The sequence below is a fragment of the Myodes glareolus genome, chromosome 22, assembly GCF_982192425.1.
Source record: "Myodes glareolus chromosome 22, mMyoGla1.1, whole genome shotgun sequence".
NCBI lineage: Eukaryota > Metazoa > Chordata > Mammalia > Rodentia > Cricetidae > Myodes > Myodes glareolus.
The window spans coordinates 1314172-1458350 of record NC_142047.1 but is presented as its reverse complement, the minus strand read 5'-3'; the positions used below and the strand labels follow the sequence as shown (position 1 = coordinate 1458350).

General features: G+C 39.9%; 1 protein-coding gene, 1 long non-coding RNA gene and 1 pseudogene across 2 annotated transcripts; 2 read left to right on the top strand and 1 right to left on the bottom strand.

Moving 5' to 3' along the window:
- Positions 1 to 15457: 15457 nt before the first annotated feature.
- LOC125415610 (retinoic acid receptor gamma pseudogene) lies at positions 15458 to 17304 on the bottom strand (annotated as a pseudogene).
- A 40721-nt stretch (positions 17305 to 58025) lies between these two features.
- LOC148118379 (triosephosphate isomerase) lies at positions 58026 to 59014 on the top strand. Its single transcript, XM_087900243.1, has one exon. The coding sequence runs from the start codon at positions 58058 to 58060 to the stop codon at positions 58805 to 58807; it is 750 nt and encodes a 249-aa protein (XP_087756369.1). The 5' UTR covers positions 58026 to 58057; the 3' UTR covers positions 58808 to 59014.
- A 26125-nt stretch (positions 59015 to 85139) lies between these two features.
- Positions 85140 to 134126, top strand: LOC146890314 (uncharacterized). Its single transcript, XR_014998985.2, has 3 exons — positions 85140 to 85271; positions 109960 to 110083; positions 133719 to 134126. It is a non-coding gene; the product is annotated as an uncharacterized LOC146890314 (long non-coding RNA).
- Positions 134127 to 144179: the final 10053 nt, after the last annotated feature.

The following is a 144179-nucleotide window of genomic DNA, read 5'->3' as shown; positions in this document are numbered from 1 at the left end:
GTGGGAAGTAGTCTACAAGATATAGGCACAGGAGACCACTTCCTAAGCAGAACCCCAGGAGTGCAGACATTAAGAGAAATAATGAATAAATGGGACCTACTGAAACTGAGAAGCTTCTGTAAAGCAAAGGACACTGTCAGAAAGACAAAAAGGCTACCTTCCGACTAGGAGAAGATCTTCACAAACCACTCATCAGACAAAGGTCTGATCTCCAAAATATACAAAGAACTCAAGAAACTAGACACTAAAACTCTAATTAACCCAATTAAAAAATGGGGTACTGATCTTAACAGAGAATTCATAACAGATGAACTTCGAATGGCCAAAAGGCACTTAAGGTCATGCTCAACCTCCTTAGTGATCAGGAAAATGCAAATCAAAACAACTTTGAGATATCATCTTACACCTGTCAGAATAGCCAAACTCAAAAACACCAATGATAGCCTATGCTGGAGAGGATGTGGAATGAGGGGAACACTCATCCATTGTTGGTGGAAATGCAAACTCGTGCAGCCACTGTGGAAATCAGTGTGGCGGTTTCTCAGGAATCTGGGAGTCAACCTACCTCAGGACCCAGCAATTCCACTCCTGGGAATATACCCTAGAGATTCCCTAAAATACTACAAAAGCATTTGTTCAACTCTGTTCATAGCAGCACTATTTGTAATAGCCAGAACCTGGAAACAACCTAGGTGCTCCTCAATAGAAGAATGGTTAAAAAAGGTGTGGAACATATACACATTAGAGTTTTACTCAGCGGTAAAAAACAATGACATCTTGAATTTTTCATGCAAATGGATGGAAATAGAAAACGCTTTACTGAGTGAGGTAAGCCAGACCCAAAAAGAGGAACATGGTATGTATTCACTCATAAGTGGATTCTAACCATAATTAAAGGTCTTTGAGCCTATTATTCGTGATCCTAGAGAAGCTAAATAAGAAGATGAACCTGATGAAGACTATTTAGCTATCCGCCAGGAAATAGGAAATAGACGAGTCCCAGGTAACCTCGGGTGCATGGGGGGGTGGGAGGGTTGTTGAAAGGGGAGAGGGTTAGAGAGAAGGGAGTAGGGGAGGAATGGGGAAAGCTCGGTGTACCGGGATTGGGGGGAGGGAGGAAGAATGAATATGGGATCAGGGAAGAATATATCTCAACTAAGGGAGTCATTCCAGGGTTTACAAGAGACTTGATTATAAATGGGATCCCAGGTCCAAGGAGAGATCCCCAGATTGTTCTCTGGACAGAGGAGAGTGTGCCTGAACCGTCCTTGGCCCATAACCATACTGATGAATATTTTGCTTATCACCATAGATCCTTCATCTGGCGATGGATGGAGATAGAGACAGAGACCCACATTGGAACACTGGACTTAACTCCCTAGATCCAAACAAGAAGCAGAAGGAAAGAGAACGTGAGCAAATAAGGCAAGACCAGAGGGAACCTTCATCAGATGATGGATGGCGATACAGAGGGAGACCCACATTGGAGCACCGGACTGAGCCCCCCAAGGTCCAAATGAGGAGCAGAAGGAGGAAGAAAATGAAAAAGGAAATCAGGACTGCGAGGGATGCTATCACCCACTGATACAAGGGGACTGATCTAATGAGCGCTCACCAAGGCCAATTGGACTGGGACTGAACGAGGACGTGATCAAACCAGATTCTCTGAATGTGGCCGGATTCTCTGAATGTGGCTGGCCCATAGTCTTTCTGAAAAGCCATTGACAATGACACTGGGACTTGTTTCCTCTGCATATACTGGATTTTGGGAATCCAGTCTGTTTGGATACTCACCTTCCTGGACCTGGAGGGAGGGGGGAGGAACTTGAACTTCCCACAGGGCAGGAAGCCCTGACTTCTCTTCGGGATGAAGAGGGAGGAGGAGAGGGAGTGGGGGGAGTGGGAGGGTGTTGGGAGTAGGGGCGGAAATGGAAACTTTTATAATTTAATAAAATTACTTTCTAAAAAAGAAAATATCTTGGATTAACTCTAAACAAACAATTGGAATACCTGTATGACAAGAACTTTAAATCTTTGAAGAAATTGAAGAAGGCACCAGAAAGATCTCCCATGCTCCTGGGTAAGTAGAATTAACATAGAAAAATATCCATCTTACCAAAACCAATCTATAGATTAAATGCAATGCCCATCAAAATCCCAACAAAATTCTTCACAGACCTTGAAAGAAAAATACTCAACTTCATACGGAGAAGCGAAAAACCCAGGATAGCCAAAACAAACCTGTAGAATAAAGGAATTTCTGGAGGCATCACAATATCTGACTTCAAAATCTACTACAGAACTACAGTACTGATAAAGCCTGGTATTGGCATAAAAACAGACAGGATGACTAATGAAACTAAATCAAAAACTTAGATATTAATCCACACACCTATGAACACATGATTTTTTTACATGTCAGAGTGTCCTTGTATTTGGGAAGTAGATGTTCAGTACTGAGACTTCCTCTTCATGAATTTTTCCAGTGACAAATATGAAATGTCCTTCTTAGGCTCTTTTGATTGATTTTAGTTTGAAGTCTGTTTTGTTAGATATTAAAATAGCTATACCAACTTGTTTCTTAGGTCTATTTGATTGAAAAATGTTTTTCAAACGCTTTACTCTGAAGCAATGTCTGTCTTTGAGGTTGAGGTGTGTTCTTTGTTTGGGGTTTTTTAAATTGATTTTTATTGAGCTCTCCATTTTTCTCTGCTCCCCTCCCTGCCTCTCTCCTTTTCCTCAACCCTCTACCTAGGTCCCCATGCTCCCAATTTACTCAGGAGATCTTGTCTTTTTCTATTACCTATGCAGATAAGATCCATGTATGTCTCTCTTAGGGTCCTCATTGTCTAAATTCCCTGAGATTGTGATTTGTGGGCTGGTTTTCTTTGCTTTCTGTTTAAAAAACCACTTACGAGTGAGTACATGTGATAATTATCTTTCTGAATCTGGGTTACCTCACTCAAAATGATGTTTTCTAGCACCATTCCTTTTCCTGCAAAATTCAAGATGTTGATATTTTTTTCTGCTGTGTAGTAATCCATTGTGTATGTGCACCACAATTTCCTTATCCATTCTTCAGTCAAAGGGCATTTAGGTTGTTTCCAGGTTCTGGGCTATGACAAACAATGCTGCAATGAACATAGTTGAGCACAAGTCCTTATGGCACAATTGAGCATCCTTTGCGTATATACCCAAAAGTGGTATTACTGGGTCTTGAGGAAGGTTGTTTCCTCATTTCCTGAGAAATTGCCACACTGACATCCAAAGGGGCTGTACCAGATTGCATTCCCACCAGCAATGCAGGAGTGTTTCCTTTACCCCACAACCTAGCCAGCATAAGTTGTCGTCAGTGTCTTTGATCTTGACCATTCTTACAGGTGTAAGATGGAATCTCAGGGATGTTTTGATTTGCATTTCTCTGATGACTAAGGATGTTGAACATTTCCTTAAGTGTTTTTCAGCCATTTTGATTCCTCTGTTGAGAATTCTCTGTTTAGGTCTGTACTCAATTTTTTATTGGATTATTTGTTCTTTTGATGACCAATTTCTTGAGTTCTTTGTATATTTTGGAAATCAGACCTCTGTCTGATGTGGGGTTAGTGAAGATCTTTTCTCATTCTGTAGGCTGTCATTTCGTCTTGTTGACCATGTCCTTTGCTTTACAGAAGCTTTTCAGTTTTAGGAGGTCCCATTTATTAATTGTTTCTCTCAGTATCTGTGCTACTGAAGTTTGTTCCTTGTATGCAACAGAAACATGGATTCTGTTTTTGTATCAACACTGTAGTCTTTGTCTTTTTATAGGTGAGTTGAGTGTATTTGTATTAAGAGTGATGCTAGTTCCTATTATTTTAGTTTTCATTGTTGAAGATGTTGTTGTGTGTGTTTTCTGCTTCTTTGGGATTTACTGTTTTGGGATCATCTATTTTTTGTGTTTTTTTTGATTTATCTAACCTACTTGGCTTAGAATTTTCCTTCTAATGCATTGTGTAAGGGTGGGTTTGTGGATAGGTATTGATTAAATTTGGTTCTATCATGAAATATCTTGTTTTTATCTGTATATGGTGAATAAAAATTTTGCTAAATATTGTAGTCTGGGGTAGCATCTATGCTCTCTTAATGTCTGCATAACACTTGACCAGGGACTTCTGACTTTCATTGTTTCCATTGAGCTGTCAGGTTTAATTCTGATAGGTCAGCTTTTATATGTTATTTGACTTTTTTTCTCTGCAGCTTTTAATATTTTTTTCTTTATTCTGTATGCTTAGTGTTTTGATTATTATGTGGCAAGGGAACTTTTGTTGTTTTTAATTTTTACATTAAAGTTGGGAGCTTTGTAGGTGAATATCACTTTCCCTTTCAATTGGGATCCTCAGTATTCTCTTGGGTTCTCAGTTAGTTGTACCATTTATAGAGTCGGAAACTAACTGTTCTAACAGCTACACTGATAGAAATACACTTGAAATAGATTAAAGTCAATTAATATGCCACCATTGACCACAGAACAAAAAGTAGCAAAACTAATGTTGTGTAGACTATGAATTTTAAAACGGTCAAGCTAAAAATAGGCCATGAATGACATAAAGAGGTGAGAAAAAATGGGGACAGGAATAGAGAAGAAGGTTAAGACAGAACAAAGGAAAAGGGATGAACAAAAAAATGTTAGAAAGAGGGAGAGAAAACAGCAAGAGGTCAAATTTGATTGAATCAAGTCTCTTGCAAACCCTAAAATGGCTCCCTTAATTAAGACATTTACTTCCCTGCTCCCATATCGGCCCCTTCCTCCATCCCACCCATCCCATTCCTCCAAGCTCTCCCAAATCCTCCCATTGTCCCCTCTCTCTACCCATCTCCCCTTACATCCACTCCCTACACCCCCGTACACCCAAGTTTTGCCTGGCAATCTTGTCTACTTCCAATATCCAGGAGGATAACTAAATAATTTTCTTTGGGTTCACCTTCTTATTTAGCTTTTCTAGGATCACGAATTATAGGCTCAATGTCCTTTAATTATGGCTAGAACCCACTTATAAGTGAGTACATACCATATTCCTTTTTTGGGTCTGGGTTAACTCACTCAATAAAGCGTTTTCTATTTCCAACCATTTGCATGCAAAATTCAAGATGTCATTGTTTTTTACCACTGAGTAAAGCTCCAATATGTATATGTTCCACACCTTCTTTAATCATTCTTCTATTGAGGAGCACCTAGGTTGTTTCCATGTTCAGGTTATTACAAATAGTGCTGCTATGAACAGAGTTGAACAAATGCTTTTGTAGTATGTTAGGGCGTCTCTTGGGTATATTCCCAAAAGTGGAATTGCTGGGTCCTGAGGTAGGTTGACTCCCAGTTTCCTGAGAAACCGCCACACTGATTTTCAAAGTGGCTGCACAAGTTCGCATTCCCACCAACAATGGATGAGTGTTTCCCCTTACTCCACATCCTCTCCAGCATAGGCTATCATTGGTGTTTTTGATTTTAGCTATTCTGACAGGTGTAAGATGGTATCTCAAAATTGTTTTCATTTGCATTTCCCTGATCACTAAGGAAGTTGAGCATTACCTTAAGTATCTTTTGGCCATTTGAACTTCTTCTGTTGAGAATTCTCTCTTCAGTTCAGTACCCCACTTTTTAATTGGGTTAATTAGAGTTTTAGTGTCTCGTTTCTTGAGTTCTTTGTATTATTTTGGAGATCAGACCTTTGTCTGATGAGGGGTTAGTGACGATCTTCTCCCAATCAGTAGGTTGCCTTTTTGTCTTACTGACAGTGTCCTTTGCTTTATAGAAGCTTCTCAGTTTCAGGAGGTCCCATTTATTCATTGTTGCTATTATTGTCTGTACTACTGGGATTCTACCTAGGAACTGGTCTCCTGTGCCCATGTCTTGTAGACTGCTTCCCACTTTCTCTTCTATCAGGTTCAATGTGGTCAGATTAATATTCAGATCTTTAATCCATTTGGACTTGAGTTTTGTGCATGGTGATAGATATGAATCTATTTTCATTCTTCTACAGGTTGACATCCAGTTATGCCAGCACCATTTGCAGAGGGATTCCCAGGTCCAAGGAGAGGTCCCCAGATTGTGCCTTGGGCAGCAGAGGAGAGGATTCCTAAACTGGCCTTGTCCCATAGCCACACTGATGAATATCTCGCATATCACTATAGAACCTTCATCTGCTGATGAATGGAGATAGAGTAAGAGACCCACACTGAAGCACTGGACTTAGCTCCCAAGGTCCAAATGGGGAGCAGAAAGAGGGAGAACATGAGCAAGAAAGTCAGGACCACGAGGGGTGCATCCACCCACTGAGATGGTGGGACTGATCTAATGGGAGCTCACCAAGGCCAGCTGGACTGGGAGTGATGGAGCATGTGATCAACCTGGACATTCTGAATGTGACTGGTAATGAAGGCTGACTGAGAAGCCAAGGACAAAGTCACTGGGTTTTGATTCTACTGCATGGACTGACTTTGTGGGTGCCTGGTTTGTTTGGATTCTCACCTTTATAGACCTGGATGGAGCGGAGGGGGGGACCTTGAACTTCCCACTGGGCAGGGAACCCTGACTACTCTTAGGACTAGAAAGGGAGGGGAGATGGGGAGGGGGAGGGAAAAGGGAGGTGGGGAGGAGGTGGAAATTTTTAATAAATAAATAAATAAATTTTGAAAAAAGGAAATAAAAAATTTGATTGAAAATTAGAGTAAATACAAAACCAAAATTATATACCTATAAAAAGAGGAAATAAAGCTTTTCTTTAAAATATTATGAAATAAAAGCAACGGTAAATCTGCAAGGTGCTCCAGAAGGAAGTCAGATCCTTAGTGAACTAATCAAATAATTATTTAAAAAAGAATAAAAGAAATAGTTTGAATGGAGATGCCATTGATTGGTAAATAAAATTGTTCCTAGAAGTCATATCTTATTAATTGAAAATCCCAGGAGTACCGAGTATAGGAGGCAATCAGAAAGGCCTCCTCCATGACCCCCAAAATACAGGTGATTGCTACTACTGTTGAGTATCCACCACAACTATATTGTAGGACCCTACTGCTGAAGATATCACTTGTCTTTCTTACAGAATACAGAAAAATTAAGTTATAACTAGAAGCTTCCTCTTTGCTAGCTAGACTTCTCAGTACCAGAAGGTACAGTACAGGCTGAGGGAGAATTATCATGAACAGTCTTACACATCTGTGGGTCCTGTGTATAATCTGAAATAACCAGGAAGATGTTCCTGTTAGGATTCAGGCATTATACTGGCCCCTGTCACCTGGCAAGATAAACCCAGCTAGTACCCTGGCCAACCCTGGATCCTATGGCTGTTACATAGGTTCGAAGGTCCCTTTAAGAGACAAACTCCACTTACTTCCAATCTCTTCACCCCCGTACCTCCACTGCCCTGCTGCTGTTCTGAATAGGCAGGCTGCTCTTTGCCTTTTCTTTCTCTTCCTTCTTCTCTCTATATTTCTCCTTCTCTCTTCCCTCCCCCACTCCCTTTATCTCAGTAAACTCCTCACTTAAGCACTGCCTGCATAGTGTATTTGTCCCCCACCCCCTGCAGTAAGGCCTCTGGTTCTAACCCTTCTCATAGCCCCTTGGCCCATCAAGGTCTCTCACATGCAGCAGTACCCACTGATGCAATAGTAGCAAGACTGTTGTAGGAATAACCAACTGTTTCTTGAAGTGGCAAGGTCAATCAGTAGTTAAAAATTAACCAGACGAGCTTAATATAAAAGATACAGCTTTAATAAGCAGAATGAAGGAAAACTTACACCAGAGTCCCAGTGGTCCATCTGAGAATGCAGGGGCAAAAAGGCACTTCAATCTTTTATTTGTTTTGTATGGCCCCAGGGGGACACATCCTAAGCAGAATGTGATTGGCTTAAGTTCCCCCATCATCTCCCCCTTTGTCTAAACAAGATTGAACTAAACCCAAAACAACTATATACAGTAGGAACAGATACCAAATATAAACTTACAAACAACAAACAGTATTAAGCAAGAAACATATAACAAAAGTTTTACTAAGGAGTCTAAATAATGTAGAGGGTAACTATAACTATCTAATCTTTAACTCCATCAAAGATCTGAGAAGGGAAATCATTTTATTTAAGCAGCTAGGAAGTACAAGTTAGAAACGTTCAAAATGTGCAACAAATGACAGAGACAACTGATTACCTGGGCAATCATCCAATATCTCATTTGCAATGTTAAGGCAACCAACTTTGCCTAAGGCCTAACCTAACTGACATGTCATTTTCAAAGGCAAGGAACTTTTTAGAACTATCTTACCCTGTCTTGGCAGGATAAGACAATCCAGTTTTCATCCATTTATGGATACTCTGTAACTCTGTCAGTGGTCAAGGTATGGGCTTTTCTTTGCCAAAAGGCCAGTTCTGCCAGGAAGAAGACAAGCGCCAAGTGGAGTGTCTTTGGTGTTCAACATTCTCTCGGGAGTAGAGCGGTTTTTCCAGGAGTGATCGTGTCTCGTTAGCATGGAACTCTAGGTTAGATTAAAGGCCATTTTCCACAGCTCTTCAAAGAGGTTGAAGATTATACTATCTATACTAAATATAATCTCTATGTATCTAAAGAACCTGATTAGCCTAAATATAAATATAACAGACATATATGACTATTGATTTATAATTCTCGATATATATCTAACTTGAAGACTAAGAGAATGAACAACTGTGCAATAAATGAGGACAATGACCTTCACTGTTCAAAAGTAAACAATGTATATCATTACAAAAATAATATATAAATATCTTAATCAGAGGTAGAAATGTACACTGCAATATGGTAAATATATGTATATATATCAATACTATATATATATATCAATACATAAACAGAGGTAGAAGCATACTCACATACAATATTCAATATATCAATATACAGGAATCAATGCCAATATAATTTTCTAAAAACAATAACTCACAAATACCAATATATTTATTATTCCATCACCAATTAATCCCTCTTTTTTTTAATTAAACATCCCTGAACCTATAAAACACCTCCCCTATCCCCTCAACCCTATACCTATTATAACCAACCCCTAAATGATATCCCTAAACCTGAGGCAAACTCTGTTGGAAGAGGGGACGTCGTCCTTTAAGATTGCTTCCACCTGTGATTGGGGCAATATTCTTCTTAGGGGGGTCCTGTGAAAGGAAATGATGGTAAAATTCCAAGATCAATATTTGGTCTGTGAAAATTGCAAATAGTCTTTGAGCATTCTGAGGAGGTCCGGCCAGATTGTTGTCAAAAATGTGCACCATTTGAATGGCCGCCACTTCCCACCACCTGCTCGGCTAGCTTTACTCAAAATAACTACATGGAAACTGTATTCATTTAAACACTGCCTAGCCCATTGTCTTCAGCCCCTTATTAGCTAACTCTCACATATTAATTAACCCATTTCTAATAATCTGTATATCACCATGAGGTTGTGACTCACCGGGAAGATTCTAACCCACCTCCATCTAGGAGAGGAGAGCCATGGCGTCTGCCTCTCTGCCTTCTTCCTCCCAGCATTCTGTTCTGTTTACTCCACCTACCTAATTTTCTGTCCTATCAAAGGACGAAGGCAGTTTCTTTATTGACCAATGAAAGTAACACATAGACAGATGACCCTCCTCCATCAAATATTTCATATCACAGAGCAATCTGGGAGTCTCTTTCCTGTAATATATGGACACTTTTTACTCATGATTTACTCTATTACAATTACCTGCATCGGGTTCAATGTGAAAGGGCAATAGTGTCTAGCATGCATTCCTTGGGGACTAGGAACCAGAGGACCCAGCAGGACACTAACACTGGTTCAGAAACCTCTTTCCTCCCATCAGTTTTGTGTTCTCATACCCATCTGCAAGACCTCTTGTCTTCTTTAGGGCTTCCAATTTTACTGTTCTTTTTTTAAAAAGATCTATTTATATGTATGTAAATTTTATGTATATGTGTTTGCCTGCATGTATATGTACATCACATATGTGTAGCAGCTGATAAAGGCCAGAAGAGGGAGTTATATCTCCCAGAATTTGAGTTAAATGCCATGATTAGTATCCATGTGGGTGTTGGGAATTAACTGTTTTGGCCCCAGTCTTTCATTATTTTTATTTTTATTTTTTTATTTTATTTTTCCATTCAATTATTTACACTTTCTTCCCTCCTCCCAATCCCCTCTCATTCCCCTATACCCCCTCCTTCCTCTCCCACCCTGCTTGAGAGAGGGCAGGGAACCTTGCCCTGTGAGAAGTTCAAGGCCCTCCCCACCACATCCAGGTCTAGGGAGCTGGGCATCCACATAGACTAGGGTCCCCAAAAGCCAGAACATGCTGTAAAAACAAGTCCCAGTTCACAAGCCCAGAAAAGCCAAATAACAAGGTGAATCCAAAGAAAAACATATATAGATCCTCCTGGAAATTGGAAGCAAAAAAGATTGTAGAGCAAAAGTTATGAGCACGGGGGGGGCAGGGGTGAGGTTGGGGAAAACTAGAGAGGGGGAGAGAGAAGGTAGAAGGGAAGGACTGGCAACAGCTTGGGGGAGTGGGAGGGTGGAGATGGAGGAAGGGCGGATATAGAAGCAGGGAAGAAGTTATCTGTCCCGCGCTACCGTCTCACCAGCAAGAACAATACGGCACACTTAGGATCCTTCTGCAGAAAAGCTTTAATGCGTCTTGAGAGAGAGAGCATAAGCTTACAAAGTGGAGACCCAGAATGGGGGGAACCCATCCCTTATATAGGAAACAGTCCTCGCTTCGGACGTGTCACTCTTGGATTGGTCCGCTGCCCATCAACCCAGATGATGCCTCGGGAGTAGGCAGGGACACAGCAGTGGAAAGTTACCAAGCACATGCGCTTTATCTTGTTCACCTGGCAGTGAGGCCGGATGCCAGTGCCATCTTGTAATGGAGAATATGGTTGCGGCCCTCCACATCTCCCCCTTTTTCACTTCTTTGCAGAAAGGCAACTCCCTCAGAAGGCAAAGATAGAGGTCGCACTTCCCAAAGTAGAAACATTATAATGGGCTTGCATGGAATCTGCCCCTAGGTTCATGACACCTGGAACTTATCCAGCCTGTCCTCTGCCATTTTTCTGGGAAAGGGAATATATGGCAGGAAATCCTTATGCAGGGCGACATATCTCTCAGAGAGGGCCATTCTCTCTGCGATGCTCTTCAGCTCGACAACCTTCAGGGCTAGCTAAGCCAAGCACTCCACCCTGTGCAATGGACCACTGTCCTAGGGGTGCAGGAGCTGGTTGGCATAAACCTTACTGCTTCAGCATAGATAACCACACATCAGTAGAGGCTCCCTGTTCCAGGGCAGCCAGCGCTTGTGCAATAACCACTTTGTCCCTATGGCTTTGGGATTTGAGTCGGCAGACCATCCAGAGGAGAAACACTATTCCACAGCATAGGGCTGCTCCAAACATTCCCACCCCCACCCATTCTTTGAAGTAGGAGATGAAGGACATAATCCAGGACTGGAATCCTTCGGCCAAGCTTATGTCCACTCGCATGGAGTTGATTGTCATGATGGACCGTCTCAAAGAGGACAGCAAATCATCAAAATTCTCGGTCCAATTTCCTGCAAGATACAAAGACAATTCTCAGGACAGGTTAGCCTCTTTTGTAAAGTTCTCATATGGTACACTGGTCACACATAAGGCTGGAGTTTTCCATTCACAGCCCAATTGGGCAAGCTGCCCCTGTGGCACCTAGGAAAAACCCAGGCCTTGTTTGTTGATATTAGGTTTAGGATTTATTGGCTCCCAGATTCCTTGCTTGGAGCGACCCAAGCCCTTTCCTGGCCTATGGCCCATTCTTATCATTATATCTTGGGCCTGAGATGAATATTCATTAGATAAGGTCAATCCCATACCCTGCATCACGTCTCTTCCCCATAAGTTCACTGGCAGGGGGAGGACATATGGTGTAAAATATCCTGACTGCCCTTCGTCTGTTTTCCAGGTTAATCTGGTGGAGCTAATGATGGGGCTTGCATTTATACATACAGCCCAAGCCCTGTAGGGCATGAGACGACTCGGTAATGGGCCAGGACTGTGGCCACCAGCGCGATGAGATAATACTTTTGTCCGCGCCAGTGTCCAAAATGCCTTCGAAGCATTTACCATTGACCCAAAGGGGCAGTTTGGGTCGATCTTGAAGGCTAACAACCAAGTAGGCCGAATCCTGTCCTGTTGACCCCATTAATTTATTCTCCGGCCTCTGGTGGATGTCTGCCAGGAGAAGCAGTAACTGAGCTATCCTGTATCCTTTACTGATGGAAAAAACTCCATTAGGGCAAGAGCATAGGGTTTGTATTTCAGCAGTGTGCTGACTATCAACAAGGCCTGGGTGGACATTCAGTCCCTGTAGGGTAAGCGAGCCACGCCCTAAAAGCAGGCCCACGCTTCCAGGGGGTAGGGGCTCAGGTAGCTGCACAGGGATGGGTTGTACCCCCATTTGGAGCATCAATAGGAAGTCGGTGGAGGCACGCAAGTCCATTCTTGTTCTGCCTCTGAGGGTCCCTCGGTCATTGCCCTGACGAACTTGTTCCCATATTTTTGGGGGCCCTGGAACAGAGGGCCCATCATCCCGTTTATTGGACCATCAGTCTGTGGGTTTCCTAATGGTGGGAGGATCTTGCCATGGACATCCCTAACGGAGTGGCAGAGCTCAGTCCTATGATAATCTTTACCACAGCATGAGCAAAGGGTAGGAGGTGCTCTCTCCTTTTCTGATGACCTACAATCCTTTTTAAAATGTCCTGGCTTCCCACATTTAAAGCAAACTCTTTTGTCTGGCCCTTTAAAAGGGCGTTTTTGTGACTGCATGATGGCTGCAGCCAAACCTGCATTCGTCAGGGGTCCTCCTAGTTCTCTACAGAACCTGAGCCAGTCCTGTAACCATTTATTTTTCCTAGGGGCTATGACAGCACGGCACTCCTGCATGGCTTGCTCAAAAATGAGCTGCTCAATGAGTGGCATGGCCATATCAGTATCACCAAAAATGCGTCCTGCTGCCTCAGTCATTCTTGCCACGAAATCTGAAAAAGGCTCCTGAGTCCCTTGTATAATCTTGGTGAGCGGAGTGCTCCCTTCTCCCTTTTTTGACAAGGCTTTCCATGCTCTTATAGCTGTATCGGCTACCTGGCGGTAGGCGCCATAAGGATAGTTTGTCTGGGCAGTGGCGAAGCGCCCTCGCCCAGTCAGGAGGTCAAAGGTCCATTGTTGTTGTTTTGGAGTTAAGGCCTGAGCATTAGCTCTGCCCTGTTTCTGGGCCACCTCATGCCACAGGGCTTTCCACTCCAAATATTGACCCATGCTGACAAGCGACGCTTTTGTAACTGTCTCCCAGGCAGTCGGAGTCATGGCAGTCAAGGCCAATCTGTCCAATTGGGCTAAGGTAAAATTAGCAGTCACTCCATACTTCCTGAGTGACTCTGCTAACTCTTTTATTTGGTTGTACTCCACAGGTGCATGCACCCGGCCGTTCTCCCCTTGGTAAACAGGGAAGGCCAGGTGCAACTTTCTCTTGACCTTGTCGGGGATAAATGAAAAAGTCTTTGGCCAGCCTATTATTCATGATCCTAGAGAAGCTAAATAAGAAGATGAACCTGATGAAGATTATTTAGCTATCCACCAGGAGGTAGGAAATAGACAAGAGTCCCAGGTAACCTCGGGTGCATGGGGGGGTGGGGGGTTGATGGAAGGGGAGAGGGTTAGAGAGAAGGGAGTAGGGGAGGAATGGGGAAAGCTCGGTGGCCTGGGATGGGGGGGGGGAGGGAGGAAGGATGAATATGGGATCAGGGAAGAATATATTTCAACTAAGGGAGTCATTTTAGGGTTTACAGGAGACTTGATTATATATGGGATCCCAGGTCCAAGGAGAGATCCCCCAGATTGTTCTCTGAACAGAGGAGAGGGTGCCTGAATCGGCCGTGGCCCATAACCATACTGATGTATATTTTGCTTATCACCATAGATCCTTCATCTGGCGAAGGACGGCGATAAAGTCGGAGACCCACATTGGAGCACCGGACTGAGCCCCCCGAGGTCCAGATGAGGAGCAGAAGGAGGAAGAACATGAAAAACGAAATCAGTACTGTGAGGGATGCTATCACCCACTGATACAAGGAAACGGATCTAATGAGAGTTTACCAAGGCCAGTTGGACTGGGACTGAACGAGGACGTGATCTAACCAGATTCTCGGAATTTGGCCGGATTCTCTGAATGTGGCTGGCCCGAAGTCTTTCTGAAAAGCCATTGACTATGATACTGGGACCTGTTTCCTCTGCATATTCTGGATTTTGGGGATCCAGTCTGTTTGGATACTCACCTTCCTGAACCTGGAGGGAGGGGGGAGGAACTTGAACTTCCCACAGGGCAGGAAACCCTGACTGCCCTAAGGGACGAAGAGGGAGGAGGAGAGGGAGTGGGGGGAGTGGGAGGGTGTTGGGAAGAGGGGCGGAAATGGAAACTTTTATAATTTAATAAAATTTACTTTCAAAAAAAAAAAAGAAAGAAAAAGTCTTTGGCCCAGGGCGTTCCTCATAAGGAGGCGCCAGAGGGGTGGTTGGGGGAGGGTGCAGCTCATAAGGAGACGGATGGGCCGTTCGGGATGACCTTCTCATGGCCCTACCGCTGGAAGACCGTGCCCCATTATGGGGATATCTTTCCCTCTCATAGCTAGCCACTTCTTCTTCTAATTCTGCCTTCTCCTCTGTATCTAGTTCTTCTACCTCTTCTCCCAAGCCAGAACTTTCGTTCTTTTTTTTGTTTGTTTTTTTTGTTTTGTTTTGTTTTGTTTTTGTTTTGTTTTTTTGGGGTTTTTTTGTTTGTTTTTTTTGTTTTGTTTTTTTTTGAGTTTCCATCACTTTATTTTGCAAAAATAGAAAGCTCAGCAATATGCGATACAGCGGGGTGGGGGGAGATGTAAACAGAGGGGAGGGGGCAGCACCCTGACCCCCCAGAGAAAAGGGGGAGCCTGCAGGAATCTTATTTGGCAGCTAAATACAAATGGGGGGTTGGGGGAAGAAGGAAGGAGTCACAGAGGCCCTGGGCTCCCCCACACAAGACCCCTGGAGGAAGGGGTCATTCCAGGGTGTAAACAAAAGCTAATAAATAAATAGAGGCTTCCTCTGGGTCAGGGTGGGATCAGCTAAGCAGCATCTCCCCTCCCCGGGCCAAGCTGCTCTGGGGGTCAAGGGTAGAAGGCACTAGGAGAGGGATCCCTGTCCCCTCTGTAGTGTAGGAGGGTCCCTGTCTGATGGCTGAGATGGGGGCAGGAGGACAAGGCACAAGACAGGGCTAAGGGAGGGGTTTGTAAAATAGAGGGCCCAGGATGAGAGCTGCACCTCAGCAGAGAGGTACAGAAAGGGCTTATGCTTCTCCCTTCACCCTCAGACCCCACCTCAGAAATGCAGGGTCCAGCCTGCCCCTACACCTGGCAGGAGGATGGGGCATGGGACAGTGTGCATGGCAGGTTCATCACACAGCATTGGGCACCCAGGGTAGGGCACCAGGGTGGGCTCAGCCCTCCTTGAGGACCTCCCCATTTTGGTCTCTAGTGTTCCTGTTTGTTCCCAGAGGCCCAAGCACCTGGCAGAGGAAGAAGCTGTGGGAAGGCGGGGCTTCCTCCTGCCCTGGGAGCCTGTGGCCTGAATCTGATGGGCAGGGCTGAGATATAGAGTTGAGACTCAGGCTCACCCCTTCTCCGTTCTTCTGGTAGGTGCAGGGCAGTCCTCCAGGACTGTAGAGTGAGCCAGTTAGAACAGGACAGGGATGAACACAGGCACCCCTAGAAACTTTGGCAAAACAATGAGCTCATTGGAAAGGTGGGGAGTGGGCAGGGCAGGTCCTCCCCCAGTCACTGGTGCCTGGGGAATGGTCAGTCTGCTGCCTGGAGCCCAGCCCCACAGTGGGGTAGGTCAGGGGCCCTGGTCAGGTTGGGGACTTTGGCCCCCTTTGTCTTGGACCCCTGGAGCTTCATCCTCACTGGAAGCCTTGGGGTGGGGACCAGGCTTTGAGGAGTCGTCCTCAAACATTTCAGGGTTCTCCAGCATCTCTCGGATCAGGGGGGCATTGGGCCTGGAATCTCCATCTTCAGGGTAATGGCCCTTTCTGCTCCCTTGGTGCTGATGCCCCGGAGGTCAGTGATTTTCATAAGCATCCTTGGAAACATGTAGGGTTGACTGGGTCTCCGTCGCCGGGCGTAAAGCCTCAGGGCTTCCAGCAAGGGCTCCTGCAGCTTGTCCACCTTCTTGGGTTCCTCCAGGTCCATGCAGTCTCCACAGATGAGGCAGATGGCACTGAGCAGCCCAGTCTCTGTGTCATCCATCTCCAGGGGCAGCAGCTGCCCAGCGAAGGCAAAGACGAGGTCTGTAAGGGGCCCAAAGCCAGCATTGTGCATCTGGGTACGGTTCAGGGTCAGTCCATCCGAGAATGTCATGGTGTCTTGCTCTGGGGTATACCTTGTACAGATTCGCAGCATTAGGATATCCAGGCAGGCAGCCTTGAGCAGAGTGATCTGGTCAGCAATGCTGAGTCCTGTAAAACTTGGCAACCGCTTAGCAAACTCCACAATCTTGATGATGCATTTGGTGGCCAACTCACTGAACTTGTCCCACAGCCCCAGGTCCAGCTGTACCCGGTGATCTGCACTGGAGTTCGTGGTGTACTTGCCCAGCTGGCAGAGCGAGGGGAAAGTCTCCTGGTGGGCTTTACTGACCTTGGTGATGAGCTCCTCTAACTGTGGGCTCAGTTTGTAGCTGTCAGGTGAACCCTCTTCCTTTATCTCTTTTTTCTTCTTGTTCCGGTCATTCCTTACAGCTTCCTTGGACATGCCCACTTTGAAACACTTTTGTAGCCGGCAGTACTGGCAGCGATTCCTGGTTACCTTGTTGATGATACAATTTTTGTCACGGTGACATGTATACACCATGTTTTTCTGGATGCTGTGCCTGAAGAAGCCCTTGCAGCCTTCACATGAGCTGACCCCATAATGGTAGCCGGAAGACTTGTCATTGCACACAAAGCATGGCTTATAGACCCGAGGAGGTGGTGGGGGTAAGGGAGAGCTGGGCACCATTTCCTCAGAGCTAGTGCTCTGTGTCTCCACCGATTGTAGACTGGCAGGTTGCGCCCAGGCAAAAGACTCAAGTCCGACGAAACAGGAGCTGCCAGTGGCTCTGCATAGCAAGCTGGCCCCGGGCCCGGCGGCCCCATAGAGCCGTCGCGGACCCGGGGCAAACGATTCCATGCAGTCGTACATCGCGACCCGGCTTGGAGAGAAACTGGGTGCTAGAATATCGAGGACCCGCAGCCCATTCCCCCTCCTCCCCCCGCAGCGCCCTGCTCCTGGAGGGGGAGGGGGAGGGATAGCATAGGGCACTGAGATCTATGGGGGGTAAGGGGTGGGCCCAGAACTTTCGTTCTTATGCTCACTTTCATGGTCACTTTCAATTTACAGAGCTTCAAGCTCCTGCAGAGGATATAAACTGCTGTTCTTTTCTTTTTTCTTGTTGTTGGTATCAGAAAGATTTTGACCTTGTAGGTCAGTCTTCTCCCCCGTCTTTATTTTCTTAGAACCACTGGGGGGTCCTTTTTTCTTATCTGGGACTGTCCTTTTCTTGCGCGCACCCAACCTCTCACTGCGCTCAGTTTCTGACATGCTATCCTGGACTTCCTCCAATACACTTTGTCCTTCTGCAACAACCACCTGGTAGGATTCATCTTCTAAGCAATTCCTGACGAGAGCCCAAATGGCCTTGGTCCCCTGTCCCAAATCTCCTTCCTTTAACTTTTGATCAAGATCTTTACCTAATTTTTCCCATGAGGCGAGAGTCAGAGCCCCAGAGCAAACATACCAGGGAGCAACCCGGTCAACTTCTTTCACAAAGTTTTTCAGTGTCTGCTGACCAATCTTTAAGTCCCTTTGCTTCAGTACCGCGTCCAAGGTGGTTGGAATAGACTGTGAAGAGCCCATAACGGCAGACAAGCGCCTGCGGCTTATGTATGTCTGGCTTACAGGCACGATGAAAAACGAAAGTAAAGTCCGTGGGTGGCTTCTTTATGTACAGGAGACTAAAACACAGGACAAGGCACAGCCGCTTATCTACATCGGACTTAGGTGCTTAGCAATCGAATCGCCTGAAACAAAGTGATCCCAAAAGAGAAAATAAGAGAACTGCTAAAAGAAGTACCAAGGCCTCTACGAAACCTTCCCAAGGCAGAGACAAGTCAAGCCCAAAATCAAAAAGTCCAGGAATAGTCATACCTCTCTGAGCATATAGACCTGCAGTTCTGAATCCTCCTTGTGTCCAAGGGGTCTCTGGCGGTGCGAGCAGTGGTCAGGGTCCCCCGGCGTTCCAGGTTTTGGCACCAGATATCCCATGCTACCGTCTCGCCAGCAAGAACGACACGGCACACTTAGGATCCTTCTGCAGAAAAGCTTTAATACGTCTTGAGAGAGAGAGAGCATAAGCTTACAAAGCGGAGACCCAGAATGAGGGGAACCAATCCCTTATATAGGAAACAGTCCTCGCTTCGGACATGTCACTCTTGGACTGGTCCGCTGCCCATCAACCCAGATGACGCCTCGGGAGTAGGCAGGGATGCAGCAGTGGAAAGTTACCAAGCACATGCGCATTATCTTGTTCACCTGGCGGTGAGGCCGGATGCCAGTGCCATCTTGTAATGGAGAATGTGGTTGCGGCCCTCCACAGTTATCTACATTAAGGGAGTCATTTTAGGGTTGGCAAGAGACTTGGCTCTACAGGGGATCCCAGGTTTCCATGGGATGTCCCCAGCTAGGTCCATGGATAGCAGAGGAGAGGGTGCCTGAACTGTCCTTGCCCCACTATCATGCTGATGAATATCTCGAATATTACCATAGAATCTTCATCCAGCAACAGATGGAGATAGAGACAGAGACCCTTATCAGAGCAACGGACTGGGCTCCCAAGGCCCAGTTGAAAGGCAGAAGGAGGGAGAAGATGAGCATGGAAATCAGGACCGCGTGGGGTTGGTCCACCAACTGAGGCAATGTGCCTGTTCTAATGGGAGCTCATCAAATCCAGCTGGACCAGGACTGAATGAGCATGTGATCTCATGTGGCTGACTCTCTGATTGTGGCTGACAATGGGGGCTGACTGAGAACCCAGTCTTTCTTTGACCCCAACATTTGTTTTCTTTATATAATCAATGTGTATAAATTTCACCATGGGCCCCTTGCTATCTACAGTAAGTTAATTGTTGAGTTAATTACAACACTTAGTCTGATATCATAGAATTCCAGGAGTGTGTACTATATAGGTTGGGGGCCTCCATTTAGGTGGTAATCTCTAGAGGAGAAGGTGTTCTTAGAACTGGTTGTTAGGAATTTTTCTAAATTATCCAGAAGCAAGCTGTATTGAGACTCTTATACTCTGGAGTCCATAACAAAATACCATAAACTGAGTGGCTTGTAAGTCTGAAAATTTATTTCTCACAGTTCGCAAGTGTGGAACGTCCAAACTTAAGGCAGCAGCAGATGTCTAGGGAGGGCCAGCTCTATAATTAGTGTATGGAAATCTTTGCTGTGTCTCTCAGGGCAGATGCAAGTGCTTTAGCTCTTTGTAAAGGTACAAATCCCATTCATGATGTGCTCTATTGTCATGACCCCACTACCACCCAAGGACTCCATACCCATCTTATATAGCATTAGGTTTCAACCATGTGAATTTGGGGCAAGTACAGAGCTTTAGAGCTTTATTTCCAACATGCACTGTGTACTATAGAGAAAGACACAGTATTAAATCATGAAGTTTCCACATAAATACTGACAGTAGAGCTGGGGATGTGCCTCAGTGGCAGAGAGCTTGTTTAACATGTGCTTCTGGATTCCATAATCAGCACCACATATCCCACCCCCAACTAAAAGTTTCTGCAGGAACTGGGAGGACAGTTCTGTGGTGAAACATTTGCCTAGTATTCATAGTCCTGGGCTTGATCCCAACTCTGAAAACAGAAATTTACAAATAATTTCCAGGGGCAGAAGAGATGACTCAGTGGATTAAGAGCTCTTCCAGGGTACCCAGTTAATATTCTCAATATCTTCATGGCAGCTTCTGTCTGGAACTCCACTTCCAGGGAATCTCTCTTCTGGCCTCCTTGGGCACCAGGCTCACAAGTGATGCACAGGAATATATGGAGACAAAACACTCACACACATAAAATAATAATAATAAATTAATTTAAAAATTAAAAAAAACATTTCCAAGTGGTATACAAAGCTCATGTGAACTACTTGACTAGCAAAAGTGATACCCTCAGTTTACTCCTCAGCACTGAAAAAACCGTCTATAAATAATATCAAATTGGGCCTTTCATTGAGCTCTATCTCAGGGGAAAGAGAAGTTAAGGATATACACCTTAAAATTTTTTTCTAGATTTGTATGTACATGTACATGTATGGTTCCCATTTAAGTGATCACATATAAAAAAATACACCAAATGAATCTTGTGCCAATGAGATGCAGTGATAAATACAACAACCAATAATTTGTTGTGCCATGCATTTAATTGCCTTCAAAACATGTCTATTACTGACAGTGATTACATGCCAGTATTCCACATGTAGATTCAATTGTTTTAGGTCCTTAGTAAGTTGAGACGCTTTCAGCCATGCCGTCATCTTCATGGCTTTTGTCACAAATAATGACTATGTCTGTACCACTGACACAAACCAACTAAAAAATTAAAAACTTATGTGGAAAAAGTCTCTGAATTGATTATAAAAGGAAAATTGAGACTTCGTCAATTAACAGGTATAGACCCACCAGAAATTATAGTGCCTTTCACTGCTGATGAGGTTTAAAAAAGTTGTGGGAAGACAATGAACCATGGCAAAGAGCTTATGCTAATTTTTTGGGAGAAATCAATAAAAATTACCCAAAAAGCAAGAGACTTAATTTTATAAAGAGAACTTCTTGGATCCTTCCTCGAATTGTCCGTGATACTCCAATAACCAGAGCCTGTACATTTTACACTGATGCTAATAAATCAGGGAAAGCAGGTTACAAATCAGAAGAATTGAGTAAAGTGGAACAAAGTCCTTATGATTCTGTCCAGAAGGCAGAATTATATGCCATTTTTATGGTGCTTAGGGATTTTAAAGAACCTCTTAATATAATTACTGACTCACAATATGCAGAAAGAGTTCTCTTGCATATTGAAACTGCTGAATTTATATCTGATGATACAGAATTGACCTCATTGTTTATCCAGGTACAAGACATGATTAGGAATAGGCTTTACCCTATGTATATAACACACATCCGATCCCATACGGGTCTGCCAGGTCCTCTAGCACAAGGTAATGCAGATATTGATCAATTATTAATTGGTAGTATGCTGCAGGCATCTGAATTTCATAAAAAACATCATGTCAATAGCAAAGGCTTGAAAAAAGAGTTTTCTATTACATGGCAACAAGCTAAGGAGATTGTAAAGAAATGCCCTACTTGCTCTTTTTATAAGCAAACACCATTGCCTGCAGGGACTAATCCAAAGGGTATTAAAAGGAATGAAATTTGGCAGATGGATGTGTTTCACTTTCCATAATTTGGTAAATTAAAATATGTACATCACACCATTGACACGTATTCAGGTTTCCAATGGGCAACTGCTTTAAGCTCAGAAAAAGCTGATTCAGTAATCACTCATTTATTAGAAGTTATGGCCATCATGGGTATACCTACACAGATAAAGACGGATAATGGTCCAGCTTATGTTTCTAGGAAAATGACACGATTTTTTGCTTACTATAATATTAAGCATGTTACAGGTATACCATACAATCCTACAGGTCAAGCAGTTATAGAAAGATCAAATCAAACTATAAAAGATATGTTGAACAAACAGAAAGGGGTGGAAAATACCCCCAGGAATAGGTTACATAATGCTTTATTAACCTTGAATTTTCTCAATGCTAATGAGAAGAGGACAACGGCTGCAGAAAGACATTGGATATTGGAAAAATCTGCTGAATTAAATCAACCAATTTATTTCAAGGATGTGCTGACCTCAGAGTGGAAGCCAGGAGATGTGCTGTGTTGGGGAAGGGGTTTTGCTCTTGTTTCCACAGGAGAGGAAAAAATGTGGATACCATCAAAATTAATAAAGGTTCGGTTTGAAGAGGAGAAGCCTCTTGGAAGAGATAAATGATAACTCACTTACAAGGATAATAATCACACCAAAGGTAAGAGAAATATAAAGGTTGGGGGCAAGGTTCTCTTCTTGTCTCCACAGGAGAAGACTCATTTTCAAAGGATCCAAGGGACCCTGAATAATTGAATATAGAAACCACCTATGACCAAAAGAGGATCAACAATGAATCCAAATAGTTTAGGAAAGTATTACTATTTTTTTAATATGTACTAATGTGCATTTATTTATAAATATGTAGAGCTGGTTTTGGAGTTGGACAATGTCTCAGTCCCTCTTCATTTCCAAGCCTGTTGATAAGAGATATCCCAGAGTTTCTGTCTCATGTCAAGAGCCAAGATATGGTACAGAATAACTATAATTGATAAATTTTCTTTGCCTTTCCCCACATCTGTTTCTATCTTTATTTATATTAATTTGTCTGTATATGTCTTCGTAGATAATGTTTAACTTTCCCATGACAAACAATAAATTTTCCTGCAGTAATCTTTAAAGCTTCAAGGATGAAGATGGGGCCCCACAACACCAACTCCACCTGGTTACTATGACCTCATAATGTTGATAGCGCTATTTTTTAGACCTGTTTTTTGGTACCAGCTACACAAAACAGTTCTGGATGATGCACAATATTTGATAACACTCTGGCCAGACCTCCTCAACTTATTCAGAGACTATTTACAACTCTCTCACACCAAATGTTTATATGGGAATTTTACCATCAATTATTTTCACAGGACCCCCTAAGAGAAACGTCGCCCCCATGACAGCTGGAAGCAATTTTAGAGGACGACGTTCCCTCTCCCAGTAGAATTTGCCCTCAGGTTTAGGGACACCATTTAGGGGTTGTTTATAGTTGATATAGGGATGAAGGAATGGGGGGGTATTTTGTAAGCTCAGGGGTGTTTATCAAAAAAAAGAGGGGAATAGATTGGGATAATAATATATTGGTATTTGTGAGTTATTGTTTTTAGAAAATTGTATTGGTGTTGATTTTTGTACATTGATATATTGAATATTGTATGTGAACATGCTTCTACCTCTATTTGTATCAATATATATATACATATATTTACATTTCTACCTCTGATTAAGATATTTATGTAATGATATACATTGTTTACATTTGGAGGTCATTGTCCTCACTCATTGCACAGTTGTTCATTCTCTTAGTCTTTAAGTTAGATAGATAGAAATCTATAATCATATATGCTTATTATATTTATATTTAGGCTAATCAGGTTATTTAGATGCATAGAGATCATACTTAGTATAGATAGTATAATCTTCAACCTCTTCGAAGAGCTGTGAAAAATGGCCTTTAATCTAACTCATAGTTCTATAGTAGTGAGACACAATCGCTCCTGGCATCACTGCTCTACTCCCGAGAGAACGTTGAGCATCAAAGACACTCCACATGGAGCTTGTCTTCTTCCTGGCAGAATTGGCCTTTGGGCAAAGAAAAAGCCCATACCTCAACCACTGACAGAATTACAGAATATCCTAAATGGATAAAAGCAGGATTGTCTTATCTTGCCAAGACAGGGTGAGAGAGTCCCAAAAAGTTTCTTGCCTTTGAAAAATGGCATGTCAGTTACATCAGGCCTTAGCCAAAGTTGGTTAACTCAACATTGCATACGAGACTTTGGGTGATTGCCCAGGTATTCAGTTGTCTCTTCCATTCGTTGCACATTTCGGAAGTTTCCCGCTTGTACTTCCGGGCTGCTTGAGTAAAATTATTTTCCTTCTCAGATCTTTGATGGAGTTGAAGATTAGATAGTTGTAGTTACCATCTACATTATTTAGACTCCCTGAGATAGAATGTTTAGCAGAACTTTTGTTATATGTTTCTTGCTTAACATTGTTTGTTGTTTATAACTTTATATTTATTATTTGCTTCTGTTGTATATAGTTGTATTTGGTTTGGTTCTGTATTATTTTAGAAAAAAAAGGGGAGATGATAGGGAAGTTCAGCCAATCACATTCTGTTTTTGGGGTGTGCTGCCCTCAGGCTAAAGCCTGCCTATAAACCTAGCAAGCATGCTCTGCTAGCTCTCTTTCACCTGGCTTCTGCGTCCGGACGGGTCGTTTGAATTCTGGTGTAAGCTGTTGTAAGTCTTACTTCTGTTTATTAAAGCTGTATATTTTGTATTAAGATAGTCTGGGGATTTTTCATTACCTATCGCCCTGCAGCATCAAGAGTGTGCTGACAGCTGTAACACACGTTATACATATGAATTCATAAATAATTTTTCTTACAGAATATTTTTAATATTTCAAAGGCATTAGATAACTTGTAGTCCAAGTATGGGAGGACACATAATTGTCAATAATAATAAAGATGTGGTACGTATGTATAGTAGACTATAACTTAGGTATAAAATTGAAAATTTCAGGGGAAATGGGTGGATTTGTACATGAGTAACCCAGGATAAAAAGGACAAATTTTACCAGTTCTCTTTCATATGAGGATCCTAGTTTTAGTACATTATATCTAGTGGAGTACCTGTGCAGACTAGGAAACAAAAAAGCAAAGCAAGTGTGTGGGGGGGGAGGGTGTGGGGGGGTGTGGGTGGGTGTATGCAGCATGTGTGTATACCTTGGGGGGAGGGTAGTAGAACATAAATAAAAGGAAGAGGGATTCTGAGAGGAAATGTTTAGAGAGAGAGGGAGGCAGAAAGAAGGGGAATTGGGGAGATGAAGGTGTGGGATGGAGGAGGATTAATTGGAATAAAAGAAGTATAAAAAACATTTGGAAAGCTAGATATACCCACAATAACAATAACAGCCTGATTGTTTGAGTAGTGGTGCTAACTAACTGCTCTCTGAATGGATTCTAGAGTCTCAGTCTGGGTGATGGAAAGGGGGCCAGTAAGCTTGACTAACAACTCAAGTATAGGAGGTGGTATGCCCACAGGAGGAACGGACTTCTGACAGTTAATTAAACTGATATAGCTGCAAACTGCTTTCTAACTAACTATGTGTATACCCACAGGCAAAAGCAGCTTCAATCTTAATCAAGGAAGCCTCTCCTTACAATGAACAGTGGAGAATTTAGAAAATATGTCACAGATGTAGATTGAGCCCCAGGCAAGTCACTTATACCACCACTTCTTAGAATCAGGGAATGTTGTGGAATTGGTGGCCAGAAGTCTTTAAGAGCTGGAAGCTAAGGTCAAAGACTAAGGTGAAAGGCCATTCCCTCCACTTGATGATGCAGCTACTGTAATCGTTAACTCACATCAACTGTTGTTACCTGCACTAAGACCACATCAAACATCATAGTCTCCTTGTCCATTCACACTCAGGTGATCCTGCAACAATCTGTCTCCATCTACCTGGGTTCCCTTGATTGATCTCCAATGCATTACAGTCAGTAAGAGTGGGGACTCTCAACCCTTATATACCCTTAATTTCATCCATAAATGTGCAAAGTAACTTGATGTTCATCTTGTAAATGAGTTTAGGGCTCAACTCTTAAGGATACAATGTTAGATAGGTAAACAGATATTAGTTTTGGAGGCTATTGAAAAGGGACCCCTCCCTTCCATCATCTTCCTCTTCCAAAGTTTACTGTACTGAAGACTTCCCCATGCCCTCTCTGAGGGGGATACAGACCCTGTCAAGCGAGAGATACAAAAAGAAAAACTATTCTGTTTTTCACTGGTATAATGGAAGCAAAAGTCAGGAAATGTTATTCATAGTCATGACATTTTGTAAAACTCCTACATTTTGATTAAACAGGGACAATTTTGGAAGCTAACGCCGTCAAATTTCTAGAATAAAAGCAACTTGCTTTGTTAGATTACTGCCTTCTTTTATCAACCTCCAGTAAGGGATTAGGCATGAAAGATGTTTATTAATCACCTAACATCCTTTGGTTGGCCTGGAACTTACTATGTAGATCAGGCTGACCTCAAACTTATAGATTTCCACCTACCTCTGACTCCCAAGTGGTGGGATAAAGCATGTGTGCCACCATACCTAGCTAAAGGAAAAATTTCAATCATCCTTTTCCCAATTTTCTGTTCCATGGCTACCCCAGATTGTAATCAGATAGTGAGTTCTTACTCTTTTAATTAAAAGATAATAATTTAATTTTATGTATATGGGTATTTTGCTTGCATGTATGTCTTTACATCATGGTTGTGCTTGATACCTGTAGGGGCTAGAAGGTGACAATGATCCTCTAGACCTGGAGTTACAGATGGTTTTGAGCTGCTGTGTAGGTGCTGAGAATCAAATCCAGGACTTCTAATAGAACAGCCAGTGCTCTTAACTGCTGAGCTATCTCTCTTTAAAACAGAGATTTCTTCGGAAGAACTTACTTTCCCCCATATAAAAGCCTGTATTATTGGGGCTGCAGACATGGCTTATTAGTGATTAAGAGTACTTGCAGTCCTTGCATAGAAACTGGGTTTAGTTAACAGGACCCACTGTGGCCTCCAAGCAGCTTTAACTCTATTTCCAAGGGATTTGATGCCATCTTTTGGCTCCTGCGGGTACTGCATGCACACGATGCACATTTGTATATGCAGACTAATATACATATAGAAGTAAATACCTGACTTTCTTTCTCATAGATCTTTCACTTAAAACTCAAGTAAATAGTTGTGTATGGTAGCATATGCTTGTACCCCACATGTGAGGGAGAGGTTGCTGGGGAAGATTGCTAGGGCTTCCTGCCTGTAAGCCAATATTTAGGTTTAGTGATACACCCTGTATCAGTACAATAAGGCATAAAACGAGAAAGCAGAACACATCTGACGTCATCTTCTGGTTTCTGCATGTGTACACACACCTGTGCGCCAATACTTCACCCACACACCCACCCACATACACACACTTTTCATTCTTAAATGTGTAAAACTTACCCTCCTGGTGGTGGAACCTTCTCTTTCATGCAGGTTATAACATGCAGTAAACAAACGGAGGCAAAGGAAAAGATTGTGATCACTATTGCAACTATGCAGCTCAGCAGGCGTTTCCTAAAATCGTCCATCTTTGATCCTGTAGAGTCAGTAGTTTTTCCAACTGCAAATAGATTGTATCATCAGCAAATGTGCTAGGTAACCCAGTTTCCCCCACTTTGAGAGTGGTTTGCCACTGTACATGGAAGTCAACTCTCTTTCTCAATGATTTTGTGAAAAATATATTTAAGTCTATGAGTGTTTGCCTATGTGTTGGAGTGTTTGCTTGGATGTATTTATGTATACCATATGCATGTATGCCTGGAATCTGGAAGAGGTTAGAAGAGACTGTCAGATACTCTGAAACTGTTGTGACAAATGCTTGTGAACTACCATATGAGTGTACCAGGAACTGAACTCAGCCCTCTGTAAGAGAAACAAGTGCTCTTAACCACTGAGCTATCTCTCCAGTCCTTCAGTGATTCCTTTTTAAGTTTAAGTTTCCTTCGTAATTTTCTTGTGTGTGTGTTTGTGTGTGTGTATGTGCATACATGTGGGCATGTAAGTATGCAAATGTGATTTCCCCATGCATGTGCATGTGAATGTCACTGGAGGACTTTAGGTATTTTCCTTAATCACTATCTTATTTTTTGAAATCTCTATCTATCTATCTATCTATCTATCTATCTATCTATCTATCTATCTATCTATTTGTGTGCATATGGATTTGTCTGTGTGTGGAGAAGTACATGTTTCAATGTACATGTGGAGGTCAGAGGACACCTTGGGTGTCATTCCCTGTCTTCTACCTTCTACCTTGTTTGAGACACGGTCTCTGTAGCATGAATTTTAATTGGTCTTAATAATAAAAACTCAGGAGTCAACTATCAGGGGGTGAAAGCTGAAGGATCAGAGAAGCGGAGTGACCAGCCACTAGAGTTCTTACCTCTACCAATGCTAAGACCAAAAAGTCTTCAGACTGCATCCTCAGACTGCATCCTCAGATTGACTGCTGCTCAGACTTCTGCCTCCGACTGCTCCTCAAACTGCACTGACCTTCTGTCTCCTCCTGCCTTATTTTCCTCTCTCTGCCCATTCATATCACTCCTGTCTCCACCTCCCTAGTGCTGGGATTAAAGGTATATGATCCCAAGTGGGACCACCTTTGTGTGAGCTCTGTTTCTCTTTTAGAATGGATCAATTTTGTGTCACCCAGGGTGGCCTTGAACTAACAGAGATCCAGAGTCCTGAGATTAAAGGTATGTCCCACCACTGCCTGGCCTCTTGTGGCTTAGCTCTAAACTTTGATCTTCAGGCAAGCTTTATTTGTTAGATTACAAACAAAATATCACTCCATACTAAAGGAGTCATATGGTTGGGTGTAGAAAGGAATATAAGGCAGAAGGAGATAGGAGCTCAGTGCAGTCTGAGGAGCAGTCCAAAGCAATCAGTCTGAGGAACAGTCCGAGGCAGCAGTCTGAGCAGCAATCATTCTGAGGTTGCAGTCTAGGCAGTCAGTCTAAGGATGCAATCTGAGGAGGCAGTCTGTGGACAGGATTGCCTTTTTGGTCTGAGCATTGGTAGAGGTAAGAACTCTCTAGTGGCCGGCTGCCCTGCTTCTCTGATCCTTCACAGTTCACCCCCCTATTACGAGGAAATGGTCTCATCTGGCAGTTTCAACAATATTACCTCTCATATGTCCTGTAGTTGGGGGGGGAACAGAAAAGTTAACCTTGACAAAAGTATCAGAAAAGGGCCTGTTTGGGGACTCCAACCCCTCAATATTAACACCTGTGTAACCTAACTCTCCCTAGTCCCAGGATGACAGAAAACTGGTACCTAGTACCCTCTATCAACCTATCTCTAAAAATCTCAGGATTGAGATTTTTGGCCAAATAAGAGGAGGGAATGTAAAACTTTAAGGCAACTCTGAAGCCTCTCAGCCTTAGTGCTTCTCACCCCCAACCCTGGGAACCAGAAATCTAACAATTACTCACACACATACTGAAATGTTGGAAACTTTCCCTCTCCCTGAGTCTTTGTGAATGTTCCCCAGATAGAACTCAGTTGTTAAAATTGGGGCAAGATAACCCTTAAGATGTTTGCTCATTTCCTGATGTTTTGACTCAGTCCCTGGGAAAGGTCAAAGTAACCCTCATATGTTTCCTCTTACCTCACCTGATCTGGCAACCACCCTCCAGTCCTGGCTCAGAAAAATCAATGCTAATAGCCCTTTGAATAAGTCAATCCCAATAGTTGAAGAACAAGCCCTGACTTTCCCCGCTTGTTTCTGCGGCTTTGCTTTAAAAGTAGCCTGTACCAGCTATTCAGGGTCTTTCTGGCTTCTCAAATGCTGAAAGACCCTGTAGCAACAGAATTAATTAAACTCCTCATGCTTTTGCATCAACTGAGGTGTAAGAGTGTTTTCTTGGGGCAACTCCTCCTCAGTAATTGGACTCCAGGGTCCAACAATAGGTGATTCCAAGTTTTATTATCAATACTGATTAGAATTCATGCTCCTGGTCTCTTTGGTTATTTATTGCTGCACTGAAAACCAGGTTAGCTGATTCGTGAGTTTGTCTATCTCCTGTCTATCTCACATCCCACTGTAGGAACACTCGGATTATAGATAACTTGTCATTGTGCTCAGTTTTATGTGTGTTCTGGGGCTCTGAATTTGTCATCACACTTGTACAGCAATTGCCTTACCCACTTAGCCTTCCAGTGTAATTTTCCTTCCATGAGCACATCCTGGCTTTGTAGCCGGAGACTGCTTTTTCGTTTTCTGACTACTCAGACCCAAATAACCATATAGAAACTATACTATCTGGCCAATAGCTTAGTCGTATTCCTTGTTAGTTCTTGCATCTTGAATTAACCCATTTTTCTTTATCTATGTATTGGCACAAGGCTGTGGTTTACTGGTAAGGATCTGGTGTCTGTCTCCTTCAGCAGCTACATGGTGACTCCCTGACTCTGCCTACTCTCTCTATCTCTGTTTTGATGTCCCACCTGGCTTTACTCTGCTAAGCATTTGACCCAAAAAGCTTTATTCATTATCCAATAAAAGCAACACATATACATCATGGCTATAAATGTCAAATGTGAGTAGTATCTGTGGCTAATTTGTATCATTATTTGCATTACCTCTGAATCATGGGTGATTTTTGCAGTAACTAAGATTTGAGTATATGCTGTGCATAGGTGAGTACAGTTGGGTGTTAGTTACTATGTATGTGGCAAGAAATAGGACATGATAACAACAGATCATGCTCATAGTCAATGGTATATTAGTAACAGTCACTTCAGAGGCCAAGAATAAAGGGTTATTCAGGTCAGGTACTTGAAAGGAACCTGAACAACACAGAAAACCAACTCCAACAACTAAACCCAAATCAAAAGAAACCCCTGCTTCTTAAGTCCTATGGTAGATTTATCCCCATAAGGCTGTCTAGTTTGGTTGGCAGACTGGGTGTTAAAGGGAAGTCAGAGGGGACTGTAACTCTAGATTCTTTAGATTTTGAATTTCCACATAGAACTTAAAATACCAACTACTGTACTGCAAATTCTTAAAGCCCTCATAACAGTAACACCATTATAAGAGCATATTTCTTAATCCAGCATTCTTAATAACATAATACATTAATAATATGATAATACATTTTGAACATTAAGTTTAGGCACGTACCTGTGGTTCTGGCAGTAGATGATCCATTAATGTGGTTTATATCTAAACAACTTATTGTCCAAATGGACAAGAAAAAGACATAAATATGAACCTTCATGGCCAGGGTTTGGCCAAATGCTTCTTTGTCTGAGGTTACCACTGTATCTCCTCAGGCTGGTCTTGGGGTTTGTGACATCACCGACAGTTTTGCATCAGACACTGACAGCATAATCTCATTGTGGGAAAGCAGAAAACTCTATGCACAAATCTTTTCAAGTGACTTTTAAATGTTTATATCTTTATTTTACCTCCAGGAATATGTGTCTGTGCACCTTATTTGTGTAGTACACATAAAGACAAGAAGAGGGTGTCAGATCCCCTGGAACTGGAGTGACATAAGATGTAGTGATATTTCATTTGTATTTTAATAAATAAAGCTTACCTGATCAGAGAGTGAAACAGCCACCCTGATCAGCCTTACAGACCAGGCACTGGTGACACACACCTTTAATCCCAGTAATCACACTAGTTAGCCCCATAGATGCTGGGCAGTGGTGGTACACGTCTTTAATCCCAGCTCTAGAGAGGAATATAAAGAGACAGCTATCAGATACAGTCTCACTCTGAGATTCCTGGAGGCGGGATTGCCATATCAGACTGAGGTAGAGAGAAGAGACAGTGACTGGTTGTTTTGCTTTTCTGACCTCCAGGTTGAACCCCAATATCTGTCTCTGGGTTTTTATTAACCATGCTACAATCTGATCCCCGGGAACTTGAGCAACAGTTATTAGCTGCCAGGTTTTTAACTGCAAATTGAATCCAGATCCCCTACAAAAGCAGCCAGTGCTTTTTATTTTTGAAGTCATCACTCCAGCCCCTCAGGTGACTCTTAATCATATTTTAATCAAATCTTCTGTCTAATTGAAAACAAGATTAAAGGATTTTTTTCAAGACAGTGTTTTCCCTGTAGCCCTGGCTGTCCTGGGACTTTGAGATCTGCCTGCCTGGGCCTCCAGAGTGCTGGGATTAAAGGTGTACACCACCATCATCTATCAGATAGTGTTCTGGTTTGAATAAGAATGGCTACTAGGCTCACATAGTTAATTGACTACTTGGGCCCCAGCTGGGGGAACTGTTTGGGAAGGATTGGGAGTTAGGCTTTGTTGGAGGAGTTGTGTCATGGGCTGGGCTTTGAGATTTCACTCATTTCCAGTGAATTAACTTGCTTTCTCTGTCTGCCTTGATTTGTGGATCAGATGTGAGCTCTCAGCTACTGCTTGTTTGTTTTACCTTTCAGACTGCTGCCATGCCCCCTACTCTGATGGTCATGGACTCTAACCTTCTAGAACCACGAATCCCAAATTGCATATTCCCCCCACCCACCCAGAAAGTGTTTCTTAGTAAACCAGACTGACCTTGAACTCACAGAGATCTGCCTGCCTCTGCCTCCCAAGTGCTGGGATTAAAGGTGTGTGCCACTACCGCCAGACGAATGCTTTCTTTTATTAGTTGCCTTGGTCATGGAGTTTTGTCAGAGCAAAAGAAAAGTAACTAAGACAGGTGTTGTGATGATTAGTGTTAGTTGTCAACAAGTTCTAGAGTCATCTGGGAGATGGGCCTTTGAGCATTCCTGGGGGAAGTAAGTTTTGGCTTTATTTATTGATGAGGATACATTAATTATACTCAAGAATATTCCTTGGGCAAGGGATCCTGGACTATATGAATAGAGAAAGTGTCCATAGAACTAGCATGCATACTTTTATCACTGTTTCCTAACTGTAGATGTGGTCCACCACCTGCTTCAGATTCCTGCTGCTTTGACTTCCCTGCTGTAATAGACTGTAACCTTGATCTGTGAGCCAAAGTAACTCTTTTTCCCTTCTATTGATTTTGTTAAAATATTTTATCAAAGTAACAGAAAAAAGAAACCAAGACAGTTGTGAGAGATAATTTTTTGTTTGTTTAAGACAGGGTCTCTCTTCATATTTCTGGCTGTCCTGGAACTCATTATATTGACCAGGCTGTCTTTGAACTCATAGGAGATCTGCCTGCCTCTCCTGAATATTGGGATTAAAGGCTCTTGCCAGCATGGCCACCTTGTGAAGCAGATTTAATCAGATTATCCCATCAGGAGAACTGTTAGATGGAACCTAAAGAATGAGGAAAGGCTATTGAATTTCTATAGGACAGGACTATAGAGTTATTTATTTGTAAACATATTGTACTTTTCAAAATCAAAGAATGATTCAGAAAGAGTTTCAGAGACCATCAATGTTCTTTGTTTTCAAAAGGCAGACTCTGTTCGTTACTAGCCTCATTGCTGTAATAGAGTAGCTGACAGAAACAACTTGAACAATGGGAGATATATTTTGGTTTGTGACTCAAGGAATATTGTCTATCATAGTGTGGAAGGCATGACAGCTAAAGCAGTTGGTCTCATAGCAGTGGGATCTTGAAGGAGCTACTTGATATGTTACGTCAAGTAGGAGACAGAGAGAACTTGATACATGAGCCAGCCAGGAAGCAGGATCAGCTATAACTTTCAAAGTCGGCTCCCCAGTCATCAATTTTTGCCAGCTAGACTACATTTCTTGTAAGTGTGACAACTTCTCCTTGATTTGAGGGGGGTGGTTTTGTATTTGTTTTTTAAAGATGGGGGTTCTTTGTGTAATAGTCCTGGTTGTCCAGAAACTCTCTCTGTATGCGAGACTGGCTTCAAACTCAAAAGAGATCTGCCAGCCTCTGTTTCCTGAGTTCAGGAATTAAAGGCGTACACCACCACCTACCAGCAGCTACACCTTGTCAAACACCACCAGAAATTGGGAACCAAGCTTCAAAAATGTGAGACAGTAGGGGAACATTTCCCGTCCAAAGGATAACCAAGGTGATCATCACCTTGTTTTCAACAAGTCAGAAAATACACAGCAAAAGATTTGAGGTGGGGCTTCCCAAATATATAGTGAGTTGGTTTCTCCATGGAAGGATCTTGGGAGTGGATTATTCATCTGACACAGCTATAGAGAAAGGACTGCCACTTTGGTGGGTCCAGAAGTTGGTACCCTAGTAGTCCTACAGAATAGATTATGAAACTATAAATTGAAGATCTCTAAAGAAGCTGCATCTATATTAATTCTTCAGACTTTTTGATCTTGGTTGAGCAGAACTAAGAGAGATGGAATATTGCAGGGGAGGAGTTAACATTACCTTGGGTCATCTTGAAGCACTTCTAAGAGACATTTACTGTCTACTTCTGTATCTGATCTATATTCAGTTGACTTCACTAAAACCCCTCGAAATATGTTGCTAAGCTTGACAAACCTCTAGGCCTCACCAATCCTAAAAACAAGAATGATCACTAGTCTTAGTTGTCAACTTGACTACATGTGGAAATAACTAAAACCCAAGCAGTTGGGTATACCTATGAAGGGTTGTTTTTAATTAATTAAATCATTTGAAGTGGGAAGACCTACTTCTAATCCAGTTCTTTTGAGGTCATAAAATCTACTTTTAATGTGGGCTGCACCTTCTACTAGGAGCCTATATAATGGACATGAAAGAAGGAAGCTTGCTTTCTTTGCCTATTTGCTGTCATTGACAAGTCCACTCCTTCACTGGCATTAGAGCCCATTTTTTTCTCAGGATTCCAGCTTATACAGAAAACCAGCTGAGATATCCAACCTTGTGAACTGAACGACTACTGGGTTCTTGAACCTTCTGTTGGTAGACTGTCATTGTTAGACTCGCTGGACCATAGCCTGGTAATTCATTCTAAGAATTCATGATATCAGTTCTGTTCCTCGAGAGAAGCCTAATATACCAAAGATGTAATAAAGACAATAGCTATATCCTATAGATTTCTCTGCCAATACTGCAGTGCACCTACCTGATGAACCCATATTGATCTATAACATTCTTTTCTTTTTGTTAATTAATTTTTGGCATAAAAGTAATGGATTTCTTTATGTCGTTTTCATATAACCTATTCATTTAATCCGTCCTTCTTTGCTTCCCCTACTGTCTCTCCTATTGCTGTTCCCCATTTCTTCCTGGCTCCCTGCTTCTCCTAAAGCATAGTGTCCCTTCTGATTTCATGTCATATATAAAGACCATTACTCTCTCTTGTTCTATCTTCTCCCCTCTGTTTAGACCTCTTCCCTCATCTGAAATCCTTTTTCTATTTTCATGCTCTACTGTCTTAGTTATGGTTCCTAGTGCTGTGATAAAAAACACAACCAAAAGAAACATGGGAAGGAAAGGATTTATTTGACCTTACTGTTCCACATCATAGTCTATTATCCACGAAAGTCAGGATAGAAACCCAAGACAAGAACCTGAACGCAAGGAATGAAGCACAAGCCATGAAGAAATGCTGTGTAGTGCCTTTCTGACCATGGCTTGCAAGCCTGCTTTCTTACAACATCCAGGACCACCTGACCAGGGTGGTACCACCCACAGCAAGCAGAGCACTCCCTCATCAATCATTAATCAAGAAAATACTCCACAGACTCACCTCTGGGTCAGTCTTATAGGGACATATTCTTAATTAAGATTCCCTATTCCCAGATATGTCTAAGTTTTTATGAACTTGACAAAAATCGATCAGTATACTTACATACACACGTATAACACACACATACACAATTAAAATATAAATTATGTATTTGAGAGAAAATATACGATATTTTTCTTTCTATCTATGTATTTCCTTGTGAGTATAAATGTTCATGTAGCCTGCATGGCAAAACACTCCACTCTGGATGACTAGAATACTGGTTCTTGGGCCATGGTTCTTCATATTTGGCTCAGAATAAAATATTTTATGCATAACAAGAAAAATTTTCAATTTCATTATATTTATTAGTAGTAAATTTTTAATTTACATACATGTTTTATATACCTATATACTTGTTTTATATACATATACACCTTTATTTGTGTAAAATTTTCTCATCTGGTAAGAAGTCATGAATAGACAAAAAGGACTAAAGAGTCAGGCTTGGTGTTACATTACTATAATCACAGCATTTGGAAGGCAAGGCAGGAAGCTCATACATTTGAGGTCAAGCTGAACTACACAGTAAGGCCCTGCCACAAACAACTCCTAACATTCTCCAACAACAACACATCCATTTTAGTCTGGAGGACAGAGATAAGAAAAAAGTTTTCTTAGTTAGGGTTTCTTTTGCCATATTAAAATACCATGTTCAAAAGGAGCTTGTGAAAGAAAGGGTTTATTGAAGTTTACAGTTCCACATCACAGTCTATCATGAAGGAAAGTTAGGGAAGAAATTCATGACAAGAACCTGAAGGCAGGATAAAACACCTGAAGTACTAGGTAGAGGTCTAATTTCACAGTAGTCTCTAAAGAATGATCTCATGTGCTTATGTATATTTGAAAACAACAGCAACGGCAAAGCAGAATATGTTGAATGTCTCAAGAACTGGCTGTTGTTCAAAGCTAGAATTTCTTCTGCCTTTGGATAGGGACTTATTGTTACTTATTGAATCTTAGTGCAACCAAGAATTTATGATTTTTACATTTCTCAATTTCTTTCCTATGTTAAAATATTCTCTCACATTGCAAGGGAAAATTATAATTTAAATTTACATGTTTTATGTTGCAAGGTTTGTAACTATCCTGAATGCAATTAGCAGTCTTGAAGCAAAATAAATATTGCAAAAATGAAAACTAATTTATTCGAAATGGTATTTCCTTTGCAATTATGATTAGCTTATCTTTCTTTAACTAATATAGGAACTCACTTTCTTTACTAATGGGTAAATGCCAGACACTTTCTGTGTCAGTGCCATCCAAAGTGGAAATCAAGTTAGCTAATGAATTTTTTTTAAATGTTCACAAACTAATACCTAGTTAACAATTTGTTATTTTGTCAGAGAAAAACACATCCAGAGATTGTTTTCACTAGACATGTACAACATCTAATATTCTATTACATGAAAAAAAACTGTAAGGAAATGTGCTAAACTTAGGAGGCAAGAATTCAACACACAAGTAAGTGTAGGTTTAGGTAGAAGTGTAAATAGAACTTTAAATACTAAATATGTTAAAGGGCCTTCCAAGAAAGAATCAGATCCACAAGGTTATTGCTGAGAAAAGGTTACTTACTATGAGTCTCAAATCAATAAATAAAGTCATGAAGGATGAACCTTGATTCTCTGTAGGCAGAATTTTCCTGTACTAGCAGTGAATCTCGAATAACCACTCAGAGTCTTAATATTAATTATAAATGCTCAGCAAATAGCTCCAGTTTGTTACTAACTAGCTCATACAACTTAAGTTAATTCATTTCTATTAATCTATGTGCTGTCCCAAGACTCAAGGTTTTACCTCTCTAGCATGCCTTGCTTACTTTCTGTCTGTCTGGTAATTCCTCACTCCACCTTTCTTCCTCTCAGCATTCCTTCTGTGTCAGATTGTCTCGCTCAATCTCTTCCTGCCCAGCTATGGGTCAGTCACCATTTTATTAGTAATGAAATAATGAGAGCAACACGTAATTGCAGTGTATAAAAACTGTTCCATAGCCAGTCTCTGAAAAATAAAACAAACTTGAAGGCAGGAACTGAAGCAGCCATGGAGGTGGTGCTGCTTATTTGCTTGCTCTCTATGTCTTGCTCGTTTAACTTCTTTATAGAATCGAGGGATCACCTGCCCAGGGGTGGCACCACCCACAATGGGCTTGGCCCTCCCCCATAATTACTAATTAAGAAAACTCCCTATAGCCTGAGTTTATAGAGGCATTTTCTCAATTGAGGCTCCCTCCTTTCAGATGACTCTAGCTTGTGTCAAGTTAACAAAAATGCAAACAAATAACTAGCCAGCACAGGGGATAAGAGTAATCAGAATGCATTTTAATCATGTATGAAATTGTCGAAAAATAAATGTAATTAACAAAAATATTAAAAACAGGTTAAAGATGACTAAATTTGGCTCTTCACTTATAACATTCTATGTATATACAGTCATAAGACTCTATTTAGCCAAGGTTAAACAATCTACAGGATTTTAATATAGATTTAGCTTTTCTAGAGAACTTGAGCTCACAGAACACCATTTATAGAGTATTTTTATATACCTGACACAAAGATTAATGATATAGACCCACAAATTACCAAAGTACAAGTCCTTATACTCAAGGAACTTATACCAAGTAGGGTATATCAGGATGATAATGTAAAGTGACTATATTCATGTGAAAAATTATCATTCTAATAGTGATGGGAAAAATGGTCTAGGAAGGAACTCACTCTGTGGGGAGATTATTTAGGAAGAAAAGAGAACATGGTTACCAAAATTGAGGTGTTGACAATGAAGAAAAATGGGCAAGTTTAAGAAATGTTGAAGCCGAGTAGTGGCAGTGCACACCTTTAATCCCAGCACTCAGGAGACAGAGGAAGACGGAACTCTGTGAGTTCGAGGCCAGCCTGGTCTACAAGAGCTAGTTCCAGGACAGGTTGCAAAGCCACAGAGAAATCCTGTCTCAAAACACACAAAAAAAAAGAATGTTGAAGCCTCATGTTTTCCCTCTGAATTACTGATGGAGTGATGTAAAGGAGTAGTCAGAAGAGCTTGGGATTTGGATGTTGGTAATTAGATGATTATTTATCCCCCTCATGAAATAGAGTACACAGGAGAATGAGATTTTGGGAAAATTAGATTGGAAGAGGTGCTAAAATCAATCTGGAGTTTTATTTCAGAGTTCCATGAGGTATTCAAATACAGATGTTCATGAGCCAGTTAAGTCATCAGCATCTGGAAAAGGACTTTCTAACACTCTTTATGCTATTGGAAGCCTGGGAATCCTGACCTTTTCTCAGCATAATATTTTTAAATGGATAAAGGGAATAAATCAGATTACAAAGAAAAGAAGATACACTGAGATACAGGGTTGTTTTGGCTATCCTGGGTTTTTTGTTTTTCCATATAAAGTTGATTAGTTTTCTCTCAAGGTCTGTGAAGAAGTTTGATGGGATTTTGATGGGGATTGCATTGAAAATATAGATTGCTTTTGGTAGAATTGCCATTTTTACTATGTTGATTCTCCCAATCCAAGAGCAGGGGAGGTCTTTCCATTTTCTGGTATCCTCCTCAATTTTTTTCTTCAAAGACTTAAAGTTCTTGTCAAATAGGTCTTTCACTTCCTTGGTTAGAGTAACCCCAAGATATTTTATGCTGTTTGTGGCTATAGTGAAAGGTGATGTTTCTCTGATTTCCCTCTCTGCTTCTTTATCCTTTGTGTATAGGAGGGCAACCGATTTTTTGGAGTTGATCTTGTATCCTGCCACATTACTAAAGGTGTTTATCAGCTGTAGGAGTTCTTTGGTAGAGTTTTTGGGGTCACTTATATACAGTATCATATCATCTGCAAATAACAAAAGTTTAACTTCATCCTTTCCAAATCGAATCCCCTTGATCCCCTTATGTTGTCTTATTGCTATTGCTAGAATTTCAAGCACTATATTGAAGAGGTATGGTGAGAGTGGACAGTCTTGTCGTGTTCCTGATTTTAGTGGAAAGGCTTTGAGTTTCTCTCCATTCAGTTTGATATTAGCTGTCGGCTTGCTGTATATTACTTTTATTATATTTAGGTATAATCCTTGTATCCCCAGTCTCTCCAACACCTTTATCATAAATGGGTATTGAATTTTGTCAAATACTTTTTCAGCATCCAGTGAAATGATCATATGGCTTTTTCTTTCAGTTTATTTATATAATGGATTACATTGATAGATTTGCGTATGTTGAACCAGCCCTGCATCTCTGGGATGAAGCCTACTTGATCATAATGGATAATTTTTCTAATGTGTTCTTGAATTCGGTTTGCCAGTATTTTATTGAGAATTTTTGTGTTGATGTTCATGAGTGAGATTGGCCTGTAATTCTCTTTCTTGGTTGTGTCTTTGTGTGGTTTTGGTATCAGAGTAACTGTAGCTTCATAAAAGGAGTTTGGCAATGACTCTTCTGTTTCTATATTGTGGAATACATTAAGGAGTATAGGTATTAGCTCTTCCTGGAAGTTCTGGTAGAATTCTGCATTGAAACCATCTGGTCCTGGACGTTTTTTTGTAAGGAGATTTATGGTAACAGCTTCTAATTCTTTGTGACTAACAGGTCTATTTAGATTGTTCACCTCTTCTTGGTTCAACTGTGGTATATGGTACTTATCAAAAAAAAATGTCCATTTCTTTTACATTTTCCAACTTTGAGGAATATAAACTTTTGTAGTAAGATCTAATGATTCTCTGAATTTCCTCTGTGTCTGTGGTTATGTCCCCCTTTTCATTTCTGATCTTATTAATTTGCATGTTCTCTTTCTGCCCCTTGATTAGTATGGATAGGGGCTTGTCAATCTTGTTGATTTTCTCCAAGAACCAGTTTTTGTTTCATTGATTCTTTGGATTGTTTTCTGTGTTTCTATTTTGTTGATTTCAGCCCTCAGTTTGATTATTTCCAGTCTTCTACTCCTCCTGGGTGTATGAGCTTCTCATTTTTCTAAAGCTTTCAAGTGTGCTATTAAGTCTCCAAAGTGTGCTTTCTCCATTTTCTTTAATTGGGCACTTAGTGCTATGAACTTTCCTCTTAGCACAGCTTTCATAGTGTCCCATAGGTTTGAGTATGTTGTGTCTTTATTTTCATTAAATTCAAGGAAGAATTTAATTTCTTTCTTTATTTCTTCCTTGACCCAGGGGTGATTCAGTAGTTGACTGTTCAACTTCCATGAGTTTGTTGGCTTCCTGAGGGTAGCATTCTTGTTGAATTCTAACTTTCATCCATGGTGATCTGACAAGACACAGGTGGTTACTAATATTTTTTTGTATCTGTGGAAGTTTGCTTTGTTACCGAGTATGTGGTCAATTTTCGAGAAGGTTCCATGAGCTGCAGAGAAGAAGGTATATTCTTTCCTATTTGGGTGGAGTGTTCTATAGATGTCTGTTAAGTCCATTTGATTCAATACCTCCAATAATTCTCTTATTTCTCTGTTAGGTTTCTGTCTGATTGACCTGTCCGTTGGTGAGAGAGGTGTGTTGAAGTCTCCTACTATTGGTGTGTGTGGTTTGATGACTGCCTTGAGTTCTAGAAGAGTTTCTTTTACATATGTGGGTGCCTTTATATTAGGACATAGATATTCAGGATTGCGACTTCTTCCTGATGAATTGTTCCTGTTATGAGTATGAAATGTCCATCTCCATCTCTTTTGATTGATTTTAGTTTGAAGTCGATTTTGTTAGATATTAGAATGGCCACACCTGCTTGTTTCTTAGGTCCGTTTGTTTGGAAAATCTTTTCCCAACCCTTTACTCTGAGTAGGTGTCTGTCTTTGTGGTTGAGGTGTGTTTCTTGTAAACAGCAGAATGTTGGATCCTGTTTTCGTATCCAATCTCTAAGTCTGTGCCTTATTGTAGGTGAATTAAGTCCATTGATATTAAGTGATATTAATGACCAGTGGTTGTTGACTCCGGTCATTTTTTTTATTTTGGAGAAGTAGAGTGTATGTGTTTTCCTTCTTTGAGTTGTGCTTCTGAAGGGTCGATAAATGTCTGAGTTATTGTAGGCAGTGTTGGGAATGCTGGCTTCCTTGGGTTGTGATTTTCCTTCTAATATTCTCTGTAAGGCTGGATTTGTAGCAACGTATTGTTTAAATTTGTTTTTATCCTGGAGTATTTTGTTTTCTCCATTGATAGTGAACAATAGCTTGGCTGGGTATAGTAGTATGGGCTTGCATCCATGGTATCTTAGTTTCTGTAGTACCTCTGTCCAGGACCTTCTGGCTTTCATGGTTTCCATAGAGAAGTCTGGTGTAAGTCTGATTGGTTTACCTTTATAAGTTACTTGACCTTTTTCCTTCGCAGCTCTTAATATCCTTTCTTTAATCTGAATGCTTTATATTTTGATCATTATATGGCGAGGGGATGTTTTTTTCTGATCCAGTCTATTCGGTGTTCTGTATGCTTCTTGGACCTTCATAGGAATATCATTCTTTAGGTTGGGAAAGTTTTCTTCTACAATTTTGTTGAATATATTTTCTGGACCTTTGATCTGCAATTCTTCTCCTTTTTCTACCCCTATTATTCTTAGATTTGGTTTTTTAATTACGTCCCAGATTTCCTGAAAGTTTTGTGATGAGAATTTGTTGCATTTGCTGTTTTCTTTGGTCAGAGTGTTTATTTTCTCTATGGTGTCTTCATAATCTGAGATTTGTTCTTCTATCTCTTGTATTCTATTGGTTATGCTTGTCCCTGACGTCTCTGTTTGTTTACCTAGCTTTTCCATATCCAGCCGGCCCTCGGTTTGTGTTTTCTTCATGCCTCCATTTCAGTTTTCAATTCTTGAACTGATTCCATTACCTGTTTGATTGTTTTTTCTTGGTTTCCCAGGGTATCGTTTACGAATTTACTCATTCCTTTATACTTTTTGTTATATTTCTCTTCTATTTCTTTACTCATTTCTTCAATCTTTTTGTTATATTTCTCTTCTATTTCTTTAAGTGAGTTATTCATACCCTGTTTAAGAGACTCTATTGCTTTCATATTGACACTGTTTTCCACTTCTTCCGGAATAGGGTGTTCAAGTCCTTCTGTCGTAAGATCGCAGGGATCTGGTGTTTTCATGTTGTTTTTCAGATTGTTGGAGGAATTCTTGCCTTGGCGCCTGCCCATCTCTTCCTTCAGATGCTCTGCAATGGCACTTCCCTCCACTGGGTCTTCTGCTACATGATTAATGCCCCTTGCTGGCCAGGAATCTCCCTGCCTGCAGTCCTACCTTGCTGCAGGCAGGCTATTAAAACAAAGGAACTCCCTCCCATTTATACTCACTGCCCCATGTCGGCAGTGCCCACCCAGGCTGAGTTGGAGGATTTTATGACCCGAAAAAGGGAGAGAGGAAGGGAAGGGGTTCCAGGCTGAAAACAGGGATGGGGTAGGAGGAGAGAAGATTTAGGTGGGGGAAGCCACCCCTTCAGAATACCCAGGGAGATAAGGATGGCGGGAAGATTGTGTGTTCCCTTACCGGGCTTGTGTGGCAGGTCAGGCACACATTTACCCCTCCATTGTATCTCCTGCTACAGGATCAGTGCCACTTGCAGGTCAGAAATCTCCCTGCCTGAAGTCTTACCTTGCTGCAGACAGGCTATTAAAACAAAGGACCTACCTCCCGTTTGCACTCACCGCCCCATGTCAGCGGTGCCCACTCAGGCTGAGTTGGAGGATTTTATGCCCCGAAAAAGAAAGAGAGGAAGGGAAGGGGTTCCAGGCTGAAAGCAGGGATGGGGTAGGAGGAGGGAGGATTTAGGTGGGGGAAGCGGCCCCTTCGGAATGAATAATATACAAGTATCTTAATCGGAAGTAGAAATGTATCAATACAATATGATAAATATATGTATATATGTATCAATACAATATACATATCAATACATAACAAATGTTTTAAACAGAGGTAGAAGCATACTCACATACAATGTTCAATATATTAATATATCAATATACAAGAGTCAATGCCAATATAGTTTTCTATAAACAATAACTCACAAATACCAATATATTATTATCCCATCACCAATTAATCCCTCTTTTTTTAAAGATTTATTTATTATGTATACAACATTCTGTCTCCATGTATACCCACACACCAGAAGAGGGCACCAGATCTCATTACAGATGGTTGTGAGCTGTCATGTGATTGTTGGGAATTGAACTCATGACCTCTGGAAGAGCAGTCAGTGCTCTTAACCAGTGAGCCATCTCTGGGCACTAATTGAAGGGGCAAAGTCAATCGGTAGTTAAAAATTAACTAGACTAGCTGAATATAAAAGATACAGCTTTAATAAACAGAATGAAGGAGAACTTACACCAGAGTCCCAATGGTCCGTCAGAGAACACAGGGGCAAAGAGAGAGGAAGTGTCAAGGCACTTCGATCTTTTATTTGTTTTGTGTGGCCCCAGGGGAACACACCCTAAGCAGAATGTGATTGGCTTAAGTTCTCCATCAGTTTCCTGACTGAATTTGTGGCCCACTCCACTAGAGGGAATTCATACTATAAATCCAACCAAAAGTCTGTGGCTCTGGAAGTCTTGAGCCTTAGAGGAGAAAGTACTGCTGCAGCTGTTTTTCTCAGTGGATGTGATGTTTCCATCAAAAGCCTTTAAAATAATTATGCTTATACCTATAGATAAGTGCTACTATAAGCTTTGGTCTAAAAACCTTCCTCTTTGCAATAGGCAATGGCAACCACAAAGACCCATAACTGGTCAGAGCAATGAGACAAAATGGTTGCTGCATATTAGCCATAAATAATACATTTATAATCCCTCTAAGTCTCAGAGAATATCAAAGAAGGAGCATTAAATAATGTAGGGATGAGAAGAAGGAACAGGGTGGTATATAATGCTGATTTCTGGGTATGTCATGACCTCTGAAATCTTAAATTCACATCAGCTGTAATAATCTATTTAAGACTGGAGTTGTCAACATCCTGTTATTGAAGGGGGCAGTTGTGGGATTTGCACAGAGTTAATGGTTGATGGAGAAAAAGAAAAACACTTCCTTCAATTGTATAGCCAATGCTAAGATGTCCATTTTCCTGTTTAAAAAAGAATGGAAGGAAGGAAGGAAGGAAGGAAGGAAGGAAGGCGGGAGGGAGGAGGGAAGGAAGGAAGGAAGGTGGGAGGGAGGAGGGAAGGAAGAAAGGAAGGAAAGAAGGAAGGAAGGAAGGAAGAAAGGAAGGAAGGAGAAAAGGCAAACTTCATAACATCATCCATGTTTTTGTAAGTAATCATAAGACTCATTGGCTTAACCACTTAGAAGGTGGGGGTGGTTGTGAAAAGGAAAGAAATCAGCAGGAAAGGAGGGGAACCAGAGTGGTGAATTAGAAGTTGGTATGATAAAAACATATTTTGTATATGCATAAGAATGCTATAATTAGATCAATTGTTATGTATAATTAATGTATTCTAATAAAATGATCATGAAAAGATGAGGTAACACAACAGGACGAAAGAAAAATAATATTTAGAAATTATGAAATATTGAAATGGTTTATTTCTGGGCCCTCAAATAATGGAATCTACCTGGAGGAGGCAATAGGTCAGTGGATATTAAAGTCATTTGTCTTTCTTTACTATTCAATCTAATGGGGCAAGTGGGCAAGTGTCAAATCTGACAGGTTCTATATGCCTGACACCTGCAGTTATCTCCACCCAGTGTCTGTGACAGAGGAATGAGTGACCCTTCTTCTTGTACCTTGGAGAACAAACTCCAGTCCTCATACTTGTATGCCAAGTACTTTACTAACTGAGCCATTTCTCCAGGCTCCTGGGAGGCTTCTGAAGTGAAAAAGTGTAGCACAGTAATATGCTGAGTATGTAACACTTATTGAGCACTTACTGCATGCTTCTGTAAGAAAAAAAAACACCAAATCAAGCTAAAGATGCAAACAAACTTTTGCTAGGGAATATATCGGAGAGGAAGAGAGAAAGTGCACATAGTCTGAGGCCTACATTACAGCACAGGGTCTTTGAGTTTGAAGAGCTAGAGGGGCCATTGTCTACATGTGCTTACTAATTGGTCTTACCATAGAAAAAGTCGACTTCCTTATATCTTCACACAGAATGCTCTAAAACATGGAGCAATGTGTCTATCAGAAAACCTCCCAACCTCCCAGAGACCATGACCTGGGAAGTAACCTGTGGTGCTCGTTCCACGCCACAGGGTCTGCATATCCACCCAACCAAGTATGGACCGCGACTCCATACCTCCCACGAGTTCTATATTGTCCTAGGGGTTAAAACACAGATGCACACACACATACAGAGTTCGAGTCATCCTCAAGAGGAGAATGCCAAATTTATTCAAACTTAACCCAGGGTTAAATACTTTTGCCCCAGAAGCCCAGCCAGTAGTGAGATCAAGGTGTTGAGCTGCTGGTGCCAGTGGCAGGAGCTTTCAGCAGGGAGTACCGAGCTGGGAACCCTGACAGACAGATAGGAGGAGATTCAGGGTGCCTGTGAGAACCCTCCTTAGCAGGTGAAATTATCATAGCAAAGACAGAAACAAGGTTCTGAACTAATCCCCTCCGGTTGGCAGAATAGGGCAGAGGAAACTAGGCTAGTTAGTGAAAACATTTCTTGCGTCCTGTGCTTTGGCCTCGAGGAACAGGGAAGACAGGGCCTCACAGCAACCTTTTATGATGGGTGTACTTCAAGGAAATTATTACAGGGTCCTTGGGAGGATCATTATTGAGTTTCAACCTAGCAAGAGGAATCTTAAAATATTTACATATCAAAGTGTCAGAGAAGGAATCTGCAGTTACAATTTGTCTGAAGAAAAAACATAAGTGTAGACCTAGAGAGACATAGAGCCAAGAAGAAGCATGTCAAAAGTCTTTAGTGGAACCAAGGAGAAAGTTAAGGCCCTCTCACTCTCTGACATGGCACTTCTCCACAAACTCCCCTGAAGAAGACACCACTTTCCTTTCAGAGCTGTTGCCCACAGCTCATCCATTAAACCACAGCAGCTTTCACATTTCTATGACTTCAGTCATGCAGAGTAGGAGCCCAAGGAGTTAAACTGAATGAAGAGATAATCTTTGCTTTCCATCACTCTGGTGTGCCATTGGCCAAATGATGACACTCAGTAAAAGAAGATGCTAAGACCCTATAAGCATTTATAAGACCTTGGTTAGCATCCTTGGTCTCTCCTGGAATACCAAGTATGAGAGACCCAGACAAACTTCCTGAAGCTATAAAAAATTAACTGCAGCAAGATATGGAAGAGAAAATATTAAATGTGGGTGCAAATGCTGAGGAAATGTAAAATGGAACAAGACACCAATAACATTTTGTATTTTATGCAGCCATCTTGCTGTGAGCATCTGTTATTTAAGTAAGCTGTTATATAGTCTGGTCTAATGTAATGGTTCTATGTTTAAATGTAGAAGGAAAGTAGACCATTAATAAGTCTCTGGAAATTTTTGACCCAGAGCTTACAAAGATAGCACTCTAATTCTTCACTTCTTATAAGGATCATCTCCTAGTGTCTGTGAGGCTTACAGTGGTCCTCAAACTAGCAGGATAATAAACCAGATGTGGTGACTGAATCCAAAGCACTTGGGAAAACATGTCAGATGTCTGTCTTCATCTCTGCATGTGATATCTGCCTCATGGTCTTTTGCAGTAGTACAAGGAGCAGCAGGCTGCATCCATGCCACCCGGCTAGCTTTACCCGACATAATTACACAAAAACTGTATTCTTTTAAACACTGCCTGGCCCATTAGTTTCAGCCTCTTATTTGCTAATTCTCACATCTTGCTATAACCCATATTTAGTAATCTGTGTAGCACCACGAAGTGGTGGCTTACCGAGAAAGATCCTAACCTGTGTCTGTCTCAGAGAAAAGAATCATGGCGACTGCCTCACTGCCTTCTTCCTCCCAGCTTTCTATTCTGTTTACTCCGCCTACCTAATTTTCTGTCCTATCAAAGGGCCAAGGCAGTTTCTTTATTAACTAATGAAAGTAACACATAGACAGATGACCTTCCTCCATCATTTTGCCTCAACTGAGCTTGCTTGTGATGGTGGCATAGTGGTTCCCAGTGAGTCCAGTCCTTCTCCTGTGAGCCTGTACCTCCAGCAACTTTCTTCCAAACTCTCCACTGACTCTGATTCTAATTAGTCTTTTGGAATGTAAAATTGTGTTCAAGACTTTGTAAGTTATAAGGCTAAAAGGAAGAGGTTGCCTGGGAGAAGGTTGAAGTTAGGAGATGTTTATAACTTCACCTTTGGAACAATACCATTTTTAGTCTGAGACAAGAGGATTAAGGTGGAGACTTCAGGGAGGGAAAAGAAAAAGCGGAGAATCTAGGGCTCCAAAACCAAAGGAAGGGGAAAATCTTGCTGAAAACTGCTGTGAGACAAAGCATTGTTGAATTGTTGGATGCAGCAATGTGCAGATCTCTGAAGACATGCTCATAAGATATTTCAGTAGAGTGCTGGAGATAAATAAGAGCAAGAGGAGGACTGTGTGGGAGGTGAGAAAGCAAATGGATATAGCTCCTTTGAGGAGTGTGATGGAGTAGAAGAAAAATGTGGGAGCTGCTATCCTAGCTTTCAGCTCAGTGACATAGTCAATCTACATAGAGACAACATTCAAATGTGGCCATGGGGGTGGATAGATCAATGGGAGAGAAACAGTACTCAAGACCCCTATGAACAAACTAGTAACTGAAGAACCAGGAAAACAAGCATGGTGTTTATTAGATGACATAGGCTTGCCAAGTGACCTAACAGAACATCAGAAGTGTAGGAATAGAACTGAGCAATTCAGAAGCAAATCATGAAAATAATAAACTTGTGTACCAATAACAATCCATACAAAAATAGAGGGGCTCCCAGACAAAAAACCCCAGTCACGGGAATGGAGATTTATTCAAAGGGATGGAGCAACTAAGTTAAAGAGCCTCCAGTGTCCAAAGCAACATTTATAAACTAATATTAAATTACATATCAAAGCATAAAATCCATTTCCTTAATTCCATATTACAGGAAGAAAAAATGACTGACTGAATGAATAAAAGAGGTAGAAGTACCATATAAGAAGCTTTGATGCAACATTTGTAGATGTTACACTTTCAAGATTAAATGTAACTCCACACTAGGTGAGGTGAGCTCACAATATGAAAATCAGGAATAACATGGCAGTGGAAAACTCCAACAAGCATCTAGGTTACCAAGGCAACAGCAACAGTAGCAGATCACACTGACAATATGGACTTTTGATGCCATATGTTAAAGGGTGTGACTTTCTGATCTCCCAAACCCATAACTCCAGACTTACCATAAAATAAACATCGGAATATATTAGTTGAGTAATTGTATTAAGCAGGGTTCTCTAAAGGAATAGAACCATAGAAAGAATATGTATGGAATTTATTAGATTGTAAGCCAATCTACTATAGTCTGGGTAGTCCAACAACGGTTGTATTGATACTGGAAAAGTTGATACCCTAGTATCTTTTCAATCCACGTGGCTGGAAGTCTTGCAGTCCAGATAGGATTCTGAAGACCTAAAGGTAAAACACTGGTCTGCTGTCCTCCTTGAAAGCCAGAACAAGCTGGGTTCTTGTATTAGCAAAGAAATGCTGCAGATGAACTTACCAAGGAGATTGAGGAGAGGCAACTAAAAGCAAAGTCCTTCCTTTTACTTCTCTTTGTCTGGGCCACACCAGAAGATAGCACCCACATCCACAATGGGTCTTCTCACTTTAAATAACACAATAATGAACATTCTGCACAGGTGTGCCCAGTAGGTTGTCTTTAACTGGTTCTAGATCCAGGCAAGTTGATGACCAAAATTAACCACCACAGCACTATTTACAATAGTTGAAGTCATCAAAACTTGGAAAATTTGAAGAAAAAGTATTACAACCAAATAGTACCTAAGGAAACAGGATGACTAAATGCAATGTGGTGTCTGGAATGGGATTCTGAACAAAATTAGGAAATTGGGGGAAAAGTAAGAAAATCTATCAATACATAGGCATTAGCTAATAATAATAATGTATCATTATGGTTCATTAATTGTAACAAATGTTCCAGAATAACATAAGATATTAATAATAGAGGAAGCAGAGTGTATCATGTACGGGAACTCTTTGTTCTATCCTCATCATGATTTTGGAGAATAAAACCTGCTCTAAAATGCTCAGAAAAACCACAAAACAAAAAGTGAAGAGTACTGCAGGGATCTCCATATCTGTCTAGACATTTTCCAGAGAAACTGAACAGAGCAGCCACATTGCATGTGCTAAAAAAGAATATCCTTTATATTGATTTAGAATGCATTATGGTTCCACTTTTATATTGATGTCTAGAAATGTACTTTAAAGATGTTCTGTTTTCAAGACTCTAAGTTAGATGACCTCTTTCAAGGGCAGGACAGCAATATAGAGTGAATATTCTCATAAATCAATCAACTTGTAACATGATGTTCAGTGATGCTCATAAGAAAGGACATAGGGCATTCTCATCAGAGAGTTCTTAATTCTTCTGGGAAAACTGTATGATAGTTACCTTTCCCATGATAGGTAATGTCATTATATAGTATAACATGGTACCAAATACGTAAGGAAAATGAAATTTAAAGTTAGATCCAGATAGATGCAAACTCTAGTTTAACATTCCTAATTCTATGTGCTTGAACATAAGAGTCCATCTTTATTCACTCATTCAAAAAGAAAAAAAAGTCCATCTGAACAAGGCAGCATAAAATAATGGATGTCAAGTGCCAGACTTACACAATTCCAAAGTAAGATGCTTCCTTTTTCCTTTCATGTCCTTCATATAGTAAGAAATATCAAAGGTAGAAAGGTATGTCTTGCCATGTCTTGACCTCTTGAATTAATAAGACAAAGAATCTGTTCACTTAAGAGAAAACTAGTAGAGGACAGCAATTGGAGTAGAATACTAAGAGAGACTACCCAAAGGCTCAGCCCTCTCTGGGCATTTTAGTATCTTTCTTGAACCTTCAATGAAGAAACTCTGTATTAGTTATATTTATGTTGCTGTGATTAAACACCCTGCCAAAATGCAGCCTATGGAAGAAAGAGGGGGCACTCTGATCACCTCCTTTTCTCATAAGAATCTATTAGTAACTCCATATCTAACTTTAGTTTATTCCCAAATTCTATCTCCAAAGCACTGCCACTCTGGGACATAGGGAATAAGACTATAGTTTCTATATTTGGCAGAATGGGAGGAAATTCAAAGAATCAGTCTTACTTTCTTTAACCAAGGAGAGGAAAAAATTAAAGACTAGTTGTGGAGAATGGGCTGCTGGCAGGTGCCAGGTAAGGGAAAGTTTCATGTTGAGCGAGGTAGAAAAATAAATCTGTACGCAAGCTTTTGGCTGACTGCCAAGAAGTGGAATCTGCATACAAATACCAAGGACAGAACATTCCAAGATGGTGCCTGAGTCTTATTTATAACATATCTTCTCCTGGCTGCTGTCTGGGAGTGTTCTGCCTCTCACCTCCTTACCACTTCATTGTACCACCTAATTAACAGCAATATTTATGACTCTCTCATCTGAGATGCTGCCTCTACAGTTGATGAGTAGTGGGGTGAATTTCTAGAGAGAACTCCAAGGATTCTGAAACATTGGGAAAGAAAAGAAGCACTGCCCTACAGAGATGAGTAGGATGTTGTTCCTCAACCCTGTGTGACTTTCTTCTCTTTTATCTCTATCACCACATTCTCTCTACAGATACAGCAATGTCCTCTGTAGGAAAAGATTGGAGTTAGTTCAACAGCCTCACAGAGTTGAGTACATTGGAAGAAGCTCAGATGTGTTGAATAGTAAAGGCCCTCCCCTCCTATTTCACAGATGAGGAGGTGGGGCATTCCACACTTTCAAAAAGAACCCTTTCCTTCTCCAAAGTATCACTACAGTTAGCTAGCTAGAAGGTATGTTCTTCACCTTTCTCTTTCAGGCTGTTGCCTGAAATGGCTGAGGTTTGGAGGGTTGATTCATTAAAGTACAAAGAATACAGTCAAATTCAAGGATGCATAAAGTTTCAGAACTGGAAATAAATTTAAAATCCAGCCAGTACAGCCCCCCTCCACCATAAGCAACTACTGTGTGACACAAACTAAAAAGAGAGCAACAGAGAAGGTGAGAAACCAAAGTTTGAACTCCTAGTGGTTTTCCTACCCTGGTGTGTGCCAGCAAATGAGAGCAGAGCCAGAGAGCCCTTGCTGGGCAAGTTTACTTCCTGACAAGGTTTTTTCTACAAATGAGTGTAGCTATGTCTGTGGCCTTTCCCTCTTTCCCTCCCTTCCATGAACTGATGGGATCCTAAGTTTAGGCATCATAGCATTCCAAAGAATGAGAATTAGTTTCTATTTATAATGCTCAGATTACTTTAGGGGGGATCAATAGATAAAGATGATATATGGACCAATAATAAGAAGGTCCTGTGCATTTTCTTCCTGCTATAGGAATACTCTGCAATTTATTGTCATTATTTTGGCTCATGCCTGTGAGTCAGGAAGAACAGCTTTTTCATCCTACGTCTTGACCTGCATTAAAACAGACTAACTCCAAGCTTCTCTAGGAAGAAACATCACCAATTCCCTTAGTGTCAGAAGTCACATACAGATCTTTGTTCGATCAAATTCCTAAGTTTTTGCATTGAGCCACTGGAATCTGATACTACAAAGGGGCTTAGGATTTCTCTTGCTGCAACAAAATACCATAACCAAAACCAAGTTGGTTTACATGTCCATTTCATTGTTCATCATCAAAGGAAGTTAGGACAGGAACCTGGAGTCAGAAGCTGATGCAGAGGCCCTGGGAGGGTGCTACTTACTAGCTTGCTCCCTGTCGTTTGCTCAGCCTGCTCTTTTATAGAACCCAGGACCACTAGATGGCACCAACAATTGGCTGGGCTGTCCCCTATCAATAACTAATTGAGAAAATGTCTTACAGCTGAATCTTACAGAAGTGTTTTCTCAACTAAGGCTCTGTACATTCAAAAGTTCTAGTTTATGTGTCAAGTTGACACAGACTGGCCTGCATGGGACTCAATTTCTGGATAAACAAGAATGAGGTATGCCTCAACCACACTAAGCTTGCTATAAACAGATCTTTCTCCTCTTTTGACTGTGAGTCACCAGGAGTAGGCGAGGATCCATTTTGTTTACCACTGTTCCTCTGGGCATGTCTTTTATAAAAAAGAATACTTTGCATTAATATGGATCTTGGTTTATTGATACATATTTAAGGTCATTTTGTTATATGTATATTTCTGCTCCTGATTAAGGTATTATGTTTGTGCCACTCATTTAAAAATGTAATGTATAATTTAAAATATAGGTTAATAGATAATCATCTATAATAGTCAAGCTTGTAGTCATGTTAGTTAGGTTTTCTAGATATATAGAGATATATTTCAGTTAGATGGATAATCTTCAAACCTTTCAAAGACCTATGGAATATGGCACTTAAATGTTTAAGAAATTAGGACTTTTCTCAACAATGAGACACATCTGTTCCTACAAGCACCAATCTATTTCAAGAGGATGATGGGCATTGAAGAGGCTCCTTATGGAGTTTGTTAGCCATTTGGGCAAGAAACTACTCTTTCCTGGACTGTTTGATGTTATGCTGTTTGAACTGGACATGCAGGACCCACAGAAAAAAATGACTACTGAACTTGCCTAAAGGTGAAATGGTCCTTCGGGGTTCCTGCTTCATGAAAGAACAGAAAGAGTCGGCTAGACATTCTGCAGGACACAAAAGAAAGTGACTGACAAACTGCCAATATAAGTGGAATTGTCTTTAAAATTTCCTGTTTCATGTAAAAGTCTGCCCGATGCTATATGCCTGTAGGCTGAAGATGGATGTCCCAATGCTATAGAAGAACTTTGGATGACTGTTCAGGCAACAATATGTCTCTGTCAATTCTAGAGTTTTGAAACTTGCTTACATTGCACTTTGTGTTTTTTTAGGTAATATTATATTATTCTGGAGTCTTTGATGGAGTTGAAGAATAGATATAGTTATAGCTATAATTTTTCTTAGTTATGATAAAAAATAAAGTTGACATAAATATTGTGAATATAATTCTTGCTTGATAACTGTTTTGTTGTATGTAATCTTGCTATGTTAAAGTTAAAATTTTCTTTTTTATTTAGACAAAAAAGGAGAGGCGATATGGGATTTCCTTTGTAGGCTGTGAATACGATTGGTTAATAATGAAGCTACTTTGGGCCTATTGCAGCTCAGAATAGGGCAAGACAGGTATTACAAGCAGATAGAGGAGAGAGTTGGCAGAATCAAAGAGAAGTCATGTAGTCACCACAGAAGACAGATGCCAGATGCCAGATGGAACCTTACCTGTAAGCCACAACCATATGGCAATATACAGATTAATAAAAATTGGTTAAGAAATAAAGCTAGATAGCAAAACACTGAAGTGATTGGCAAAGCAATGTTTTAATTAATACAGTATCTGTATGGTTATTTAGGGTCTGAGTTGCCAGGAACGAACAAGCAGCTTCCATCAACACACATGTAGATTAGAACACTCAGTGTTTGTAGGTGACCAATTTACAAAAAAGGCACCACCTGCAAGAGATGAAAGATTCTGCATTCATGTCTTCTTTCCCTCCATAGAACTTCCATCTCTGTCTTTCCACACTTTGACAACTAGACAGATCACAACCAGAAAATGTATATTTTTTCTGTATCATTTTTACTTCCGCAAAATTGAATTTTAGAGTTGATAACCTATCTCTCCAAGCTCCTTTTACAGTAACTATACCATAATTATCATTTAAAACCCAACTCAAAGCTTCCATCTTCTGAGAAATGGCTACTTCATCAAGGGATATAAAAACCTACTCCATGTCCATTCTCCTTCAAGACTTCATTCTTGCTCACAGACCTGCTCTGGCATTTGTTGGCCTGAAACATTTGCCGAGTAGGGGAAATCTATCTACTTGTTCAAAGTTCAACTGGCCTAAATGCAGGAATACATCTTCCCCTCTCTACCTGAAGTGTCTAGCAGAGTGACTGGCAGTGAAGAGAACTAAATAAGAAAATGAATAAATATACAACATGTGCATAGATTTTCAATAAATTTATCATTTTTAAGTAAGTAGGACTCAGACCTTCAATAGTATTTCTTAAGTGCCTACAATACATTATATGGATTCTAAGACCATTGAAAATAGTATTGGATAAGGTAAAACATATAAGAAACAACTTTAGAAATAATGAAATAGGATATTTTAAAGAGAGATAAATGTGGTGAATAAAATAACACAAAAAATTTATGAGATAGCAGTTGAGTGGGAGCTCTTACGAATAAGTGGTCAGATTATCTCTCTGAGAAGGGGATAGGTGAGCAGAAACCAGAGTGATGAAGATGCACCAAAAGCGGGAAAGATTCACAAAAATGATCCAGGAAGAATGAATTGCCATAAGGACTCTTAGGAGGGATATACTCTGTAAGTTGAAGATATCATAAAAAGTTTAAGTAGCCTAGAATAAAACAGTTGAGATGAGCTCAGAGTCTACGCAAGCTGCCTCAGTTCATTCCTGTAGGTGTAGACAAAGATCTTGGAGTCAGAAATTATAAAAAGTAGAAATACATGGTTCACAATTTTGTAGGCTGGCAAGTTCAAAATCAAGGTGCCAGTCCACCTAGTGTATGATGAGGACATTCTCTCTGCTTTGCTGATAGTACCTTGTTGCTGTAACCTCCCGTGTCCCTTTTATAAGGCATGGATTCCAATCCTGAATGCTGAGCTCTCATGGCTTAATCATCTCACAAAAGCCTCACCTCTTGGCAGGTTTGCACTGGGAGATAAATTTCAGCATATTAATCTTGGTGGGGTGGACATCAATGTACAAATCCTAACACAAGAGTTCACTGCCTCAATAGTACCTGATCCCTCACAGACATATATTATTTGGGCCTTATGGGCCATAGCAAAGATATCAGAAGGTTTTAGGCAAAATAGTGACATTATTGCCTTTTGTTTAAGAAGGTTAGAACAGTGAATTTTTAAAGCTACTATGGCAAGAACAGACACAGGAAAAACAGTGAGGGAGCAAATGCATTTGGTATAAGTGTGACTTGCTGGTGGCAGGTCCAGGAGTTTCTATGGTGATGCTAGGGCAGAGGTGAGATGAAGAAAGAATTTCAGAAGTGACACTTGCAGAACAAAGTCGAATGCTTTCTGCCAACAGTGAAGAAAAGCAGGACTCAGTGGTGGTTATTGTTTGACCAGAGTTTCTTTGTAACACATTTCATTACTGGGTGTTGCAGAGAGGCCCATTTATGCTACTTTTCTCTGCACCCAGCAAGCAGTTAGAACTATCCAGCACAACATAATTGCTTTCTTGCTACTCCCAACCAACCTTCACTCACTTGCTGCATCTTCTCTCTTCAAACTCAATGCTTTGGAAGCTGAAATTATTGACCTAAGCAGCAAAGTACAATTTGAGAAAAACTGGTATACATTTTTTAGAAAACACCATTTGTACCAGGTAAACACTACATGAGTGGTTGAGGCTTCTAGGCAAAGCAGCCCTTTCATAGGAATGGTAGAGTATTACATTACAATGTCAATGATGCCAGAGGAGGGCACAGGGCAATAGTTTTCCCATAAAGCACTCATTTTGGAATGATTTGATCACTTAGATTGATGTGGCCTCAGTCAGTTCGATTTATTGCTTTGGGTATTTTACATCTATTTTTATTTTATTTAATGTATGAGTACTTGCCTGGATGCATGTCTTTGCATAGTGTGCATATGGTGCCCATGGAGTCCAGAGGAGGATTTTGGATCCTCTGGTACTAGAGTTACAGATGACTGGGGGCCATTCTGTGGGGGCTGGGTATTGAACTAAAACCTGGTAGAAGGGCAGCCAGTGCTGAGCTATCTCTCAACCAATTCAATTCCTTTTCGTATTGTAATTGTGGAACTATTATAGAAGGTTGAGTTCCTTATTATTATAAGTCTGCTGGCAGTAGCAGACAACTAATCCTATGACAGGCTATGTGCCTGACTTCTCATACTTTAATTTTTCTGATGTTTTATGGTTTGAATATATGGAAATGATCCCTAATACAACAGTATTTGAGTGGTAGTATAGTCAAAGTTGATGAAGGTGAGCCAAATGAATTATGTTATTGTGGTGTGGATGAGCTAATTATCTCAAAAGAGGTTTATTTATAAAACAATGAATTTACTCTAATGGTCTTTCTCATTTTCTTTCTTGGCTTTTTACTGAGAGAAACAGCATCCCTCTGTGTTTGAGACAACATCATAGAAATGGATCCTGGTGCCTCAGTAGCTGGCAATTTGGTCTTGAACGTCTGTGAATGAAAACTGGGCTTTCGTTTCCTAGCTGCCCGGACCTGAATAATCACACAAAAACTATATTAATTACTACACTGTTTGGCCAACAGCTCAACCATATCCCTAGCTAGCTCTTATATCTTAAATTAACCATTTTCTATTAATCTGTGTATCACCATGAGGCTATGGCTTACCTGTAAGGTTCTGGTATGTTTTTCCTTTGGCAGCACCTTTGTGTCTCCTTGACTCTGCCTTCCTTCCTCCTCTATCTCTGCTTGGATTTCCTGTCTTGCTATATTCTTCCCTGGCATTGCCCAAAGCAGCTTCTTTATTAACCAATGGTAATAAAACATATTCACAGCATACGTATGGGAATCCCACATCAAACTTTCTAGTCTCCAAAACAGCGAGAAATGCTCCTCTGTCCATTTTAGATTATACAGCCTTAGGTTTTCTGTTATAGTCCAAAGCAGACCAAGACCTGTTTTAGTTGTTAGATAGAGAAGCAGCTACTCATTTTGAGCAATAGAGCTTAAAGGTGAATGTCTTAATTGCTGGTCTGTTGCTGTGACAAAATACCTTTAGAAAAGCAACTAAAAGGAGAAAGGGCTTATTTTGGCTTACAAAGAGATGCAATCTATCATGGTAGGCAAGACCTGTCTTAGGCAGAGAAGACAAAGTATCAGGAACAAGAGATTGTTTGTGCAAACTGAATCTGTGCTTCATAAGTAGAACATGAACTGGAAGTAGGGGTTGAGTTATAAATCCTCAAGGCCTACCATAAGTGACCCATTTTCTCCGGCAGGGCTGTACCTCCTGAAGACCAAATAATTAAACACATGAGTTTATGGTTGGGAATTTCAAATTCTAATCACAATGATGGATAATTTACCCACCTATAACCCTCATTGTTTCCTTCCCACATGGGTAGACTGTTTGACTTATCAGGTTGTCCAATCAAACTTGCTCACACTGTGTAAATAATACCTATTCATTTAATTATTCAAACAAAATGTCTTATTGAATGTCTCTAAATGTTCTAGTTATATCTTTGAGCTAAGTAGGAGCAAGGAGTCAGATCCTTTCTGATAAGGACTTTCCAGTGGGGAAGAGGAGATTGAAATGTCAGCTACATATCAATAACACAGTCAGAGATCAGTGTTATGAAGAAAATGTAACTGATTTATACAGAGTATCTGCAGAACAGGGTCCAGAAAACATTTCCTGTGGGAAGCTAGAGTTAACTCTCCTGTTTTGTGGACCATATGGCATCTGGTATAATAACACAACTTTCCAGACCTAGTGTAAAAGTATCCACAGATGCCTATAAAAGCATGAGGAGGCTCGTAGTGACCTTCAGCCAGCCAGTCCCTGCGCAATGGCGCCCTCCAGGAAGTTCTTCGTTGGGGGCAACTGGAAGATGAATGGGAGGAAGAAGTGCCTGGGAGAACTCATTTGCACCCTGAACGCGGCTAAGGTGCCGGCAGACACCGAGGTGGTTTGTGCACCCCCCACCGCCTACATCGACTTCGCCAGGCAAAAGCTAGATCCCAAGATTGCTGTGGCTGCGCAGAACTGCTACAAAGTGACCAATGGGGCCTTCACTGGGGAGATCAGCCCTGGCATGATCAAAGACTTAGGAGCCGCATGGGTAGTGCTGGGGCATTCGGAGAGAAGGCACGTCTTCGGGGAGTCCGATGAGCTGATTGGGCAGAAAGTAGCCCATGCCCTAGCCGAGGGGCTTGGAGTGATCGCCTGCATTGGGGAGAAGTTAGATGAAAGGGAAGCTGGCATCACCGAGAAGGTCGTTTTTGAGCAAACCAAGGTCATCGCAGATAATGTGAAGGACTGGAGCAAAGTGGTCCTGGCCTATGAACCTGTATGGGCCATTGGTACTGGCAAGACTGCAACACCTCAACAGGCCCAGGAAGTGCATGAGAAGCTTCGGGGTTGGCTGAAATCCAATGTCTCTGATGCGGTGGCTCAGAGCACCCGAATCATTTATGGAGGTTCTGTGACTGGAGCAACCTGCAAAGAGCTGGCAAGCCAGCCTGACGTGGACGGCTTCCTCGTGGGTGGTGCTTCCCTCAAGCCTGAATTTGTGGACATTATCAATGCCAAACAATAAGCACCGTCCATGCTGCTGCCCTCTGCCAGGCCAGGACTAGGTTGCCCAGAAGCTTAGAACAGCTCCCACCAGTCACATGCTTCTGATGTCATCTGCCTCATCTTGTGTCCTAATCCACGCTGTATCTTCCCGAACCTTTTACACCTCCCTGTAATGGTTGGGACCAGACCAATCCCTGTATCACCTAATACAATGGTTAGAATGAAATACGTCACCGGTTTCACCAAGGCTCAGGGAGGAGGGCAAAACAAGTGGAACTGATTCTGTCCCTTCAGGCAAGGCAGGAAAGCGAAATCACCTTTCCTTCCCTTCTCGATGTACACTAAAGTCGAGATCCTCTCGCCCTGAGAGGCCGGGGCTGTTCCCCTCTCCCACCATGCCGAAGCCCTAGTATTGTGTTTGTGAACCATCTTACATGTAAGGGAAATAAACACCTGGCCCGAAAAAAAAAAAAAAAAAGAAAAAAAAAAAAAAAAAAAAAAAAAAAAAAAAAAAAAAAGCATGAGGAGTAAGCCTGGGCTTACGGAGAGAAGTATCAGGTCCACAGACTATAGTCTGACAATTTATTGCCCTGAAGAATATGGAAAGAATGCCAAATAGGACAGACTAAAAAGATGATGATATTTAAGCTAAGGTTCTAATTCTGAAAAGGAATAGTCTCATGGCTACTGAAGAGGAGGCATTATAGGCAAGGAAGACCATGTACAAAACTTCCTTCAAGTTGTATCAACTTTAGCCCAGAAACATCTACCTATGTAGTAAGACACAGGCAGGAGGAGAGAGGTAGATAGGGGTCAGGTTCTTTTGTGTTTCAGAGCCTTCTACACAGTAGGTGTTCAGGAAACATTTCAGGAGCTCTAAGTAACTATTTAAATAAACTAAACTGTCCGTTATCTTTGCTTAGACCTATATGAGCAAATTTAAGTCATTCATACCCACAATAACCTTTGGCTTTGATCCATAAATTATATTTTAGCTTTATTTTTTATGAAGGGACCCAACCATTCTTAAACCCAGCCTCTGGAATGTAGCTTGAAGCATCAGATCTTGTAAAATAGGGCCTTTCTGATATAAGATAAGGAGCTAAGGGATTCTTGCCTATGATCCCTAAAAGGGAGATATACAATATCCATGCCCCTCTGGTAAAAGAAGGATGCTTGCTACAGATAGTGTGAGGTATATTAATAAATATTCTGGAGTATTTTTCCCAAGTATATTTCCTTATCCCAAAAGCTATATAAAGTCCATGACAGCTCTAGCCAAAGAATAACAACCAGATGTAGTATGTCACCTGTAAGGAGGAGTTGTTAGAGCCAGTGTTCTAATTACCAAGTATTTCTTTCATTGCATTAGGATTTCGCAGTTATGATTGCTCTCTAACTTACTCTGTCTTAATGTAGAAGCTGGCACTGAAAACCAACTTGCTGTTACAAAATCTGTGTTATGTTGACCAAACAGTTGACGGGGATAATTCAGAGTATCCAGACTGATATTTTGGCAGGTTATGTAGATTCTGTGAAGTTAATGTTTTTCTGTCTTGTTCTCTGCTCTAGCATAAAACTTCAGTTTTAAGTTCTATAGATATTTGTTGAAAGAATGAATGAGTATTAATTTCCAGAAATATAGGAATAAAGGGAATTTCAGGCAGAGGCAAGAACCTGACTTCACAATACAAGAATTTGCATTTACTTGGATAAGATGATTATGCCTAAGCCAAGAAGGAGGTAAAGGAATTAACAGGAAAGGGATAGGGATGATTCTAGAGAATTTGGGGATGTATTTTAAGGAGACTTGCATGCCACACTATACAGAGACCAAGCTATTCAAGGTCAGATACTCAGAATAAGAAAAAATATAATTCATGAATTATGTTAAAACACAATAAAGGAACAGGAAATATCTGTGCAAGGCTTTTATCCTAAAGTCTTTCTGCTTTGAATATCTAAAAATGCTGTGAGAGGTATGCACATGTCTAAAGGTCATAAGCCAGTTGCAAGGAAATTTTAAAATCCAGCAGGAGAGACAATCGGTAGCCAGTAAAATTTTCCACAAAAAATATACAAGACTAGAAACCATCATCTACCCAAATACAATTCCAAAATCTGACAAATAAAGGCTTCTTTATGCTTTGGCACAAGCTAATTTGGTGGTGAGCACAGCTGAACCTCTAAGTGTCTCTTCACAATCTTTATCCCTCTTCATGTGAATATTCATGCATGTCACTCTACCATGTTTGAAATGAGGGTGTACTATTAGATCTAAAGAACATGCTGGCTTTGACATTTCTTAAATCCAAAAGATTCTGAGACTTTCATAAAACTCAAATTTTAGATGAAGAAGTAACAGACCTCTCCCATGATCAGATTAAAGCTTTAGGGGGAAACTCTGCTAACAGTTTTAATAATAAACTGGAGAAGTTAGAAGAATATGCTAGTGAAGAAATTGTGGGCAAGCTGGGAATGAGAAATTTTGAGTTCTGTAACAAGCTGGGATCCCTGGCAGTGGAGGAGTTGGGAGTATATTTCCCAGCTATAGCTGCACAAGTCTGCCTGATTGGAGGTGGGAGGCAAGAAAGGAAGAAGTCCAGGATGTGCTTCATGCTTCTAGCTTGGAAGAATGAACAGATGGTGAGCTATATCCCATGAAAGAGAATCAAGAATAATCATAGTTGAGGAAATAAATTCTAAATGCTAGTTTGACCATGTGTATATGAGGCTCCTCTGAGTCTTGTACTTGAAAACATGGAGAAGGAGTTGGAAATATGCGTTGGAGAGCTCAGAAGAAAATCTGATGAAGACCTTACAAATTTGGAAGATGCAGTGTATTGAGTAGTGTTCCAGCAAAGGATATGCCAAGGCCCTACTCCTCAGTCTAAATATAACCACAGTAAAAAGAGATCTATGATGATATTGATGTCTTCACACAAGACAGTCCTCTTTTTTTTTTCAAAACAAGATTTCTCTGTGTTACAGCCCTAGCTGTCCTGGAACTAGCTCTTGTAGACCAGGCTTGCCTTGAATTCACAGAGATTGAGTTCCACCTGCCTCTGCCTTCTGAGTGCTGGGATTAAAGATGTACACCACCACCGCCTGGCGAGACAGTCCTAGACTTAAAGTGGGTTATGAAAACATTAGTTGTTAATTTCATAGGAGAAACAAGAACAGGAAAAAAGCCAGCTGAGGAGATAGATTCAATTATATTTATAAGCCAGGAACACCAAGGAGTGTTGAAATCTTGGGAGAGAGGCATTGCACAGACTCTCCTCCAAGTCTCCAGCTGGAACCACACCCATGAACACATTGATTTTTTTTATTTCTGACCACAAGAAAGAGGAAATAATAAACCTTTGATATTGCAAGCCATGTAGTGGGTGGCAATTTGTAATGGTAATATAGGAAACTAATACAAAATGTTTGAGCCAAAGGAGGAACTCTCAACAGAAAATCTTGAAAATGAGGAGAAAAGAACTCAAGTGGCACCACCATTGAGTAGAAAGCAAAGGGGTAAGATGAAAACAGAAAATAGAGATCTCGGAAAATCATGAGCTCCAGGCAGGAAGACATCCTTCTGGTGTCAAATTTTGCAGAGGTAGCATTTAGAATGGAGTATGTAGAGAGAACATCAGATTCAAAAGGTAATTGGTGACTTTAAACGGAAGCTGTTTCAGGAATCTAAGGAATCAGTAATGCATGGGAAAAGTCTGCAGAATATTCTCTCTGAGATGTTTGACTCACTAGTGACCAGCTAGTTTCCTGGGAACATCAGATAGACTATCTTGAGAATGGTGATAAAAGGAAAGGGACCTTGTTTGTGGCTTGGAAGGTCTTTGAATATAGGGTAAAAATATAAAGACTGGGAAGCTTAAGGATCTCTACTGACTGTTTGCAGTGTTCATGTTTGGCAAAGTTTTTATCATATGAGAAATAAATAAAATGAAAGAACTAGTCCATCCAACAAAGACAGTAAAATTTCTATCAGCAGTTGGAATGGAGAGTGGAGAGTATTTCTTTGTATGGAGTTGTTGCTGTAAAGCAGGGGCTAGAGGGACTTCTGAGTCTTTTTTGCAGCTAGGTGAAGACATGATCTGTTCATACCAATAAAAGAGAGAGAGAAGACTGTAGAAGTAGGGAGGGTAATCCTCTGAACCCTGGGCTATGGCAGATGGACATGCCTTCTATAGTTTTTCTTTCTCCAATGATAACTGGAAGCAGAGAACTAATGATTCTTGGTGATGACAGAAAAACAAAACTGAAGGAGCCTGTGTTCATGGATCACAGTGTGGAGGAAGTCTCCCATTAATAGGAGCAAATCCACAATGGTAGTTATAGTAGTGAGAAATAAAAATGGTCTTAGTAAGTAAAATACAGGTATTCATTTATTTTAGTGACTTTTGGTTCCTCTTGTCTGTCATAGAGTTCAATTTCTACCAGACAAGTGACTGGGAGAACCTAGCATCTGTTTCATCCTCACTAATGGCTTCTCAATCTCTTAGGATAATATTTTAATGTCAATTACACATGGGCAGGACTTAGAGAAACAGTTATGCATGTGACGGATCTCGGCTTCAATTTGCTTATATTCTAGCTGAGGCAGACAGACAGTAAGCAGATAAATGATTTTAGACAATAATTCGAGGTAAGTATGTGTGGTACATTATCAAGCTTTAAATATAACAGAATGGGGGAATAAAAAGTGATGGGTAGAGTGTATTGCAAGAGAAAATATCTTTGTCTGTGAAAACTATAATAGAGATTTTTGTGTAGTTGCCAGACAATCAGGTCAACATTTGCCTCATAAGAGAGGCAAAGAAAATGCCTTTGTTCATGGAGAAGTGAATGTTCTGCAGATAAAATAAAGCTTGTGGGCTTCCTAGGGGAGAAGCAGGCCCACACAGCACTGAGCACAAAGTCTATATTTGAGCTGAAAATACACAGGCGGACGAGCGGGAACCCAAACACAACTGCTTTTCCTTATGTGATGTCAAGTGAGTAATTTTACCTCCTGAGTTTGAGGAAGCTCCTCCTGCTCTGAATCAACACCATGCTTCATACTAGAAGGCTGTAGAAATACATAGGGGAGCTCAGGGCCTAGCAGATGGGAACACTTTTAACAGTCACGATAACTCACATTTGCAAACTATACTTCGCTAGCTCCATCTGTGTCACCCCAGCCTAACATCAATCTAGGGAGGACCGGCCAATTCCATTTTAAACACCAGGAAATTCTGGACCAGAGAGATGAAATGACGAGCTAAGGCCACCAAGATAGTTGCTGCATTATTCTTGTGAAGGACAGTCCAAAATGTCATTATTAATTCCCCTGTTTAAAATTGTCCATGGGCACTTAAAATTCGAAACCTTTCTCATGTCCTACAGTGTCTTACACCAGACATTGGAGAAATAGCCTGACTTTATAAAAACATTTTATTGGAGACCATCCAGGCCCACCTGTCTGTGTATCATGTATGGTTGCTTATGCTAGACAATGGGAGAATTGAGTAGTTGAGAGAGACCTGTATGGGCCACAAAGCTGAAAATATTTACCATCTGGCCTTTTCCAAAACAGGTTTGGCAACTGCTGTGCTCTGTAATCAGGCCAGGTACTCTAACCTTTTCTTCTATTCATTCTTTTTCAGGTATTTTGATTCTTCCCCAAAACACACAGACAGAAAGAGAGGAGAGAGAGAGAGAGAGATTTCAGCTCTCCCAACAAATGCTGACTCTCAGGAAGACTTTCTGTGACCTCCTAGTTAACATGGCTCAAGTCCTAGCATAAACTCGCTCCTTTTTATGTTTTTGTATTTGTGGCAATATTACCTTCTTAGATGTGTGTGTGTGTGTGTACTAATTGTTGATGTTTCCCTTCAGACTATCATCTCCATGGCAACAGGCATCTTAACTGCATTGATCAGTTTATTCAGCTCGTAGAATTGTGCCTGATACATACTGGCCTCTTCATAGTCAAGGGATAAGTGAATATACAAATCAAAGAATTAATGAGACAACCACAACCCATTCTTGTCAAGTTCAGATCTCTCAACCTTGATATTACTGACCTTTGTATATGAAAAATTTGCTATTGTGTGGCAGTATACTGTGTATTATAGTTCTTGGTACACCACCCTTGACCTGCTAGATGTCAACAGCTCATCAGTTACATCATATGAATTGTAACAAACAGAAATATTTTCACACTTTGTAACATGTCCTCTTTATGGGTATATGTGACGCAGCTTGGAAACATTGGGTTACATGGGTTTAAAGTCACCATGGTGGTATGGGAGGAGGGGCTGAGCGATGGTTCACTGAGTATATAGTACTTGCTGTGCAAACTAGAGAACCTGAGTTTAGATCCCCAGAAGCACTGGAAAAAGCCAGGTACAGATTTATACATCTGTACCTGCTGCACTGGGACTGGGGAGACACACAGATAGATGGACTTGCTGACCAGTCAGTCTAGCCAAGATGTTGAATGCTAGTTTCAAGAAAAGACCCTGTTTCAAAACGTAAAGTGGGAAAAATAGAAGACACTTAATGGCAATCTCTGATCTTCCTATGGACTCCTGAGCTAGTGAGCATCCTTGCAAATGCACGTTGCCCTTGGACCTTAAAATATAAGAACAAGCTTTTATCCAAGACTGCAGTCATTCCAAATTTCTAAAAATTGAGATTATATCTGTGGGTGAACTCTGCTTTAAGGCCAGCTCCTTGAAAGACTGATGTAATTTCTCCTTTAAGGAAGCATCCATAGTCTTCCAGAAACACAAAGTCTCACGTTAGAAACCACCTAATCATCTTCAGTGGGGAATGGTGAACAATAGGAAGCCAGAATATGTAATGCTACATGTTATTTCCACTTTCTGCACTGTTACAAAGTACAACTGGTGGGGCACTATGAACAGAGAGACTGAGGGATCGCTGGGGCATTTGGTCATTTGCAGAGCTCAGAAATATTAATGTGAGTTGGTTGGTTAAGTCTTTTTCCGTGACAAGAAGAAAAATGGGTGAAGTAGAGATGGAGCAAATACATCAACTGGCAAGGTCTGTATGATCTCCAGGGTAAGCAGATGAAGGCAGGATGTGAAAGTCACTTAGTGATCTTGTTTTCTGTGAGGAAAGTGCTGAGTGTGGGGAACCTACTGCTGGTGCTGGTGCTGGCTCCTGTACCGATGGAGAGGGGGGCAATGGATTCTGCTCACTTCCTGGAGACGGATTCTATTTTCATAGCTCTCTCCCACCATGAGGTGTAGCTTGATGTGATACAGCAGATGCAACCATATCTTAAGGATGGTTTTCACCAACAGATGACCTGTAGTGAAAGACGCTGCTAAGGACAGACCATCCTGACGATAAAGAGCATTTTCTGGTGACAGTGGGAACTGGGGATGATGGTGGCACAGAAACTGGGTAACTGAGCATTTCTGGGAGCCTTTTCTGCAGAAGTAAATAAATTTCCCCCAGGTTCACTCCTTATGGCCCCTTTCCCCTCTACTACCCTCCAAGGACTAAACCTGCTTTGTGTCATCACAGCTACCAGGACTTCCTCCATTGCTCAAACTATATCTACTACTAAAGTTGGGTTTAGATTTGGATAAAGCCCTGGCTCTCAACTTCAATTTCAGAGAAGAAACGAATCATTCCTAGGGTTTGGGGACCAAAAATAGGCAGGTGAAAATAGTGCAAGAAGGAAAATGAATATAGTGCAATTGGTTGTTTCCAATTGTTCAGTATTATTTCTCCCTTCTGATTACAACACTTACATACTGGGGATGCCTAGGAACACCTAGTTTCTTAAATATGAGTTAACCTAGCTTCCTCCATACCAACTTCAGGAAAGAACCATAGCACAGAACTTTGTCAATTATTGTGTCTCTTCCTTCTCATGACTACAAGTCTAAAACTCAAAGGTGACCCTTACCAATCCTGTCACCATTTGTCAGGAATTTAGGATGAAGAGTTTGGGATAAGGTATGCTACTTCTTCTTGAACAGAAGAGAGAGCAAGATTTAGTCACTTTTCAACAAGAAAAGCAGAGCCATCAGATGGCACAGCACAGCCGCTTCATGGTGACTAGCTGAACTGGGCAGTGTTGTGTGTCAACTGGACACAAGCTATAAAATCATTACAGAAAGGAGCCTCAGCTAAAGAAATGCTTCCTTGAGATTCAGCATTAAGACATTTTTGTAGATAGAAGTTTCTGTCCTACCTGTTCCTACAGCCATTCAGTCCCAAAGAAACACACAGAGGCTTATATTAATTATAAACTGCTTGACCTACTGCTTAGGCTTGTTACTAACTACCTCTTACAACTAAAATTAACCCATAATTCTTATCTATGATTAGCTACCTTTTATTAGTGCAGCATTCTCATCTTGCTTCCTCTGCTGGCAACTGTGTCTGATCTTTTCTCTTTCCAGAATTCCCATAGTCTGGTTGCCCACCTAGACATCCTGCCTGGCTACTGGTCAATCAACGTTTTAGTGAAGCAATACAAGTGACAAAACTTTACAGTGTACAAAAGCATTATCACACATCACATTTTCTCATTTGGGTGAGAAATTCTCATTTCTCATTTCCCATAGTGGGTGGTGCCATCCTTGGGCTGCTTGTCGTGAGTTCTATAAGAAGCTACCTGAGCAAGCCATAAGAAACAAGCCAGTAAACAGCTCCCCTCTAAGGCCTGTGCGTCAGCTCCTGCTGCTGGGATCCTGCCCTGTTTGAGTTCCTGTCCTGACTTCTTCAGTGATGAACAGCAATGCAGAAGTATAAGCCTAATAAACCCTTTCCTCCCAACTTGTTTTTTATTCATGGTGTTTTAGTCATACCAATAGAAACTCTAGTTAAGATACCAGGTGATCCTTGATGGTCACCATACCTGAAATCATGCCTGGGTCTGAGTGTTGACAACATATGATATAAATAATTTCAAATAGTTCTTTTATTTTTTTTCTCAAGCAACAATAACAAGATCTTATATTCTAACTGAAAAAGGTCTCAGAGTCTCAAAGGAAAAGTCCTTATTTTCTTTCGCTATCTGGGCCTGGTAAGTCTTTTTAATAGATACCAGACAGACAATTGTACCTGAGAGCTTTCTTTTATAATTATAATGCTGAAAGCTGGTAAGTATGCATATATTAAGGACCCATATATATTCAAGTCACACTTGGATGTTTTTCTAGGATCGTTAAAGTCTTGTTATAAGGATCTATAATTTTGTCTCCAATTTAAAGATGAATAGACTGAGATTCAGATAGCAAAGTAATTTCTGTAACTCATGTAGCCAATAAATGGCAGAATGGGCATTCAAGTCCTGCTTCCCTTTCTGGGCAGAGAAACTTGTCTCCCATTTAAGCATGGAGCTACAATTAGGCAGAGCAACATTCATGTCAAGTTTGGCCATTCAGTACAACTGTAAGCACGTCATTTTATGTTTATCCAACCCTAGCATATTAATTCACAAAATGGAGACAAAAATATGATAGGCAATGAATATAGCTTGGGCTAGTGGGATATGTTCAAATGATATGCATTGATATTACTAAGAAGAAGTGGAATTAGTTAACTAATGCAAACTACAAAATAGGTGAAAGGAGAACTGGCATCAGGGCAGATGGTAAGTAGTGGTAGACTGGGGAGGGAGGGTGAGCCAACACAACTCCCTCTTCAGAGGGCTAAGCACCCTCTTAATTGATAATAAAGAAACTGACAATGGTGTCTAGCTGTTTTGAATTGCGTTTTGAAGTGGTTTACATCTGTTGAGACAAGATGTCTGAGAGAACAACAGAATTGAAGGATAAAACTGATAACTGTCCTTGATAAACTTGACAAGCCCATAAGGTCCTGATTTGGACATGGAAGATAGACATCTTGGCATGTCAGTCTGAAGGAACAAAAGTAGGGTAAGAAATCATCATTCTGGTATTTATCAGCAAATATACTGTTGACAAAGTCTTGGGATGGGTGAGATCACTCAAGACAAAAAAAAAGAGAGAGAGAGAGAAGAAAATAAAATCTAGAAAAGAAGCTTGGAGTAAGCCCAAGGACAGTCAGCTATTTTGAAATCATCTTGGCAAAGTACAATGACAGATTTAGGAAGAAAGAAGTCAAACAGGAAGAGCATGGCATTGGGAAGTCAAGAGGCTTGCACCCAAATAATGACGTTAGCCAAGCTCATCAATCATCCCCTCTTAAAAGGCATTTGAATGGTTACATCAGTACTGCAACGAAAGGGACACAATAATAAAAGGATGATAAGTTACTAATTATATTGTAATAAAAAACTATTATCAGCCATGGAAAAATTTGGTTCATGCATTAATTAAAGCTACAATCACAGATCTTACCTGAGTTAGTTTTGAGCGCTTAGTCTGGAAAGCCTCAATCCCAAGAACAACACAAAGAACCACAAATACATTACATTATCCTAGAGTCAATAGAGAAAACTGGAAGTAATTTTTACATTCAGCACTACACAGAAAAAGTGTTGAAAGCTCTTACTGAGAAATGTGTGGATAAAGAAACCTATACATCATAGGTTAGGTTTGTTTACCTGCTAAATGTGGTATCTAAATTTCCCTATGATCTTTTCATACTCATTTGGGGTTTATTTCAAGCATTTGGAAGGTGTCAGTAGTCTCTTCCAGTCTGTTTGGAGGAAAAAAGATTAAAAAACAAAATCTGGAAAGAAGACGTGGCGTTTGGAGAGTTGGTTCAGTGGCTAAGAACACTTACTGCTCTTATAGAAGAGTCAGATACCAGCACGTACAAAGTAGCTCACAAATATAACTCAGGATCTAGGAGATCCAGTTCACTCTTCTGGTCTCCCTGAGTACCAGGCACATGCACAATGTACATATATGTGGTTATAAATGCTCATACACATAAAAATTAAAAATTTAAAACCTTTTTCTAGACGGACAGTGGTAGATCACAACTTTAGTCACAACACTCAGGAGGCAGAAGCAGACGGATCCTCTTGAACTCAAGGCCAGCCTGGACTACTAGAGCTAGTCGCAGTACTAGGGCTGTTACACAGAGAAACCCTGCCAAAAAAAAAAGGAACATTCTCTAAAAAGTGGAACTCAGAAAAAATGAAGAAGATGGTGTCACCAAATACAAAACCAAAGTCCATGAAAATACCAGACAGGAGAGAAGACTACAAAGAAAAAAACTTTCTCAGGAAATAATAAAAAAAAAATAGCAAGCTTTGAAACAGTATCTCTTAGAACCTGGAATGGAGCAAAGAACTAAATATCAGGCAACCAAGACTAGTCAGCAGGTGTAGGTCCTTGCCACCAAGACTGATGACCTGAGTCAAATTCCTGGAACCACATGGTCGAAGGAGAGGTTCAACTCTTGCAAGGTTTCCTCTAGACATCATGCTTGCGACATGGTACACTTGTGCACACAATCAAAAAGTTAAATAAATAAGTGAGCAAGTAAGTACGAGAAGAAAAATATCGACTTTTCTTTGGAGTGCAAATGAGTCAGGAAAAAAAAAGAACAGGCAGCAATTTCATAGTAGAAACTGTGAAAGAATGTTGTAAACGAGAGATTATTCATGATATTCTCAGATATGAGGAAGGCAGATTTAGCCAACAAAACTATTAGGTGACTATTCAGTCGTCTTCAAATAAACAAATACGGTTTTGTATAAACATATCCCAAGTATTACATGAGACATACCTACTCCAAAATTAACAAAGAGTAGATTTTTGAGTATCATTTCCTAAATTCTTATTACTCCAAATACGTGTTTTTAACTTTCAAGAAATTCCAATTTTCTACTGTGCTTCATCTTGCAACCTTACAAATACACCTTATCTCCTATGGCTACACTTTTCTTGGTCTCTTTCCCTATTACCATTTGGCAGTGACTTACTTGGCCAATGAGGTATAAGAAAGAATATAGACAGAAACTTGAACAAAGCATTGCAAAGAGAATGGTGCTCTGGGAATGTGGTTGACTCTTTACAAGGATGCATAGTTTAGCCACTGAGAGCATGCAACACATCATGAGAAGATCATGGGTCCATGAAACCCAGCTGGCTGCAACCAACAGAAGCCCTAGTGAACACAATACAGTCACCTTAATTGCCAGTGGTGCACAGAAATGTGAAAAGGAAAGTCACTGTTGTTTTCAGCCATCTCCACTGCCATCTCTATGGAGGTTCCTGCACCTCTCACAGAGCTTTTTACATGGCTTATTGCAATTCCTCAAGTGGAATCTAATCCTCCAGTTGTTCCCATTTTCCTTCAGACAGCAGCCAAAGTGATCTTTCATTAACACATAATAGTCTTGGTGCTTAAAATTCCCCAACTGAGTTTTAAGGGTGTTCTTTGTGTAGCAATTGATAGTATACCTCATCTCACTGTTTTCATTTAGTGAAGAGGTATGTAGAATATACTATGTGCAGGCTCCTGAAAGAGTAGCTGAGGTATAATCTCCAGAGTTCTGTAATCTGCCTACATTTGAGTAATCCAGGCCAGTTACTAAAATTTCATTCTCATGGACCAGTCCAACAGTGTCAGATCCTTTGGTGATAGGCCAGTGATTTGCATTTGAAACAAGTCTTTCTGGTTATTTTTAATTCTCTCTAGACTTTGAGGATTTCTGGACAAAATGGATACAAAAACTATAGGCACTACTGAGCCTAGAAAGTTATGCAAGCTAGGAGATTGAGAAGTTCACATGGAAACCTGACTCAAAGTAGAAGCAGACTGAACAGGAAACTTGACTTTTTTTAAGGAAATAAAGTAGAATCTAAGCATACACACTTTAGCATCTTTACAGTGAATCTTCAAAGTAGGAATTATAATCACAACTTTAAAGAGAAAGGAGGTTTAAAGAGGGGCTGTTGTTTGCCCAAAAGCATATAACTAGGACTTGCAGGGTGAGGGTGTGGCACCCATTTGACTGACTGTAGTACAGATAGTTTCCATTACACTGTGGAGCCATCTTTCCCATCTCTGTATGGCATACAGTGCACACAACATTTTTGTGACCTTGGATCAGATTCTCCCCAAGTCTACTCTAGGTAATGACTTCACTTGTTGGGGGCAGGGCTGCAGGGAGTGGTTGGGGGAGAAAATGTCAACCATCTGGAAATGGTTACTAAGAAACAATCCAGGAAACACCAATTATAAGTCGTCTGTCTGTCACTTTCAATACATATAACTCCAAAGACCTTGCTTAGGTGCTGAGGAATGACTGAATTGGAAAAAAGCTTTCACCAAATCTCAAGGATTCACATTTTAAAAATCTTAGTGTTGTAATTATAATTCAACACAGACAGGCCTAGCCCTGGGGCTCACTGGCCAGTCAACCTAGCTTATTTGGTGGACAGTAAGAGATCAGTCTCTAAAACAAATGATAGATAGTAACTCAAGAAGACAACCAAGGTTGACCTCTGACCTCCACATTTAAACAGGGATGCATGAACAAGTGCACATGCAAACACACACACATACACACACACACTCACACACATTTTTCTTGCAATGGGAATATATGGAGGAAGGCAAGTCAGAGCATAGTTAAATGACTGAAGAAGAAGCAAAAAGGATTAAGGAATGAATGATAGAGAAAGACATGGTGGAGGAACTCTGCTCATATGACTACCAGTTCCTCAGTGAAATTAGGAAGAAAATGACCTATTTGTAACAGATAATGATCTGAAAAGTGAACCTGTAAGTAAGTGATCACTCACTATAACAATGAACAAGATCTGGTGCACATGAATAGAAACACCTCACTTGCCAATGATGATTCAGGAATATTAGAAAAAGTAATGAAGGGGTTAAGGGAGACCCCCATGGAAGAGGAAAGGGGCACCAGAAACCCTGGAGCAGTGCCCAGTCTCTATGAGAAGGGAACACGTAACAACAGCTCACCAAAGTGCTAGGTGAGCCACTAATTGATGACAAAATTGTAGCATGAGGGCCGGCTTGTTGGGGTTTCTGTCCCACCCGGTACCCTACAGCCGGTAACTCCCAAGGAAAATCACACACAAGACTCCATAAGATTATAAACTGATTGGCCCATTAGATCAGGCTACTTATTAGCTCTTATAACTCTTGTTACCCCATTATCCTTATCTACGTTAGCCACACGGCTCAGTACCTTTCTCAGTGTGACAGCTCACATGTTGCCTCTTTGGTGATCTGGGCAAGAATGCAGAGGGAGCTTCCTGCTTCCCAGAATACTCCCAGTCTCTTTGCTCCACCTCTACTTCCTGTCTGACTTTTCTGTCTATACTGCCTGCCTGGCCAATCAGCGTTTTATTAAAATATGATTGACAGAATACAGATAATTGTCCCACACCACAAAATGAACCAGGAAGAGGTTACTGCTGAAGGTCAGTGATGACAGCAAGATGCCTGGGTAGGGGAGGACTGAGAGGATTAGATTCAGAGGCAGCACCGGTTAATGTGACAACCAAAGTTATCAGTCCATGCTGAGAGTCCTTAATTCTGTACTACATTAAGTCAGTTCAGATCATTTAATTAACTGTGTTCTAAAATTCTCTCACTTTGAAGAGGAAAGAAACTGGCATTTCATTATGATTTCTGAGAAAATGAGACTTCATATGAGCACTTCAAAAATTGTTTTAAAAATACAAGACACTGTCATTGGTAACTAAGGAAATTCAGAAGGGCAGAAAAGAATCAACGTTATTTTTTTAGTTTTGTTCTCTCTGTGTGTGTTTGCTCATGTATGGCGGTCAGAGGATAGCATCAGATGTCTTCTTCAGTCACTCTCTACCTCATGTTCTGAAACAGAGTCTCTCTTAACCTGGAGATCGTCGATTTAGTTAGGCTGTGTAACTAATGGAGTATTAGCAATGATAAACTCCAAAGTATCTCAAATTTGATTTCAAGTTCTAAGCTGAAACTTTGATTTCCCTCAGCACTGCCTATTGCTTGCTTGAATTCCTCATCTCAGTCATCATAACAAGCATCTACCCAATTGTTCAAGCCAGGTGTTCAAGATCTGTCTTTTCCATTTCCATTGGCCCTACTTGCTGCCCATTCAACCCTAAACCTCAAGCCATCCATTTTCTCTATTCTTATTGTCAGAGCCCCACTTGTCTTGCTGCCTGGACTTTCTCCTTGATCCCCATTTTTCTTGCTCCCCACTTCTGTTGCACAGCAACACAGTGATCTACACTAACTTCCAAGGTGAAGTAAGTCATGCCCTGTTAGAATCCTCTGAAGGCCAGGTATTATGTTGTTAGACTTGTTCTCAAGTTAATGTCTGAGTTCTGATAAAAGCACTGTGGTTAAGGGAAACACTAATGTTAGAAGAAACTAGATTAATGGTAAATGGAGCAACTCCATGCCTTCTTTACAATACTTCTCAATAGTTATTTTACAAAAATTTCAAATGTATTTCATTCACTTTTCTCTGAACTGGACCAGTATCCCTACTCCTTGCCGCAGTCTTGCTACGCCTTGTAAATCTGTTCTTGTTTCTGTCTCTTACTCCCCAAAGTTCACCCACTACAGTCTCTCTGCCCCCACACTCCACAAAAATGCTGAGCTCTGAAATAACTCCCTATTTGGGAATCTTTTCAGGCACCATTTTGTGCCACACAATTAAAAAAAAAACTCAGAGACAGATATTGGAGTTCAACCTGAAGACCAGAAAAGCAACGCAGCCAGTCACTGGCTTTTACCTCAACCTCAGTCTGAAAGTGGTAATCTTTCCTCCCAGAAACCTCAGACTGAGACTGAGACTGAAAGCTGTCTCCTCCTGTCTTATAATCTTTTCTAGTTCTGGAAATAATGGCATGCACCACTACAGCCTAATTTCTAAGGCAAGCTAGTGTGGCTATTGGGATTAAAGCTGTATATCATTGTGGCTATTGGGATTAAGTTTGTGTTCCTGGTCTATAAGACTGGCCAGTATGACTGTTTTACTTTTCTGATCTTCAGGTAAGCTTTATTTATTAAAATACAAATAAAATACCACTATGCCATCTTTTCATCTTGATATCTTCTGCCTTTGTTTTTCATGTTTTCTCTTCTAACTCTAGAACTCAGTTTAAAATGCAGCTGCTTAGAAAGGCATTTCCCTGCCCTCCTTATTTAAATTTCCAAAGTAGAACATTCTGCTATGGCCCTGGAAGTAAAAGAGACTTATAAGCCTAAAGAAGTTTTAGAAACTTACAAGATTCACAAGGTCCTTCCCCAGTGTTACACAAACAGTAATAAGCACTAAGAAGATCTTCTTTCTGTAGGATAAATCTTTGGTACACTGTAAATATATGTCTCTCTCATCGGTTAATAAAAATATTGTTTTGGCCTATAGCAAGACTGAATAAGTCTAGGTGGGAAAACCAAACTAGAAATACAGAGAGGAAGAGAGGAGGAATTGGTAAAGATGTGAGCCAGTCCCCCAAGAAGCAAAATACCAGAGTACCAACAAAGATACAGCCATGTGCCAATGCATAGATTAATAGAAATGAGTTAATTTAAATGTAAGAGCTAGTTAGTAATAAGCCTGAGTTATCAGCCAAACATTTATAATTAATATAAGTTTCCATGTGGTAATTTGGGAAGTGGCTACCAGGAATTTGGGAACAGGTGGACCAGAGACAAGGTTCCAGTTACACATTCTAATCCTTAGAGCTGCCTGCGAGTTGTGCACCATGGGCCAGGGATACAGCTCTTTTGAGTTGTCACTCCACTCTCACAAGTCGTCACCCAGGCTGTGGTGGGCTCTAGGTGATGGAGCTGCACTTGGGTCACCTTTCACTCCATAAGGAACTCCTAACCCATACTAACAAACCCACTGGTTGTCTAAAGTAGACTTGAGTGAAATTGTTGTGTTGATCTGTCATTGGGGCCCTGTTCTCTTCAGGAAAATCACACTACACTCTTTCTCCCTGTAGATAGTGAACAACTATTCCATCTGCTCAACTCATTCCTGTCTTATGCACCCAACAGTGTTTTTATGAGAATAGAGATTTGACCTGTCTGACTCCTCCTCTTACTCCATGGCTTAGTATAAGCTCTCCTATCTCCTCTGCATCTCCTTGCATTATAATCCTCAGAGAAGTGTTTGGTGTCTGAAATATATTCTGTCTCTGAGACCAGAAGTCCATCAAAGAAGCTTAGCCTTTGGACAAGAAAGAAACTTGTTTCTGTAGAGCATCATGAAAATAAATTGCAGACTTTCTATTTCCAGTGTAAAAGTTATTAAAATGGACTTTCTTAGTAAGGAATATTTAAAAAATAAATAAGCCCTCATTTCACATACTGGCTCATTCCGACCCCATGTTAACTTTTCCCTAAGATAGCCTTTAAAAAGAAAGTAGAAAGCATAATATTGGGAAGAAAGAAATCAACTACCCCTGAAATTTCCGTCATGAATTCAGGTAAGTATGTCTCAGGAGAAATCTTTTGTCACCTCCTTGAAAGCTTTGAAGAGTCACCACCCTCAAATCAGTGTTTTGGCATTTAGATGTCTCCCCTTCCTCCATATTTAGTTCAGTGGGTCAGGAAAATATTGAAATTATGAAGATTCAAAGGCTCACCTATAAGAGACAGATTTTAAAACAAACATCACCTTACATTTAGCGAATAAAATATTGTAATGCAAATAGCTGCCACATATGCCTGACTTTACAGCACGCTGTCATGGGGTGAGCATCTGCTCCATGTTAGCTCATTGACCACGTATGCCTCACATTCAGCACGCTGTTACAGGGTGAGTATCTGCTTTGTGTTAGCTCATTGATTTTTCATGTTATTTTCCTCAGGGATATCACCCAAATGTTGAGGATAGACATATAACAATTGCTCCATAAATATTTACCTGTTCATAAAGGTCCAATCCTCTAACAGAAGGGCTGTTTATATCTCTATTTTGTAGACATGAATCCAATGTCTTATAAAAACTAAGGAATTTTTGCAGCATGCCCAAACAGAAAGAAAAGAATCCAGATTGGCACATGCTTATCACACCTATGTTCCAACTGTAATTGAGAAACCTGTGTTCCAATTCCCAAGCTCATTTTGGATTCAGGTCCATCACATTCTCTAATTCTAAAGCACAATAGCTTAACACGTCCTCAATCTTAAGGACTGCCAACCTTACACCTAGTATTTCCCTATTAATTTTGCAGATGATTAGATCAGCTTGCTATTCCAGACAGGAAAACAACCTCATAAAGAGACTTCCTTCAAAATGACATTTGCCCTTTAAATTTTAAATTCATACAACACTGTATTTCTTACATTACTTCAGTGCTGCTCAATTTCTAGTTATTTTTTTCAGTCAGTAGATTGACAGGGAAAACACATGAGTTAGAAAGTCCAAATCAGTTTTGCAGGGCAATCCAAGTGTGGAAACTCTGCTTGACTGGCCTTTTCACCAGGCTGCTGTTAGGACACAAAAGAGTCCCTCCAAAGGCTCCACCAGTTAAGTAGGCCTCCAGCTTTCACATGAACAAAAGAAGGTGGGGATGGGGAGGACTCTGGCAAAGAAGTAAGAGAGAGTCTTGGTGTGGGAGAATTGTCTGTATTCTGTCAATCATGTTTTAAATAAACGCTGATTGGCCAGGTAGGAGGTGTAGGCGGGAAAACCAGACAGGAAGTGGAAATGATGCAAGGAGAGCAGGAGAATTCTGGGAAGGAGGAAGCTGATTCCTCCCACTCCTGCCCAGACCACCAAAGCATCAGGATGTGAGCTGCCCCACTGAAAAAGGTACTGAGCCACATGGCTAAAATAGATCCGAAAAATGGGTTAATCAAGATGTGAGAGTTAGCTAATAAGTAGCCTGACCTAATGGGCCAATCAACTTTATAACTTAGAGAGAGCTCCTGTGTGATTGATTTTTCTTTGGATCTAAACAGCTGGGGGAACTGGGCAGGACAGAAAACCCCAACAAGCCGGCATTTTCATGTTACAGAATGGTGCCCACGTGGATAACTGCATCCACAAAAAGCCTGAAAAAGCTTGGGAAAGACTAGAATAAAGCATTTCAGTTTTCAGCAGTTGCAGGAAAAAAGTTGCACTGTTTTAAAATGCAGGCTTTCTGGGCGGTCCTGTCAGGGAAAACTCTGACACTTTCAAGCAGGCAGTCTAGACTATGGAAACACTGTTGCAGCTTGCTTCCTGGCAAGGACCTTGAAACACCTTAAGAGCTTTTGAGTGTTGGCTTTTCCATATTCCTTAGCAAATTAAAGACCTATGTGGTCAGAAAAAGAGAGATATACAGTAAGGAGAAATTCAAAGAGTAAGAAAACCTCTAAATGGTTTACAGTGTGTTGAAAATATATGCAGGCTTGAAAAAGAAAAGGTTTAAAGTCCTTAAAATAAAAAAGAAAGAGAGTAGTTGGGTGTGGTGGTACATACCTTTAATCCCAAGGCTTGGGAGGCAGAGGCAGACAGACCTCTGTAAATTCAAGGTGTGGTGGCAGACACCTTTAATCCTAGCACTAGGGAGGCAGAGACAGAAGGATCTCTGGAAGTTCAAGGATAGCCTGGACAACAGAGGGAGTTCCAGGACAAAGATATGCAGAGAACCTGTCTCAAAAAGCCAAAAGTTAGACTTTCCCCGCCCCCCTCGACTTTCTGGTCACCCTGCAATGGCGGCTCCACCCTGCGGAGCTCTCCTGAATCCCATCCCAGCCTTCATCCAGGTATACCTTCCTCTCTTCCCCCTTCCCTCTGGGGCCACAAGATCTCCCCAGAGCTGCTCCCTTGCACACTGGGCCTGGGCTGTGGGCTCAGTCCGGCAGGGGCAGTTCCTGTGCTATGATAGCCTGCCTGAGGACAGGCAGGCCCTCTGTCAGCTCAGCCACATTCCTGGCCAGCAAGAGAGAGTGAACTTCTAGCAGACATCCATTGGAGGAGGGGTGAGTTTGCTCCTGGCCCGAAGTCTTCGGCTAGGAGGAATTCAGACTTTTCCCGCCCCCCTGGATGTTCTGGTAACCCTGCAGTGGTGGCTACACCCTGCGGAGAAATTCAAAGAGTAAGCTCTCCCGAATCCCATCCCGGCCTTCATCCAGGTACACCTTCTTCTCTTCTCCCCTTCTCCCTGGGGCGACAAGATCTCCCCAGAGCAACTCCCTTGCATGCTGGGCCTGAACTGTGAGTGCAACCTGGCAGGAGGGAGTGCCTGTGTTTCAATAGACTGCCTGAGGAAAGGTAGGCCTTCTGTCAGTGAAGTCCCTGCCCAACAAGGGAACCTAACCTGGTACCAGAAGATCCAATAGAGAGCATTTGAAGGAAGAGATGGGCAGACGCCAAGGCAAGAACTCCTCCAACAATCTAAAAAACAACATGAAAACACCAGATCCCAATGACCCTACAATAGAAGGTCTTGAACCTCTTAATTCAGAAGAAGTGGAAAAAAATACCATTATGAAAGCAATAGAGTCCCTTAAACAGGATATGAATAACTCCCTTAAAGAACTGGATGAGAAGTACAACAAAAAAGATTGAAGAAATGAGTAAAGAAATGGATGAGAAATATAACAAAAAGTTCGAAGAAATGAGTAAATCGTGAATGATACACTGGGAAACCAAGAAAAAAAAATCAAACAGGTAATGGAAACAGTTCAAGAATTGAAAACTGAAATGGAGGCAATGAAGAAAACACAAACCGAGAACCGACTGGATATGGAAAATCTAGGTAAACGAACAGAGACTACAGAATCAAGCATAACCAATAGGATACAAGAGATGGAAGAACGAATCTCAGAGTCTGAAGATACCATAGAGAAAATAAATGCTCTGATCAAAGAAAACAGCAAATCCAACATATTCTCATCACAAAACATTCAAGAAATCTGGGACACAATAAAAAAAAACCAAATCCAAGAATAATAGGGATTGAAGAAGGAGAAGAACTGCAGATCAAAGGACCAGAAAATATATTCAACAAAATTATAGAAGAAAAGTTTCCCAACCTAAAGAATGATATTCCTATGAAGGTTCAAGAAGCATACAGAACACCGAATAGACTTGATCAAAAAAAAAAAAAAACATCCCCTCGCCATATAATAATCAAAACACAAAGCATACAGATTAAAGAAAGAATATTAAGAGCTGCAAAGGAAAAAGGGCAAGTAACTTATAAAGGCAAACCTATCAGACTTACACCGGACTTCTCTATGGAAACCATGAAAGCCAGAAGGTCCTGGATAGAGGTACTGCAGAAACTAAGAGACCATGGATGCAAACCCAGACTACTATACCCAGCCAAGCTATCGTTCACTATCAATGGAGAAAACAAAATATTCCAGGATAAGAACAAATTTAAACAATTCGTAGCCACAAACCCAGCCTTACTGAAAGTAATATAAGGAAAATCGCAACCCAAGGAATCCAACATCGCCAACACTGCCTACAATAACTCAGACATCTAGCGACCCTTCACGAGCTTAACTCAAAGAAGGGACACATACAAACTCTATTAAACAAACAAACAAAAAATAATAATAACTGGAGTCAACAACGACTGGTCATTAATATCACTTAATATTAATGGACTCAATTCACCTATAAGGCAATAACTTTATTTTCTGTGGGAAACCACGGGAAATACGGGTCTCTGCCACTCACACGGGCTGACTGTGGAGTTTCTCCGGGTCCCAGCGCTGCACACACGGATCTCTCGGAGCTCCCGCGTCCGCCTGGAAGAAAATAGCGGGGAGAACGGGGTGCGGTGAACAACGGAGAAGCCGGGGTTCGGGCACCCACGGGAGCGGAGCAGGGGAGTTAGCAATCCTCTGCCCGCGTTCTCTGCCTCACACACACGGGATCCCCGTTTTCCCCGGGCTTCTGTCTGTGTCCCTGTCTTGCTCACTCACTCGCTGGCTCACTCACCAGACCCGCGTTCTGTACCTACCTCCCTCCCGGACTCCGATTGCACGGGCGCGTGTCCCCCACGAACCAAACCGCTGCCTATCTGCTTCAGAAAAGCCAAGGTACCCCGACTTTTCCCAAACGTACTTCAACGATAGTGGCCGGCTCCCGCCAGACCTGCACGCGGGGAACGGGCTGCCACAGCGGAGACTCATGGGAGGGGTAGTCCACAGAGCTCCCGGTTCAGAATCGGGTTCATGGTCGCAAGCGGAGACCCGGGGACAGTTGGGTGTGCCCTAGCCGAATGGGGTGAGCCCTGCCTGGCCCCCAGAGTCCGAATCAGGCCCGAGCGAGCCCTAACCGGGACCCAGCCGTCCGCCCTGGGTCAGCGTGAGCCCTAGAAGCGAGCCAGCCCTAGCAGCGCCCAAACCCTGGGTCAGCATGAGCCCTAGCAGCGAGCCAGCCCTAGCAGCACCCCAGCCCTGGGTCAGTGTGAGCCCTAGCAGCGCCCCAGCCCTAGCAGCGCCCCAACCCTGGGTCAGTGTGAGCCCTAGCAGCGCAGCAGCCCTAGGCCACAGTGAACCCTAAGTGCTGGGAACCCTACTTGTGTGTCTCTGTGTGTGAGAGACATTGGATCCCTGTGTGGGTCGCGGGCAGGAGGGCAGAGAGAAGAATCAGGGACCTCTGACCCCTATATTGTAGTGCTGACAAGGTGGCTCAGTGGGTTAGTCACCCCTCCTTTTGATTCGGGGGACCCCGGTTCGAGTCTGGGGTCCTTATGTTTTGCTAGACTGGCAGGGCAGGGAGAAGATATCAGGGACCTCTGATCCCTGTACTCCAGTGCTGGCAAGGTGGCTCAGTGAGTTAGTCACCCCTTCTTTTGATACAGAGGACCCCTGCTCTTGGATTGGGAGAATCAACATAGTAAAAATGGCAATTCTACCAAAAGCAATTTATAGATTCAATGCAATCCCCATCAAAATCCCACCAAACTTCTTCACAGAACTTGAGAGAACAATAATCAAGTTTATATGGAAAAACAAAAAACCCAGGATAGCCAAAACAATCTTACACAATAAAGGAACTTCTGGAGGCATTACCATCCCTGACTTCAAACTCTATTACAGAGCAACAATATTGAAAACAGCTTGGTATTGGCATAACAACAGAGAAGTCGACCTATGGAATCGAATAGAAGACCCGGGTATTAACCCACAAACTTATGAACACCTTATTTTTGACAAGGGAGCTAAAGGTATACAATGGAAGAAGGATAGCATCTTTAACAAATGGTGCTGGCATAACTGGAAGTCAACCTGTAGAAGAATGAAATAGATCCATATCTATTACCATGCACAAAACTCAGGTCCAAATAGATTAAAGACATCAACATTAATCCGACCACTTTGAACCTGATAGAAGAGAAAGTGGGAAGTAGTCTACAAGATATAGGCACAGGAGACCACTTCCTAAGCAGAACCCCAGGAGTGCAGACAATAAGAGAAACAATAAGTAAATGGGACGTCCTGAAACTGAGAAGCTTCTGTAAAGCAAAGGACACTGTCAGTAAGACAAAAAGGCTACCTTCTGACTGGGAGAAGATCTTCACAAACCCCTCATCAGACAAAGGTCTGATCTCCAAAATATACAAAGAACTCAAGAAACTAGACACTAAAACTCTAATTAACCTAATTAAAAAATGGGGTACTGAACTGAAGAGAGAATTCACAACAGATGAACTTCGAATGGCCAAAAAGCACTTAAGGTCATGCTCAACCTCCTTAGAGATCAGGGAAATGCAAATCAAAACAACTTTGAGATATCATCTTACACCTGTCAGAATAGACAAACTCAAAAGCACCAATGATAGCCTATGCTAGAGAGGATGTGGAATGAGGGGAACACTCATCCATTGTTGGTGGGAATGCAAACTTGTGCAGCCACTGTGGAAATCAGTGTGGCGGTTTCTCAGGAAACTGGGAGTCAACCTCCCTCAGGACCCAGCAATTCCACTCCTGGGAATATACCCAAGAGATGCCCTAACATACTACAAAAGCATTTGTTCAACTATGTTCATAGCAGCACTATTTGTAATAGCCAGAACCTGGAAACAACCTAGGTGCCCCTCAATAGAAGAATGGTTAAAAAAGGTGTGGAACATATACACATTAGAGTTTTACTCAGCGGTAAAAAACAATGACATCTTGAATTTTGCATGCAAATGGATGGAAATAGAAAACGCTTTACTGAGTGAGGTAAGCCAGACCCAAAAAGAGGAATATGGTATGTATTCACTCATATATGGATTCTAACCATAATTAAAGGTCTTTGAGCCTATTATTCGTGATCCTAGAGAAGCTAAATAAGAAGGTGAACCTGATGAAAATCATGTAGCTATCCTCCTGGAGATAGAAAATAGACAAGAGTCCCAGAACCTTCATCTGGCGAAGGTTGGAGATAGAGACAGAGACCCACATTAGAACACTGGACTTAACTCCCTAGGTCCAAACAAGAAGCAGAAGGAAAAAGAACGTAAGCAAAGAAGGCAAGATAAGAGGGAACCTTCATCCGACGATGGATGGCGATACAGACGGAGATCCACATTGGAGCACCGGACTGAGCCCCTCAAGGTCCAAATGAGGAGCAGAAGGAGGAAGAAAATGAAATAGGAAATCAGGACTGCGAGGGATGTGATCACCCACTGATACAAGGGGACTGATCTAATGAGAGTTCACCAAGGCCAGTTGGACTGGGACTGAATGAGGACGCGATCCAACCAGACTCTCTGAATGTGGCTGGCCCGGAGTCTTTCTGAAAAGCCATTGACAGTGACACTGGGACTTGTTTCCTCTGCATATACTGGATTTTGGCGATCCAGCCTGTTTGGATTCTCACCTTCCCTGGACCTGGAGGGAGGGGGGAGGAACTTGAACTTCCCACAGGGCAGGAAACCCTGACTGCTCTTAGGGATAGAGAGGGAGGAGGAGAGGGAGTGGGGGGAGTGGGAGGGTGTTGGGAGGAGGGGCGGAAATGGAAACTTTTATAATTTAATAAAATTACTTTCTCATAAAAAAAAACCAAAAGTTAAGAGTAAAAATAAAAGAAATAGAAGTTAAAATAAAGTCACGTAAAAAATGGAAAATACACAGAGAATCTTGATACTGTTTGCTATTATGCTCTCTTTAAATTGTTTGAATGCTGAGGAAGAAGCAACAGCTGCTAAAAGATAATTACTTCTTGATGCTGCAGAATTTATCCAAGATAGATATTTTGAAAATACCTTGGCTTCAAAATAGAAGTCAAAATATATGTTACTTTGGAGAAGAGATTTTGCTTTTATTTCCACAGAAAACAAGAGGCTCTGAATTTATTCTGAGTTAAGAAAAATCCAATTTGACCAAGGAAGACCACCTGAGAAATCTCTGGCTGGAATAAATGGCCCAGATGTCTGAGCTCTTCATCCAAAACAGGTTCAAGACTGCTGCCTGAGATGATCAAGACTCACAGGATACTTCAGTCAGAACTTGATCATAACTCTAAATTTTCTTTAGGTCCCCATAAGATTATCAGTGCCCCCCAACCAGCTGGAAGTAGCCTGAAATACTATGCACACATTACCAACAAATGGATTATGGATATTTTCCTTTGTTTTTTTTTTAAAAAAAAGGGGGTAAGTGGTGCAGGAGAATTGTTTGTATTCTGTCAATCATGTTTTAAATAAACACTGATTGACCAGGTAGGAAGTGTAGGTGGGAAAACCAGACAGAAAGTGGAAATGATGCAAGGAGAGCAGGAGAATTCTGGGAAGGAGGAGGCTGATTCCTCCCACTCCTGCCCAGATCACCAAAGCATCAGGATGTGAGCTGCCCCACTGAAAAAGGTACTGAGCCACATGGCTAAAATAGATCCGAAAAATGGGTTAATCAAGATGTGAGAGTTAGCTAATAAGTAGCCTGACCTAATGGGCCAATCAGCTTTATAACTTATAGAGCTCTCACTGTGATTTTTCTCTGGGACTAAACAGCTGTGGGGCAGGGAGGGAAAGAAGCCCCAACAAGCAGGCCCACTCATGTTACAGAGTCTGAAGCAAGCCAAGGAAAAAAAGCAGTGATAAAAGTCGCCCTTTTTGCATATGACTGCCATGCAGACTAGGGTGGGGATCGTGCCCCTGTGGTTATATGACACAACAGGCTCTAAAACAAATGCCTTACATAGATTCTCCTAATTTTCCTGACAATCCTTTTTATGATAGTATAGCTATATGCAATTTCCAATGAACAATATGAGGCTCAGGGAGTTAAAGTGTCTTACCCAAGGTACAAAGTCACTACATGAAAGAAGAATTTTATCAACAGTTACAAAAGTCATGAAACCATGGAGAAATGATATGATCAGAAAAAATGGATTGGACTTTAGGAGACCTGTGTTTTTGTTATAAATTGCTTACTTGATAGAGGTTTATGGACATGCACAAATTTCTACCCTGCTTTGATCCTCACTTTTCTTATTTTTTAGTGAATGTTTGGACTGTGTTAGCCAATCTTGTGAAGGTAATTGCATGTAGATAACATTTGGAAACCATGAAAGTACAGCAGAAGACATACAGAAAGTCACTGGCAATAAAGTTTGACCTGGAATTTTAGAGGTAAGTTGAATTTGCTGAATGCAGAGGTGTGTACAGACTGTGTTCTGTTAAAAGTGTTTTCTAAGTGTGGAAGTGATAAACATAGACCTTAAGAATTTTTGCCTCTGAAGACAGGAAGGCTGACCCTATGTTACATGTAGGTACTTCTCAAAAAAGCTAGTTTAATTAGTTGTCTTGTTTCTCTCATATATACAAAGTAGAGATATTTTGAAAAGACTAAATAAGATGATCTTTATAGTTCCTGGTCAATATACAATTTCAATATTAGTGAGCTACCTTCACCATTACTTCTATTATTATTATTAAACCCTTGAGTAATTGACATGTTCAGTGTTAAATAAGTGTATTGGTATGGATGTCCATTTACCCATTCGGAAAACATTTATTAACAATTGTAACAGATATGCACTAAACTGATAAGAAGACATGGGAGTGGAGAAAGGAGAGTAAATAAAAATCTAAGTAAAGGAGATAGATCATGGAGAACCAAAATAGCTAAGAAGAAGAAATTGCAGGGACTTAAAAAAAAATCAAGCCAGGTGGTGTGACACAGGCTTTTCATCCCAGCACTTGGGAGGCAGAGGCAGGCAGATATCTCTGAGTTAAAGCCCAGCCTGGACTCCAGATCAAGTTAAGTTCCAGGACAGTTAGGACTGTCACAAAGAGAAACCCCTTTTCAAAAAGGAAACAAACAAAAAAGAAAGTGCAGAGAAGTCTAGATGGATTTTTTAAGCAATGGAACTAAATGACCACAATTCCAAGGTGGTCAAACAGGACAGAGGAAATGATTAATGATAAAAGGAAAGAAGATCAATACAAACTTATACAACTACTCTGGAATTCAGTATGGTGGTTTCTCAGAAAATTGAGAATCAACCTACCTCAAGACCCAGCAATTCCCCTCTTGGGAATATATCCAAGAGATGTCCTATCATACTACAAAAGCATTTGTTCAACTATGTTCATAGCAGTGTTATTTGTAATAGCCAGAACCTGGAAATAACCTAGATGCCCCTCAATTGAAGAATGGATAAAGAAAATGTGGTACATTTACACAATGGAGTAAATTACAATTACTCACTGGTAAAAAAACAATGATATCTTGAAATTTGCATGCAAATGGATGGAATTAAAAAAAAACATTGGCATTGTGAGTGAGGTAACCCAGACCCGGAAAGATAAACATGGTATGTCCTCACTCATTAGTGCATACTAGCTGTAAAGCAAAGGATATTGAGCCTATAGTTCATGATCCTAGAGAAGCTAAGTAACAAGGTGAACCCTAAGAAAAACATACATAGATACACCTGGAAAGGGGAAATAAACAAGATCACAGGACAAAATTAGAAGCATAGGGGTGGGGTGAGTAGGGAGGGTGGAAGGGGGAAGAGAAGTGGAGGAAAGAGCAGGAAGGAGAACTTGAGAGAACAGAAGGAGAGAACAGAGAGTCCAGAAGGAGGAAGGAAAGAGATGAGAGCAAGGAAAGAGGTATTTTGATTGAGAGAGCCATTATGGGGCTAGCAAGAAACCTGGCACTAGGGAAAGTTCCAGAAATTCACAAGGCTGGCCCCAGCTAAGACCCTAAACAATAGAGCAAAATGAGCCTGAATTGGCCTGGCCCTGTAGTCAGACTGATGAATATCTTAAATATCACCACAGAACCTTCATCTAGCAACTGATGGAAACAGAGGAAGAGACCCACAATGGAGCACTGGACTGAGCTCCCAAAGTCCAGTTAAAGAGTGGGAGGAATGAGCATATGAGTATAGAGGTCAAGACCATGATGGGTATACCCACTGAAACAGTCTACCTGAGTTAATGGGAGCTCACCAACACCAAATGGACTGGGAAGGAACAAGCATAGGACCAAACCAGTCTCTCTAAATGTGGTTGACAGTTGCATTGCTGGGGCAGACTGAGGGGCCACTGGCAATGGTACCAGGATTTATCCCTACTGCTTGTTTGGGAACCTATTCTCTTTGGATGGGAGATATGGAAGCCTAGATATGGAAGGGAGGGTCTTGGGCCTTCCCCAAAGCAATGTGTCTTACCCTCTCTGAGGAATGGGTAGGGGTGGGTGTGGGGTAGGTAAAGGGAATGGGAGGAGGGGAGTAAGTGGGAAATGGGATTGGTATGTAAGATGAAAAAAGATAGTTTGTTTTCTTTTTTAAATAAAGTAAAATAATTTTTTTTTAAAAAAAAAGAAAGATCTCTGAGCTGGAGAAAGGTTGGAAGCTCTACATAGAGTCACTGATGACAGAAAGAAAGCAGACATAAAAGGTGCTAATGTGGTGAAAACTACAATATATAATCTTGTGACTGGTTGGATGTAGAAGGAAGGAACTCAGGAAATAAAGGGAAGGATGAAGAGGTAGATGGATAGATACTTGAGTTTGAATGAATGAGTATATGGGTGTATGGACTGATGGATAGCTTGATACTTGAATGGGTAAATGCATGGATACCATGATGGGTGGGAAAAACAATCTTAGATATAAAGCTCTTGTAGACACGTACAATGCTCTCTCCTCAGATTATCAAGACTCTCTCGAGTTAATGATTCCAACTTTGTATACAAAAGATGTTAGTAGTACCTATTTCAAAATAAATAAAACCTCATAAATATGTTTATATTATTGTCTTTCTGGTCTTTGGAAACACTTGTAAGCTGTCACTGTTGTCTTTTGTTTTTGTTTTTCTTTTTAAAAATTTGAAATTGGATAATTTAGATAGATGCTCAGAGAATTTGTATATAACTCTATCCTTTTGTGGAATTAAATGTCTCCATGATATAGCTGAGAACATAAGAAAGAATGTTGTGTTAAATTAATTTACAGTAAAGAATATATTGACCATTAACAAATATTTTTTCCTTATTTGAATAACTATCCTTCTAAACCCAATGCCTGAATTAAATTACGAGGTTGCCTAGATTTGAGTCCAACCCTGCTATTAAAAGTTGTGGAGGCCTGGACCCATATAACATAGCTTAATTTTATGATTCTATTATTTGATGATGAAACAGGGAAGCTATTGAGTTGACCTTCACTTTCGACTTTTTTATGCTTCTGTAAAGATGGCTAGCAAAATAAAAGGACTACCCTCTCTTTCCTAATAGTGACTCTCCACCTGGGAACCTTGAATCACATGATCGCTCTCTCAGCTGCATGTCACCCATGGCTGGATTGCAGTTATAGCTGTAACCTACCATAACCTGCATGCCATTTTTCATTGCTTGTTTTACAAATAGCCTAATTACATCTCAAGTTTGAGTCACTAGGATAACTTTCAGTCACCACAGGTGGCAAAATTTTAATACTTTCTAAACAAGTTGACCAATTATAGTATCTTATTCCTGGTATTCCATAAATCTCCTGTAATCACCCATCCTAAGCCCCGCAGTGGAGTTAAACACAAAGTGTTTTGCCAGCTATTGCTCTATCACTTTCTGGGTTAGAAAGAATGGACACAAAAGTGAACTTGAGTACGAATGGATCAAGTACAGGAAGAAAACTCAATGAAGAATTATTTCTCCTGTGCTAAAATTTTCCCCCTGGATTCAGATCAGGCTTAGAAATCAGAAAATTATGTGCTTAGCCTTGAACATCTGTCTAAGAATTCTGCTCTTCAGAACTTAAATGACTGTAGAGATGCAATGTCAAATAGACACAACAATCAATGCATTCATAGAAGAATGTGACACCAACCATGTGAATAGAGTCCTTTCTAGTGTGTTTCCTTAGAGTTTCCAATTATTGTGGCAATGTGGTAACAAAAGATCACCTCCAATATAGTGTGAAGCAGATATCAGATATTTACATTGAATGCAGTAAAAAAAAAAATAGCAGCATCTAGAAATGTTTCTTCATCACCTCCTCCAACAAACTGAAGAAGAAAGAGGAATTTTCTATACAAATACAACGTGGACTGTGGCCTTCAAATTCTGAAAGATAAAGATAAACTCAACAGTCTTTTGTTGCACAAGGAGGGTGAGCCAGCTAAACATCAGCTTGGCTAGAAATAATCCCAAACATTGGAAATAATATTTTTCTCCCAATGTGGAGCAAATTAAAATTGAAATGTGTTTGGAAACATTCTTTCTTCAAAAAGTCCCACGTGAATACTTCTGTCACAAATCAATATTCTCTCTCATGCCTTGAAGAACACTGAGGTTCATTTGAATAGTTAATTACTTTGGAGTTAGAAGGATAGAAAGAGTTTGGGTAATACAAGATGATTGTTGATTAGAATTTGATTCTGTCTGTGTGAGTTGGCAACAGACAAGATATTTTCTGAGTTCCTTCCCTGCTGCAGACACCTCCTCAGCTTCACACTTTCCTCCTACACCTGGCTTTATGAGAAACCCAGAAACAAATCCACTTGGAGCTGGTGCTAGAGAATGTGCTGCAAAAGTGTACTGTGGGAGGGAAAGCCATGTGGTCATTAAGAATTTCTGAGCTGAGAGTCCCATGAACTTGACCAAATTATTTGACATTTCAGAGACTCATTTTCCTCTCTTATGGAACAGAAAGCAGAGAACTGGTTCATACTGGAAAACACATTTCCCCATACTATGGTGCTTCAAAAGCACTGACATGGGTCCTAGCATATGTTAGGCAAAGCATCAGGGCAAGAAATGAACACAAGCAAAGTGCAAGGCAGATAAACAGGATAAATACTTAGATAAAGGGGGTATAGAGTGTGACTCAGTGGCAGAGCATCTACCTAATATGCCCATGTTCCTAAGCCCCATCACCAAAATGAGACACACACAAAAGACGGGGAGGGGGAAGAAAAGAGGAAAGAAAAGAGAAGACAAAATTATCCTCTGGAATTTCTATGGTGAAAAGAGAGAAATGATACCTGCAGACTATTCTCCACATGTGCACTGTGACATGCATTATGCCCCCTCTCATCACACACACACACACACACACACACACACACACACACACACACACACACAATACATTTGAAGCAATATTAAAACAAAGGAAATAAATGGTGCCAGAAGTCTAGGGACTGGAGAGAATCCTCAAGGGTAACATAAGAAAGAAGCTAGTTGACAGAGAAATTCTGAAATCCCATCTCCACTTATGCTACATACAAAATATGAAGTACGCTTCAGAAAGGTCCTCTAGTATATAAATGCTGGAGAGGTGGGTGCAGTGCAAATAACCCATAAAAGGTCAGTGATGGGGAAACTATGAACCAATCACATCTAATTAGGGTGTGGCTACCTGGGGCCCAGGTAGAAATACTGGGAGATGCAGATGCTCCCCTCTCTCTCTCTGCAGTGCCGACCGGACAAATAGGACGTCAGACCTCCCACTCTTGTAGCGTGAGTTTCCACTTTTCAACTATTAATATATAACTGTTATTCTTGAGCTGGTCTGGTTATTTATCATACCGACCTAATTCCCAACAGGTCAGGGGTGTCTGATCAGGTGTCTTTTGGGCTTTTTCCCCTTAGCTTCCCTGTCCAATCCCATTTTTTCCCTTTCTTAATAAACTGTCTCTGTTTCTATCTCTAACTATGTGTCCCCCAGTAAGGGTTTTGACCTGGGACACAAGGGCCTAAAAACTACAAGTGATCAGATCCATGTCAACAACACAAAAGACAAAAGAGGAAGGGAGGGGAGGGGAGGTGATGGGAGAAGAAAGGAGAGGAGAGAAGAGTGGACTCTTGGGCCCACTACAGGTAGCACACCTGCAGATTGTGTACACCCTACCTAAAACATACACACACACACACACACACACACACACACACAAACCAAAATATATGAGAGCATATGTATACAGATGCACAACATATAGACATTAATAATGATAACAATAATTAAATAAAAGAAAAACTTGATATTTTTTGAAGTAGTTCATATTGACCTGGGGGGAGCTATAATGAGCACAATGTTCAATTTTGGATTTGCTTTTTTTCTTTGCTCATTTAAGGAAGTATTACCACAGCTTTCATACAAATTTATGATTACATAATTAACTCAGCTGTAAATCCATTTAAAGAGATTGTTTAACAAAGAAGATAAAAATATACATGTATTTCTTGCTATAAAATACTCAGTCCAGAAACTGGGGTCTTTTCATCTTGTTATCTTGGGAGTTAAAAGAGGTTTGCTTCTAGAATTTGATATTAAAATTTGGTAAATGACATCTAACTTGTACCTACATCTGGATTTTATATGCTCAAACACCCCACTGCTTGCTGACTCTCCATAACTGGCCCTCCACAATCTACTTGATGCCTTCTTCCTCTTCTTTCCTCCCATTTCCCAGTCAGGGGTGCATTTGAGCAACTGCTAGAAAATGGCACAAGATGGTGCATATTTGTTTCTTCCTTTGAAATCTTGTAAGTTTTATTCCTCTAGGGCTTATGAGTTATAATATATGGACAGGACAGCCTGTGCTGTGATTTGCAAGAGCAGCTTATATAATATAAGGATTGAACTTGAACATCCTCTGCCTGCTACTGATATCCAAACAAGCATTTATTACACCTACCTAAACTGTGTGTGTGTCAGGGCTTAGTTCTGTCCAATGTAGGATCCCTAGCTGTTGGTCCATGAGCTTCCGTGATCCCAGGTAAGTTGTTTCTGCTTTGTGATGATCTTAGACATCCCTGGCTTGTACAATTCTTTCTCTTTCTCTTCAACAGAATTGCTGGCGCTCAGCTCAGTGCTTGGCCATGGATCTCTGCACTTGTTTCCATTAGTTATTGGATGAAGGCTCTGATAACAATTAGGGTAGTCACCAATCTGAATACCTTCTCCACTATTACTAGGAGGCTTAGTTGAGGTCATCCTTCTGGATTCCTTGGAATTTCCCTGGCACCAGATTTCTCCCTAACCCCAAAATGACCCCTCATCAAGACATCTCTTTTATTATTCACCACTTCCATCCCACCCCCAACTCATCCAAAAGATCTCTCATGTTCCCATCCCTTAACCCTGCACTCAGTATACCCAAAAGATCTCTTCTATTTCTCCTTTCCAAGGAAATCCATACCTCCCTTTTGGGCTTTTCTTGTTAACTAGCCTCTCTGAGGCTGTGAATTGTAGTGTGGTTATTCTTTACTTTACAATTAATATCTTATGAGTGAGTACATAGCATGTTTGTCTATCTGAGTCTGGGTTACGTTACTTAGGATGATTTTTTTTCTAGTTCTATCCATTTGTCTGTAAATTGCATGATGTCATTGTTGTTACAGCTGAGTAATGTCCCACAGTGCAAATGCTCCACATTTTCTTTCTCTTTTTTTTTATTTTTTTGAGACAGGGTGTCTCTGGGTATCTCTGGCTGTACTGAAACTCACTCTGTAGACCAGGTTGGCCTCAAACTCACAGAGATTCACCTGCCTCTGTCTCCCTGAGTGCTGGAATTAAAGGTGCACACTGCCACAGCCCAGCATGTCACTTTTTTTATTCATTCTTTGGTTGATGGGCGTTTAGTTGTTTCCAGGTTATAGATATTGCAAATAATACTGCTATGAAAATGGGTGATCAAGTGTCCTTGTTGCATATGATCAAATGTCCTTTCAGTATAGGCCCAAGATTGGTCCAGTAGGGTCTTAAGGTGCATTGCTTCTCAATTTTCTGAGAAATGTGCATATAGATTTCCAAACAGGCCGTCCAAGCTTACATTCCCACCAGCAGTGGAGGAGTGTTTTCTTTTCTCTACATCCTATCAAAAAAAAAAAAAAACCTGTTATTTAAGTGTTTAATCTTAGCAAATTTGACAGGTGTAAGATGGTATCTCAGAGTCATTTTGATTTGTATTTCACTGATGTAGGGCATTGAACAATTCTTTAAGTGTACCATGGAAATTTGAGATTATTCTGTTGAGAATTCTCTGTTTAGATCAGTACCCCCATTTTTACTTGAATTATTTCTTCTTTTGATGTATAGTTTACTGAGCTTTTTATATTTTGGAGATCAGCCCTCAGTCAGATGTGGGGTTGGTGAAGATATTTTTCCATTCTGTAGGCTACTGTTTCTTCTTATTGACAGTGTCCTTTGCCTTACAGAAGCTTTTCATTTTTAGGAGGTCCCATTTATGAATTGTTGATCTCAGAGTCTGTGCTACTGGGGTTCTTTTCAGGAAGTCGTGACCTGTGCCAATGTGTTCAGGGATGCTACCCACATTCTCTTCTATCAGGTTCGGTGTTACTGGATTTGTGTTAAGGTCTTTGATCCACTTGTACATGAGTTTTGTGCAGAGAGATAGATATGGATCTATTTTCATTCTTCTACATGTTGATATCCAGCACCATGTGTTGATTTTTTTTCCATTGTATAATTTTGGCTACCTTGTCAAATATCAGGATTTCAAAGGTGTGTGGATTTATGTTAGGTTCTTTGATTTTGTTCCATTGATCCACCAATACCACATGGTTTTTATTACTATAACTCTATAATAAAGCTTAAAATCATGGATGGTGATTCCTCCAGAGTTCCTTTATTGTATAGAATTGTTTTAGCAGTTCCATTTATTTTTTCCGTATAAAGTTGAATGTTGTTCTTTCCAGGTATGTGAAGAATTGTATTGGAATTTAATGGGGACTGCACTGAATCTGTAGACTGTTTTTGGTAAGATTTCCATTTTTACTATGTTAATCCTATTGATCCATGAGCATGGGAAATTTTTCTATGTTCTGATATCATCTCCAATTTCTTTATTCAAAGACTTAAAAATCTTGTCATACAGGTCTTTCACTTGTTTGGTTAGTTACCCCAAGATATTTTATTTTATTTTTTACTATTGTAAAGGGTGTTGTTTCCCTGTTTCAGTACTGTAGCTCTGAGTAGAGTTTGAAGTCAGGTATCATGATGTCTGCAGAAGCTCCTTTATTATACAGGATTGTTTGTGCTATCCTGAGTTTTTGGTTTTTCCATATGAATTTGAGTATTGTTCTTTTGAGTCCTGTGAATAATTTTGCTGGGTTTTTGATTGATGTTGCAGTGAATCTATAGATTGTTTTTGATAAGATTGCCATTTTCACTGTGTTAATTCTACCTACCCAAGAGCATGGGAAATCTTTCCACTTTCTGGTGCCTTCTTCAGTTCTTTTCCTTCACAGATTTAAAGATCTTGTCATACAGGTCTTCCATTTATTTGGCTATAGTTGCTCCATATTTGCTCCACAAATATTTTATATTATTTGTGGCAACTGTGAAGGATGAGGTTTCTCTGATTTCTTTCTTGACTCACTTATCATCTGTGTAAGGAGCTGATGTTTTTGAGTTAATCTTGTACCCTGCTACATTACTGAAGTTGTTTATGAGTTGTAGAAATTCCTTGGTAGAATCTTTGGGGTCCATTATGTAAACTATCATGTCATCAACAAATAGTGATAGTTTGACTTCTTCTCTGATGATTTGTGTCCCCTTGATCTCCTTTTGTTGTCTTATTGCTCTAGCTAGAATCTCAAGTACTATAATGAAAGGGTATGGTGAGACTGGACAACCTTGTTCTGGATTTCAATGGAATCACTTTGAGTTTCTCTCCATTTAGTTTGATATTGGCTGTTAGCTTGATGCATAATGCCTTTATTATGCTTAGGTATGTTCCTTGTATTCCTCCTCTCTCTAAGACATTTATCATGAAGGGATGTTGTATTTTATCGAAGGCTTTTTCAGTGCCTAATTAAATAATCATTTGTTTTATTTTGGTTTTCATTTTGTTTATATAGTGGATCACATTGACAGGTTTTTATAAGTTGAACAATCCCTGCATCTCTGAGATGAAGCCAACTTGATCATGGTGGATGATTTTTCTGATGTGTTCTTGGATTCAGTTTGCCAGTACTTTATTGAGCATTTTTGCATCAATGTTCATGAGGGAGATTGGTCTTTAATTCTCTGTCTTAGTAATGTCTTTGTGTGGTATCGGGGTATTTGTAGACTCATGAAAAGAGTTTGGCAATGTTTCTTTTGTTTCTATTGTGTGGAACAATTTGAGTATTAGTTCTTCTTTAAAAATCTTGTAGAATTCTTAGCTGAAAATAACTGGTTCTGGGCTTTGGTATTAGTTCTTCTTTATTGGTCCTGGGAAGTTGGTATTAGATCTTATTTAAAAATCTTGTAGAATTCTGAGCTGGAAATATCTGGTCCTGGGCTTTTTTTGGTTGGGAAACTTTTGATGACTGTTTCTATTTCTTTAGCATTTATAGGTCTATTTAATTTGCTTATCTGGTCTTGATTTAATTTTGGTAAGTGATATTTATCCAGAAAGTTGTCATTTACTTTATATTTTCCAATTTTGTGGAGTACAGGTTTTCAAAATATGACCTAATGATTTCTTCCGTATCTGCCCTTTAAATTTCTGATTTTGTTAATTTGGATATTCTCTTCCTGCGTTTTGGTTAGTTTGGATAAAAGTTTGTCAATTTTGCTGATTTTCTCAAAGAACCAACTCTATGTCTCATTGATTTTTTGTATTGTTTTCTTTGTTTCTATTTTGTTGATTTCAGCTCTCTATTTGATTATTTCCTGTCATCTAGTGCACCTGGGTCAGTTTGCTTCTTTTTGTAGTATAACTTTCATGTGTTCTGTTAACTGAATAGTATGAGGCTTTTCCAGGTTCTTTATGTAGACATTTAGTGCTATGAACTTTCCTCTTAACACTGGTTTCATTTTGTCCCATGAATTTGGGTGTGTCGTGTGGTCATCTTTGTAGATTTTTTTTTTTAATTAGAGCCTGTCCTAGAACTAGATCTTGTAGACGAGGCTGGCCTTTATGTCTTCCTTGACATTGATGATTCAGGTGAGCATTGTTTAATTTTCATAAGTTTGTGAGCTTTATGAAATTAGTGTTACTATTGAATTCTAATTTTAAGCCATGGTGATCCGATAAGATACCTAGGGTTATTTCAATTTTTTTTGGTGTCTGTTGAAGTTTTCTTTGTTACCAAGTATGTGGTCAACTTTTGAGAAGGTTTCATGAGGTGCTGAGAAGTATATATGTTCTTTTATGTTTGGATGGAAAGTTCTATAGATGTCTGTTAAGTCCATTTGTGTTATAACATATCTGTTAGTTCCCTTATTTCTCTGTTAATTTTCTGTCTGACAGACTGTCCAGTGGTGAGATTGCGGTGTTGAAATCTCACACTCTTGGTGTGTGGAGTTTAATGTATGATTAAGCTTTAGTAGTGTTTCTTTTAAATGTGAGGGTACCCTTGTATTTAGGGCATAGATGTTCAGTATTGAGATTTCCTCTTGATGGATTTTTCCTGTTACAAATATAAAATGTCCTTTTTTGTCTCTTTTGATTGATTTATTTTGAAGTCAATTTTTTAGATATTAGAATAGCTACACCAGCTTGTTTTTTAGGTCCATGTGATTGGAGAATTTTACCTTTATTTAGAGGCTATGTTAGTCTTTGAGCCTGAAGTGTGCTTCTGGTATGTAGCAAAAGGATGGATTCTGTTTTCACATCTAATCTGTTAGCCTGTGTCTTTTTATATGTGAGTCGTGTCCATTGATATTAAAGAATATTAATAACTAGTGATTGCTACCTCCTGTTATTTTAGTTTTCATTGTTGGTGATATGTTTTGTTTTGTTTTGCTTTGTTTTGCGGGACATGGGAGGTTTGAGACAGGGTTTCTCTGTAGCTTTGGAGCCTGTCCTGGAACTAGCTCTTGTAGACCAGGCTGCCCTCAAACTCACAGAGATCCGCCTGCTTCTGTCTCCCAAGTGCTGGGATTAAAGGTGTGTGCCACCACTGTCCAGTCTAGTTATTTTGTCTGTTTTCCCCTACTGTCAGATCATCTTCTGTCCATGTTTTTGTGGATGTAACTAATCTACTTAGGTGGAGTTTTCCTTCTAGTACTTTGTGTAGGGCTGGGTTTGTGGCTTGGTATTGGTTAAATTTGGATCTGTCATGAAATATCTTGTTTTGTCCATCTATGGTGATTGAAAGTTTTGCTGAACATAGCCATCTGTGCTGGCATCCTCAAGGTGTTTTTCTTGTATATAGAAAAAGAATGAATCCAGTTTTATCATCTTTTCTGTTAGCCTGTGTTCTTTTATTGGCAAATTGAGTCCATTGGTATTATAGAGATATTAATGACAGGTGGTTTTTCATTCCTATTATTTTTTGTTTTGGTGGTGTTGGTGATAGTGTCTCTGTGTGTCTTTGTGTCTTTGTATGTCTCTGTCTGTATGTGTTTCCCTTCTTTGAATTTTGATAATGTGAGAATATCTGTTACCTGTGTTTTTGTGGATACCGCTAACTTTCTCAGGTTAGAGTTTTTCTACTACTACTTTCTGCAGGTCTGCGTGGTAGATAGGTATTGTTTAAATCTGGCTAGGCTATAGCTATGAAGGGAAAAGTATCCTGACTGTTGCCAGCCAAGCTGTACCTACAGCTGTCTTCTCATGGGGCACGGATTCCCAACGGATTGTAGCAACCTTCCTCCTGTTCAAGAAAACTGTGGAGCAGCTCTTCACTCTGCAAAGAGTTTCCCAGCAGTGAAGTTTGTTATTTCTTTGATACACCCCACTAAAGGAGTTTCCCAACAGAGGTGCCCATTGCTTCTTTGCTCCATTGTGCAAAAAGAATTTCCTAGCAGAGATTCTGCTCTGCTCCACTCCAGTAAAAGGTTTTCATCAAAAATTTATTCAAGAGATTTATTGGGAGGGAGAAATCCAGGAGAGTGGCTGTTTCTGCCAAGGTGAAAATAGACAGTTCCCAACTAAACAGGCACAGGGCCTATATGGGGCTTAGGGGTTAGTTTTTACAGGATGAAGATTTTCAGTTTGGGAATTAGTCATTTTTCAATTCCTGAGCTTGGATGAGCTCAGAGATTGCCTGGATTTATTGCTCAGGGATTGGTTGGTTTTTCTGTTTACGGACTGATTAGGTTTGTGCTGAGTTGGCCAGGGGCAGTGTGAGTTTCTTTAGTTCTGGTGGCAGGGCCAATGCATGTTTCTTTCACTGGCCCTTTTAAATCTTTCAGCTCTACTGTCAGAGCCAGGGTGTGCTTCTTTCATTGGCTCTGTTTTCATAATCAGGGTGTGTTTCTTTAGCTGACTTTGGTTCTAGGTTCAGGGTACATTTCTTTGGCTAACTTTTTAACCCTGCAATGGTGATTAAAACTATTGATGGATTGAGTAGTCTGGGCTGGCATCTGTGGTCTCTTAGTGTCTGAAACATGTCTGTCCAAGAGCTTCCAGCTCTTAGAGTCTCCATTGAGAAGTCGGGTGTTATTCTCATTAGTCTGCCTTTATATGTTGTTTGGTTTTTGTCTTTTCAAGCCTTAATAGTCTTTCTTTATTCTCTATGCTTGGTTTCTGTTTATCATGTGGTGAAGGTTCTTTGTTTTTTGGTCCAGTTTATTTGGTTTTCTGTAAAAAACAGTTTATTTGGTTTTCTGTGCCTTTATAGGTATGTTCTTCTTTGGGTTGGGAAGTTTTCTTCTATAATTTTGTTGAAAATATTTTCTGTGTTCTTGGGTTGAAGACCCTTATTCTTAACATCACTTAACCAAAGAATATTGGGCCAAAAGATCGGCACCATGTACAACTTACTGATAGTGTCTCCTGGGTAATTTGATTTAAAGACAAATTCCTAAGGCTGCAGAGGTTAGCACTTGCTTCTCTGGCAGTGAACACAAACTAGTTGCCAGCACCCTTGTGGCAGTCTATGGCCATTTGTAACTCCAGTTCCAGGGGATCTGATGCCCATTTATGGCCTCTGCAGCAAGAAAACATGCATGTGGTGTACATTTATACATGAAAGCAAACACTCATACACATGAAAAAAACTAAGAAGATACAAAGCTATTTAAATTTCAATGACTTATTCTGTCATGGATTTTTTGGTTTTAGTGGTGGATAAATGCAATACTGAAAGGACAAAATTTAATGTGAAACTTCACAGCTTCCATTTTAGATGCCAAACAATATAAAAGTTCATTGGGTTGTATGATTTGGGGTATGTTTAACTTTTGTGTGTGATGTTTTTAATTATTTGAAAGATTTTAGAGTGTTTGGGGGATTTGTTGTTGTTGTTGTTCATTTGTTTTTCAAGGCAAGGTTCAATTATGTTAACCCTGGGTATTTTAGAATTTTCTCTATAGACCAGACTGGCCTCAAACTCAGGCGGATTTACCTGGTTCTGCTTGCAAAGAACTAAAATTAAAATCATGTGCCACCATGGTCTGGTATAAAAATTCTTAAAATAAGTAAGTAAATCTTAAATACAAATTCCTGAACTTTCTCCAATACAGTTGGATTGAAGTATCTAGGTTGAAAATATTTTTTTAAGGTTTTCCCTTTTGATGCTTTATAGACTTTTAGTAAGAATATATATTGTTAAATATGCTATGGAAATCCATAGAGAACTATTGCAAAAGGAATGGCGGGCTGCGAGTTCCTGCCGCCCAGCTCCTGGCTGCCTGGCTAGCTTATGTCCCGAAATAATTACACGAAAACTGTATTCCTTTAAACACTGCCTGGCCCATTAGTTTCAGCCTTTTATTGGCTAATTCTCACATCTTGCTTTAACCCATATTTAGTAATTTGTGTAGCACCACGAGGTGGTGGCTTACCAGGAAAGATCCTAACCTGTGTCTGTCTCAGAGAGGAGAGCCATAATGTCTGCCTCATTGCCTTCTTCCCAGCATTTTGTTCTGTCTACTCCACCCACCTAATTTTCCAACCTATCAGGCCAAGCAGTTTCTTTATTAATTAACCAATTAAAGCAACAGAAATACAGAAGAATCTCCTACATCAGAGAACTTTCTTAAATAAAAAATATAACTAACATGGGATTAAGCTATTCCACCCCTGAACATATCTAAGGGAATCAAAGTCAGCTACAATATGGATACATGCCTACCTGGTGTGGGAAGACCTTCTATATATGTGTTGCTTTTATTGGTAAATGAATAAAGAAGTTGTTTTGGCCAGTGGCTTAGCACAATAGAGCTAGGCAGGAAAAACTAAACTGAATGCTGGGAGGAAGAAGGCAGAGTCAGGAAGACACCATGCAGCATCCACTGGGGACAGATGAACTGGAACCTTACTGGTAAGCCACAGGCACATGACAATATATAAATTAATAAAAATGGGTTAAATTAAGATGTAAGAACTAGCAAATCAGAAGCTAGAGCTAATAGAACAAGCAATGGTTTAATTAATACAGTTTCTGTGTGGTTATTTCTAGTCTGGGCAGCTGGGAATGAGCAAGTTGCCTCCTCCAACACCTACCCATGTTAATTGCAACACTATTCACAACATCAAAGTTATACAGTAAGCCTAGGTACTCCCAAAAATGTATAGATAAAGAAAGAAATGTAAATGAATATCACTGAAATGAATAGAGATATCATTTGTAAAAAATTGCATGGAGCCATAATTGTGTTGAACAAAACAAACCAGGAAGAAAATATTGTGTATGTTTCTCATATTTGAAATCTAGAAGAAAAAACAACACACAAAAGTGAAAGGGGACAACCATGATGAAGTGTGATGGAAAAGGGAAGGGATGAAAAGAGAGGGTAGAAAGAGTAAATAAAATAAAACTATTTCGAATACTTTGCATGAAAATGTCTCAATAAGACTAATCCCATCCCATCCCCAGACTCGATTTGAGGAATATCAGTATTATTTTTGCCTTTGAAATTCTTGTAGAATTCTGCACTGAAACATTCTGGCCCTGGGTTATGGTTTTTATTTGTTTTTGTTGTTGTTGGGAGATTTTTGATGACTATTTCATTTATTTTTTGGCTATAGGTCTATTTAATTTGCTTATCTGGACTTGATTTAATTTTAGTATGTGGTATTTATCCAGGAAACAGTTCATTTCCTTTAATTTTTCCAATTTTGTGGATACAAGTTTTTGAAATATGATGTGAAGATTCTCTAGATTTCCTCCATGTCTGTTGTTATGATTTCCTTTTCATTTCTTATTTTGTTAATTTGCATATTCTCTCTCTGACTTTTGGTTAGTTTAGATAAATGTTTGTCTATCTTGTTTATTTTCTCAAAGAACCAATTATTTGTCTTATTGATTCTTTGTAATGTATATTTGGTTTTAATTTTTTGTGAAGACAACCATAGTATGTATGGAGTCTAATGGAGTAAGCTGATAGACAAACATAAGAAAGAAGAAAATACAGTCTTCTGAAGGAATGTTGAACACAAGACGTGAAGGGGTGGTTTGTTTTCTAATAGAGTAGAAACTGCTTCTTTCTCTAATGCAAAAAGGAAAATGTGGCCAAATGATCACATTCTTTTTTTTTTTTACTTTAAAAAGATACTAATCCAAAGTCCCACTTCCTCCCCTCCTCCCACTCCCTCTACATATCCTTCCCCTTACCCCCTCCAATCTTAAGAAAGGGCAGGGCACCCTACTCTGTGTAAAGTCCAAGGCCCTCCCTACTACATTTAGGTTGAGCAAGGTATACATCCAAAAAGAATAGGATCCCAAAAAGTCAGTACATGCAGTAGAGACAAATCCCAGTGCTATTGTCTTTGGCCCCTCAGTCTGCCCCAGCTGTCACCGACATTCAGAAAGACTAGTTTGATCCCATACTCATTCATTCCCAGTCCGGTTGGAGTTGGTGCTTCCATTAGCTCAGGCACCTTGTCTCAGCGGGTGGACTAACCCCTCCCAGTCCTGACTTCCTTGCTCATATTCTCCTCCTTTCTCTCTCAAACTGGACCTTGGGAGCTCAGTCCAGTGCTCTGATGTGGGTCTCTGTCTCTGTTTCCATCTGTTGTTGAATGAAGGTTCTATGGTGATATTTAAGATAATCATCAGTCTGACTACAGGGCAAGGCCAGTTCAGGCACTCTCTCCTCTATTGCTTAGGGTCTTAGTTGGGGTCATCCTTGTGGATTCCTGGGAATTTTTCTAAAGCCAGTTTTCTTGCTAACCACAAAATGGCTTCCTCAATCAAGATATCTCTTTCCTTGCTCTCATATCTGTCCTTCCTCCATCTCGACTATCCCATTCCCTCAAGCCCTCCCCAAACCTCCCATTCTCTCCTCCTCTTCCCCTTCTCCCCTTCCTTCAACCCAAATGGTCACATTATTAAAGCAAATATCTGAACACAAAGCAGTTGATACTATGGGGTTTAAAAGTTCAGTGAGATTTGTTATGTTAAAAGATACATTTCTAGGGATTTTTGCCTCTCTCTCTCTCTCTCTCTCTCTCTCTCTCTCTCTCTCTCTCTCTCTCTGTGTGTGTGTGTGTGTGTGTGTGTGTGTGTATTAATGTTTATGATAATGTGTAATAATAAAGTGTTGGAGCAGTTTAACTGATTCATCATTTCATCACTCTCCACCTTATCCCCTGAGACAGGGCTTCTGGCAGCCAGAAAGCCCCAGCGATCCTCTAGTGTCCATAGCAATAGCATTGGGGTTACAGGTGTACACAGTCATGCTAGAATTTTTGTGTTGGTAGTGACAATTTAAACACAGATAGTCTTGCTTGCACAGCAAACGTTCTCACCTGTTGATATCTCCTCATCTCTCTTTCCAGAGAGTACCAAGAAGAGTTATAGAAATATCTACCGGCAAACTGGGACAGATTTATAAAGATTGGGAGTGGGGTCAGAGAAAAGATCTCTCTGAGACAAAACAGGATTGGACAAGGGTAGAGCAGTAGGGAAAAAAGCAATGACTGGGAAAGGCACTAACCAGCAATCAGATTCCATATTATTCGGACCTACCACTGAGGGATGTCTTCAAAGGGAAATGCTTGAGAGGTCATGCTGGTTTATAGGAAGTTTAATTAGGGAAGTTAATTAGATGCAAATGAATTCCATACATTCCCAGGCTGACATGTGACAATCGGAGGATTTCCTATGGCTGTGGGTTTGCGGGTTGTCAAGTCTTCTCTATTACCACAGATAACTATGTAGGATCCATAGAGTATCTCTATAAATAAATGTGCAGGATGTGTCACAATTTTTCGGGGTCCCACTTGTTTCTGGGCCAGGCTTTTAAAACAGTGATTGTTCTTGAGGTTGTGCTAAAAAAGGACAGTTCTATCAGACAGGAAGCCAACTTAATTTCTGACATTGACTGAATGACAAATTGTGCCACCCTCATTTCTGAAAGAAAAAAAGAGGTATTTTCCATCACCTGAATATCCACACTGAGTGAATCTTATTATCATTCCTTCTTCCTTTTCTAGTAGTATAAATGGATAAGTTTATATTTATCTGAGGGAGTTGATACTTTCCTATTTTTCTTTCTTAAAAGTGAAAATTTAAATAAATGCCTTGAAAAAGAATTGAGACCATTTAAATCATAGTCTTGTAGTTTTTTTTGAAAATCCAGGTCATACTTTGAAGCAAGACAGTTCTAGACTTAGAAAATTAGAGTTGTTATCTGGGGTCTAATGACTTCTCTGAGTTTTAGTTTGTCTTCTAGATGACTGAGTTAATGACGTGTGTGTGTGTGTGTGTGTGTGTGTGTGTGTGTGTATGTGCATGCCAATGAAAAATACAGAGAGAGATGACTGATAAAGACAGATTGACAGAAAGATGAGTAATAAAATTGATGATGACAAAGATGAATGTAGATGAATGTGTGCATGAAAATGAATGGATAAACACACAAAGTAGTAGAAAAGAAGAAAGGGCAAAGTAGAGGGAAGGGGGAGGAGGGATATCAGAAAGAAAAAAGCACATATCATTCAATCACTACTAATTAAGACCACAGACTCAAGAATGAGGCTGTGTACATGACATCTAAGGTGTTTCCATCATTAGCTGTGAGGGTGTGGGCAAAACCTGCCTCAAAAGATGGATGTGAAGATCAAGTTTAATAATATTATTAAAATCCCTGACATCCAACTAAATTAACAGCCAATAGTTACTACATATTTGGCTTATGTCAGCTACCAAACAAAGCAATTTATGTGTGTTACCTGATCTAACTCTCCCTGTATAGCCACAAGGAAGATACTGTCCTGTTTTTAGCTAAGAGGATAAAGCTGTAAGCAAACATCTGCAGCAGGAGGTGCCTTCCCTGGGCTGCTGGTACTGTATTCTTTATGGTAGGCTGAGAAAAACCATGTAAAGCAAGCCAGTAAGCTGCTTCACTCTATGGCGCCTTCATCAACTTCAGGAATCTGCTGTGTTTTGCATTCCTGTCCCGACTTTCTTCAATGATAAACATCAATGCTGCAGTGTAAGCTTAATAAAGCTTTCCTCCCCAACTTACTCTTTGCTGATGGTGTTTTGTTGCAGCAATAGAAACCCTAAGACATTTTGTTCCTCATATATGGTTTCTAGCCTCAGAACATATGGTTTATAAATGCCCAACGTACAAGCGCACAGACACACAGTGTAAACCATCCTTCTCACTACAGTGAATGAGCAATGAGTCCTTTGTTACCAACTGAAGCTATCATAGGTTATCCAGTACTGCAGCTGGAATCTGAGAACAGCCTCCAAACAGTTCAAAGTGCAAAGACGAGCTTCAGCCATTTACTAACACAGCCATATCACAGGCCAGGCCCTAAGTTTTTGGAATTGAGTCTCTTCCTTTTTCTTTTCCAATCATCTAAACATATTATAAACTAAAATATCTGTGGCAAATAAGTAAATGAAAATAAAATCAGGTAAATAAATGATTACAAAACAAAATGAAAAATAACTGTCTACAAGACAGAGTGTCCTGGAGTCACAAGAACAGTCTTCTTAGGAACCAATGGGGAAATTGTCACCAACAAGGGTACGCTTAGGCAGATTTTTGAGGAGAGAGGTTAGGTTGACTAAGGGTATCAGGTACTCTAGGAGCAATGTGGAAAAGTATGGCTTTTGGGGAGAGATAAGCAGACAGACTACTGGTAAGGAAAGAATCAGGGTCACATTGGCAGAAGCATCTCAAGGACTCTTACTCTCATACTTGAATGCTTAAACACTTGGCTATGTGAACATAGAACTCAGTTATGTTCCTATCTAAAGACACAGACCTGAGATACAGCCCATGAGAGAGTTCATCAAAGGAAATCATATTTTAAGAATACATTCCTCTGTATAAATCAAGAAATTCCTCAGGACTGCCTCATGTGATTCAGCTAATGGACATGATGTGGGAAATCCTTTGTATATGTGTTGCTTTTATTGGTTAAGGAATAAAGAAACTGCCTTGGCCTGTTGATAGAGCAGATTAGAACTAGGTGGGAAAAACTAAACTGAATGCTGGAAGAAAGAAGGCAGGTTCAGTGAGAGATGCCATGGACCTGCCATAGGGGAAAGATGTGAGCTGCCAGCTAGAACCCTGCTGGTAGGCTATGAGCCTCGTGGTAAAATATAAAAATTAGGTTAATTCTAGATGTAGGAGCTAGCTGGGAATATGCTTAAGTGATTGACCAAGCAGTGATTTAAATAATATAGTTTCTGTGTGGTTATTTCAGTTCTGGGCAGCCTCCATACAATAAATTGGCGTGACAACTTGGCCACTTAAATCCACATAAAACCTAAGAGGGCTAGAAAAGGAATTCTAGACACTAAAACATAAAGTTTAGCCACATTTTTTTTTACAGATAGGCTCTGCTTGCTGGCAGCATGCTGTGACTCCTTTAACAGTGATCTTAATTCAGTGTAGCAAAACACACAAACACACACACACACACGGTTTCAAAACAGCAGTTTACTGGTTCACCAGCACAAATGGCTCTGACTCTTTTGAGAGTCAGAAATTTGAAGCATTTAAATGGGGTTTGTGAGCAGAGTGCTACAACTTACTTAATTTCAACATAGACCCACTGTGTGCCTGAAAATGTGGCTGTGAGCATGACTCATGGTAAACAGACCTCCACCCTGCCATGTTGGAATAGGCAGAGCCAAAAGGCAAAGCAGCCATAGTCTTAGTAAGAATGTTTAGCTGCTTACCATTTTAAAAGCTCAATGGGATAGAAAAGGATTACAGATACAGAATAGAACAGATTCAGATAGAAAAGAACTCTAAATGAGTCACAGCATATTTAAAAAATGTACATAGGCTTGGGAGAGAGAAGGAAAAGAATAAATAGACAGGAAATACAATATAAAAGAGTACAGTCAGTCATAGATTAAAGGAGTAAAGATAATAAAATAAATATCAAACTTGTAGAATAAGTAATAGAGTAAGAAAATAAGCCACATAAAGATGGAATATACACAGAGATTGTGGATTATGTGTTTTATTTGGTTTTCTTTGAAATTTTTGACCGCAGAGAGACATTTAATTCTGGGGACTGCTAAGCTAAAACAACGATTCTGTTTTAAAGGTTTCATGACTTCAGAATTTGGGTCTAAGGATATGTTGCTTTGGAAAAGAAGTTCTTCTTTTGTTTCCACAGCGGATGAAAACCTCTAGATTGCTTCCAGGATAATGAGCTTTGATGGACCAGGAGCCCCTGAAAGGTCACTGTGAACAACCCCCAAAAATTGTTTCACCCAGCAAAAACCAGAAAGCAATTTTGAGAGAACAACACCCAAATTCTCCAAATGATTGTTTATAAATGTTTGTTTATATTTAAAGGGGGTTATGATATAGATATTAATAATTTGCATTGGTATGGATCTTGGTCTATTGATGTATACTTTTGCTCTTGATTTAGGTATTGTCACTATAATTCTTACTAGTACCTGTTTTGTTATATGTAATTTTACTATGTTAAAGTTAAAACCTTCCTTTTTATTTAAACAGAAAATGTGAAATATTGTGGGAAGTCCTTTGTATATGTGCTGCTTTTATTGGTTAGGAATAAAGAAATTGCCTCGGCCTGTTGATAGGGCAGGGTAGAACTAGGTAAGAAAAACTAAACTGAATGCTGGAATATTCCACATTGACAATGCATGCATTTTCAGTCTGTTAGATGCAGGAAATTTGGCAGAAATCAAATGCCAAATTTGATCTTCTAAAATTTTATAATGCCATTCATACCTTCTGGATGAGCCATTTTGAAGGAAAATAAGGGGGAAAGGTACAAAATGTTTTAGTGCTTTTAGTTCAGAAGACCTCACATTTAGATATAAGAATTAGCAATGAAACAACATGTTCAACAACAGCAATGGTCTGATAAATCAAAAGGAAAGCTTAAAAGTACATCAAGACATCAAGATAAACTGGAAGGGAGCCACAGCATGCCCCATACTTTGGAAAAAAGCAGAGGGAGATTTATAGTAATGAACATCTACAGTAATGAAGAAGGATCTCACACAGCCTATCATTGCACCTTGAGGAATTAAAAAAAAAAGACAGATACAGCCAGTATTAGTAGAATGAAGGAAACAATAAGATTGGAAAGAAAAAGCATCAACTAGAGAACAGAAAAACTATATTTAAAAATCAACAAAGTGAAGTCAGTCAGCTTTTTGAAACTTTAAATAAAACAACAAACTTTAGTCAGACTAACAGAGAAAGAGAAGATTCATGCAAATAAAATCTGAAATGAAATTGAATGTATTTAACAGAAGCATCAGAAGTCACTAGAGGATTATGAAGAACTGCAATGAACAACAATATGCCTTCACATTGTATCAAACAGAAACATATAAATAAATCCTTAGAAATACACAACCTATGAATATTGAATCAAGAAGATTCAATAGCCTGAAGAGATCAATGGCCAAAATAATAATTAAATAGTGCTTCTCTTCTATAAATATTCTCTATATAATAGCATGTTGTTTGTATCATTAAAGAAGAACCTTTCACTTGAGATGATTTAGAAGATACCATGATAAGTGAAGTAAGACAATACAGAAAGAAAAATGCTCCATGAGTAAAGCATCTCAAACCCATTAAAATCAACAGTAAAACTGTAGTTATGAGAAACGAATACAAAAGGTATGGAATAAGGCAATGCAGGTTAACAGAGAAACATTTTGCAGTAATGGTGAGTGAATACATCTAGAGATAAATTACTCATCTGTAATAAATGTCTTACTGTGCTGATGCATATCAAAGCAGCATGTGGTATTCCTTAACTTTAGATAGTAAAAACTTAGTGTTTTAAAAGTACAGATATCATCAAGGTTACACAAAGTCATGATTATATTATATGTTTCTCCATTTGGCAAACACTAAAAATTTTTCAAGTTTTTGGAACAAATGAAGAAAGACAATTAATAGAAGACATAAAAATAAATCAAGACTATGCAAGTAGAGCTCATTTGAAAATTTCAAAAATACCCAAAGCAATGAATGAAAATGAACCCAAGCCAAGTAACATTCAGAACACTAAGGATGCAGACTTCTAACTCATGAGATAAGGAAGAAAAGGGGGTCATTCACACAGAAAACAGTCAAAACTGTTTCATATTTATTAAAAAACAATATGAGAAGACAGCGGGGAGGGGAAATCTTTGAAACAGAAAGAATTTCATTTCCAAACTACAGTTCTATGCCTAACTAAAGAATAAACCAACAATCTATATATTTAATGTTTTTTTAGGCATGCAAAGACCTTTTAGAAATATTTTCTGACTTCTTTCTCAGGAAGAAATGAGAGACTATGAACAACAATCTGAAAATTGTGACCAGTGAAAAAGAGATGGAACATTAGACATAAGAGCAACAGGTGCAAATAAACCCAGAATAACTGATAAAGATTATGCTTCTAGTATAAAGGGGATTTTAATCCAAATTGGATCTCACCTAACAGTTCAGAGGATCTTTCAAAATATCAATTAAATAGAAAACACATAATCTACTTGAAAATGAACCCAACAAAAGATGTTTTAGAATAATGGAAAAGGCTTTGGGTTAATTTTCTAATTAAAAAAAAACATAGCAATCTAAGCATAAGGAAAAATAAGTAATAGTCTCAGGGAGAACATAAATGTACAAAAAGGGAACAGTAATTATAAAGTATAAATTATTATGTTGCTCAGTCATGAATAATATTTGCATAGTCATGAAAATGTAAATACAGATTTTGATCAAATTAAAATTGTTATGTTTAGGAAAATTTGCAAAATGAGATAATGGCACAGGTATGAACACTCACTAATTCTTAGATAATGTCTGAAACTGAAAACAAAACAAGCAGCAATATATACTATTTATTTCAATACTGATAAGTAGCTTTTGAAATGGTCACTAAAAAGACAATAAAGGTTTATAAATATAGCTTAAAATTGGCAGAATAGTTGCCTAGTATGCATGAGTCCCTGTGTTCAACTCCCCAGGACAACATAAACCAGGTGTAACAATGCACAGTGAAATCCCAGCACTTGGGTGGGTGTGGAAGTAGGAGGATCAGAAGCTCAATGTCAACAGTGGCTATCTGAAGTAAAATCTTTGAGGTTCCATCACTCTTATTGTCTGTGCATATTTTTATTGCTGCTGTCGCTGTTGTTCAAAGCATTCACTTTTTGTCCACTTTGGGTTTTTAGCCCACTCCTACTTGAGCAAATCTGAAATAAAAAAGAGGGGAAGTTGGTTAAAATTATTGCTTTGGTATAAAAATTGAGTAAAATGTGACTATTTCTTACTTTTATGTTATTATGATCACAATGCCTATCATGACTTCAAATGGTTTCAGTCAGTCATTGTGGGAATGGCATTGACAAAGTAACTCAGTTTATTGCAGAGGGATTATGTATTGGAGACTATTCACATCAGAGTACCCAGTGAAGCAGAGAGTGAGGCAGAAGCCAGTGATAGGGTATAACCTTCAAAGGCCTAGCTCTAATGAATTTCTTCTTTCCTCCAAAAAGCTCCTAGTATCCCAAGATAAAATCACCAGCTGAGGAGTCCGCCTTCAAGACAAAAGCCCGTGGAGAACTGCTAGTGACCACAGTGACTCTCAGAGCCCACGTCAACATCTCTTGGTGATATTTTGTAAGTTTGAAGCAACATAATTAGATAAGTAAAGCTCACAATTCAGCTTCCAATTCTCTCACCTTGTACCCAACAGTCAACAGACAATTTGAGGAACTTTTCCCTTGAGATCTTTAGAAAATGCTGAAGTATTCAGATTATTCTTAGGTTTTCTCTATCAAGATCAGGGACCTATAGCTATTCAGTACCAAATGGAAGAGAGGTATATTCTCTTCTAAAGGAAGACCTTAGGGATGTCAAAAAGTCCATGTCTGTTTTCATTATAAGAATTTCTCTCATATCTATGTCAACCATATTTAATACTTCTCCTTAAGAAAAGACAATTAAAAATTCAATATGAGCAAACCAAGATGCTGTGCTGAGAAAAATTACACAGGCAAGGAACTATAGTCATAACCTCTACAGATGAAAATATTAGACACCAGAGCTCATATGCAAAATAAGTCTATTAGCCAATGGTCAGGAATGTAGCATTGTTTATTCTAACCTCCTCTGGTTCTCCAATGGCTCTTTACTGCCTACCAGCATGTATAAAAAAATACTGAAGATGCTTGGGCCTAGCCTCCTCCTACTTTTCTAATGCAATATCTCAACACTTCTCTTTGTATGGTCTGTGCTTTCACCAAATCAATGTACATAGCACCATGCCTTGTATTGTTTCAAACACACACCTGGCTTAGTTATTAAGATCCTATCATTCCATCAAAACCAAGATAAAAAAATCACTTTATTTTGTCTATTCAGCAGTATTGAAGGACTCCTCATTTCAAGATACTCTATACTGAGAGAAATTTTATTTAACTTCCACAAGAGTTCTTTGAAGCTCAAGTAGGAGTGGGCTAAAAACCCAGAGCAGACAAGAAGAGAATGTGCTGAGCAGCAGCAATAAAAATATATACAGACAAAAAGAATGATGGAGTCTCAAAGAGTGCTCTTGGAACTATGAGTTGTTCTGTGTCATCAGAGAGATGCGCAGTCCCATCTTCGGACATCCTCTTTATAGTCTCTTTCCTGTGTTTTTATTCACTCTATCCAACAGGAGATAACAAGTTAGTTGGTTCTAAAATTTGAAAAGAATAAAATAGACTTCCTTTCATTTCCTTGGAAGAAAATCACTCACAAGTAGTCAAGATTCTATAAATGTACATTACACACTTGCTGATTTAAGATTTCTGGCCCAGCACAGCCTGTGGCTGTTTAGGCATCTGGCCCAATTAATGGACTTCAGCTACTAGCCCTATGGTACTCAAACAAACTTTGTTAACCAAACTGAACTTTTACAACCTGATAGTTTGGTATTCTGATTCCATTGAGGTATCTCCCTCAGGAAAAAAAAAGAAAAAGAGAGAAAGAAAGAAAAAGAAAGAAAGAAAAGAAAAAAAGAAGGATATACTATTTGGTCTTCTCAGAGATGGCACATGACAAATATGGATCTCACACAGAAAGTAGGGGAAAAAAGGCAGATATAAAACTGGGAAGGAAAATTGAGGAAATAGAATAGAAGTACTATGATCTCTGCTCTGTGGTGCTGGCTTTCTCCTGAAACAAGAGAAGCCACCTGAAGAGTTAAAGAAGGGAGGCAACATAGCTGGACTAGCATTATAGAAGAAGAGTTCTACATAGGAAGAGGCACTAAAGTGTAAGGTGGGAAAGAAGGGCTGGAATAAGAAAGGGAAGTGAGTTAGATGTTAATAGATATATATATCATCAACTGTCTAGTAGCCAGACAGGAAAGAAAAAGGAGATAGATACATAATGTTATCAAGGGAAGCAGCCCAAAATAATGCAGATCGTAAAATCATGAATCCCAATGCCCAATAAGGTGATGCTATAAGATGGGGTCTTTGGAAGGTAGCTCAGTACTGACAGCACAGTCTCTTAAAACTATCATACTGGGAGTTTAGCTCTTATGTATGAGTTTAGAAAAACATCAAGACCATAGGATTTAAGGAGTCCAGAAATACTAGAGGAGTTTCTTTAGGTGACTTATCACCCCTCCTATTCCATCCCAACTCCAGCATAGCAATCACATTTTCTCCCCAGATTGCTATCTCCTCTTAAACCTTACTACCTCCCATAGTCTTTACCATATTTAACAGTCTTGGCTAGTTGTCTGCCACATTTCACCCACCCTGCTTCTTAGTTAATTAAGGAAATACTTTAATCAAGGTCATCTTATACCTAAGGCAAAAAACAAAGCAAAACAAAACAAAAACACAAGCACACACACACTGAAACAAGTGTGAACAAGATGTCTTGAAATCCCATTGCTGATAAAATTTTCTCAAAGTTTCTTTAATTTGCAGGGAACTGCCAAAAAAACTTTTTATCTTTTCCCTTTTTATTTTTATTCCCATTGAATTGTCTGTCTTTTTATCCCTCTTAATTATCCCTTTCCCTGTGAAGTCAGTTTTTCAGATTTAGTCTGCAATGGTTTATAATAAGATACTTTTTCCCCATTCTTTATAGAGACATGGAGAGGATTAACAGTTAATTTAATGTTTTCAAAATGCCTTAAGCACTTTGGAATTAAATAGGTCGTGTGCAAATAAATAAATAAAGGCTTTTGAGCACAGAAGCATCAGTCTTCTCTAAATCACATGCTCAAAGCATCTAAATGCATGCGTATACACAGACAGGTGAAAATCTATGGATCCCACCAGGCAGTCACCAAGCAACCCTAGAATTTGCACTTTCGTGTGTTATATTAGAAGTAAAAGATGAAAGGCAAAAATTTCATCACCCACCACATTTTTCCCTGCATGTATATAGATATGCATGTATATATGAAATATATATGAGATAATGCAATATAAATGCCTTCTTTATGATCAACAAAATCTTCCCTATCCACAACATATACAAAAACACCCTTCTTATGCTTTCCTTATGACAGAAGTCACAAATTAATGATATACCAGTTCAGAATTATAAATAATAAAGGGTTATTTATTTAAGGAAAAACTTACAGATCACTGTCCTAGATAACAGTCCTCTGCACAAACAGGAACAGAGTCTAGCAGTTGAAAGTGGGAGCCTGAACCAAGAGAGAGGACACATGATTTATAGTTGTTTTTACAGTGTAAGAGACCATGCTCAAGTGGGCTGGTATCTTAATGGTGCTCCCACAGTACCTCCCCCTTTTGTTTAAATATGCGAGTTCTAAACCCAACACAAACCTATATTCACTAGTAATAGATATCAAATATAATTAGAATTACAGCCAGCATAAAATATATTAAGCAAGGAATATATGCTAAATGTTTTAATAAACATCTGAATTTGTCTTTTATTGTGTAGCTGTAATTATTTTTTTTATCAGAAGCATTTCTTAAAATGGTAAGCATCTTGGTCTCAGTGGCCCTGGGTGCTGGTTCTGTCTCTCTCAGGCTTTGCATATGGCAGAGGTAATTTACCTCAGCTCTAGGACTGCCAGTGGGAGCCATCCTCACCACCTAAACTCTGGGTAGCACCATGCAGCATATAAACCCTTTTTTTCTGAGTAAAAGCTAAATCCGCCATGCAGCACACTGCATATCCTGTAAATATCTCTGTGTGTTACAGCAGAAATTCAACATGCTCTCCTGCTTGTGCAAGCCAAGTAGACCTGATCCTGTTGCCTGCCCAGGCAGTGAGTGCTGAGCCATGGGCATGCTCTCAGCTACTTTCCTCCCAATCCTGAGTGGTCACACAAACACCCAGGCCCGCAAATGCCATTCAAATGCTCCATAGCCAGAGATCATGCTAGCAGCATGGCCCAGGAAGCTGCATTTTAAAACCATGCGGTTCTTTTCCTGCTATGGCTGAATCAGGAAAACCTCTCTTAAAGGAGCTGCTGCACACCACCAGAGAACAGCAAAAAGCTGTGTTAAACTCTGTATTTTTGTGTCTAGAATTCCTTTTCAAGCTTTCTCAGGTTTTACGTGGATTTACTCCACCACGTTGGCATGCCAAAGAATGATAGAAGTCACAAAATAACCTCACACCAGTTCAGAATTATGAATAATAAAGGGCTATTTATTTAAGAGAAAACTTACAGATCACTGTCCTAGATAACAGTTCTCTGCACAAACAGGAACAGAGTCTAGCAGTCAGAAGTGGGAGCCTGAAGCAAGAGATAGGGTGCATGCTTTACAGCTGCTTTTTCAATATAAGAGACCACGCCCAAGTGGGCTGGTATCTTAAAGGTTATTGGCTAAAGGAGCAGAATGTGCTCTCACAGCACTTTCCAACCTCTCTTTCCATTGCTAACATCTAAATAAGAATACTTTCCCAGGATTCTGCTCACTAGAGACTGAGCAAGGAAGGATAGAGCCAGGGATCTGCTCTTAGAGCCAGAAAGATAGCAAGAAACTTGAAGCTTCTGTGACAGCAATATCTCCATTATTATCTTGGTAACTCATGTGTCAGTACTGCCATTTCTGACTGCTGCAGATAAAATCTCTATTTTTGCTACCCAGCCTTCACCTCACAAATCTCAGCATATATCTCCTGAGACCTCAGCATTCATGGTAACTTGAGGTTCAGAAATACTCTAGAACTCATAACTTGGCTAAAATCCATGCAAACTTGGAAATTACCCTGAAGCCATTTAGAACATATTTTTGTAGGAGATGGGGGCTAAAAAATAATTTTATGTAATAAACACCTGATACATGAATGGATTTTTAAAATAGAACTCTGGTTGTCAAGCTAATGCAAATTTAATATCAAAGGAAAAACACCTCATATGCAGGCTCGCTCTACCAGCCACATTATGCATGCTTTCATTAATTGTTTTCTTTGTGTGTGTGTGTAAAGTATGTGTGTGTATGTGCATATGCATGCATGCATGAGGAAGCTGGAGGTTGATGTTGAGTATTTTTCTCAACTATTTTCCACTTTGTTTACTGAGTTAAGTTCTATTACCGAACTCTGTTTCTGCTAGTCTGCCTAGCCGGTTTGCTCAGTGATCTTCTGCCTTTGTCTTCTAAATGTTTGTATTACAGGCTGGTGGTCATATCCTCTCAACTTTTATATGGACAGTTGAGATCCAAACTCTAGTCCTCATGCTTTCATAGCAGGTGTTATACCTGCTGCACCATCTTTCTGGCCCTGAACTGTTTTTTCAAAGGCTGATTTTCAACTTGGATAGGTTGGAATAGTTGACTGGACAACCTAGGACATGAGTGTCCCCAGTCTCCAACATCTGGGAGAAAATCAAAGGGGCAATGGATAAAGATTCAGCTTGTCCTCATTGACCCTGGGCACTGGGTAAGCATAGTTCTTCTGCATTGTCTCATGTAGTCATCCATCCTTGGAAAAACAGAAAAAGATAGAAATATGATATATAGCTCTTCTGCATTGTCTTATATATTTACTCATACTTAGAAAAAGATAGAAATATGATGCATAGGTCTTTTTTTTTCTCATCAAGAACTGAGGAATTTGTTACTACTTCTGGTGTCCTTGCTTCACACAGCCATTGTCCCTACCTTATTTCTATTTGGCTTTAGGAGACAGGCAGAGGAAAGAGGAGAGCCACCTATACAGAAAGCAGCATAATTACACCCAATAGAGAAGTAGAAATGTAAAATTGTGCCATCTGTGAGGGAGTGGTGTAGTCTCCTTGATCCTTCCAAGAGAACTCCCATTATATTCCTAGAAGTCCATTATGAGCCCTCCTTCCAAGGGGAATAGTAAAGCTAAGAGAGTTTGGAAGGGCAGTCATTTTGGATAACCATGCAAGTTCAGACATGCTTTCTATAGTCCCTGCAGGAGAAGAGTCAAAGATACTGTTAACATTTTCTTCTCTCTACTATCACCCTGCCTGTGCTGAACAGCTCTGAAAATGGATTTAGAAAAACACACTGCGGTGAACACAACAAAATGACTCCTAGGAGCTCCAGTGACTGGGGCAAGCTAGCACACCTCAGACTCATTGAGAAAGATCATCTGAAATGTACCAGTCAAGCGTCATAAAGAGATTCTGAGCACAGGTCTGATGAGAGATCTTGAGATTTATGATTTGATAAAACTTTCTAAGCGATTTTGATGATAATCCAAGTTAAACTTAAAAATTAACTTACATTTTCTCCTTTTTGTTTTTTTAACTAGATGAATTTTTTTAAATACCTGACAAGAATCTACAAAACAGGCCTAAAAATCTGAGAACCTTCTTCAGATAAGCACCACTGGGGGTTGAGGTGATGGTTTTGTATGTAATAGTGTTTGCCTCACAAGCATAAGAGCCTGTATTCAGATCCTCACCACTCTCGTAAGCAGCCAGACATTGTAGCTCACATTAATAATCCCAACAGGGTTATTGGACTTTTCTGGTCACCAGTCTAGCTGAAAAATAATAAACTGTAGGTTCAGAAAAAATAAAATCTTGTCTCAAGGGAATAAAACAATGGAGTAATATATAACCCATTCTCCTCTGGCCTCTCTACACACAATCAATCGGTAGATGTTTCTGTACACATATGTGTACACACAGTGCCACACAAATACCCCACAACCAACACATTTAACATACCAAATATTTAACAGAGAGAGTATGTGGAATATAGCATGCCATTAAGCATATATGTAATATGTGAAGGTATTGCCTTGAAATCTTTTGCTTAAATGATTGGATGTAAGCATCAGGTCGAGTTCTTAAAACACTGAGAGATGCTGTTAACATGCCCATTTTATGGATGAGGAAACTGATACCTGAAAAGCCAGAGCAATAATAAATGAAGAGCCTGAATTTTATTTATACCCAAACACGTCATGCTTTATTAAGAAGCGTATTGTCTCCTGAAGATGTCCAGAGGTAAGACAATCCTATCCTTTAAATCTCACTGAACAAAGGGAATTTTGTACACTAATTTCAGATATTTTTCAAAAGTGTCAAATTGCACTTTTCTGGATTTTCTTCTATAGAAGTCAGTGCTGGTTGAGAAGATTTATATGGATGGAATGCAATTAGAGAAATAGGTTTACATCAAGCAAAAGAACCAATAAATTAGCTTGAACGTGATCTTTTGAAGGCAACCTTCTATTTGGCTCCTATTATCTGGCTCCAAATTGACACTCGTTAATTGGTAGTTTGCTTTCTATTCCGGCTGCCTGTTTTTGACACTGGGTAAAGTATTATGAGATAATCTACTTTCTGTGACTTCATTTTCCCATGGCAACCATCAATTCCATTTCCCTGTAGAATGGCTGCTTCATTTATTCCAAATGTGTTACAGAAATGTAAACATCCTCTATAAAAATGTCCAGCAAAATGACAGTCCAAGCAGTGGATGACATTTATATAATTATAACAAGAAAGTGATCTATAATTACTTCAGCCTCTTTCCTGAGAATAAAATCAGAAAGGTGTAGGGGATTTTGTGTTTTAAGATTTTTTTTTAACCTTTTTAATTTAGGCAAAGAAAATGAAGGAAAGGTTTTCTTAACAAGGCATAATTCAAGATACATAGCACTACTATGAAAAGATATCATTCATTGAAACTATAGTTCATTAGCAACAAAGCAACCACACTCCTGGAAGAGAACAACCATGCTCATCAGTCCAGCGACCATATAGACACAAGGCTGGTGCTCCCTGTAACACCACCGCAGGTGATCAAGCCATTCTGACATTCAAAACTAAATTCAGAATTTTCTTGGTTGAGGGAAAGATGTTTTTCTTTCTCATCTTGCTGACTTTACTCTGTCCCCTCCAAGTGAGCTCCCAGGAGATTATTCATCTGGTGGTGCAGACTCCAAGTACAGAGAGCCAAGAAGACATGTATCCGTTCTACAGCTTTATTGAGATATCATGAACACAAAACCCCTGAATATGCAGTGTGAGTTGTTGAGTTTAGGCAGAACATGTAGGTCTTTAAAGTGTTTATACCACATTATCCCTTACTTCTTTGTGCCATTTTTCCTCCTACATGCCGCAGAATTCTCATCTTCTGTGTCAGTCCACTCTAGTTCTCCTTTGCAATTAAGTTTGAGTATCATACTCTTTATCCAGCTGTGCTAGGTAAAATTTTATAATGACCCAAAGGTTCCTGACACCTGGGGCCTAAGCCTTGCACAGCTTCCACCTCTCACAGTTGTGATGAAATCGTGAGTGCAGTGGTCCTATCATGTACTGAAGACACTGTTTCTCTCAAGTCCTATCCAACCTTTGGCTCTTACAATCTTCGCACCCCACTTTCCATGCACACCATGCTATTTAATACAAAGGACATAGGTTTCTATTGGTTCTGGAATCTGCAGACTACTCCCCATGGATATGAAGGGACTGCCTTTCTCCTGTGATGTTGTTTTCACGGTTTTGTTTTTCCTTTTAGTCTGGCCTCTAGAGATCCCCATTTCCTTAGATCCTTAACTCATGAAGATTACTTTCTTTCCCTTCAATAAGACAGTGGAAGGGTTGTAACCTATGACTATATGATCAGCACAAATAAGCTGGGCTTGCTTGTTAGCATACAAGCATACAGAGGTTTATTTACCCCAACTCCTACCATCTAGGTCAATACTGTATTTCACCTTCATGGAAAAAAAATAACCCAAAGACAATACAGAAAAGATGTGAAGGAAGGAAACAATCTACAGAATCACAATGAAAGATGATTCAAGTGTCAGACTTGACTGATGGAGAATTTAAAATATATTAAGTGATATGATGAAAGAAGTAGAAGACATTCATGTGGGCAACTTAAGCAAGAGTTCAAGACACGATCAAATAAAAGCTAAAACTGAAAATATCACCTCAAGGGTTCAGCAGACACAACAAAGTATCAGCAAGCTTGAACACATGTCAATAAAAGTCCCCTAAAGTGAAGTTCAAAGAAAAAAAGACAAATTAAAGCAAAATATCTCATTGAGAACCATGGGGCAACATCAAATGGGGCAACATGAGGGTAAATGGGTTAGTACACCAAAAAAAAAAAGAAAAGCAGAAAAAACAGGTAAAATAAAACTGTTGAAAATTTCTAGATTTGATAACACAAAGTCACAGGCTAGTCTAAATAGGACAAAACAAGGCATCTAGAAATAATATATCCCAAGTATAAAAATGACAAGGGATAATTTCGGTAGGCACTAAAGGAAAAATATACTTCATATATGGAAGAGCTATGGTGGGAATTACTGAGGTGAGGGAAAATGTTGTTTATATCAGAAATCATGAACACAGAAGAGGGTGACTGGAAATGTATAAAAAGTAAAAAAGAATAACATTTGAACAAAATAGAAATTTATATCAGGAAACTGGAAATGACTGAGCAGCAAAGAGTACTTGTGTAAACAAAGATTGGAATTCAAATCCCAGCACCCACATGATATGCCACATGCTTCATGGGAGCATCTCTGAGGTGGGATACAGACAAGATGATTCCCAATGCTTTCTGGCTAATACCCTAGCCAAACAGGCACAAGCTCTGGGCTCAGAATGAGACAGTGCCTCGAAGAAAGAAGCAAGACGTAATAGAAGAGAAAATCTGGAAATCTAATGCTCTTTCTGGCCCCTATACTGTACACAAGCACATACACATGCACTTGCACGCACACACACACACACACACACACACACACACATATACACACACACACACACACACACAAGTGCATACATCACAAGATACATACAGTCCAGTGAGATAGCACAGTAGAGAAAAGAACTTGCCATCAAGTCAAGATATTTAAGTTTTAACCTTGGGATACACATGAACTCTCACATGTTGTTCTCTGACCTCCACATATACTCACGCTTAATATATATGTATATAATTTTAAAATATTTAAAGACACATACACAAATACATGTTTCTTATATTAGTTTAAATTTAACAAGAAAAATAAGAAATTGATATCCAACAGAAATATCCTTCCAAGTGAAGAACTAAACAAAACTTGAGAGGATTAGTCACCAAGAGACCTTTCCTGTAATAAATGTTACAAGAACCTTCAGGCACAGGAGAAACTAAAACGAAACCTTGGATGCACAAAAAAAGCAGAATATATGGTAATTTGGTGGGTGACTAAGGCATCGAATGGGTAGATGAAAAATAATATCATATGGGCTAAGAGTAAGAACTTGGGAAGACAGCTCAGAGACACCTCAGAACCTATGCATATTGCAACTAATTCAGGTGACATTCTGTGTAGGAAGCTGAAAGAGGTGAAGCTATTCAAAAAAACCCACAATTTCCTTTTCATCAAATATCGAAAGTGTATATATAGAATTTAGATACTATTTTATTGATATTAGTTTATGATTGGGATTAATGCAGCACATTGTGTTAGTTGGTGCTCTCTGGCTCTAACAAAATACAACTTAGTAAAGAAATGATTAATTTTTTGACTTATGGTTTCAGTTTATGGTCAGCTGGCTCCATTGTTTTCAAGTGTGTACTAGAGCAGAGAATCATGTCAGAAAGACATGGAAGTGCAAAGTCGCTTATTTCATTGCTCATTGCAGCGAAAAAGGACGTGAAGAGAGAACAAAGTATATCCTTTTTTCTCACAATGACCTCCTTCTTTCAAGAATGCCTTACCTCGAAGTAGTCCATTCAGCTTGGAATTCATCAGTGGATCTATTAGGGGAGGTTATCACTCTCAAATACCCATAATGTTATCACCTCTTACTAGCACCACTATGTGGGAACCAAGCCTTCAAACAAATGAGCCTGGGGAACATGTTATATCCAAGCAAAAATGGACCAATGTAAGTGTGAATGTGAAGGAGAATGTGGAAAAACTTAAGTGGCAACGCACACATACACACACATGCGTGCATGCACACACACACACATACAGGCATGCACGCTCATACACACACACACACACACACACACACACACACACACACACACACAGGAGACCCTCTGTGCTCTTTTATCACTTTCTCATGAATTTAAAACTGCACTTAAATAAGTAAAATTAAATAAATAAAAAATTAAAACATGCTCAGAGATCATCTTACCAGTCTCAATAGAAGAAGCCAATAGCCACATCTTGAGCTACCTGTTGAGATGAGCAGTCACTGAGTGGTGAGAGTCACTGTCCTTCCACCACAGAAAACTGAATTCTGCCAACAACCAAACTGAGCTTGGAAGTGGACTCCAAGCTCCAGATGAACCACAGCATGGCCAAATCCTCCACCATGCCTGCCTGCACCATGTTTCCATCATGATGATAATAAACTGAACTTCTGAACCTTTAAACCAGCCCCAATTAAGTGCTTTCCTTTATAAGAGTTATTGTGTTCATGTTATCTCTTCACAGCAATAGAAACTCTACACACCACCACAAAAATGGTGTTTAAGGAGGCAGATATGTTAATTACCATGATTTGATTAATCACAGCACTATATTGTATCAATCAAAGTGAAAAAGGAAAAAAGAAAATTTATACAAAAAAAATTTCAGGGGGAAAAAGGACCTACTCTTATCCATCCACAGTGACAGACACCAAGTTTAGAATGAGTAGTAAAATCAAGTTCTTGCTTTCTTGGAGCTCAGAGTGCAGTGAAAGGCATAAAATATAGATTTTAGTTTACAAAATATGACTAGTTCTATAAAGACAAAAATGGGGTGTGTTAAGAGAAAAAAATCTTTAAGTACTGAAAGATCAGGAGGATTCAATAGGGAAATAATAATAAAATGAGTAAATTGTGTGGATTGTCTAAACAGCATATCTAAGGTTTCTCAAAAGGAATGAGCAGCAAAGTCTTTGGATCTTGACACATGATGGAAGCCTGAACACAAAGAGAGCATCTAAGAAGAAGCCAGGAAAAAATAGCAGTCTTATTACTGGCTGTACGTGTACATGAAGAAGAGAAGCATAAGGAACAAGAAGAAAGGTGGACAGATGTTGTTCCAGGAAGGTTCTAAAGACAAAGGCCCAGTGGCTGGAGATCGTATAGAGAACTGAAAGGAGATGCTGAAGGGCTTAGTTGGAGAATCCTCTTATTACTTGTATAGAAGTTAGCTCGAGGTGGTGAGCATGGGTCAGAGAGAGGCAAGTAGGAATTAGAACAAGATACTTATAAAAAAAACTCCAGAATAGTATTACTGGTTCCAAGGGTCTAGTCAAGGTTTTCTTCAATAAACAGAAAAAAAGATGTACACATATTTTAAAAGGTATCAGGGACTCATTTAGAATGAAGTAAAAGCACATATCAGAGAGAAATATATTTTTAGGAGTAACAGCAAGTCACATGAGCAATAGTATATTCACATACTGTAGGCATGGCCTGGAGCTACTATTATGCAGTTCACAGAAGGAGGAGTTTGGTTACTTAGCTATGTAATTTCATTGGTTCTATACTTTTTATATTAGCATATTCACTGAGATTTTAATATAAAGTATTTAAAATGTAACAATATTTAATATTAAATACATTACTTAAATTATTTTTAAACAATCTTTTTCCTTTACATACCAATTCTGATTTCCCCTCCCTTCCCCTCCTACCACTTCCCCCACCTTCTTCCCACCCCACCCCCAATTTTCAGATGCCTTCCATGGGGAGTCATCAAAGTCTGTCACATCATATTGAGGCAGAACCTAGGTCCACCCCCTGTATCTAGGTTGAGCAAGGTATTCCTCAGTGGAAATGGGCTCTAAAAAGCCAGTTCATGCATTAGGGATAAAGACTAATCCTACTGCCAGTGACCCCACAAACTGCCAAAGCCACACAACTGTCACCCACATTCAGAGAGCCTAGTTTGGTCCTGTGTAGGTTCCCCAGCTGTCATTCTGGAGTCACTGAGCTTCCGAGTGGAAGCTCGGATCAGCTGTTTCTGTGGGTGTCCCCATCATCTTGATCCCTTTGCTCTTATTATCATTCTTCCCTCACTTTGGTTGGACTCTAGGCGTGTGGCATCTGCTTCCATCAGTTACTAGATGAAGGTTCTATGATGACAATTAAGGTAAGTCATCAATCTGATTACAAGGGAAGACCAGTTCAGGCACCCTCTCCAATATTGCTTAGAGTCTTAGCTGGGGTTGTACTTGTGAATTCCTGGGAATTTCCCTAGTGCCAGGTTTCTCTCTAACCCTGTAAAGGCTCCCTTTGTCAAGATGCCTCTTTCCTTATTCTCCCTTTCTGTCCTTCCACCAACTCAACCATCCTTTTCTCTCATATTTTCCTCCCCTTCCCCTTCCACCCTTCTCTTACTTTCCACACTCCACACTCAGGAGATCTTGTCTAGCTCCCATATCCAGGAAAATTCATGTATGTCTTAGGGTCTTCTTTGTTATCTAGCTTCTCTGAGGGTTGTAGACTATAGATTGAGTATACTTTGCTTTATGTCTAATATCCACTTTTGAGTGAGTACATACTGTTTTTGTCTTTCTGGGACTAGGTTATCTCATTTAGGTTAGTTTTTTCTAGTTCCATCCATTTGCCTGAAAATTCCAAGATGTCATTGTTTTTTACCACTGAGTAGTATTCCATTGTGTAAATGTACCAGATTTTTTCTATGTATTCTTCAGTTGAGGGGCATCTAGGTTCTGGTTATTATGAATAATACTACTATGGACAGAGTTGAGCAGATGTCCCTGTGGTATGAATGTGTATCCTTTCGATATATGGCTAAGAGTGGTAATGCTGAGTCTTGAGGTAGTTTGCTTTCCAGTTTTCAAAGAAACTGCCATACTGATTTCTAAAATAGCTATGTAAGTTTGTACTCCCACCAGCAATAGAAGGAGTGTTACCCTTACTCCACATCTTCTCCAGCATAATCTATCATCAGTGTTTTTGATCTTAGCCATTCTAGCTGGGGTAAGATTTTATCTCATAGTTGTTTTGATTTATATTTCCCTGATGGCTAAGGAAGTTGAGCATTTCCTTAACTGTCTTTAGGCCACTTGAGCTTCCTCTCTTGAGAATTCTCTATTTAAATCCTGTATGTACCCCATTTTTAATAGGATTATTTGGTATTTTGATATCTAGTTTCTTGAGTTCTTTGCATATTTGGAAATAAGCCCTCTGTCAGATGTGGGGTTGGTGAAAATCTTCTCCCATTCTTTAGGATTCTGTTTTGTCTTACTGACCATGTCCTTTGCTTTACAGAAGCTTTTCAGGTTCAGGAGGTCCCATTTATTAATTGTTGCTCTCAGTGATTGTCCTACTAGAGTTATATTTAAGAAGTGGTCTCCTGTGCCAGTGCATTCAAGGCTACTTTCCATTTTCTCATCTACAAACTTCATTGTGGTTGGATCTGTGATGAGGTCTTTGATCTATTTGAGCTTGATTTTTGTGCATAGCAATAGATATGGACCTATTTCCATTCTTCTACACATTAACATCCAGTTAGGCCAGCACCATTTGTTGAAGATGTTTTCTTCTTTCCATTGTATAATTTTAGCTTCTTTGTCAATAAATCTGGTGTCCATAGGTGTGTGGATTAATATGTGAGTTTTTTAAACAATTCCATTGGTACACCTGTCTGTTTTAATGCCAATATCAAGCTTCTTTCATTACTATTGATCTATAGTAGAGTCAAGGATGGTGATGCCTCTAGGAGTTCCTTCTTTGTACAGGATAGTTTTGGCTATCTGGGGTTTTTTGTTGGACAAAATGAAGTTGAGTACTTTTCTTTTGAGGTTTGTGAAAAAGTATGCTGGGATTTTGATGGCGATTGCATTGAATCTGTAGATTATTTTTGGTAATATTGAAATTTTTAATTTGTTGATCCTTCCTATCCAAGAGCATGAGAGATCTTTCCATTTTCTGATCTTTTCTTCAGTTTCTCTCGTCAAAGACTTAAAGTTCTTGTCATACAGGTACTTCACTTGTTTGGCTAGAGTTACCCCAAGATATTTTATGTTGTTTGTGGCTATAGTGAAGGATGATATTTCTCTGATTTATTTCTCAGCTCGTGTATCATCCGTATATAGGAAGCTACTGATTTTCGGGGGATAATCTTAAATCCTGTCACATTACTGAAGGTGTTTCTCAGACGTAGGAGTTCCCTGGTAGAACTTTTGGGGTTACTTATGTATACTATCATGCCATCTACAAATAGTGAAAGTTTGACTTCTTCCTTTCAAAACTATATCCCTGTGATCTCATTTTGTTGTCTTATTGCTCTAGCTAGATCTTCGAGTATTATATTGAGTATATATGGAGAAAGTAGACAGTCTTGTTCTGTTCCTGATTTTAGTGGAATCACTTTGAGTTTCTCTCCATTTAGTTTGATGCTGGCTATTGACTTGCTGTATACTGCCTTTATTATGAATAGATTTATTCTTTGTATCCCTGATCACTCCAAGACCTTTCTCTTAAAGGGATCTTGGATTATATCAAAGGTTCTTTCAGCATCTAATGAGATGATCATGCGATTTATTTCTTTCACTTTGTTTATATGGTGGATTACATTAACAGATTTTCATATGTTGAACTATCCCTGCATCTCTGAAATGAAGCCTACTTGATCGTAGTGAATGATTTTTTTCTGATGCGTTCTTCGATTAGGCTTGCCAGTATTTTATTGAGTATTTTTTCATGAATGTTTATGAGGGGGATTGGTCCGTAATTCTCTTTCTTAATTGCATCTTTATGTGATTTGGGTATCAGGGTAACTGCAGTCTTATAAAAAGAGTTTAGCAATGTTCATTCTGTTTCTCTTGTATGTTATCATTTGAGGAATATTGAAATTCTGGTAGAATTCTGCACTGGAACCATCTAATCTTAGCTTTTTTGTTTGGGAAACTGTTAATGACTGCTTTTATTTCCTTAGGGGTTATCTGTATATTTAAATTATTCATCTGATCTTGATTTAGTTTAGGTATGTGTATTTTTGAGGGTATAGCTAACTTCCTTGGGTTGGAGTTTTCTTTCTAGTACCATCTGTAGGGTTGTATTGGCTAAATCTGGTTCTGTCCTGGAATATCTAGCTTTGTTTGTCTATGGTGATTGAAAGTTTTGCTGGGAATAGTAGTCTGTGCTGGCAAACATGGTCTCTTAGTATCTGTAAAACCTCTATCCAGGACCTTCTGGTTTCTAGAGTTTCCACTGAGAAGTCAGGTGTAATTCTGATAGTTCTGCCTTTGGTCTTACTTAGTCACTTAGTCTTTTTCCTTTATAGCTCTTAATATTCTTTTTTTATTCTGTATGCTCAGTATTTTGATTATTAGGTGCAAGAGGACTCTTTTTGTTGTTCTATAAGCTTCTTGTACTTTCATAAACTTGTCCTTCTTTAGGTTGGGAAAGTTTTCTTCTATAATTTTGTTGAACATATTTTCTGTGCTTTTGAGCTGGACTTTTTCTTCTATCCATATTATTCTTAGGTTTGGTCTCCTCATGGTGTCCCAGATATCCTGAATATTTTGTGTTAAGAAGCTGTTGGATTTAACATTTCTTTATCGTATCTTCAATGCCTGAGATTTCCTTTTCCATCTCTTATATTCTGTTGGTTGTGCTTGCATCTGTAATTCCTAATCATTTACCCAGATTTTCCATTTCCAGAATTCCCTCTGTTTGTGTTTTCTTTATTGCCTCTCTTTCAGTTTTCAAGTCTTGAACCATTTCCTTCACCTATTTGATTTTTTTCTTTAAGGAATTTATTGATTTCTTCCTCCCAATTTTTGTTTCATTTTCTCTTTAAAGGCCTCTATCATCTTCATAAAGTTATTTTTAAAATCATTTCCCTCTGCTTAATCTGCATTGATATGCTCAGGTCTTGTTGTAGAACCATTTGTTTCTGGTTGTGCCATATTGCTCTCTATGTTGTTCAATGTATTCTTACAATGTTGTCTATCCATCTCTTCCTCCAGTTGGTGCAGGTGGGTCCTGTGGCTTAGGTGGTCATTCTTCCTCCAGGTGCATTTGGGATCTGTGGCTCTGCTGATTGTTCCTCTGGTGGTTGCTCCTCCAAGTGCAAAAAAGTTTCACAGTGGTTGCCCTTCCAAGTGCAGGTGGGGCCTTTCATAGGTGGGCAAATTAATAAGTTTAAATAAACTTTTAGTTTGAAACAGCCATTTTTCATCCTTTTTTCCTCCTGTTTCTTCTTATTTTTTATTCTTTGTGAATTATACATCATGCACTCCAATCCCATTCATCTCCTGTCCCTTTGTATCTGCCCTTTGTCCTTAAAACACCCACAAAATAAAATAAAATTTAAAAAAAAAGATCTCGTCAAAGCTGTAGTGTGTCACAGTGAGCCACATAGTATACCCCTTAGTACACACATCTTGGAAATGTTCATTGCAATGTGTCATTGGTCTGATTCAAGGCATCTGGTTTCTTCTATACTATCAATACTAGATTCTCACTGGGACTCCTCTTAAATATCCTGTTGTTGCCTTGTGTCATGACGAGTCTTTAGCTTTGGATCTGCTGGACCTGTTCCTTCACTTGTTTCAGCAGTTTATAAATGTGGTTTAGGTTGGGGTGGGCCATCTCATAGCCCTGGATCTGAACCTACGTGATAGCTGAGTTGATCAGCCTTCCAGTTCTCCAGCATCCTCACCACCAGAGCAAGCTCTCCAGTACTACCCCAACTAGCTCACCTAATGCAGCAGGCAGCAAGGGGAGGGACCAGTTCTCTAGCTCTCATGTCCTCCAGGCCAGCCCATCCACACCCACACTACCAAGGCCAACTCTGCTGTTTGCTGCCAAGTGAATTGCAGGGACCGCGCTCCCAAGTGCTGCAGCTAGTAAAGGGCAGAAACAACTCTCCCTCACTCATGCCAGCATATGACAGACCAGCAGCCAGGCCAGATCTCACACTCGTGTTCTCACTGGCTCACATGCTCTCCCACCAACAGTGTCAGTTTTACTGTTCTGTCCAGGTGGTTCTGTAATTTTATTGACACATTAGGATTAATTGTAAAGAATAAAAAGTCAGCTCCCTTCTAGGTTTTGAGAACACACCAAGCTCTGAGCCCCAAATCCCATCAATTCCTGAATTTGCCACAAGATCAGAACTTGAAATGTCACCAGTCATTGCCCTAGAAATATCTACCCTGGAAAAATTCACCCCCAAGAAATAATATATATAGCATGCCCCTGCTCAATTACTTGCTGTTTCTCTCCTGAGCAGAGGCAGTTAGTCTCTTGTGTCTTTCTCAATTAATCTCTTGTGTGAGGTTTGTTGTTCAGTGTGGCTTTGTGATATTCATTGGGTCCCGACTGCCAGGATACCTTTCCCTTCAGAGCCACACCACTTATATTGGGGAAACCTTTATCCTCAGAGCTGTAACACTTAGAACATGAATTTACAGTATTACATTGAGGGGTCAGTTTGTTGGGGTTTCTGTCCCGCCTGATACCCCATAGCCAGCAAGCCCCAAAGAAAATCACACAGAGATCTCTATAAGTGATAAGCTGATTGGCCCATTAGTTCTAGCCTCTTATTAGCGCTTGTGACTTATATTAACCCATTATTCTGATCTATGTTAGCCATGTGGCTCAGTACCTTTTTCAGTGGGGCAGATCACGTCCTGCTGCTTTGGTGATCTGGTCAGGAGTGGGAGGAATCCACTTCCTCCTTCCCAGGATTCTCCTGTTCTCCTTGCATCATTTCTACCTCCTGTTTAGTTTTCCTCCTATCCTTCCTACCTGGCCAATCAGCGTTTATTTAAAACATGATTGACAGAATACAGACAATTCTCCCACACCATTACAGTATGTGTCTGTTCCCATAATGCATCTAATTTTAATCATATTTATGCCTCATATTCAGGCACATGGTAATAAGTGAGACATTCTCCCTAAAAGTTCATGTGAAGGCCACAGTTTGCCTTATCAGGCATGTTTCAGAACCAGTCCAAACTATACCAGCACACCCTACCCCCTGAAATCTGCCACCACTACCCTTGTACTCATAAACAACTGCAGTATGATTGAATAAAATCCATCTATACTTGGTGGTCATTCAATGAGAAGGAACTTATTCTATGGTTCATAGAGAAGTGGGCATGCACTCGTGCACCTAGGTGATTAGGAGCACTGCTTAGAGAGTGGTATTACAATCCAGTGCTGTGTGATAATTTCTCCCAAGATTAAATCCTGTCATCTTGTAAGGAAACTGATTAAGACACAGATGTTGAAGGGAAAGTGACATGACATACTTTAAGACAGAATGTTTCCAGGGAAGTGAAACAGTAGGATATCCTAAGGCAGTGGTTCTCAGCCTTCCTAACCTTGTGACACATCAAAATAATTCCTCATGTTGTGGTGATTCCCAGCCATAAAATTATTTCACTGCTATTTCATAACTGTAATTTTTCTTCTGTTATGAATCATAATGTAAATATCTGATATGCAGGCTATCTAATATGTGACCCCTATGAAATGATTCTTTGACCCCCAAAGGGGTTACCAACCCACAGATAGAGAGCCACTGTTTTAAGGGGATATGTAACATCCCATCCTGAATGAAAACTCCTTAAGCTCAGGAAGTGAACAACTCAAAGTAGCTTTAAGAAGTACCTGAAACTGACAAGATTCTTTATGTCTTTCCCTCCCCAGGTACATAATAGCAGTTATGACCTGCTAAGAGAATCTGCTCAGTTGCCTGAAAGAGGTTCAGACCAAATTAGCTACCTGGAAAGAGTACTTACTCATAAATCACCTTAGCTGCCTGCAGATTGCATAAGGTGATCCAGATTCCCAGCTTCTTTGACCTTCTAGCATCCAAATAAATAATCTACTATGTGTTAAGCCTATAACAAGGGACAGCACATGCTAGAGTGGGTTTTAGTGATGCAACTATCTTTAGAGTAATTTCTGCTCCATTAAATAAAATCTGGCCCATATTTTTGAAAATAGACCCCAATAAAACCCACTGGCTCACCAAGTTGTTTTTTAGTGGTACCCATACTTTGATCTGTTATGAGATTCCTTAACTGGGATTTTCTTCACATCTCTCAAGGAGTAGTGTCCCACAACAGCATAGATAATGTAAAAATAATGGTCTCAAGCTGCCAAGAGCATTATTAGAAAGGTGTTTGTACAGTCTAAGACAGGTAGAGCCCCAGGTTATTAAACTATTCTTATGCTTGCAGGAGAGCAGCTAGGTAAAAAATGATTGCTATAGATGTGAAAGGGGGAAATCCCTGAGAGTTTCTGGAGAGAGTGGATTAAAGTAAAATGAGCTGAGAAAGAAGATACAGGAAGCCTCAATACAAAGAAAGTGGGTAAGATTAGGAAAGTGCTCACTGTCATCCTGTATGTGTACAACTTTGTGTGCAACTTTGTGTTGATATTCCCTCAACAACCTACATCTCTCCCGGCCATCTTAGCCTGCCCAGTACCTATTGTGCCTTCAGAACCTCACTCACATTTACTTAGTCCATGAATCAGTCCCTGACCACTCACATCTTCTGTTGTTTCTGAGCATCTGAGCATCCTTCTTTATGAAAGAATGTTCTATAGGGGGATTGTTCTTGTAGTGCCAGGCCCCAAACAATGAGAAGTTGCTATAGTAAAGCACTACCCTTCAAAATTCCATTCTCAGCAAAAACATACTCATTATAAAACAAGGGTGTGTTTCATGATTAGTGTAACAATAGAAGAAATAACCCATTAGGGAATCCCTACCCCTCATGCCAGCAAATGCCTCTAAATGTGCTGGTACAGTTGACAGTCTGTCCACCAAGACAAACACAATGATTTCCAGTAAATATCAGACACAAAGAAGTCTGACTTACCTAGTTTGCTAATCCGTAACGGAGGATAACCTTCTAACAGCAAAGGCTTCTTCCCAGACTCTGGATTAGGAACAAACCACACCTAAACATCTGTTTCCACAGAGAGATCCTTTATTAAGCCGAGAAGACAAGTTAAAGTGACTTCTTTTCTAGCAGAAAATTGCAGCAAATGACCTTGCAGGCCTGATTTTCAAGAGATGAAAAAGGGAGATCTATGTTAGAACAGGCTAGGATGCAGTGGTAAAGGATGTAAGGGGCAGGGAGTAGAGGGAAAAAACAAAGAAAGGGGAAGAGGTATTTATCCAGGCAGAACAAAGGACTGCTTCTGGATTGAGAGAAGTGAGAGGCACATAGGCAAAAGGTATTTTGTAAAGGAAAAAGGCTAAACCTCCTGTTAGGAGGAAGTGTTTAATTTTAATAGGGCATGTTAATTAAGTGAACCAAAGAGAGTTTTATGCTGTTGGATTTTGGTACTCATCCTCAGGAATGGGTCTGGCATAGAAAAGTAAACAAATAAGGGAAAAGACCTTGCTTTTGGAATGCAAACTAATAGATTTTTTTAGCAAAGCTAAGGGAATGGGGAGGGGAAAGAAGGTCAAGGCCTGCCAGAGTAGGCTAGGGTCTCTTCACTAACAAATTAAGTGAAATGTAAAGGAGTCATCACCCTAACAATGAGACACAAAGCAGGAAAGAAAATGCATTTGACTGGTAGCATTGGGTTGTATAGCTGGTAAAAATAAGTAAATAAATAAATAAACCAACAAAAAAGCAGCAAGTGAGCTTAAGATCTATAGTCTGTAATGACATACTTATTGTAATTTTAAAAGAAGGAAATTACAGTCATGGCCATCTCCATGACACTGTCCACATACAAGCTTCATTCATCTTCTAAACTAATGTGTGAGAAAGTAGAGGAGTTAAGAATCTAACTTATAAAGAATAAATCAAAATTCTCTAGCAGAGGAGAAGACTGGCATAAGGAGAGTGAAGCATGAACTAGAAAAGACCCCTGACGTCTCTAGGCAAACTGGCTGCTGAAGGGATGGGAGAGGTAGTCCCAGATCATTACTCTTCCCACATCAAAACTATATTCTGTATATTCATTGTTATGTATATCTTTATAATATTAAAATTTTGATTTTGATATTTTGTTTTATATATACGTATATACATATACGTGTGTGTGTGTGTGTGTGTGTGTGTGTGTGTGTTATAAAAGTAAATCTGCTGACCTGGCCTGTCACCTGGGTACCCTGTTCCTTTAAGAGACAAGCCCCATCCACTCTCAATCTCCCCCTACCTGACTAAACCAGCAGATCTCCCGCCTCCTCTCCCATTGGCTCTCTCTCTGTCCATTCTTCTAGACAGGCAGCTTCTGTCTCTCTCACCCCCATTAAATAAACTCTATACCCAAGCCCTCTCTACATGGTGTATTTGTTTGTCTCCCACCCGCCAGGGCACTCACGTGGCCTCAGGTCACCCTCTATCACCCCTCACAGGACCAGCCTCGGGTCACCTGCTTCATTAATGATATCATTGAAGAGTGACTCAGCCAGGCTCTCTTTGCATTCCCTCCTGCCTACAGGAGGGCAGCCTGAGACAGGCAGGGACTCTGGACTCTGACCACTTTCCAACATCCTGTGCCTGCTCCATGGTTATACGACTAAATTGTAAGGTCCAAGTCAGTTTTCACTGACATTCATCTCTGATGACGACTGAGATCTCATTTCTCCTCTGGGACTGTTGTCCTCATCTCGGGACACTCAGAATAGTCCTGCCTGGTCCTCAATCACTGTGCCAAAAGGCCTCAAATGGACCTGACCAATCACAATTCTTTTTCTGTCTCAGAGACATCTACAGACAGCCTTTGTGTCTCACCTCTCTCACATTCTTTGCCATGGGGAATAAATCCTAAAACTCAATCCAACTTTCCCCCGGGATGCTTTCACAGACGCTAGAACATCTGAATTTAATGCCTTACTTACAAATTCCTACTCTTACTCAACTTTGCACTAACAAGTGGCCTACTGGCAGACCCCAACATGGGAGCTTTCTAATTTCTATCAGCAAACAGGCAGATTAAAATGTTCCTATCCAGCAATGCTTAACTCTGCCCAGCCTGCATCTCATGCCTGTCTGATTTTCCATTCTTTGGGCAGTCCCACTCCACACCCCCTCACCCTGCTCACCTGTAAACACTCCTTTTCTTGTTCCTCTTTTGTCTTTGCTACCACTACCACTGGTCCTGCAGGAACTGGCAAAACTGGCCAGGTCCACAGGGTGGCTGTTCCACTCCCAGCCCTTGCTCTCCTCAGCAGCTGGCAGCATGGCACCTGGTGGCAAGGCACCTGGCAGTGCAGGAGCTGGTGGCGCTGAGTAATTTTCCTGTCTACTTTATATATAAAAGAATGTGTGAATGTTATGACCACACATGTGTGATTCTATTTTAAAAGTATATTCTATATAGCCTCTATGTGTCTATTATTATTTGTATCTGTTTAAAATTCCCATTTTGACTAAGCGCAGATCAGATGACCTCACCCACCATCTTGACTAAGGGCAGGTCAGGTAACCAAATTGCCATCTTTACTGAGGTACTTCTTGCCTGGTCTCGCTGCTTACTTACGTTTTTGTAAATTTTTCTTACTGACTGTTACATGTGTGTTTTTCACAGTGACATGCTTTCCATAGGGCCCACCTAACTTCACCTAACTCCTACTAAATATATGGGTGTATGCGTGAATGTGACTTTTGAATTAACTTTATATATGAACATAAGTTAGCTTTAACTCTAAATATATGTATATATGAATAAAACTTGAATTTAACTATGTATGTCTGTACATGTACTTACTGTTAAAAAAAAACTTTAAAAGCTAACTTACAGCCTTTCTTATAAGGTGTTCTCCACTATTGTCGGTTCTACCATTAAGCTTCTATTGCAAACAGTTTTTTCTTCATTGCATATTACACAAAGATGTATGGGTTTTGTTTTACAAGGAAATTGGAAGACACAGAAAGAATCTACACACCTAAATTCTTACTATGGAGACAGAATGCAGTCTACTCCATTTACCTAGAGAGGACATCAAGTTGAAGACAAAGGAGGGATGCAGCAGTCACAAAGACTCATGACCATGGAACTGTAGGATCAATAACTCCTTGCCCTGGGTGAGAAAGTGAAAGTCATACCCCAACTTCCTTCACAGCTGCATCATTCATCTCATTTGACCCTACCTCTCCTTCAGGTCGGTGTGAACCTTTCTCCCCTGTGTGAGGACAACAAGCCTGACACAGGATAAATGGCCTGGTCATGCCAAGGTATCTGATCAAGACAGAGCAACTGTCTGGTCTTTCCAAAGCCCAGTCCTAACCCTACCTTGCCTCTGACCCTAAACCCAGAAGGAAACCTCAGTCCTCAGAATTCCTTGTTTGTCAAGAATAAAATAAAGGATGAGTCACTAAGATGGTATTTACATTTTTCTACAACTTGCAAAGTTTTGAGACCAAGCTCTTATCTTGACTTTTACTTTATTTGTTTTTGGGTAGATACTGTGTTGTATATGCCTAATGGTATTTTCATTTTATACATCTTTATGCATGGAAGGGAAAGTTGCTTATCACCCCTGACCTCTGATCTGGAGCCCCTCCTCCACTTCACCCATCATCCCCAATTAATCTTCCAATGCCTAGGACAGCTCTGAAGTTTCAAAACCTTCACGAACCGGGTGGAAGAATAGCTTCTTTCTACTTTGGGACAGGGTGAAATTCTATATTAAAAATAAGAGCCAATTAAAAAAGTTAGTGTTGAACTCAAGTATGACATCTGTCAGTTCTTGACTGACTTTTTCAATCTACTGAAGGGTGTGGCCACTCCTACTTTACTATATATCCAGTGCTTTCTGTACAGAGCTCTGAGGCTGCCCTTTGTTTATGCCCTCAAGTACATTCTCAATCTATGCTTATAGAGCTTAGGGAAAAATATGGGATTTAAAAAAGGTCCTTGAGAAATACTTCATGTCATCCAAAGTCTAGTTTTCCCATCCCAAAATGAAATAATGATGTCTATCTAGTAAGAATGAAGTCACTGAATGAAATAAGCATGTGCCGAGCAAAAAGGATCTTGAAGAACTGTTATTTTCTTTGTTGCTAAAGGAACAATGGAGATTTTAAATATGATAGTTTTATAAATTAGTTCATTCATATGTTGTATTAGAGTAGCTGATTTTTTTCAGAAGGAATTTTATACTGACTTTACTTTAATCTATAAGATTCTGTTTATGTAGCACAACTTATTGCTGGGAGTGGAGAGAGAGAAGGCTGCAGATAGAAAAGAAGTCTGTTAAAAATGACTCATTCTGAGACACTATGGAGCACTGCGTTCCTGGGTTTGATTTGTAACCGCCACATCTCAGAATGTGACTGTATTTGGCAGTGGGGCATTTATAGAGGTAATTGAAGAAAAATCAGGTCAAGCACGTAAGCCCTACTCCAGTACACTTTACAAGAAGAGGAGATTAGGAAGAATACATCAACAGAGAGAAACCAGGCAAAGCCACTTGCAAACCAGAAAGAAGGGCCTTAACAACTGAGATCATGAACTTCAAGCTTCCAGACCAATGAGAGACAACTTTTTCATTGTTGTTTAGACCATTCAGTCTGTGGTCTGTTGTTATGGCAGCCATCATCCTTGATGTTTTATATAGTCATTCATTTACCAAATATTTTCAGTATATCTAGTGTGTGTCTGGTGACCCCTACACTAATAGAAGTTCCCATGAATACACACACACACACACACACACACACACACACACACACACACACATATATATATATATGTATATATATATATATGTATATATATACATATATATATATATAGTTTCACTTAGACTTCACAACAGCTTCATATGATATCATGGTTTGAATGTAAAATCTCCCCTGCAGATTCAGGTGTGAATCCTCAGAAAGGGGCACTGCTTTAAAAGATGGAGTAAACTTTAAGATATTGAGCCTAGCAGGAAGAAGTTGATCTTGGGGCCATGTCTTTTGTCTTTAAATATTTTATCTGGTTTCTGGCCCCATTCTTACTCTCTGCTTTCTCTTTGCTTCAAACAGAACAGCCTACATGCTGTCCACTGTGACTACACGCTCATAACATCATGATATTCTGTTGTATTGTGAGCTCAGAGTCAGTGGAACCAAGAACTATAGACTGGAATCTCTGAAAGCATAAACCAACATGAGTCCTTTCTCTCAAAGGTGCTTCTGTCAGGTGTATATGCTCATAAAAACAATAAAAATCACTCATGTGATGTGGGATGTCGTTTTGTATGCTGTGAATATGTGTTGCTTTTATTGTTTGATGAATAAAGCCATTTGACCTTTGGCAGGGCAGAATATACCTAGGCAGGAAATCCAAGCAGAGACACAGAGAGAAAGAATGCCAAGTTAGGGAGATATCAGCAATTGCCAGAGGAGTAAGACTCCAGAGTATTACCAATAAGCCATGGGACATGTTGCAATACACAGATTATTAGAAAAGGGTTAATTTATATGTAAGAGTTAGTCAATAATAGCCTGAGCCATCAGTCAAGCAATTATAATTACTATTAAGCCTCTGAATGATTATTTTATAAGCAGCCGTAGGGACTGGCAGGTTGGAGGGAAACCAGTCCAGGGAAACAGAAAAGTCTCCAGGTATATTCATATGGCTGAAAGACACTTAAGGAAATTCTCAACATCCTTAGTCATCAGAGAAATGCAAATCAAAACAACTCTGAGATTCCCTATTAAACCTGTAAGAATGGCCAAGATCAAAAACACTAATGACAACTTATGCTGGAAAGGTTGTGGGGTAAAGGGAACACTCCTGCATTGCTGGTGGGAATGCAAACTGGTACAGCTCCTTTGGATATCAGTGTGATGATTTTTCAGAAAATTAGAAAACAACCTTTCTCAAGACCCAGTAATACCACTTTTGGGTATATGTATCCAAAGGATACTCAATTGTGCCACAAGGACATGTGCTCAACTATGTTTATAGCAGCATTGTTTGTCATAGCCAGAACCTGGAAACAACCTAAATGCCACTCAACCAAGGAATGAGTACGGAAAATGTGGTACATTTACACAATAAATTATTTCACAGCAGAAAAAAAATAATGACATCTTGAATTTTGCAGGCAAACGGATGGAGCTAGAAAACATCATTTTGACTGAGGTAGACCCAGACCCAGAAAAAAAAAAGAAGTACAAGAAAGAAAAACAAAATGCAAAAAGACTTTCAAATAAAGGAAAAAAATATTTTCTTATGCCTAAACATGCCCATGATCTAACAGACTCTTAAGACAGAAGGGCAACTAGATTTGTGGAGAATGTAATCCTAGAATTCAAGACAGCAAGTGGTTTGAGGAACATAGAGAATAAAGTGAGAAACTGGTAGGGCCTAGGAATCCTCCCAAAATACTGTACAAAGATAGAAAAATATGGAAATTTTTTTTAAAAAGCCTAAGTACTTTCAAATAGAAACTAGAAGAGAAAATATATGGAAACTAATAACTAAATGAGTAAGAAATTTGCCAGAACTAATGAAGGACGTGGGCATCAGATTCAAAATACACATGCATGCTAATCAATTGGGATAATGTGGGTAATATTAGCTCTTATGAATTTGGGTACCTCATGTATGAGCTACTTGAGATAAACAGACTTTCAATTCTTACTAGAATGCTAGATATGAGATATATCACTATGTTGAGGGAACCTTCAATGAAACATAAAAACATCAGTTCAGAATCCATTGCTGTTTTGTAGCTAATGTCTGTGGCATATGGACATGGAAGTAACCATTTCAGAAGCATGTGGTATAACTGGAATTTATTAGTGACAATGGTGTGTGTTTCTGCAAAGTTCATCATAGTCTTAGCCTGGAACAAGCTAAAGTTGGATTTCCTGCCAAATTAGAGGGGAAATCCAATAATAAAACATCTTGAAATCTTTATTTTTAATTGCACATGAAACACATGAAATGCTTTTGAAATTATTATGTAGCAATCTGCTTGGATAAATATTATTGGAATTGTTGACATTTATGTGAGAAAGTTATTGTTCATAAAATGAACTGGAACAAGGATTAGAAAAAAAAAATCTCTGACCAGATAGCAAAACAACTACAGAGAGCAGTCAGTTTTTAAAACTAAAACAGTATTAATCTGAGATGGAAAATATCAGTCTTGTAAGAGTGATTCAAGGCTGGCACTTGGTGATGTATAGTATCTCTTGGGAAGTAAACATTTCCTAGGATTATTTTATTAATCAACTCTTAGGAGAGAGATTAGACGAAAGCCATTTTACTTAGCAAATGAAACATATTTAATTTTGTGTTCAATTGCATGCCAGTTTGTTGTTAGAGCAGCTCATATCAAGACTTAGAAAAACAGCATTCCATCAATAATGGTTTGACAGTTACGATGCCACTGGGTATGCCTTTCAATTTTATAATTAGGGACACTCAACAGCTGAGACATATGGATCAATAGCATTGTCAATTTTCTATTATGGAAATAAATTGATATTTTCACAACAAAAACATTTATTTTAATATTTCAGAACAAACTATTTATTTCCAGGAAAAAAAAGGACAACTAAGAGTAGGTTTAAATGTTAGACAAATTACAGTAGTAAAAATTACAGTGTCTTCAACTCTCTAGGTAAAGTGAGACTTGCTTAGCAGCTCTCTCAAAGAAGGTATTGTCTTAGACATCTGCATTGGTTTAGAAGTGGGTCTGATTCCTTTCATTTTTGCCACTAAGTTCAACATTGCTAACAATGACATTAGGATAACACAAAAGAAAGAGTAGAGATTTGGAAATCAGACAGAAGTGTATATAAATCTTGATTTTGAAATTGTAGACATCCTTAACCAATCCTGAACTTTAGCCCCCTCCTCTACAAGTTAGACTGATCTCAATACAGGGTCAAATTCTCATACCTTGTAGTGATTTGAATTAGAAATATCACCGATAGTCACAGGCATCAGAGCATTTGCTCCCTATTGACTAGCACTATTTGAGCACTTTTGGGTGATGCAGTCTCGCTGGAGGAAGAATGTTTCTAACGGTGGGCATTGTGCCATTTCTCTCCACTCTGCTTTGTGCTTGCAGTTCAACATGTAAGCTCTCAGCCTTCCTGGCACCATCCATACCATTCACTTCTATATCTCCATTCCATCATGGAAGTGTACACTAAAATAAACTCTTCTGGCAGCAAGTTGATTTGGTCAAGGTATTTAATCACAGCAACAGAAAGGTGACTAATACACCCTCCTACATACTTATTAGGCTTACTTTGACCACCTCTTGTTTCATAGCTCTGCTTTCTTAGGTGAGCTACCATTTAAGTACAGTGATTTGATGCATGCTTGGTGAGCTACCGTGCAAGTGCAATTATTTAGTGTATGTAAATATTATAGCACTACCAGCATGCTTAACATTTTTCAATTGTTTTCCTTTTCTTCTTACCCTTCCCCATGATTCATTTCACAAGGATTGTAGAAACACACTGAAGAAAGTTACAATACACATGTGAAATATTCAGTTCCTCTTGAGCCCATTCTTATAATAAGGTAACTTTAACCAAATACCAGTTTTACATCATCCATGCTTATGGAATTTATAAGATTAAATCAATCTCATGCTTGTTGAAATGAGTTTTATCCAAATCATGAGATTGAATGATAATAGTTGTTTTGACTGTTTGCTCCCAGAAGTTTAAATCCAGTTGGGTTGTTTGTACTCAAGTCACAAATATAAGCCTGGTCATGACCTTGATATTACTGTCTCCCAAAGAGAGCCCAGGCCTTCATGATCTCAGAAATTTTCTATTATTCCTAACCTCTGCTGAAATATCCCAGAGAACACTGTATCTGACTAGGGTTCTAGCATGACAAGACAAGGGGGTGGTTCAGTCCTGTTTTGTTTATTGAGAGGCTTGCCATTTCCACCTGAACATATTAATTTTAGATATTGTCTGCTTCATTTAATATAGCTATTTGATTTTTGAAAAGTACATAGAAGCATAGTAAAATTTGGTCATTTGCTTAGTACGAAGGCCTTGGGAACTATCTCAAGATAACCAAAGACAAATGGTAAGACTGGAGAACAGAAACAGTGATTGGAAAGTTTGGATAAAGTTGTAAGCATTACCTACCTATGTGGCTAGATCAAATTTAACAAAGATAATATATAAAAATTTTTGTTCCTTGTCTCCAGTGTAATATCAGCATTCCTCCACCTAGCCAAGCAACGTTTTTATAGCCAGTACTGACTTCAGCATCACGATCTTCCTGCCTCACCCTCCAAGTGCTAAGATTTCAGGCATATGCTACCATACCAAGCTGTAGGGTAGATCTAAATATCTTCCTTCAACATAATCTTAGGAGTTGCTTTTAATTAGCAGAGTGTAACAAGATCAACTGTAACTTGCAACACTAGTTTATCAAAGGTCAAACATTCATATCTGCTTGGCCTGGAATGTTTATGTGAGGCACTTTCTTAAATGGGAATCATACTGTAAGGTTCTACCATAGGGAAGGTTATTAGTATTTAAGCATTACCTGACCCATAATTCCAGGCCCTATATTTTTTAGTCTTAGTAGTCTTTTTGAGTATCCTCAAGGAAAGTCCTAGATATTATAAAACAAAGACCCTCCCCCGATGTGGGATTCCCCTCTGTATACTGTGAATATGTTTTATTACCAATTGGTTAATAAAGAAACTGCTTCATTCTCTGGCAGAGCAGAATATAGCAAGTCAGGAAATCCAGGCAGAGATAGAGGAGGAAAGAAGGTAGAGTCAGGGAGATGCCAAAACCTTAGCAGTAAGCCATAGCCTCATGGTGATACACAGAACAATAGAAATGGGTTAGATTAAGATGCAAGAACTAGCTAGGAATATTCATCAGTCATTGGCCAAACAGTGTTGCAATTAGTATAGTTTCTGTGCAATTATTTAGGTCTGGGCAGTCCTGAAATGAATGAGCAGTCTCCATTTACACACACACACACACACACACACACACACACACACACACACACACCAATTCCCTGCCTGAATTTTTGGTCCACATGCTGTAAGCTCTGAGCATAAAAGAGGATTGTTTATTTTATACTACTCATTGTGGTGGAGTTTTAGATAGTGGCTGGGACATGTACTACAGGTCTGACACATTAGCATATTAATATACACAGGCACAACATTCACACACACACACACACACACACACACACACACACATGTTCAACCAACCTCACTTGTGGTAGAAAGTGAGGGAAAGATTGAAAAAGAAAGATAGATCGAATCTACTTGGAAAGTAGAAAAAGACAAGATCTCCTGAGTAAATTGGGAGCATGGGGATCAAGGGAGAGGGTATAAAGGGAGAAGGGAGGAAGGAAGGGGAGTGAAGAAAAATATATAGCTCAATATAAACAATAAAAAAACTTTTCAAAAAAAGAGAGAAAGGAAGGAAGGGAGGAAGGGAGAAAGGGAGGGAGGGAAGGAGGGAAGTTTCCACTTTCTCCTCTCCTCCCATTCCCTCCACATACCCATCCAATCCTCAGAGAGGATAGGACAAATTGCTTTGGGGAAGGTCCACGGCCCTCGCCTCTATATCTAGGCTAAGCAAGGTATCCATCCAAAGAGAATAGTTGCCAAAAATCCAGTGCATGTAGTAGGGATAAATCCTGGTGCCACTGCCAGTGGCCCCTCAGTCTGCCCAAGCCATGCAACTGTCAACCACATTCAGAGGGAATAGTTTGGTCCTATGCTTATTCCCTCCCAGTCCAGCTGGAGTTGGTGAACTCTTATTAGCTCAGGTAAATTGTTTCAGTGGGTGTACCCACAATGGTCTTGACCTCTTTGTTCACACTCTCTTTCCTCCCACTCTTCAACTGGATTTTGGGAGCTCAATCCAATGCTCCAATGCGGGTCTCTGCCTCTGTTTCCATCAGTTGCTGGATGAAGGTTCTATGGTGATATTTAAGATATTCATCAGTCTGATTATAGGGCAAGCCAAGATCTGGCCCCCTCTCCTCTGTTGCTTAGGTTCTTAGCTGGGTTCATCCTTGTGGATTCCTGGGAATTTCTCTGGAGCCAGGTTTCTTGATAACCCTATTATGGCTCCCACAATCAAAATATCTCTTTCCTTGCTCTCATCTCTGTCCATCCTCCATCTCACCTATCCCATTCCCTCAAGTTTTTCTCACCCTTCCCCTTCTTCCCTCCTCTTCCCCTTCCACCCTCCGTTATTCCCCCCACCCCCATACTCCCAATTTTGTCAGGAAATCTTGTCTGTTTTCACTTTCCAAGTGGATCTATAAATGTTTTTCTTAGGGTTCACCTTATTACTTAGCTTTTCAGGATCGTGAACTATAGGCTCCCTATCCATTGTTTATAGCTAGTATCCATGGTGATCCAATAAGACACAGGGGGTTACTCTAATTTTTTTGTATCTGTGGAGGCTTACTTTGTTATCAAATATGTGATTAATTTTAAAGAAGGTTCCATGAGGTGCTGAGAAGAAGGTATATTATTTTGTGTTTGGGTGGAATGTTCTATAGATGTTTGTTAAGTCCATTTGAGTCATAACATCTGTTAATTCTCTTATTTTCTGTTAAGTTTCTATCTGGTTTTCCTGTCCATTGGTGAGAGTGGAGTGTTAGAGTCTCCTACTATCAGTGTGGTGTTTGATGTGCAATTTAAGTTTTAGTAATGTTTCTTTTACATATATGGGTGCTCTTGTATTAGGGGCGTAGATATTCAGGATTGAGACTACATCTTGATGGATTGTTCCTGCTGTGAGTATAAAGTGTCCTTATCCATCTCTTCTGATTGATTTTAGTTTAAAATCTATTTTTGCAAGATATTAGGATAGCTACCCCCACTAGGTTCTTAGGTCCATTTTGATTGGAAAACCTTTTCCCAACCCTTTACTCTGAGGTAGTGTCTGTCTTTGAGGTTGAGGTGTATTCTTGTATAAGCAGAAGTCTGTATCCTGTTTTCATATTCATTCTCTTAGCCTGTGTCTTTTTATAGGTAAATTTAATCCATTGATATTAAGAGATATTAATGACCAGTGGTTGTTAGTTCCTGTTATTTTTCGGTAGTAGTGTTTGTGTGTTTCCCTTCTTTGGGTTATACTGGTGAGGGGTTATCTGTTGCCTGTGTTTTTGTGGGTGCAATTCGCTTCCTTGGGTTGGGATTTTCCTTTTAGTACTTTCTATAGGGCTGGGTTTGTGGATATGTATTGTTTAAATCTGTTTTTGTCATGGAATATCTTGTTTTCTCCATCGATAGTGATTGAAAGCTTTGCTGGGTATTATAGTCTGGGCTTGCATCCCTGGTCTCTTAGTGTCTGCAGCACATCTACCCAGGACCTTCTGGCTTTCATGGTTTCCATTGAGAAGTCAGGCATAATTCTGATAGGTTTGCCTTTTCCTTTATATGTTACTTAACCTTTTTTCTTTGTAGCTCTTAATATTCTTTCTTTATTCTGTATGTATTGTGTTTTGATTATTATGTGGTGAGGGTACATTTTTTGGATCCATTCTATTTGGTGTTCTATAAGCTTCTTGTACCTTCAAAGGAATATTCTTCTTTAGGTTGAGAAAGTTTTCTTCTATCATTTTTTTGAATATATTTTCTGTGTCTTGAGCTGGAGTTCTTATCCTTCCCCTACACCTATTATTCTTAGGTTTGGTCTTTTCATTATGGTGTCCCAGATTTTCTGGATGTTTTGTGTTAAAATTTTGTTAGATGTAATGTTTTCTTTGACCAATGAGTCTGTTTCCTCTATAGTATCTTCAGTGCTTGAGATTCTTTCTTCTATCTCTTGTATTCTGTTGGTTATACTTGTCTTTGTAGTTCCTGTGTTTATCCAGACTTTCCACTTCCAGAATTTCCTCAGTTTGCATTTTCTTTATTGCCTCTATTTTAGTCTTCAAGTTTTGAACTGTTTGCTTCACCTGTTTCATTGCTTTTTCTTTGTTTTCTTGGAGGGTTTTGAGGGAGATTTATTAATTTCTTCCAATTTTTTGTCTTTTTCTCCATTTCTTTAAGGGAGTTTTTCATTTCCTCTTTAAAGGTCTCCATCATTTTTATAAAGTTACGTTTAAAGTCCTTTTCTTCTCCTTCTTCTGGGTTAGGATGATCAGGTCTTCTTTCTGTGTGACCACTAGGTTCTAGTGTTGCCTTGTTGCTTTTTAGGTTGTTGGATAAATTCTTGCATTGGTACCTACCCATCTCTTCCTTCAAATGAAGCCAGCAGTGTCTTTGCATCTTGGTCCAATCCTTGCAGTGTCTGTCTAAGTGTTTGGGAGTTTTTCTTGGTCTGACCTGTACTGCCAATGTCTGTGTCTCAGGAAGCCTCTGAGGTCTTATTTTTCTTTTCTAATGTAAAAGT

What these genes read in the sequence shown, in the direction of transcription:
- LOC148118379 (XM_087900243.1), top strand. Translation starts at nt 58,058, where the DNA reads ATGGCGCCCTCCAGGAAGTTCTTCGTTGGGGGCAACTGGAAGATGAAT.